Below are 112,734 nucleotides of genomic sequence, written 5' to 3' on the forward strand. Positions count from 1 at the left end.
CAGATTTAAATTCTAAAAATTGGAGTTTAACTTCATAGTCGTCGTAATAACAATTTTTGTAATCGTTGATTAACCCGCGCAAACAAAATGGTGCCAATGAAGTGCTCAGGGTCAAATCTTTTATATTTCTTGTCACATCTTCGACAGTTTATAATCCATTTTTTAATTGTTACTTTGATTGGATCGCTGCAATCTTCACACGGTTTTTTTGGTCGGTCATGTGAGCATTTAATCTTATTCATATTCTCTCTCCTGCTATCGACACATTGATTACACCGAGGTTAATATTTGCCATTTAATTTAACTCTAAAATTAGAAATATCTTTTGCTTTCTTACAAATGTTGCAAATTTTATTTTCCATGTTTATTTGTATATACGTAATTATAATTTTAATTCAATTTTTATCATAAAAGTAAATATGACACTGGAGGTCCGTACTGATAACTAATTTACTAAACTTCACGTTGCGTAGGTGTTGTTTCAATCGATCACGTTCATCGAATGAATGAATTATACTTTTGCGTCAACAGCCAACAGCTGTGCAAATAGTGTCGCCCACTGAACGCCGTTTTACTCAAGGCACAGGTGTTACTACCTTTAGATCTCTTCCTATATTTAATAAACTGATCTGGTGCTCAATCTTCTATGATGAACAACGTATTTATGCCACCAAACGCTTATTGGTAAAGTTGCAACGCTTCATTTAACTCGAGTGTTTCTCGATCTAAGTTGCATAGGTATACACCGTCGTCTGTATACACCCACAGCCGTTTTAAGGACGTTTTGTTTTTACTTAGCGTGGGGCATATGATCACAATGGTTTCATATACGAACCTGCACTTCCGTTCCAAAAGATTTAATATCCACTGAGTTTTACCGGTCTTCCCAACTATAAGAGCGCAATGAGGTTTCTTATACATGCTAATTTTATCTTAAAGCCGATTTAATACACCAAACGTTTGAAATTTTCGTCTTCTATCGTCAATTGTGCGTCAACGGACCAGCAGTTTAGGCTTCTCGTTCCATGTGGATTGTAATGTCGCCCCCACCACCCAACGGCCGACCAGACCCTTGGGCCGAGTTGTCATCAGAACTTCTGAAATCGAGCCACAAACCGTATTTATCTTTAAAAGAGCCAGCCATATCAAGGCCGATTAAATTCAAATCTTTCACAATTCGGTTCCGTGTCAGAATCGCCGAAGAATTTTTGGAAATTTCGTTCCAATGTTGGTACTCAAACAATCCTGGCGAGTACAATTGGCTCGGTTTACCTTCCACCGCTTAAATAGTTTTCGTGATGTGCGGAATGTAAAATCTTTGTGGACTTTTAGCGGCCGGGTCATTGAATAGGATCAAAACGCCTTTCAAACTTTTTATCGTTTGGTCAATGTTGATATTCTACAAAGTGTCCGACTTGTTAACCACATGTTTCTTCCACAAATGGATCCTATCAAACAGGTAATACACGGTGCCTTTGTGTTTACATCTCAACGCTTGTGCCAGATCTCGGTTGGTCACAACTTCGTACTCCAACGTCTGCTCAGAAATGGCCTACTCTGCTGCCGTGTCGGTCGACCTGACGACTTCATCGTTTGAATTAAAAGTCAGTTGGTACGTCAATGGTTTTTTAAAACCCAAGGGATAAAAAGGCCCGTGATCAGTCAACATAGGAGTGTCCAACGGAATCGCATTTCTGTTTTTAAAGGCGTCGGCTATGGCTTTGTCTTTACCGTCTTTGGCTGCTTCGTTTTTGTCGGCTGATCCCAAGCGCAAATTGCCAACATTTTTCAGTTGTCCTTAAAGTTGTGAAAGACGTCTGCGTCTCGATAGCTGACGGTTTTGTTGCCCTGTAAATTGACGATGAGTTCTGAAATTAAGTCCGATGCTCCGTCTACATCCAATTTGAAAACCAACTTGGCGTTACCAGGTACCACAACGTCGTCTACTTCCAACACCGGAGACATGACGTTTAGCGTGTGACCTGCAGCAATAGAGCTCGACTTCTCGTCGTTCACCTTTAATAGCCCTAGGTACTTTGATCCGGTGACTCGGGTTCAATTTCTTTGTGTATTGACTCGTCATATTTTATTATAGACGGTTTTATATTTTATTTCCAAATTACAAACATGAAAGAAAACCTAATCAGCGATACACTTGCCGCAAACAGGAAGTCTTCGTATTGACCCAATAGATCGCGCTTCTGGAAAGTTTCATGTCTCATTTCTGTTCCCATGTCACCCAAGTGATCAATGTCATCTCTCATGTCGCCTAGCATAGATTCGATGTTTGTTTGATCAATTGGAACAAGCAAAACAGACTTGGGAACAAAACCGCGTTCATCTGTTGGACTTTTTAAACGAGCGCATGAGGCAAGAACGCGTACGTTCAAGTTGCGTGCTTGGTCTGAGTTAACCGGTAAACACGTGATGTCCTTGTCGCCGGAGCCCAAATTGTCGGATTTTACGTGCCTTCAGAAGATCAGAAAGTTCGCCAATTGGCGTGGATTCTGGGCGGCACTGCCTTGGTCGGTTTTTTGGTGTATCGATATAGTTAACTTTATTTTAAAATGGACAAAGACTTCTCAAAGTTATTGTACAGCCTACGAGGCTATTGGAAAGGCAAAATTGCCCCAGACCAGTTACATCAAAAGACCGGTGCAGACAAGTCAATAATTCGAACCTGGATAAAAAAAGCAAGCCATTTGGCAAATTTATTTACCTGCCCGTGGATACGTACCCAGGCCGAGGATGTTGCAATCGAAACTGGTCGAACCAAATTACGCGCATCAGATGGACGTGCTATACCTACCCTGGGATTGCGTTCCAAAAGGTCCAAGAGGTAAGACCTATAAGTGCGCTTTGACCGTAGTGGACGTGGTTCGAGATATAAAGAAGCTGAACCGTTGACCAGTAAAACGGCAGAGCAAGTCGCAGCAGCTGTAAAACGCCTTTGACTTGGCCTAAATTTGTCATGGTCGATTCAGGATCAGAATTTTAAGATGAGTTTAAAAAGCTGTTTACTAAAAACAAGGTTAAAATTCAAGTAGGTGAACCCGGTGTAAATAGATCCCAGGAAATCGTTGCAAGTTTGGACATCAATACGCGCAGGAGATGTTAAACGACGGTACGCGAAACGTGGAATGGGTCGAACGTTTGGCCCAGGTTGTAAAAGCGCTAAACAAAGAAAAGATTAGGTTGATTTACAAAGAACCTGCAGCAGCTGTTAAATCAGATCAGGTAAACAAAGCACCTAGCGGACCAGTCCCCAAAAGAGGATAGATAGAACTACCTGCAGATGTAGTTGTCCTGTACCTAATTTCTCAGGCGAGCAAGAAGGCGGGACCGTCAGAAGGGCAACCAATCCGGTTTGGAGTGTGGACGTTTACCAATGGAAAAGCGCACGAGTCAATTTAAACGAGTCCGAGGTAAAAAGGTGAAACGGGGCCAACTTTATACTATTTACTCGAGGGCCCAAAGCGGAGTTTCGTTAGAGAAGAGCTTTAAGTAGTGCCTGCAGATACTGAAATGCCGCCTGTTCGGTAATTCCGTAGGCTAGAGTTTTTAGTTGGTGTTTGTCAGATCTGAACAGGTGTTGCTTATTAAATGTTGTTTTTTTTCAAATAAGGTGTTTTTATACGCAGCACGTGTCAGATGTTTTTGAGTTACAACTTTTGTGACACCTATTGCCTTTTTCAAATTTTGGTTAAAATCGAATACATATTTGGCCGTACACAAATGACATCGAAAATATCATTTGACCGCCAAATTCGTCTTTCATTTTGCCGATGCCTTTTTGTTTTTCAAAACGCTTACACCGCAGTAAATCGGCTTATTTAACTTGGTTATTATGCAATACATTACGACAAATGATAGATCACACTCTGGAAATGGTGTAGTCGTTTTATAATGTGATTTTGAAATCAATCGTTTGAATCTATCGGCGTCTTGTACGTCTGTAAGCAAGTTCCCATTGATGCAATCTGTCTTACGTTTTTCCATCGTTTTCCCAAATACCGAATCGTTCATTAATATGAAGAAGTCCTTTTTGATCCAAGGCGGCTGTCTGAAGAACATCACTGGGTGGACCTCTTTTAGCTGTAGACCAAGTTCCAAGTCTTTTGCAACGTGCGATAGTGAAAGTGTTTTGTGCCCAACGAGCATGTCTACGGAAGTAACCCTTTCTCTGTTTTGTATCAGTTCCTTTTGGTAGTCCGACAGCCATTCGTTTGGTGCCGAGATATTTCAGACGCTAGCTGGAAGTCGTTCTGTAAGTCGTGTAAGTGCCGTGGGTAATCGAGCGTGACTTCGAGCATGTAGCCTTTCGAAGCTCCTGAAGAAAGCTTCGCGATGTACTCGGAAGTGAACTTAGTTGTGTCTTGACCCACTGAAATTTTCTGATGGGTAACAGTTAACTCATGGCCCAACCGTATAAATTATTTGCATCGAGGTACATGATGTACGACTTCCGAATGTACGGGTCATAGTCTTTTAAATTGGGATTATTGGCTTTGGCGTAACGTTTTGCCCCAATGCTAGGTATACCGACTCTTTTAGCCCCTTCGAAAAAAAGGTGTTTGTCGATGTTTGTCAATAGCTCGAGTTGAACGTCAGAATGTTTCAAAAGTGCGTTCCATGATAAACCTGGCGATGTATGGTAGTTGGCTGGCTCTAAGCCGTAATCCTTTTTACAGACTTCCCGGAAGTTCTCAAACACGCAGTCGGGTAACAAGGTGTCCGTTTCGACTTAGAGATCGTGGTAGTCTCCGAGGGTTCGACACCCAAACGTTTGCCATACATTTTGGGCTCTTGTGTGTTCTTCTTCGCTTACCGTCTGCTGCTTCAACGAGTTATAAAACGCCCTCTCGAGGAGGTAGGCTGGTTTCTTCGAATAGGTCTTGCACCCGATATCTTCTGTGACTGGTACATACACCATTACATCGTACATCGTTTAGGAGGGAAGAAGTTGATCTGGAACTGTCCTTCACCTACTACTGAACGTCACAGGCTATTAATAAGATACACACAAGTACTGGTATTAATTAATTGAACTTTGGTGTTAAACTACCCATAGTCATGCCGTGTGGCACATCACAGCGCTTTAGACAATTTAACTTGCAAAGGTCTAAATTTAATTGATGTTTAGACCAGGTAGCTTATCATTTTTAATAAATAAATGGAGTTTAATAAATTTTATCGCTAAGGTCGATAAAATATCATACTCTCGCAGGACAATTTGTAAGCCAGGCATTGGCAAGGTCTTATTAGTTGGCTTTAATCCTATCAATATTAGGCCGATAATTGTTTTTTAAGCAACCAACATTAGATCTTTTGGTTTGCAGGCTGTTAGTGAGTTAATTAGGCCATCGAGGACAATTTCCTTCTGAAACCATCAAGCCTAATACATGTACCTCTAACAAACCTTGGATGACAGGTTGCTTAAACACTGTGATCTCATGTCGGTAGAGACCATTTGCTGAATTAATATACAGCATTTTTTTCTAGTGGAAACAAGAAAATGCTGTTCCAATCAGCACTGCCTAAGGTAGCTGTAAGGTTTAACTGTGTATGGGCCATGAGTAAAACTGGAGTTTAAAAAAATGTCATTTTGGTTATTGTCTTGGTTATGTTTTCCATCAATAAGTTCCGGGTGCTAATGTCCCTAAGAACATGGATACCTTTGAATTTACGGATGTCACAACTTCATTTGTTCTGGTTAATCGTGAGTTAACTAAGAAAAACTTGTTAGGGTGGGATGTGCCCTTGGTACTGTACAATAAATTGCCAATTTTCTTGACTGAACAACAAGCAGTTTACTACAAAAAATCAGAGTGGATTAGATGAACTGCAGATGTTCCCTAGCTTGAAAGCGAAACTTGGCCCAGTGATTTTTAAGCCTGGCTTTATAGTGCAGCACAAGTTCAGAGCAAGTGTTGAAGACGATCTGACACTGAGTGAAAATAGGCAAATCAGTGACATTAGTAAGATTGATGAACACCTTATTTATCTCCTTGAGTAGGCATTGGATACCGGAGAACGGAATTTCGCCTTTAACCTGTCCCAATGTCAAACAATGCACAATTAATTTGGCAAGAGGCATCCTCCCGGTGTACAATTTTTCACATCAAATATTACTCTTTTACAGGTACACTCAATGTGTGCATACTATGTGGACTTCTTTTGTGTGGAAGTCTACTCTATGTATGTAAGCGTGTCAAAGAATAAATCTGAAGTGGTTTTTTCACCATGTTGGCATGACTAAATTAAGGTCAATAGGAAACCATTCATTCGAGGAAACTGACCAAAGACCGGTTTGACTCATGCTGAACCTGTTGCTGTAAATAAAGGTTACATGAGACCTGTGTCAGAATATGTAGGTTCTTCAAGGCATTCTGCTCCTATCGCACTCAAGCTGATAACTTTTAAAATTCATTCAAACAGAGTGTGTAGTATCATACTTGGCAAAACGTGTACTCGATATGATCATGTATTGATGACTTTTAAACTAGAAACACTAGCTTGCAAAGAATTTAACTTAGACTGACAGATATTTTGGGTGGTTTATTAAAGAGCACATGTATTTTCTGATTTCATATGTTCAAACAATGTATGTAGCCACTGTTTGGCATGCACAAAGGCTTATACACAACGAACACAGGGCGATGGTTCCCCCGATTTTCCCTTTTTTCCTAAATGACGCAATCTACATTGAGAATTTGCATCTTGGCATGAACAGTCAAAAGCTTTTTAGCTTGTTATAGTTGAGCTCTGAAGACAAATGACACTGCGTTCGATTTGGATGCTTCCATATCTATTTGAACAGATACAAATCACAGAAAACATGTTTCCTTAGAGGTGCTCTTTAAATCTAAAAACACCGCCAGAATATATCGCAGATTCAGTTGACCACTCTCCAGTGTCTGTCAGTCAAATTGAATTTCAACATCAGACTGATTGACGCCTGTGGCAATGGTATTGTTTATGCCATGTTTCACGCAGGTCAACAGTTCAAGAATACTATCTCAATGGCTAGCCCCAAGACGGTTTTGTTGTCATCAAATGCTATAACGGCGATGGGCGCACAGACTGCAGCTGACGGATTGAAGCACATGACAAGAATGTTAGCAGATCTAACAATTTGGGATGGTTTGACCTGCGGGCGAATAACTTGTCCGAAAACATCATCACAGTTCAGGCGTAGTATGGAACACATTTTCGTTGATTTTAGGTCATGAACGTAATTTTACGTAGTACATGTACAAAAACGTCAGTCGCTTTTGCAGCATGCATACTTAATTAAATCGACTCCTTTGATCGATGGCTATTGATAGCCTATACATATACTTTGGGGTGATTTGAAACATTGGCCTGCCAGCTGGAAGAATTACAGTATGCAAATACTAGTCGTGAATACGATGTGCCCTGATTAAATATTTACCAGGTTACACCGCACTCTGCAAAAGACAGAAACCGGTACAAAATGTGTAAAACTGCGTGCAAAAACTGCTGCCGCCTATTGACTCACTGACGCCACGTGTACATTAGTCTAACTTAAACAGGTCTTGTATGTACATGCCTGCAAGGTTTTTTAGCTGTTTCAGCTCTTTTTCTCGTTACTTTTTTTCGCAATTGCGGAAAAAGGCCTTCTTTTTGTTCTTTTTTTTATCTTTTCCGCTTTTTCTTTAGCTTAGTCGCATGTCATTCGAGCCCCGGGGTAAGTTGTAAATTTTTGTTTGATTATAAATTTCTTACTGTCTGTTTGTGTATTGTTATAGATTCCGTAGAACCATTTGTAGCCTTTTAGGTTACGACATTTTCCTGTATTTTCAAGTTCATTTTGCGAATCAACCCTGTGTATGTTGCGTGAGCGGGGCCTTGTATTTAGCCTTAGTCAACCGTAAGGGTGTTCGCTCCTACCAAACCCATTGTGTCTGGTGACGAGCCATTCAAAATCGTCACTAGGGACAATGGGGTCACATTACAATCGTCAGACAGAGATTCCTTTCAGTCATACATTGATTCATTTACAAATGTCCACCCTGCAAAAGAAGTTATCTCAACATTCCGTATCTCTAATGGAAGAATCGCAGTTTACTTGAGCTCGATGGAGGTCGTCATGGACGATATTCAATATGGACTTAACCATGACGGTTCCTTTCTTGAACTTACCCCTCTTATCTGTCCAACAACTCGTATCACCATGTCTAATGTATACCCTGAAATTCCCAATTTCATCTTCATCAATAACCTCTCGACTTCTGTAAGGTTGTTTCCCAAATGCGGCCCATTCCGCTGGCATTCTAAAATAAGGAACTATCTCACATAATGTCCTTCCGTCGTCACGACCAAGTCCTGATCAATGACAATATAACCCCACTACCACATGAACATTTCGTACAACGGAGTGAACTACCGTGTACATTGTCGACCGAGTCCGTGCGGTGTTTCAACTGCGGAGAATGTGGCCACATCAGCCGGGCCTGCAAAAGAGAACCTTCCAACCCTGAATCCCGTCCCATTCCCACTGACCACCCTCTCAACCCTCCCCCAGTTTTGTACATAGCAAATCTGACCCTAGACACCCCTCCAAGAAATCTCCAGCTCCCGAACAAGGCGACACTGCTTCTGCGGCCCCGGGCTCGGCGGCTCCGTCGGGACCTAGTGCCTCGGCCCGGTCCGCTGCCCCGTCTGCGGGGGCGTCTGCTGGAGGCAATGGATCGGCCCCCTAATGGGGGGGAACTGTCGAGCACACTTTGACCTTGAAATATAGCACAATTTGACCTTTGGAGATGATGGCATTAATATGCATAAGTATAATATGATATTGATATGAATAGGAATGAGGTGTAGGATGAAAAATTCTGGCACAGATTGACCTTTGGTAATGGATAGGCATAAGGTCAGAAAGTCTGGCACAGGTTGAACGGGGTAAAAAGTTTGGGTACAATTTGACCGTCTTTATGATAAAAAATAGTGGGTGAGTGGAAGGTTTGACGTCATGGAAAAATGCCGACGGGCCTACAGGAGGTCCAAAAGTAATTAGGAAGTACGAAGCAAAAGGACTGTACTTTTTGCCGGGGTTCTGACGTCAGTTGGGAATTTTTAACACGTAGCAAAGGGGTAAATTTATTCGTCGTGCTGTGGATTATTATGCAGAGGTTCCGGCCGATATCCAAACTGATAATTATTATACCGATAAGTATAATAAAAACAAATTCAGTGGATTTCACATATTGGTTTCTGGTAAGTTGGTACTGGTACCGTTTTATTTCCCGTTGTTCATTTTTTACAATTATTATCTCAGTAATTTTAAGAATTACTACATGAGCGATTACCGGAAGTTTGTTAACATTGAATTCAGAGGCATTACATTTACTCATTCCTTTTGGAACCATTTGTCTCTACAGACTATTATCTTTTAGGCATGCTCCTCTTCGTCATGAAACAGTCCGATAATTTTTTTTCGGCAAAACTCTATTCAAGGCTTTGTTAACGTTCATGTCCTTATCAAGTTTTCCATCGAGATCATCCACAATGTCCTTGTGAGTTTCATTTTCCCTCAAATATAGGTAACTTGACAGGATCTCCTTATAGTTGTCAAAAAAGTCTTGTTTGACTGCCTAGAGGGTCTTTCTGTTTGCCTTCTTCCTGGCTAGATCTTCATCCATGTCTTTGCTGACGTACTGGTCATCCCTCATCTCCCTATGTGTTTCTCTAGCTTCAGCCAGCCAATCTTAGTAGGCGGCATTGTCTTTCAAATCTGTACTGTCTTCATCCAAGGCTTCGTCATCGACCTCCTCAACGGAATCCGAGTTTTCGTCAACTTAAATGACAAGAAACAAATGAAATTGTTCAATATATCCTAAATATGTATTTTTGCGTTGGGGAGATGTTAATTATATATCACGGGTTTGCCCTTACCCAACGTATATTAATAAGTACTGTATGCCCAGTGCTTGTCCGAGAGCTTGCGGAAAAAACCTCACAAACTTACTCGGGTGGGACTCGAACCCACGACCTCCCATACATCTTGAAAGAAGTTTACGGTACCCGCTGCTTCATCGGACCGGCCAGCCGACCCCGGCAAGCTCGTTGGTCGAGTGTTTTGATCTTTATCGTCCTTTCCTAGTCTGAAGAAAACTGTACGATTTTTTTTCTCATCACACTAACAGTGAGTCTTGTTCAGGTAGGCCTCATACTAACCTGCATCCCTAGTAACCAGCCAGTGAAAGACGCCAACTTGATTGGTATGCTAATGTTGCAGACAAAACACGATTCTACAAATGACGCAACCCTGAATGGGAGCGATATCACCACCTACAATATGTCAACCCCAGGTACGCCTTGTACTCCTGTGCGATATTCCCGATCTGAACTTCTTGCACTGAGACATAGCCATGGCCACCCGAATATGAACCGTATACCCCCTGATATTCATCTTTCACTCAAGGAACTTGGACTTCGTCGATATAGAGGTCGGCGTGCTGGTTGTCACCCCATCAGCGAACCAGCCAAACCACCTCAAAACTGCAGACCACGGCAATATCAGAACTTGCTAATGCACGTAGCTCTGTGGAACACTCACTCCGTCTGTAACAAACAATTAATGGTATGCGATTACATACTATCAAATAATATTGACATCATGTTCCTGACGTGAGTGCATCGACTGGCAAAAGTGGTTCCTAAGTCGCTCTCTTAAGAGTGAATGCCACCCTGTGTCGGCAGTGGCATTCACTCTTTATTGAGTGAATTTTAGAAGAGTGTCTTTCATTACATGCCACTGATAGACCTATAAAGATTTCAAAAATAAAATATCCTTGAGCAACTGTTTGTAGTTCGACTTTTTAAATTTTTTTTCAGTCTTTTCGTTATTCTGAAATCACAATCAAGAATCAATAAATGAGTCACTGCTGACATCCCTCCACAAGCCCGGACCACTTTATCTGTTCTGAGGACCGAGTTGTAATGGACTGAAGGCGATGGTGTGTTGACTGGTTAAAATGTAAACTACAAGTGCTACTTTCCAAGCTATGAACAGTACTTTAAAAGTTCAAAATTATTCAAAATGCCTGAAAACATTATTCAAAGTCAAATTCCAACTGGAAAGCTGAGACATGTTAAGCCAAGAATTTTTTGTTATATAAAAAAGTCAAAATAGAGCATTCTACTCATTATAGGCATGAGCATATTGTTTACAAGCCCAACAAATGTACCTGAAACTCAATGAATTTCTAAAGGACAAGCTTGATAAAGTTTTTCTAGGTTTGAACATTTTCAAATTCCTGAAATTTTCAACTTTGAAGTGACGTGTGATTTTTATGGTACTTTGATTCTGTACTGGTGCGCTAGAAAAGCCATAGAGCCAAACATTCTACTATGAGATGTTGAATGTTCTGTATAAATTGTTTTAAATGATAAACTAAAATTCGCAACTTACATGTATTTCATTGATTTTATTGTAATTTGTGGAGTTGAAGATTTATCATACCAGATCCCTTCATCATAAACCTGAGGTAAAAGAGCTATGGAAAAGGATTAACTTCATTTCGTGCCCATTTCATCTCGACTGAGGAATGAATCCTTGTAACTGACTGACGACTGGTTAAACTATGTAAAGTGCTATTTTCCAAGCTATTTCATAATTATTTACTGTATTTTAAAAGCTCATTACTCAAAATCCATTAAAATACACTTCAAAGTCACATTTCTATTTGAAAACAGATAGGTGTTGAGCCAATAAAAATAAAACTACTCATAAAAGGGCAAACATCAAAAATAAATGGCCAAAATGTCAAAGTCGAAACGAATGAAACTCATGTTCAGCTTTTCATGTGAAAAGCTGAACAAGAAAGTGTGAGCTGTTCCAACAAAACACTAACAAGCTTGACAAACCTTTTTTAAGGTTTATACATTTTCAAATTCCTGTAGTTTTCAACTTCTAGTGACATGAATGTCATCAGTACTGTGATTCAATCTGCCCTGAAAAAGCCATCGAGCCAAACTGTCCAACTATGAGATGTTGAAACTGTTTCAAAATGTTCCGTGCGAGTTGCTTCCAATGATTAACCACTTCACGCTGGATGATTCGGGGGGTCTTTGCTGGGAGACCAGGTATTTTATTGTGGAACCCTCTTTGTAGAGCAGTGCGTTTCGTTTCACTTCAGATTCATGAAACGGGAAAGTCACTTAACACCACACAATCGGGGGGGGGCGCATTGCTAGGCAGACACCCGTAAATTGACTCCTGAGTGTGGTGACCCCTGAATGAGCACTCCGTCAACAAGCACGATGTATCGCCATGGGGACAGCATGAGTTCTGGATTCGGGCATGCTGACCATGAAACACCACCCCGGCCCTTTCCCCAAATCAAGGCACGCTAGCTCAAACTGGTTAACTAAAAATCATAAGATAATTCATGTGGAGTTACAGATAAATAGTTAAATCTCGGTTCAAAATGGTCAATTGCACCCAAATGACTTTGTAAGTGTCACATATAAATTTCTCTGTGTCTGAACGCTCAGAATATACATTATGCAGACTTCTGCAGTTGTTCATCCACCATTTGTTTATTCAACAAATTTCAAATGATGCCATCTAGCGATCTCGCGCTTTATACCATCATTGTGAATGAGCGAGTAACTGAGGTTCACTATATGAAAGGAAAAATTAAATAAATCGCCTTAAACACAATGCACAATGATGCCTTACATGAAGTACATGTACAACGAACATAACGCAGATTGCGACAGAATAAAGCAGAGATTTTTGTGACCAGAACAGTGAGTTGCACCTGAGTGTCGTTTTTCACAGCGTCGAACCCTGTGCAGCGGGACACGCTACAATTGGTGGCGGCGGTGGGATGCTGGATAGCCGTAAAAAGACAGGTGAACTCCTCGCCTTTTCTGTGTCATGGAATTGGTGGATGATTTTGGTCGAGTGCCCGACTCGCTGGACAGCGGCAGCACAGGCCAGCGCGGGGCCCCATGGTCGGGGGCCCAGACCGCGAAGGCGACGTGGAACTCACCTGGGTTGGCGGGCCTAGCTGGAGTCGTACCTCGCAGAGAATCTGGAACAGTTATCCAGGAGCGGGAGGCAGAAATTCGAGGGTATCGAGTGCGCGGCGTATGGGGGTCGTGGGCTAGGTCCCCAGGAGAATACAGCCAAGTCTGCGCAGTCCCCCCTTCTAGGGTTGGTGGGGCGAAGGGGGTGGGGCTCCGTTGGGAGCACGACCATTTCGCCCCGGTCGCTGGGGAGGGGGCGGGGCATCGCTAGGAGACATCCTCCTGGCCCCTCTCTAGTACACCCATCGTCGACGTCCGTCGGGTGCCCTAAGGCGGCGGGGACGCACTGGGAGAGGCGTTCCAGTCGGAGCGCCCTCGGGGTGGGTCCGCGGCTGGGGGGTCATGGCGGGGGCCGGGCGGAAGTTCATTCATGTCTTGTGGTAGCGTCGAGGCGCCCTCTCGCGGTACCGTCGTAGCCGAGAGAATGCTCCTCTCGGAGCACGGCCGGGCGGCTGCCGCGGGGTTAGAGCCTCAGTGCGAGGTAGCTGAAGCTGGTAATACTAGCCATAGTTTAGGGGCGCCCTCTTGCGGCACCGCGGTGGCTCTGGAAGTGTCCCTCTCGGAGTGCGGCCGGGCCATGGCGGCGGCCGCGGGGGCGGGGCCCCAACGCGAATTGAGGGGAGCTAGCGGACCCGTGACAGGTTTTGGGGCGCCCTCGCGCGCCGGGGACGTGGCCGGTGTGGCGTACCGCCTGGAGCGCTGCGAGGCCGCGGCCACGGTCGTCGAGAGGGAGGGTCGAGACGGGCTAGCTGGAGTTTGTGAGATAAATAATGAGATCCAAAGGCCCCCGCGCGGCGAAACTGCGACGGATGGCGCGACTAGGATGGATCCCCACGCGGGGATCCACATGCATCTGTATGAGGCGGATCCCCGCCCGGGGATCCACTTGCATCTATATGGAGCGGATCCCCCTCGGATCCACGCTCAAACTCATTAGGCGGATCCCCGTTTGGGGGTCCGCACACGTCTGTGTGAGGCTGATCCCTCTCGGATCTACACACGGACGCATGGGGCGGATCCCCACCCGGGGATCCACACGCAACTATATGAGGCGGATCCCCTTCGGATCCACGCTCAAACCCATGAGGCGGATCCCCGTTTGGGGGTCCGCACACGTCTGTGTGAGGCGGATCCCTCTCGGATCTACACGCGGACGCATGGGGCGGATCCCCGGATCCACACGCAACTATATGAGGCGGATCCCCACTTGGGGATCTGCACGTGTTTGTGTGAGGCGGATCCTCCTCGGATCCACACACAGGCACATGAGGCGGATCCCCATCGGATCCGCACACAGACTTACGAGGCCGGTCCCTGTCCTGGGGGAGCCGATCAGAAGGACCGAAGACCAGTGTTACTTCCGGACCGGTATGACGGAAGCTCGTCCTGGGCGGATTACCTCACACACTTCGAGAGTGTGGCCACCGTCAATAAATGGAGCAGGGCCGAGAAGGCGGAGTACTTGGCCTCCCATCTGCGTGGACTGGCCCAGGAGGCATTCACCGACTTGTCGCCGGAGGCCCGGAGGGACTACGTGAGCATCCTTAAACATTTCGAGCGGCGGTTTGGAGTTGCTTCGCAGGTGCCGCTCCATCGGGCTCAACTTTCCATGCGGGTGCGCGGTCGGGGAGAGTCCCTAGAGGAACTGGGGAGGTCCATCCGACGGTTAGTCCTCCGGAGTTACCCCACTTTACCCACGCAGGCACTTGAAGATCTGGCGGTTGAAGCCTTCCGGAACGCCCTGGGGGACGAACAATTGCAGTGCCATGTCTTCGCAAGTAAGGCCACGACCCTGGCAGAGGCGATTACCCTGGCCACTGAGATGGAGGCCTTTTTGGAGTCCCAGGCCTATCAGCGGAAGGGTAGGATCGAGGCCAAGGAGGCCCGAGTGGTCGAGGAACCCTCCGCAGGTACGCCAGGCAAGGCGGGGGCGGCGGGTGGAGACCCACCCTTACTGGGCGCCCCCTCGCGGGTCCGGTGCTACAGGTGCCGCGAGTATGGGCATTTCCGCCGGGATTGCCCGTGCGGGAAGGAGAAGGGCGGTGCCGTCCGCGGCCGGCTGTCGGCGGAGCCAGTCTCGACGGCGCCGCCGGGGCCGGCCCCTCCGGCGGATTCGGGCCCCCCTCTGAGCCGGCCGCCGGAGACGGAGGACAAGTCCCTGGTTGCGACAGCCGAAATGGACGGAGAGAAAGATGACTCGATTTTGGACGGGTTTCCCGAGGTCTGGGACCTGAGCAAGCTAGCTCAGGAGCAGCAGGACGACCCGGAGCTGGGACCGGTCCGCCAGTGGCTGGTGGCGGGGAGCGACCGGCCTGAATGGGAGGACATCTTCGACCTTGGTGTCGGGGTCAAAAGCTGGTGGTCCAGATGGGACACACTGTACCTATTCCGAGGGGTCTTGCAGGTGAAGTAGGCAAGGGCCGACGGGGTGCCCCCACCTGGAAGATCGCCGTCCCGCAGGCCAGGGTGCCAGGGGTTCTACTTCTTGCCCACAACCACCGAACTGCTGGACACCTCAGGGTCGCTCGGACCGTGGCCCGACTCAGGCAGGCTCCTGTGTATTGGAGGGAGATGAGACGGCAAGCTGAGGAGTGGTGCCAGAAGTGTCATCTCTGCGGTTCTAAGAAGTCCCCACCGCGTCCCAGGAGAGCTCCGCTTCGACAATACCTGGTGGGGGCCCCTATGGAGCGGATTGCCATTGACCTTATCGCCTTATCGGACGCCTTCCCCGAACCAAGGCCGGAAACACCAGTATAATGGTAGTGGAGGACTATTTCACAAAGTGGGTGGAGGCGTTTCCCCTTCCGGATCAGACGGCCCAGACTGTGGCCAAGACCCTCGTAGAGCAGGTGATCACGCGCTTCGGGACACCCCTCGAGATTCACACGGATCAAGGGTGGGAGTTCGAGGCGGGCCTGTTCCGTGGTGTCTGCCAGCTGTTGGGCATCCACAAGACCAGGACGACTCCGTTCCACCCCCAGTCCGATGGCATGGTCGAACGGCTCAATCGTACCGTGAAGACCATGCTGAGCATGTTTGTGGATGAGAATAAGGACGACTGGGACGAACATCTTCCCTACGTCCTGATGGCCTACCGCTCCTCTCAGTACGATAGCACCAGGCTCACCCCGAACATGCTCATGCTCGGGAGGGAGGTGGGACTTCCCCTGGACGTCGTTGTGGGGTCACCGGAGGAACGGATGGAGACTACCGAGCCACTAAATTACGTCGACGAGCTGAGAACGAAACTCACGCGGGCCCACGAGTTTGCCCGGCGACACCTGAGGCGGACTCAGAGCTACCAGAAGCAGCAGTACGACCGTCGCGCCCAGGAGGGCGGGTTCGAGCCCGGCCAGGCTGTTTGGCTGTACACCCCAAAGAAGAAGGTCGGCCGCTCCCCCAAGCTTCAGCGGTGGTGGGACGGACCCTTCGCAGTGCTACAACGCCTCAACGACGTGACCTACAAAGTGCAGCGTACCGCCCGAGCGAAGGCTCAGATCGTGCATCGCAATCGGCTTAAGCGCTACCTGGGCGACGTGCAGCTTGGATGGTGGGAGTGCGCAGCCCGCGGAGCCTTAGCCGAGGAGGCGCCAGCGCGGGCAGGGGGGCAAGGAGCCAGGGGATCCGGCCCTCAGTCCTGCCCGCGGGGGCCGTCTCCCCCCGTTGACGAAGGGACCGCACTGGAACCTATTGACGGGGCGAAGTCGGGACACCCGGGCCGGAGCGGCGGCGTGTCGAACGGGGAGAGTTCAGACGCAAGCAGCCAGGGAGGCAGCGCGCCGGCGGAGCCATTGCCGTGCGAGCCGGAGGCGGGGGGAGCGCGCGTGACTCGTAATGGGCGGCGGGTTCGGCGCCCAGCGCGATTCTGCTCCACGCTAACTCCTGAATCTCCCTCTGTTTCTCTCCCCAAGATGGACCGGTTGGCCTGCCCCCACTGTCGACGGGAATTCCGTCAGCAGACCAATTTGCAGCGACACCTAAGGACGGCTTGTCCGGAGCTGTTCGACGCCCGGCCCTATACCTGTGAGCGGGGGTGTGGCCGCTGCTTCTACCGCTCGGACATGCGGGATCGGCACCACCGACACTGCGACCACGTCCTCGTCGGCCAGATCCGGGCGGAGGATCCTGACGTCCCGGAGGTCTTCGCCAGTGGCGGGGAGTTGGGGGGTGAGGAGTTCCCCAGGGAGCAGTCACTCCCCCCTGCCGGTCCTCCGGAGGGAGCCGCCCGGACCCGCCCCTGGTTGGCTGCCGCGGGTGAGCCTTCGCCGCCGGTGCCCTCTCGGCGCCGAAGGCTGGGGTCGCGGGGTCGGCCAGAACGACGAGACCAGTTGGACTCGCCTTCCAGTGCGGCCCCGGGCCCTCGGGCCCCCACGGCTGCCGCTGCGGCCGGGACCGCCCCCCTGCGCTGCTCAGTGGAGACGGGGACGCAGACTGAGGAAGAACCCCCAGCCCTGGTTTGGAGCGGAGGCCGTCGGAGTCTGCCCCCTGGCTCGTGGGTGACGTATACAGGAGGGGTCCGCCTGCAACTGTGGGTGCAAGCCACCCTACAAGAGGAGCGGGCCACCAGAGATGCAGGCACCACGATGGACCCACCCCTCTGCGAGTTTCACCACAGCCAGTGGCGGTCGGAGGTCCAACGGGAGCCCCCTCCACCGCCCACCACAGTCCGTCCCCCAGGAGCAACGAAGAAACGTCGGGGGGCACCACGGCGACCGGAGTCTCCTCCACACTGGACCCCTGGATCCTCCCCATGGTAGCGGAGAAGACCCTTGGAACCTACCAGACTTGTAATTGTTGCTTGGTTTCACTCTTTGTAAGCTGCGCAGGGGCGACCGGGATGGCCTCGGGCTGGCCCGCCGGGTTGCGCCGCCTCGTTCGGGGACGAACAAGAGTCCTCGGAGGGGGTGGTGTAGCGCCGGCGGGTCCGGCCGGTGGGGGCGCCAGCTCGGACCCCCATGGAGTTGGCTGGCTGCCCGCGCTGGTTGCGAACGGCCCGGGGTTTTCCCGCCTCGCACCTGCGCAGTCCCCGCCGTCAGGCGCCATGTTGTGAAGAGCTTGTCAGAAGAGCACATTGTGGTGCTGTCAGATTGCGACAGACTAAAGCAGAGATTTTTGTGACCAGAACAGTGAGTTGCACCTGAGTGTCGTTCTTCACAGCGTCGAACCCTGTGCCGCGGGACACGCTACAATATACTTAGGTATGTCCCCTAACCCCCACAAGACCCAAATGTAGAATAACTGTTCATAATATAATTACCAACACTTGTGAAGTCAGGGACATGAAATTTTATGATACAGAAAGTCTACGACTCCTTCTGAGTTCTCTTTTTTTTCATAGCGCCGCGCCCGACGAGTCCGTGCAAGGTGCTCTCCCTTATCCAAAGGTAAACAAACGAGGGCGCTATTCAACAAATAACAATGTTACTGCACGACGCTACATACCAGCCCCTATGACACATAGGGTGATCGTACCTTAACCTTAAACAGCGGAGTGGATAACCATTTACTCAGTAACATAAGTGCAAACTTAGAATAACTACATAACGATTGAACACTGATTCGTCTTATCTCCTAACAATTAGCGATAGCCCTCACACAAAAACACAGAATGTCATGCAAATCAGGGTCAATTTAACGAAAGGGTAATTACCTTCACATCGATCTGAGCACATCAAGAGAACCCCAAGGCCAGCTAGCACGATGATAACAGGATTGCCTTAAGTTCCAGCTGTCACCCCACTAACAGTGCTTACAGACGAAAAGCAATCCAACAACAAAGAACACTAGCTCCCAGTCCCGATTCTCCACGTACACTCAGCTCTGCCTTTAAGTAATCTAGACCCAATACTGCTCATTACTACACCTACCAGCTAGCTTTTAGTGCAGCGTCCACGCTACCTGGCACAGTACACAGCACAGACTGGTATATAGCGTTCTCTGCGATCTTGCCACTATGCGACCCAGCAGCGAAACTAACAATGCGCGCCCTAAGCACGCCGCACCCAGAACTAGCGCTCTACATAACGCCGATAGGTCCGCATATGCATTGAAAATTTATGAATCAGACTGGCATCCATGTCTACCCTGTTTCTTTACAATACTTTTTGAATGCATAAATGTGAGGTTCTGTACATCCCAAATGTTATGTCAAACTTCATCCAAAAGTTCCATCTCAAAGTTTGCCATAGTCTTGTATGCTAAAATGCACAATAAGAGCTTCTAAGGCTTTGCTTGGGCACTTCCAGCTTCAAAATTAGAGAACTGCACTTATGTCAAACCTTCAATATTATAAATTTTGATTTGTATTAAGAATGTATATATAACAAATTAAGAAAAGACAGCCCATAATTTTTGTCAAGTGACACCACAGAAAGACTTTATTATCTTTTTCCTAAAAGATTTTTATCTGACATCACCATTGTTCTTCTGGTCTCAAAATATTTTATGATCTGGCAGATACTAGGGGGCTATGATATCCAAAGTGGAGATGAAAATGTACTCAATTAATGACAGCAACGGAAATACAATGTACATGTACGGAACTTCACTCGATGTACTCATAATTATGTTTCTGAGGCCCCCTTTGTTAAAACCAATCACTTTGAGCTAACAATGGCTCCCAATTCCAAATCAGTGACTGTAATTCAGTCTCTGGTGTGATTATCTGAAACGAGCAAACGATTATTAAACAAGGCATTTAGAGAAAAATCCCCCAAAGATTAATCTCACTTGATTAATTAAATTTATTATCGAAAGAGCACATTTACTTTAGATGTAATGCTATTTTTATCAATGTAACGCGGTTATGCAATGGTAAAGGAAACAACTTTAATGTACTGGACAGCTATGAAATCTAAATGCTTTGTGCTTTCTTGAAAAAACAACGCTGAAGAGGGCTGCAAATTGGAACCCGCTGTCCATCAAAAATCATCAAGTACAGAGTCACCCTGTCCTGCAACAGCGTACGAAGAGGTGGGAGCATTCGTACCAGTTTCGAAGTCAGACGTGACGGTTTATAAATCATCCTCTTAAGTGTCCACATTTTTGGCCACACTTCTAGATGATAATATGGAGGAGATGACAATCTCACACTTGTTTTTCCAGAAAGGTTCGTGGGAGCAGAGCTCAGGATAATCTCTTCTAAGCCAGTAGGCCTACTTCAACTTATCACTTCTGTATTAGAAGAAATAGTTAAATTTAGATGGCTGAATTTAACGAAAACAAGAGTTACTACGGAATGACTGAAGCAGAAGAAAGAGTGATTTTATGAAACAGATCATGCAGTGCACATGTCCGTCAAGAGCTCATTTTACCTTCTATTATTACAAGTAAGTAGATGTACAAGTTTAACGATAGAAGACCGTGGTTGTGGACAACCAGGGAGTTGCTTCGGTTTAAAGGGTTTTCACCAAAAGCTCAGTGAATAAAATTGTTACATAATAGCCCAAAATGGACATAAAGCAATGAAAAGTTTACAATCCATGTCATTTTGATACATGCCACATGACTTATCGTATAATTATACGACCATCAGATGAAATAATTTTCCATCTCGAAACCTTTCCTTTCTAACTATCTGCGAGGTACATTCGAATGGGGCATGTACTTCAGAAGATTTTGGACTTAAAAAAGGCCCTTTAATATCACGTGACTTGTCTCCTGATGACGTCATAATCACATAAGGTCAACCTGGGTCTAAAACCCTTCCTCTTCGAGCTATACACAAAGTTTCAAGCCAATTGGACATGTACTTTTAGCAGATGTAGTGCTTTGAAGAGTGCCCCTTTATTATCACGTGACTTGTCAGCCGATAACGTCATCATTACATCGGATCAGTTGTTGTCTAAAGCTCTTTCCTTCTAAGATATCTGCGGGTTTCGAAATAGATCAACACGTACTTCAGGAGATATAAGGCTTAAAACAGTGCAATTTTTGTCAAGAGACTTGTTTGATGATGACACCATCATCATATAAGGTCAATATTCCTCTAAAGCGCTCCCTTTTGAAGATATCTACAAAATTTGAATCTGATCAGACATGTGCTTCAGGAGAAAGAATGCACCTTGAATGTCACGTGACTTATCCCCCAATGTGTCATCAGTAAGGAGGTCAACATGCACCATCCCTTTTTAGTTATCTGCAAAATTTAAACCAGATAGGGCATATCCTTTAGGAGAAATAATGCTTTGAAGTTTACAGATTTAATGCCAAATCAAAAAACGTGTACAAAACCTATGGGGAAATTAAAATATTAAAAAATCAATATAAAATAAGGTGACTACGTCATCATGATGTCATCCATTTCCAATAAATCTTGTATAGGGGTCTCTGTTTGCCATCACTTTGGGAACGATCAAACATTGCAAAGTTACCAAAATTGTGGCTCGAAAACGTGTGCAAAGTCAATGGGCTATAAACCCGTTGAAGAAACACTGCTCCTTTAAGTTCATGCGACGTGATTTGCGCTTTAACGGAACAATTTTTATAAAGTATTACTTCATTAATATTCGGATTCCTAGGTACATTTCAGACCGAATAACAGAGTGTAGAGCAAACAATTTCACTTTTGGTCTCATAGTAATCTTGCGCGGAAGTTAAGGGGTAGTTGTTCACTAGTGTTAAGTAGAAAAATGTGTACAAAGCCGATAGGGACAAGTTAAAAAATCAATATCAAATAAGGAGATGAAATCATTATGACGTCATAAACTAGGAACTTATCTTGCATCAGGGTGTGTGCCAGCTGAGACTTTGATGACGATTGGAGATCGCTAAGTTACCAAAATTGTGCCTCGAAAAATGCTTAGGAAGTCAATAGGCAGAAATAAACATTTAAAAATCAGTCAAAAAGCAATTGATGACGTTATCATGACGCAATTCTTGTAGAACCATCCATACTTAAGCGTCTTTCATTGGTGCCAGTTTGATGAATATCCGAAGTTTATAAGAAGCTAAAGTTGTTTGCTGAAGAAACGTTAACAAAACAAAATGGCTTTTGATCAGAAGATACAGAATAGGAAAAAACAGAACAAAAAGAATACCCTTTTCGCAAAGTTGCGAAAAAGCTAAAAAGAAAACTATAGTTTATCTTTCTGTTGCCAACAGAACAGATGGCTTTTGCGCCTTTTGAAATTTTACCAATTAATCTTAAGCATAAACCTTTTGCTGAAACGATTTAATCATTTCCATAAAGGTTCAAGTTTGGAACCCACTCATACATACACTTCAAGAGACATAGCGCCTAGGAGAGTTCCCCTTTAATGTCAAGTGACATGATTATCTGATGACGTCATCATCACATAAGGTCGATTTCGTCTATAACACTGCCCTTTGAAAACACCTGCCAAGATTCAACCCAATCAGACTTGCACTTCAAGAGATAGAGTACTTGTCAAAGGATGCACCTTTAATGTCATATGAGGTCAATGTTTGCTTAAAGCACTTCCTTTCCAAGATATCTGCAAGGTTTGAACCCAATTAAACGTATACTTCAGGAGATGTAGCGTATTAAACAGTGCCCCTTTAATGTCACGTGACTTCTCATTTGATGACGTAATAATCATATAAGGTCAATATTCGTTTCAATCACTTCAGTTTCAACATATCTGCACGGTTTGAACCTTTGGACGTATACTTCTGAAGATTTAGCGTTTTAAAAAGTGTCCCTTTAATGTCACATGACTTATTGTTTGATGACGTCATCATTAAATGAGCTCAATATTTGCCGTAAGCACTTCCTTTTCAAGACATAAGTAAGGTTTCAACCCAGCACTAACACCAACAGACTAATACCGCTGAAAAAACTTAATACCTATCATCATTTTAACAATAAACACACATCCGGTTTCAACCGGAATGAAGGGTCACGTGATTTTTACCCACACGAGACGAATTGAAGGCCCAATTTTACTCTGGCACTTGGCCCTAAATGAATGTCGGGGGAAGCCACGGTTTATTTTAAAATTAACGGAATATTTAAATATTTAAAATTTAATAATAAATCACTTGATAACGTCATCATGAGGTAATTATTTTAGTATCATCTTTGCCCTAACGTCTTTCCTTGGTGTATATTTGACGACGATCGAAGGTAGCTGAGTAACCAAAATGATGCCTTAAAAACGTGTAAAAACTTAACGGGCCGAAACAAATATTGAAAAATCAGTAATAAATTCATCTTATTGGTTAATGACGTCATTGTTCTAGGACCGTCTATGCATAAGGGTTGTTCATTGACATACGTTTCATGAACATCCAAAGCTGCTATGGGACCAAAGTCGTGGGTAGAAAAAAACATGCACAAAACAAAGGGGATTTGGGTCATCAGAAGAAGAAGAAGAAGAAGAAGAAGAAGAAACTAGAGGTCTGACGGTTGTTAAAACAACCGCAAGCTGTTTCAGGATTTTTTTGAAAAAAAAATAGACTATTAGACTATGAAAATAGCCGAACGAACACTAAACATTATCATTTCATGAATGTCATTCAGACTGACAAGAGAACCAAACACTGGCTCTTGATAAACATCAACAAAATCTAAAGTGCAAAGTGAAGTATTCAAAAATTAAGAAAAAAAGGAGAGAATACCGTGGTTGTGGACAACCACGGAGCTGCTACGGTTTCAAACGGTTTAAAAAAAATCATAGTATAAACTTGTTAGATAATGCCAAGAGTGGAAATACAGCAATGGAAAGTTTATTATCCATGTCATTTAGATACATGTCACATGATTTATCATCTAACGATACCAGCATCAGAAGTCAATTTCCATCGCCAACCCTTACCTTTCTAGCTATCTGCGAAAACATGCACTTTTAATGTCGTGTGACCTCTCCCAACATGACGTCATAATGACATGATGTCCATTCTGGTCTTAAACCCTACCCCTTGAGCTATACAAGAAGTTTCAACCAAATTGGGCATGTTAATTCACGAGATATAGCACTTTAAAGAGAGTCCCCTTAATTTCACGTGACTTGCCAGCTGATGACGTCATTATGAGAACTTGTACATGAACCCTTTCTAGCTTATGGCCTTGTTGTGTGCCCCTAACACGAACTGAGTCTATCGATAACAGTGCCAAAACATTCTTCATGTTGAAAAACATGTAAAAGACCTAAATGTGTGTGCAAAATTTAAAATTTAAAATTTGAAAATATCACATGATGACTTCATCATGACAACTATGGTTTTGGACTATCCTTAATTAACTATCGGAAGGTTTGGTAAGTATGAAGTCAATCAGATCTTCTGAACAATAGCAGTATTGAAGTAAAACGATAATTGAGAAAAAAAACGTGTACAAACCTATGGGAAAAAATTTAAACATTAAAAATTCAATAATAAATCACGAGATGACATCATGACGAATTTCTTCTAGGACCTACTTGATATGAATATCAAAAGGTCTACTAATTTTAAAATCATTAAGATGAATAAAACTATCAAAGTCCCATGTCACAAAAAAGAGGCTGAAAAAGGAGAAGAAAAAAATAGATGTGGTGTTTGTGAACAAACACAGGCTGAGTTGGCTGTTTTAGTCAAATCGTATTATAAAAGAAGAATATTTACAAAATGAATTTGACATGATGTTACAATTTCATGGAATACAGCTGATTAGCCAAAATATTGGCTATATATCTGTGTAGGAAGTCAGTTTGAAAGAAAAACCAAAATCATTAATAAATTCATCGATGTCATCATGACATCATTTCTACTGTACCATGTCACCATTTGAGTCCATCCTCGATGCAAGTATAATGAAAAAAGAGAAAATATCTTTTAAAGGTTGCACATTCCATCCTGATCAGACGTAAATGCAATGGATAACTTCTAATGGCACGTGACCTGTCACAGGATGTCATCATCATCACATGAGATCAATATTGCTTTTCAGTTACATGCAAAGTTACAACACGATTGGACGTGTACTTCAGGAGATAAAGAACTTTAAAGATGGTACCTATAGTGTCACGTGACATGTCACGTGATATCATCACCATCACACCAGGTCAACAGTCCTCTAAAACACATCGTCCTGAAGTTATCTGCAAGGTTTCAACCCTATTGCATTGTATTTCAAGAAAAACGGGCCATTAAAGAGTGCACCCTTAAAGTCACGTGACTTGTTAAGTGATGTTATCATCAAAACATGAGGTCACCTCTCCTCTCGAACACTTGGCTTTAAAGTTATATACAAAGTTTCAACACAATCAGACATGTACTTTAGAAGTTATAGTGCTTTAAAGATTGCACCTTTAATGCCACGTGACATGTCACATGATATATCGTTACAACATTGAACTAGTTCTGAGGCCCCTCTTTGCTTCACGATCTTCCTTCAGTGTAAGTTCCATGCGTATATGCTATTTCACAGGAAAAATAAACTTTGAAATCTATGCGCAAAGTCTTTGGAGGAAAAACGTGTGCAAAGTCTAAGGGCAGATATTAATCATTCAAAAATCAATAATACACAAACTAATGACGTCATCATTGCAATCAAAATACCTACTTTATGTGTTAGCTTGGGTCTATCCTTGATGCAACTGACAAAAAGATCGAACTTCATTTTGTGACTAATATCGTTCCTTGAAATCTGTGTGCAAATGGGACATACACTCGTTTGCAGAAACACTTCTTTCATTTCATGTCACGTGATTTGTGCTTAAACTGAACATTTTTTATGAAATATTACTTCATATTCGGACTCTTAGGTCTCCTTCAAATCAAATAACAGAGCGTAAAGTACCGGACTTCTCTTTCGTTATAGTAATCTTTCGCTGAAGTAAAGGACTACCGGTAACTTGTGTTAATTAGAAAAACATGTACAAAACTTAAAGGGGAAAAATTAAATATTCTAAAAATGATATAAAATAAGGTGATGACGTCATCATGAGGTCATTCCTTTACAATAAATCTTGCATCTGGGTCTTTGTTGGATATAACTTTGGCAACGATCAAACATCTTTAATCAGACTCTTATGCGTATTTCAAATCAGTAAGAGAGCGTTAAGTACCCGATTTCTCTTTTGTTCTTATAGTATATCTTGAGCCGAAGTTAAAGACTACTCGTTCACTTGTGTTGAGTAGAAAAAGTCTACAAAACCTATGACGAAAAATTAAATATTCAAAAATCAATATAAAATAAGGTGATGGCGTCATCCTTTCGCAATAAATCCTTCATCAAGGCCTTTGTTGGCTATCACTTTGGGAACGATCAAACATTGCAAACTTACCAAAATTGTGGCTCGAAAACGTGTACAAAGTCAACGGGCTAGAAACACATGTGCAGGAAAACTGCTCCTTTAATGTCATGCCGCGTGATTTTTGTCTAAACTGGAAAAAAATATGAAATATTGTTTGAAAATATGACTCTTGGGTATTTTGCAATCGAACGTCAGGGAAAATTTAGTCTGATTTCTCTTTCATTCTGGTAGTGAGTAATTCTCGGTCGACTCGGAAGTTGAGAACTTCTCAAGCAATTGTGTGTACAAACCCTATAGCGAAAAATCGAAGCTAAGGTACAGTCGTAATGCAATCTATGGTTCAATATAGGACAGTTTGTTGTAAATTAAGAACCCCAGGCAGGTGTTACCGTTATTGTGCAATAACGCCCTCATAGCCTGATATAGCACAGTCCGAAAACCTCGTGAATCTGTGTACAAAATCTATGGGAAAAATTACTTATTCAAAAATCAATTAAGTTATCATTGTGAATTTCTTATAGGACCGTCCTTGGTTAATTGTTCAACTACCTGCCGAGTTTGAAGTCTGTCTGATTTTCTTAACTGCCAAAGTGCTATGCCAGAAAATAAATTGACTGCATAAGGAGAAAGAAAAAACAAAACAAGAGCTAATCTGTCTGTTTGACAACAGAACAGAGGGCTTTTTCGCATTCTTTTGTACTTTTGAACAACTAAGTCATCATCACATAAAGTCATTTTTTCGTTTATAACACCTCCATTTCAAGTTCTGCAAAGTTTCAACCAAATAGAACATGTGCTTCAGGAGATATAGGGCTTAAGGAGTGCACCTCTAATGTCATTATCACATGAGGTCAATTTTCCTCTAAAACACTCCCTTTTCAAGATATCTACAAGATTAGAACCCGATAGGACAGCTACTTCAGGAGATACAGGGCCTGAAAGAGTGCATTTTTAATGTTACATTACTTGTCTCCTGATGACGTCATCACCGCACGAGGTCAAGATACCTCTAAAGCACTCTGTTCTTAAGATACCTGCCAGATTTGAACCAGATCGGACATGTACTTCAGGAGACATAGAGCCTTAAAGAGTGTATTCTCTATCGACATTGTTTTGCAAAGTCCACCTTCATTTGCATATTCATAAATATGCAATAACACTCTAAAAAAACAAAATTCTTTGATAATATCTAACATCACAATAATTGATTGCACATTTAAGATATTCCGTGTACAAAATTTAAGAAAGAGAGTGCAGGACCACTATAGATGACATCTTTTGCACTATCCTGGACCTTTTTTGTGCAAAAACTGAATTTCACATTTGTAACTGTGACTAGAAAGTTGTACTCTATGATAAACACTCCCAAACCACTCTTACCTTCAACTGGCTTACACCATGTAAGGTCTGTAAGTTAAGGGTCCGGTGTTGTCATTGACTTCATCACCCGTCGTGTTTGGGTTCACGACTTAATGGAGTTCTTTGGTTTAGGACGGTTCAAAACACATATAGATATGTACGACGTGCGCTGTCTAATTGAAAGCAACCGATAACAACTGAACCATTCAGTAGTGTACCAGTCCAATCAAATGTTAGTGCTTGAATTGATTAGGCATACACATGTATACATATTCAATTTACGTGAGACTCAAATGCAGTAATAATGCATGCAACCAGTAAAGCATTGACAGTTTCGCAAGAGCGGCACATATCACGCATGTTGAGCACATGTCCCAGATACTGAGTGGAATCGTCGTTTGAAGCAGGACAAAAACTATGAGCAAAGTCTTAATGTGTTGCATCTTTACGTTGCAAACACGCTGCTGTGGCAAAGTTGATTTTGAGTTCTGTGTCAAACGTAGTGCTTATGCTTTGTCGAGTTACGTTCATTTATATATTGTAAAGGTGCCATACAGTCCGCACTTGCGTCAGACCCATAATTGAAGACGTGCAGTAGCTTGTTCAGGTTTTGGGTCCGGGGTAATGTTTTCCCTAAAACTATACGTTCCATGTTTTGGTCCCGTTTATAAAGGTACTTCCTCTTTTTTTCGCCCCCCGGCTAGAAAGTGGTACTGTTTAAAAGGTGTGGCACCAAATTCTAAAACAACGTCTTAATATATATTAATATACAATCAAGCAATCAGCGATGTGTATTTGGGGCATATTTTCAAACATTTCTTTGATATATTTAATGTAGCCAATGCATATTATTCTTCCTATAAAGGGGTTTAACTTTTCATAGGATCCGGCAAGCACAATGATTCAGTCTGTGAATTCGACATTTGAAAGTAAAGACTGCGAAACAAATTTATATAAATTAACTTTATTTCAGCATCTTGGTTTCTTTTCTTTAATATTGTACTTTACTTCTGTGAATGCTGTAAAATAATTTACAATATCATAAAGAATTAAAGCAAAGAAACTAATCGTCGTTTTCCCGTAATGGCCGTCCAATCGACGGTTCATTAATAAAGGAATGACGAGGAGAACGGTGCATCTTAATAGCAATGAACATCGACGGTTCAAGGTTTTAAGGAAAAGGAATTCACAGCTTGAAAAAAAGGATGTCGGCAAACAGACGTTGCAATTGGCAACTTTGAAAACCTTTTGAATTGAGCCTCTCCTTTTATCCGCCCAAATTTGAGGGATTTCTAAATTGCTAAATAAGTTTCTTTGAATGTATAAATAGTTGGTCGTTTAGTTACAAGGGGGTAGGAATGTATTATGACCAAAGCCGTTGTGGTTTTTAAGGGGGCAATGGCAAAGGCAAACTAAAAGTGCAGCTTCACAGAAACAGCCGGCACGAATTGTCTAACGAATTCCAAAGGAAGGCCAGTTTTTCATCCTGGGTGACGCCAGGGGATAACGGAACAATAAAAATCAAAGTGCAGTAGCAAAGCTCAATGAATAAAAATGCTAAAATGGGATTCAATTCTGAAAGGCCTACATTGAAAATCACACCACTGTGGGCTGCAATCTTCAACATGGGTTGTCATACCGCGTGCTCTCGCCTTACCTCTTAAATATCCCGTATAGCTCACGCCATTGTTTATATAATACGACCAATGACCCCAATGACGCCACTACTTAGCTCCCCCTACGTAACTTGCATGCTTCATGCCCTAATAGTGAAGCTGCACGGAACACACTAGGCCATTAGAATAGGCTGCAACTTGAAAATGCACAAGACTGTGTGCACTTCTAAGCGGCTAAAACATTGTCCACTCATTTTTTTGATGCTGGGCTCAGAACTTTCTCAGTTCTGTGAAAGTTCATTAAATATACAACATTCCACTTCGTTAATATTTACACTTCCACGTCAGTCGTAACGCGCATACTGGATCGGACACGTTCTGAATAGGAGGTCTCTATTGTATTTCCTGAATTTTGATTGGATAATGATCCTCAACGGTCAAACGCACGTATCAACGGTATACAACGAAAGAACACTAAAACGTCGCCACGCACATCAGGTGTCAGCCATATTTTTTAAGCAAACAAAGAGTACAATCCAGGCAAAATTAACAAAATTTGACTTTACCATAATGTCGTTATGAAAAAACTGATGTCCACGGTGACTAGATCAGTATATGATTTGAAGAATATTCTAACTGACCGAATATTGAAAATGTATTAATAAATCACTTGATGACGTCGTATTTATGGATGTAACTTTGATGACAATCAGATATTGCTAAGTTACCAAAATAGTGCCTGGAAAACGTGTTCAAAATCAATGGGCTGAAATGAATATTGAAAAACAATGGTAAATCACTTGATGACGTCACCATGACGTAAATATTCACGTATTGTCGGAACTTTACGATAAGTGTTTGGTGCAACTTTGATAACGATCAAATACTGCTAAGTTACCAAAATAGTGCCTCGAAAAAAAAAGAAAAATCAGTAATAACTCACTTCAAAGGTCATCGTGAGGTTATGCTTCTAAGACCAACTGAGCATAAGGGTTCTTCCTTGGTATAAGTTTGATGAAGATCCAAAGTTGCAAAAGCACTTAAGTGGCGGCGACAAAAACGTATACAAAACAAAAATGGGCTTTTTAGCAGAAGAAGAAGCAAAAATAAAAAAGAATAAAAAGAATGCCTTTTTGAAAAATTGCCAAGAAAGCCAAAAAACTTTAACGAAAGCAATAGCTGCTTCGGCAGTACACTGAAGCAGCTAAATAGTTGATGACTTTATCATGACGTCATAGATTAAGCCAAAAGTTTTTATCAAGGTCTTTGTTGGCTGTAACTTTAATTATGACAAAACATCTCAAAATTACCCCAATGGTTGGTTGAGAACGTATATAAAGTTAATGGGCTGAAGTAAATATTGAAAAATCAATAATAAATCACAAGATGACGTCATCATGACGTTATTTATTTAGTATAGTTTTTGTATCAAGGTCTTTGTTTGCTATCACTTTCATAGTGATCAAACATCGCCGAAGTTTCAAAATAGTGGATGAAATGTGAACAAAGTCGATGGACTGAAAACACCTGTGCAAAGGAGCTGCTCCTCTAAGATGATGTCAAATGATTTGCGTTTAAACTGAAAGAAAATTATGAAATATTATTTGATATTTGGACTCTTCGGTATATTTATAATCGAAAAAAAGACAAAAAAACACGATTTTTCTTTCGTTCTCAAAGTAATCCTCAGCCGAAGTTCAGGACTACTCTCATCAAGATCGATAATATTGCGTAGTAGAAAAACGTGAACAAAACTTATGGGAAAATACTGCAGCTTTAATCTTATGTTACGTGACCTAACGGGGCTTCAAGTGCACATTGAAGGAAATAAGTCAGATTGACGAGAGTGACGAAGAAAGAATGTTAAAAAGTGTACAAAACCTATATAGAAAGCTACAACTTTAATCTCATGTCACGTGACCCCTGACAACGTCATCATGAAATCTTTTTGTATAGAATCTATGCTTTCATATGTTTCCTTGGTATAACTCTCATAAAGGATCAAACATTACTAAGTAATCATCCTACTAGTGCCTTGAAAACTGTATACAAATTGAAAGGAAAAAAATTAAATATCCAAAAAGTAATAATAAATGAAAGGATGATGTCACCTCGACGTCATCATTTTGGTATCATGTTGCTATAACAGTTATTCCTTGATGTAACTTTACTGACAATTAACAATTGCTTAGTGACCCTAATAGTGCCTTGAAAACCGTGGACATTGTGAATGGGAAAAATATCAAATATTCAAAAATCGATAAGAAATCGGTCGATGACGTAGTGACGTCATCATTTTGTTTTCAAGTTGGCATTGGGGTCAGTCTTTGCTGTAACTTCGTTGACCTTTGAATTACGTTAAATGACCAAAAATGGTGATTGGAGAGTCTAGGGAAATAATTATTCAAAAACCAATAATAAATAAATTGATGACGTCATCATTCTGAATTTCTGAATTTCTTCTAGGACCATCCTTGGACAATCATCAAACTATCCTCCATGTTTGAAGTCGTTCTGATTTTTCTAACTGCCAAAGAGTACTGGTAGAAAAAGTTATCTGAAAAAGGATAAGATGCATTGACATGGAACACTTGGCCGACTGATTATTAATCATTTGAACCACGGTCAAATTGTCCGACCGAAACTTAACTTCATGATAGGCCATAAGGGGGCCCCAACACATTACGACAATGACAATAGGATACAGCTCTAGAAATGCAATCGAGGCTGGAGATAACTCCTGTGGCCACCACCCTTGAAATAACTTCCCCTGAAAATATGCCCCATAACCCAACGAAGCCGCAGCGTCTGTAAAAAGTTCAAGAGCATAAATGCTCTTGAATTTTTTACGGATTCCCATTCCTGATCCAAAATAGGAGTAACCCCATTAAACTCTCGTAGGAATGTCAGCCACATGTCGAGGTGAAGTTTCGCTCCCCGTGTTAAGCGGATTCTATGGTGCGGGAGCCTGACACCCCGTGTTAATGCAATAAGACGCCGGATAAAAGCATGCCCCGGAAACACAGCCCTACATACAAAGATTAGGGAACCGATGAGGGACTGTAGTTTTATGAGGGTGCATTTTGACCAGTCAATCACAGCGCAGATCTGACCACTGATTGCCATCACTTTCTCACATGGGACTCGCACTTGTTTATCAACTGTATCAATTTCGAACCCAAGGTAAGTAATGACCTGCGTTGGGCCTTCTGTTTTCTCTTGAGCGACAGGGACCCCAGCGCATTGCTCACGGTTAGAAAATTGTTCAAGCAACCCTGGCACTCGTCTTTTGTGGCAGCCACAAAGAGAAAGTCGTCCATACAATGAGTGACACCGCCTCCCTGTGTCATGAGACGCACACGGGATTCAAGGAACGTGCTGAACTTTTCAAAGAGTGCACATGAAATGGAGCACCCCATCGGCAAGCATTTGTCATAGTAAAAGTGGTCCTCGAACTGAAAGCCTAATAACTCTTGATCGCTCGGGGAAACTGGTAAAAGCCGAAAAGCAGACTTGATATCAGATTTGGCCAAATATGCACCCTTCCCCGCCTTCAAGACCATATGTACTGCCACGTCAAAAGATGCGTAATTCACCTTGCACTGCTCAGGACTGATAAAGTCCTTGATAGAAGTGCCGTGCGGAAATGATAAATGGTGAATTAAGCGATACGAGCCTGGGTCTTTCTTAGGTACGAGACCAATCGGAGAGCATTGTAGATTCTTAAGTAGGCGCGTTGGGAGGGGCCAGCAATGCGGTCGGCTTGAATTTCTTTAGCAAGTTTTTCTCTAACAATCAGGGGTTTTGATGAACCCGAGGCCCACTGAAACCCAAGGAAAATCCCACTGAAAAACCCTCACTCAGTATCTGTCGATCTACAGTGTTATCGTACAACTCTAACCAGTTCAGTAACACGGGTACATTAATTGGAGTTGGTGAGTACGAAAATGGGGCTTACCGGCAGCAGCCGGTCGCGCATTCTTTGGGATACTCGCGTCTGCGCTTTGTGCAACGCCTGTCACGGCTGCGAGGTTCACATCACGCCCGTGATTGGAGAATCCCTGTTTCTTCGGCCCTTTTTGACCCCATTGCTGGTTACGCGTTTGGCTACCATCGAATCGGCACACGTGCGAACCGTGGCCTGACCGTGTACACTTGGCTCACTGATGCTGGTACTTACAGCCAAAGTATTTACAACCGCCCGGGCTATTAAAAGTAAAACACATCCGACTACTTCCACGCGGAGTGGCAACTATCTAAGTGGTGTTGCTGGCTGAGCAAACGGCAGACGCCCCCACAGTTAACCACAACTCTGGATCCAACTCAGCCCATGATTGATCGGGTTGCGTGGCCTGCCGAAGACAAAACTGTTCGTCATACAATTGCCACCACCACGCCCAGTGAAGGTGCTGCTGGTACCTCCGTCATCGCCGCTGTAGGTACTGACGGTGGCGAGCGACTGGAGTCGTTGACATCTCCCTGTCCACGTTGAGTCACCGTTGCGGCTGTGTGCCGGTGTGCAGCTCCCCATACAACTGCGGGAGCCCGGGATCCCCGCCGAGCTTTCTTACTGGGCCGAGCGCCGTCCTGTAGACGAGCAGGGGCGGATGTCCGTGGTCGTGGCATTCTGTGGGCTGCCCCCTGTCACCTGTGACCAGCGGTCACCTGTTGTGTGGAATCCCAACGCTGTCGTCCGCGTAGGCCTGACAGAGCCGTTCGAGGTTGCAAAATTCTGCGATGAGTTACGTTCTCTTTAAGTCCTCAACAGTTGACGGACAATACAGGGCCTCGCTCGTAGAAACTTCACTACGACCGATTTATAAAGGTAAGGTAAAATCCACGTGGTTTGATCGCTCGAAGCTGCGACGAAATTGGCTGGCGAAGCATGCTGCTGATCAGCTCACTTGCATAGACCAAATAAACCCGTGGAGCTGAATGGTCAATGAATTTGGCGGGCTGCCCCCGCAATGATTGGAAATCTCTGGATCTTCGTTCTGGCTCATTGCTCCACCCCATTTTGCCTAGACGCTACTATTACACGACAGGCGCCCTTGGAATTTCAACACACAATCTACACTCAACACAAGCAGGTTTTCTTTTTTCCTAGAGTATAATGAATTTTATCGCTAAGGTTGATAAAATGTCTTAATCGAAAACTAAGAATTGCATTCATAATGCACAAAAACAATCTCAAACCGTCCTTTCAAGCCTTCATCAATCTGGCATCCAAAATCAATACCTAGTGCAAACACTAAAATAATACCTTGAAGCCACCCTTTCGAGCTTGCCCATATCAGCATTATGAACATCCAGGACTACCTTAACGTGGGCTATCGCCATCTTGATTCCCGTCAATACACTGAATTGGACCAAGATGTTACCGCACAAATCGTAACCCTGGTTCACAACACACTTGTGGAAAGGAGAAACAACTATCCTAAGAAGTGCCAATTCATATATACAACCATGTATTTTCTCCCAAAAATACGGAAAACCCCACCACCGCGGAGAACCTTTTTTGGACGCCCAATCATAAGAGGATGAACAAACCTGACATCAAAAATTTCCGAATACATAGACTACTTTTTTTCTTTCAATAGTAACTGCGCAACCAACCCATGTCTGCGACACGGCGGACATATTGTACAAACTGGAAGAAACAACCTTGCCACAGAATATCCTAATAACTAGTATTAATATTGTTTCGATGTACACCAATGTCCGACAAGCATAAGCAATCCAATACGTCTAAGATGCCTTAAACAAATCCAGCCACAACTATTCCACCACAAACCCCAATTCAACCTATGTCCAAAAACATCGGGAACTCATCCTTGACCGCTACTGTTTCTGTTTTGGAAACAAGTTTGTCCTCCAGAAAATAGGATGTGCAATAGGTTCCACAGCAAGCCCAGGAAGGTGTGATAAATTCGAAATTACTTGTCATAATTTCGAAAACGAAATACTTCAAAAAGCACAAAACACCCTCACATGGTGGTTATATAAACATGACATACTAGTCATCTACGACGGAAATGTTAACCAATTGCAAAATTTGTCCCTGACATGAACGGTATTCATCCAATTTTTAAATTCACGTATGAAGCATCCGAAACAGCCATAAACTACCTCGACTTAACCATTTTCAAAGGAGAACGTCTCCGTGAAACAGGTATCCTAGACACAAAAGTTTACACCCATCCAACGGAGATTTCCAGTATTTCCATAAAACTTGCTCTCACCACCGCACATTTTCCAAGCATTCGTGTACGGAGAATCCTTCTGATGTGCAAGGAACACAACCAACAAGGATGATTTCTAACTCAAAGTCAAATCATGTTCGGACAAGCTACTGACCAGGGGATATACCCTCAAAAGACACCAAAGTATCACGTGCTGAACGACAAAGGCTAATGAATAATACGGATGCAACGAACCGCAAAAACAACGACAAAGTCTTCGTTACCACCTACAACCAAGCCAATAACCACTGTGATCAAGCAATAAACAGACATTGGCCTCTTATTCAAAGCAAGGCAATACTTTCAGAAAATCTTTCCGGCATCTCAATTCACTGCTTTCAGAAAAGCCTGGAACGCCCGAGAAAAAAACTAGTGAGAGCTAAACTACCACTAAACGTGACAGAGCCCAACCCAATCCCCAGAGGCTCGGGCTTCTATGAACAACCAGGGGAACGAGATGAAACACTAAAAATACCACTCTCCCTACTTGAAGAACAAACCGAAATAGAATGAAATCAACTGGCTGCCCTATAACATCGTCATCTAAAAAAGCGCAAGAAGACACTATCAAAGGAGATAAACAGAGGCCGTTCATCATAGCAATGACATGGCGTTATTTAACAGGACCGCATATAAAGCTCGATAGCAAGAATAACTGAATCAGATGCTGGGGGCTAGAAAAGACAGGCACAATATTTTTATGCAGAATCATCAGGAGGGGGTCTACCTGCGCGTCAGGCATATTTTATGAAGAATCCAAATAGGTATTCATTTTAACCCCCTTTTCCCAGATTTTCCACACCTATGGCATACCAGTGTCTCTATTAACAAGCTCATTGACCATGTCTCAAAAATAAAGGCGATGAAAACAGTGAAGGACACTTGTGTTTTAAAATTCTGCTGAAAGGTTTAAAATGTCATGTCCGGGAATTGGGCACAAAGTGGGGACAACGTTCACCCATTGCGATTACGCATTCAACAAAACTCCTCGGTTAATCTATGAATATATTTTAAAACTAAAGCGATCGTGATAAATAACTGACATTATTCAATTTCATACTCAAATTACATGATTGTATTTTTGAACCTTTGGAAATATGTTAAGATTTGTTTCATTGAAAATCAGGAAAACGTTTTTCATAATTCTTTCAGGTCTTGGACCTATCACGAAGATCAAGGTTAATAAATAATATTACGTTCAGATCATTCCGGTTTTATTTCCAATGCAGTTCTTACTTAAACTACGACAGTGTGTTAAGCAAAATACAAAAGGAACTACCACATTGATGGACACAGTTTACACAGTACCTTTAACAGTTCCATTGAACCCTCACGTGATGACATTGATCATCAATGATGTCATGATGACATTGGTGACCTCGGCACAAGTGCCTGCCATAATAATGTAGCGTGGGCCAAACCTTTCTTTGCGTAGAATACAAGGTTCTATGTACATAAGACCTACAAGTAGCACTGCGTATGGCTTAACACACAGCATGGGTGATAGAATGAGGGTCATCGATGCATATACTGCCATACAGTGCTATCATAAGCTCATATTTTCATTTGGGCCAGAGGGCCTTTTGTTGTATTTATTATTTGTTCTTCAACAATCGTTTTAAATTTTCCAGGGAATCATCTCCCACATCTGTAAAGGGTAAAAATTTACCTTAATCTTTTTTGTAATAGAGTGAAACTCGCAAGATTGGCATTTCCAATACTCGTAACTTACAACGACCGTGTAGACTGCACGCGATTGGACCCTCTCTATCCCACCATGCTCTGCTGAAACACTGCAACATGTCATCAGAACATAAAGCTGTAGATTTACGGTGAAAAATGAGTGAATATTAAGAATGATCTGACATGAGCATGATGTGAAGTTTGTATGCAAACATAAAGATTTTTGTTGGTCTCGTTAGCTAGGTTCTTCAATTTTCCAAAAACCTTTCATGTGAGCTGTAAAAAGTAATACCTTTTTAAAAACTGTGTTACATTAAAAGTTTAGAGATGCTTATACATTTATGGGGTCGTACATGATACATTTTTTTATTTTATCTGAACATTTTGATGTAATTGTTTTTCCGAGCTCTAATTAACTCCGCTTTATGTTCCTTCTTTTCTGTTTTCGGAGGCATGTGTGCAATTCCTATCCATTTTATTTTTGAAAAGCATTATTATAGTTTCATTGAAATGACATTACTTGTTTTTGGATAATACATCTTTTACAGAATAAATGACAAAAACCTAATTCTGTCGGATTGAAAATGTCCCCTGTGAACGATTTTACCGTTTTTTCTTTCTACATCAGACTCAAAATAAGTATCTAAAGAAAAGAATATTTGCGCTATAAAATGCATTTGATTTTTTTGGAGAATGGACAATAGCCGTGCATTAATACCTACTGCACGCTTAATGGGGAAAATGTGAAAATCCAATTTGTAATTACAAATTTACTTTATGCAATTAAATGTAGTCGTCAATGTGTACGTAGTAAACTTAAAGTATCCACAAATACTCTAAACAATGAGTATTTGACTTTTTTAAAATAGCAACTGATAGCAAGACAGTTCCTTTGAACAAGCACACAGACTGTCGTACAGGAACGTATGCATCAGTCATAAACTACTTCACCCTTTGTTAAAGTGTGATTTCCAATGGAGCCTGATGCTTGATGGTGGACATCTTAGGGATAGTGATAAAACTTCCAACATATAAGTACATTCAAAAATCAAGTTGCTTGTTTGAATCAATGAGAAACTAGAGGTTGTGGTTGTTACAGTAAAAAGCACAGAGTTGCTTCGGAATTGGACTTTTTATCAAAAAGACATCTCTACATTGTTCAGCTATTAAATCCGTGGAAATAATGGAACGTATGTCAGGTGGTATGTCACGTAATAACGTCATCATCAACTACAAACCTTCTCTTTCTAGCTATATTCAAAGGTTGCAGCCCAATCGGACATGTGTAAGAAGATATATGCCTTTAAATGACGCACTTTTAATGTCACGTGACTTTTCAAGTGATGTCGTCATCGTCACATCAGGACAGTTCCTTCTTTTGAAGACTAAGAAAACAATTTTTTCTCAAGTGATACAAAAAAGTCAATTAAAACAATGTAAAAAGTACAAATCACATGATAAGGTCATCAAGACATAACATTTTTTTGCCGCTCTATTGTTGGCAAGCCCATGTACAATTCATGCTTCAATTTCTTTTTCTGTAAAGAAATAAAACACGTGCCTGATGAAGGAACACACCCACTGTATGTGAGTAATCCATGTGGTGTAGAGAAAAGTTGCATTCTGGACACAAAATCCTCATGTCACTTATCTGACATTTGCACACACTTAAGGCCACATTGTGATTTAAGTACAACTATTTTCGCATCATCCACAACATAATTTTTCTCTAATAAAGAGACTGGGGTACGGTGTACTCAGCAACTTTACGAAATCACTTTTAGTCATTAAATCCTTTGGTTTATTTGTGAATACAAAGAAAATCAAAATCTTGGACATTAAGAATACTCAGTAAAATATGCAAAACAAGAAAAGAAGCTTTGAAATTGGAGTTCTCTGTATTTTGCCATTTCTATACTTTAAAAGCTTCGGTAAGTGCACATTGCCCATGATGTTACGTTCAGGTGACGTGAAACCGAAAAAAATCAAATGTCTTGCAGTGCAACATCATCGCGCAAAGGCATCATTGATAAAGCAAGTGTTAACTTTACATTTGAAAACGGTAAGACTCTGTTCGCTCCGTATGAGCCATGGTAAGGCATTCCATAACTTAGGAGCAGCCATTGCAAATGCCCTGTCAGCAAGAGTGTGGGTAACATTTACCATTAGGATAACTAGGGCCGATGTTTGCTGAACTGAGATGATCCTGCTTATCATGTACAAAACAAGTAACCAGTAAAGGTGATGCAATATCGTTGTTGTGTGCTGAAAGCAGGGTGTATTCTTAAGAAGTCCATAGATGCAGCATTTTGGACTCACAGTAATCTCATTAGCTTTTTCACAATTTGAGAAATTTGACTATTTCAACTATATCCTATTTCAACTATATCCTGAGTTATATATCCAATTAGGTTCAAACCTAAGAAAATTGATTTAGACGAATATTGACCTCGTGTGATGATGACGTCATCAGGTGACAAGTCAAGTGACATAAAATGGTGGACTGTTTAAAACCCTATATCTCCTGAAATGCATATCCCATCGATATGAAACTTTGCAGATAACAAGAGAAGGAAGTGGTCTAGACGAAAATTTGCCGGATGTGATGATGTCCTCAAATTACATTATGGTCGAGTTCAGGCGGCCTGTATTTGACACGGGTTTCTTGTTCTCGCGCTCAAACGGCGGGAACACGACTCAAGAACACTGTTCTCAGAACAGGATCACACACCGTCTCCTCGTCAGGGTTTTACAGGAACACATGGAAAAACTCGTGAGATTTTGATTTTTGAACATCTGCAAAAAGTAGAGAGATGGCTTCCAAAGCCATAGACAATGTGAAGTTTGGCAAAATTAACCTTAATTATTTTCCGTAACACAGAAATGAATGTTCCTGTTTATAAAAAAAGAATTCAGCCCATCCAAACATTAACTATCGAATAACGTAGCCTACATGGACGCCGCCGCGGCCATGTTGCATGTTGCTTGTCACTGACTACCATAGGTAACCGGTAGTTTGTTCCCAGCGTTCGAGCGGCCGACCCACGAACAATAAATCGAGCTGTTCGGGAACATACAAGAACAAGCCGCCCGAATTCAGCCTATACGTACACTCTATAAAGCACATTACTTCCTCAAGTGCATGCCTGACCTTGGACACGAATGGTCATTATGAAATAATGACGCCATCAGGTTGGTGCAGCAGACTAGTTGTTCAAATGAAACAGATGCATAGGCACTAGTATTTTTGTCTTAATTCAATTACAAATATACCCAAGAGTCCAAATTTCAAATAATATTTCACAATTGTTTTTCAAAATAATCACACATCACGTGGCATGACATTAAAGGGGAATTCCATGCTCTAAAATACTTTACACCAAATCTAAAAGAACATGAGGCTACATACAAGATACCCGTAGAGTTGGGTTTTCTTTGTTATTGAGAATGGTTCACAACGCCTTTACATTCCCGATTGCTTGCCATTCATCAGTACAAAGGGCGCGTCCATGTTGTTTAAAATTCCCGCGACATTCAGGAGCTTATGACGCTGTGTCTGCGCCCAGTACCTCGCTCGGAAAACATCGCACATTACGTTTGCTATGCGACAGTATCATACTGTGCTCACGAGTGCACCGATCATTGTATGCACGCGCTACCGCACTTATACCCAGCAAGAAATGAGGCCAAGGGGTCCCCCCCAACATGTCCAATCCCTATACACATTCCAGACTATTGTTACTTAACACATCCCCCCCAAAATGTCTGAAAGGAATTCCCCAGATTCCTGCGAGACAATGACCAACACAATGCATGGGGGTTCTCTCCGTCTCATACCTTGCTGCATATGACCGCACTGCCGAATACAGTGTGTATACCACTTCCTTTGCCCATGGAGGAAGGACATAGAAGGAGTTTGAACTGCCCGGACTATAACATCTGGCCGATTACCACTTTCTGGCATGCCCGGTATGTCCATAGCCAGAGCGCAGCGAACGCCTGCTACCCACCACCTGTTTTGCAACCATAAGCTCCCTTTGTACCCCATGATCGTCGCTGCGATTTTTTGTTGGTAATCTGCATCCCTAAAACGTTGTGTACTGCAGTATGGGAAGTTGAATATTCATGCCATCGTTGGTGCTTGATATAAACCGACAACATCATCAAATGTAGTGTTTGTGCAGTTGCTTTTATACCCGTAGTGTTCATGTGCAAGTTGTTGCCCTTATCGAACGCTTTCTTCTGCACTTTTTATGAATAAATATAGCCAAGCTGTTTGTAAGATTTGTAAGATTTGAATCATTTTTATTATGGCATTTGTACAAAGGCGTGTTTTATGAGATTTCACGATCACTCCTTGTGATGAAATAGCACATTTTGTTGCTAATGAACTAAGCTTTCCAGTAGTAGTGAACATTTTGTCGGCGAGTCTTAGCCAAATTCGTTCCAAGCCTTTGACACTGATGTATATTGGACGGAGGAGACTAGAATTACAAACTTTGCATGGATAATGAAACAGCGTGTCAAAATTTAAAAAGTTTATTTATGATGGCAAAAGTAGGTCTAATATCAGGATTTTTCTCTCTCTATTTCCTGGTCACATCGATAGTTTGTATTTAATTGCAAGCAAAAAACTACGAGTATTACTGGCCCCACTTGTCCAACTAAGATGCAGGCAGCAATAAGGTATTTTTGGAATGTTTTTGTATTATTCGTCAGACTCGGCGGCGACCATCATTGGACGCTTTGGAGTGCCTGAGTTACAACTCCTTCTGTGTCCTTTCTCCACGCTTTGCCGTTCCTTTGTGCTCCCAAACAACGTTTTATTCGAAAACTCCAAAATACTTCAGTGTGATATGTAAATTATAAGAGATGAGTATGGCATCAGGTCCTTCTCCGTATCGAGCCTATATTTTCCGGGAGGAATTTCAAAGCCAGAATTCTATCGATGAAGACGTTGGCCACGTTGACGATGTTCAGCTTCCAGGATCCACTGGACAGACAAATCGCCGTGAAACTACGGACTGGTGTAGTTGTGACAAGTCTTTAATCATGCCTCTTGAAAAAGAATGTGTATGTTGCTGTGAAATCGAGAAACTCAAATGGTTGATGGAGAACACTGTTTGTAGAACCTTTCATAATGACATTGCCGATGTCTGTACGAACAAAGCAGTCCTTCGTGCTCAAAAGAAATTGCGAACGATTCCATGTAGGCCTTCTTATACCGATGTAAGAATTTAGAAGCAGGTGTTTGGGTTTTTTTCACAAATTGTACCGAAAGACATGCACTTTGAAGTTAGTGATATTCACAACAATTTGGACCTCCTAATAAACATTCTCGATAAAATTTTGTTCTCTTCACTTGCAAAGATCTCTGTGATATTCTGCCTATCGGATGTTTACTAGCTGGTCACATGGACATCTCGGGAAAGCAATCAGGCAAGGAATCCTTGCAAGTGCTGTGACTGCAATCCGCCATGCATATCCAGAAACCAGTGGCATATACATTGGTTTCCGTTCAGGAGACGATAATGAACTTCTTGAGGATAGCGAGGTTTATGCTAACGTATAGATCATTTTATTTGTAATGTAGCTGTACCCCATTCCTCCAACATTAAAAATCATACCATTGAAAATTTATCACCTACTGATCACCAGTAATATGAGTTTGTTCCATAGTAACGTTTGGGTTTACAAATGCTACCTATTGGTATTATTAACTGATACAAAATCAACTCTAAAAACAGTTATATACTTGCAATAAAAATCACTCCTTGCATAGCTTTCATGTCAGCATTTCACACAAATTTTATTTGTTTCAGTTAATGTGTCAATGCACTACATAAACATGTTTCTGATTGACAAAAAAGATTTACAGTATCTGTCACGACTTAAAATATTTGTACACAAATTCAAAGTTTGATTCAGGTGACCACGAGTTTGTTCCCAATCACGTTTGGGTTAACAGATTTTGCTTATCAGTACTAATAATTATTGATAACAAATCAGTTCCTAATGCAGTTGTAAATTTGCAATAAAGTTCCATCCTTGCTTAAATTCTCATGTTAACGTTTGACACAAATTTTATTTGTTTCGGTTCATGTGTCAGCGCACTCCACCCTGGGACGCGGTATGAATTTTTTTACACGGTATCTGGAGCGGACTCGCCAGGTGAGTCTGTATCATTTCTCAGGGTTGCAGAGTCCTGAGTCCGTCCTAAAGGTAAATAAATGCTTCAGTGGTTGTCCCCTAGCCTCTACAGCTCTGAAAAACCACGAAAAGTACATCACAGTACCTTGGGGGGCCGTAATCCCAGGCTATCCCGATTTGAGAGGGGGAGGGCCTCACCACGCGCCAGCCAAGCCACGCCACCACCACAACAGCCCCAACCAAAATAACACTTCAAAGACAGCCGAAAGAGGCCTCTGACAAGTTCCAGACAGCTGTCACTGAAACATTCTACTGCCTGGCTCAGGCACTGTTTTGTAAATAATCCATTATATTGTACACAAGGGGCCACTTAACACAGTCCTGTGGGAGTTGGCTGGACGCTGGCTGGATTTTTTTCTGGCTAGGGGAGGCCATGGCTTCAAAGTGACTAAACCAGGTTTTTACAGCAAGGTATGAGACGGACAGAACCCCCCTGCTTTGTGTTGGTCATTGTCTCGCAGGAATCTGGGGAATTCCTTTCAGACATCTTGGGGGGGATGTGTTAAGTAACAATAGTCTGGAATATGTATAGGGATTGGACATGTTGGGGGGTACCCTTCGGTCTCATTTCTTGCTGGGTATATAATTAGCTCCAGTTGCCACTTCAAAAGAGGCCACTCCCTCCACGCAGGGTCTGTTAAGTGAAATATTGTCGAAGCAAAATTTGGAAGACCGCAGGTGGTACATACCCAACTGTACTATACGTGATTTTGCAAAACTCCAATTACATCGTCACTCGTGCCAGTACATTGTCTATGATACCAAATGCTACACTCTTCAAATTGGATGGCTTGTTGCTTCCATTTCACTGCCTTGCTGCAAACACAACACTTTGTCAAACTTTGCGTTTCGTATGTTGTGCAGCCATGCCTTACAAATATCAGGGCGTTTGGGGATCCAGAATTTGGAAAAAAGTAAGACCTTCCCGAGATTTCGGCTTACTTGAGCAGCTAAAAGCTTAACCAATCGATTTTGTCGCAGGTTCAACGACATGAAACGCATGACATGTATTTGGAAGCGTCGCGTCCTGGTTCGGCAATCTGGCAACATATAATCCACCACTACTTAAAAACTGACAGAACCGCACGATACAACTGATACTCTGACAATGCGCTGAAGCGTAGCTACCGCGGTATACAATATCACACAGCGCTGTGTCGAGGTGCAGACACTACGTCACAAGATCCCAGATGTATCAAATATTAAAATAAACTATGGATGGAGTTTCCCTTTAAAGCTGCAGTTTCCCCCGTTAGATTTGTGCACGTTTTTTCAAGTCAAAACTTGTTGCACTCATACATCTCAGTGACCTTGTCTTGGGAGCATATGTAACCCATCAACCCTCAGGGCTGTCAAAATAAAATCGTCACCTTGACGTCATCAGGGGTCACGTGACATGAGATAAAAGTTGCAATTTCCTCCATAGGTTGTATACACGTTTTTCCTCTACGCAATATTATTATGAGGATTGAGATAAGCTAAGAAGATAAATCAGATTAATGTTTCCCTTTTATTCGACTGCAAAGATATTCAGGAGTCATAATATCAAGCTACATTTCATAGACATTTTTTAATTCAAATGCATATTAAGTGGCATCAATTGAAAGGTGAAGTTTTTTCCCCCGAGGGTTTTGAGCAAGCTTTTTGAAGAACTCCCAACCCACATTATTTTTGTAGATACCCGTCACACAAGCCATTGCCGAAGCAGCTGGTGTTTGTCCACAAACACAGGTCTAGTTGGCTTTAAAGGGTAGGGCTTTAGACGAACATTGACTTGATTTGGTGATGACGTCATTATATCACAAGTCACGTGACATTAAAGATGCACGCTTCAAAGAACTATATCTCGCGAAGCATATGTCCGATTGGCTTCAAACCTTGCAGATCTCTTGTGAGAATGACGTTACCAAGTGACAAGTAACGTGACATTAAAGGTGCACTCTTTAGAGTACTATATGTCACCTGAAATACGTCTAATCGGGTTCAAACCTTGCTAATAGTTTTGAAAGGGAACTGGTTTAGACTAATATTGACCTGATGTGAGGATGACGTCATCAGGGAGTAATTCACGTGATATTAAAGATGCAATGTTTAAAACACTATATTTCTTTAGTTGCATGTCCTGTTGTGTTCAATCTTTGTTGATACCTTGAAAGGGAAGTGACTTGAGTGAATATTGACCTCGTGTGAAGATGACATCATCAAGACTTAGTGAGAAATCAGGTGACTTTAAAGGTACATTCTAAATCCCAATATCCTGTGATGTTCATGTCTAGTTAGGTTAAAATTTGGTAGATGGTGCACACCTTATTCTCCATATCTGTATCTCCTCATGTCCGGAAAGGTTTGCAAATTTCGTCATTATGACGTCACCAAAGAAAATATTAGAATAATTTTTGGTAAATATTTGTAGCTCTGGTGTAGTTCTTTAAGCAAGGGGCGAGAAATGGAAATGTGGAAGTATCTCAATTGAACCTTTTTTCCTCCAAAAAAAAACAAGGAAATGCAAAGGAGCCCTTTGCTCTGTCCCTAAAAAGACAGAACCTCTAGTTTTCTTTATTTTCTTCTTCTATCCCCAAATACCCTTTGCTTTTTATACATTTCTTCTACCACCGACTTTACACTCCCTTAGCAAATTTGGATCTTCATCACATTACATAAATGAATTAACCTAGTGTATAGATGTGTCTAAGAAAAGGCTGTCATGAACACGTCGTCAAGTGATTTCTTATTGATTTTTGAATATTTATTTTAGCACATTGACTTTGTACAATTTTTCATTGGACTTTTTAGGTAATTTGGCGATCTTCAATTGTCATCAAAGACACAGCCAACAAAGACCCTGATACAAATTATGTTCAAATTTGTGACGTCACCATGATTTTTAAAATTGATTTTTGAATATTTAAGTTTTTCCCATAGGTTTTTATGTACACGTTTTTCAGCAGCCAGACTTTGGGACTCTGCTCAATCCAATTCCTTTCCTATTGGTGTACACTCGTAGTCCCTCACGTAGAGAGGGTCCAAGAATAAATAAAACTTTCCTAATGACGTCATTAGGTGTCACTTGACATGGCAATAAAGGTGCAAATCTCAAAGCCTCATATTTTGTGGAGCCTCATATTTTGTGAAAGGGGTGAGCTTTGAAAGAACATTGACCTGATATGATGACTTCATCATGATTAATCACATGATATGAAAGATAATTCTTTAAAGTTCTCTATCTCTTTAACTACTGTCTGACCAGGTTTAAATTTAGTAAATAGCTAGAATGGGAATATTAAAGACAAGGCGTCATTATGTCATGGATGTGAACTGTAATCCGTTATATCTCCTTTTGTCCGAAAGGCCTCAAATATTTAGCCACCAAAAATATTATTAGAAACGTTTGGAATTATTAGTAGCTTTTGGATAGATGTTTGAGTAACAAGTGAGAAATCCAATTGTGGTAGTATCTCAAATGACCTTCCTTATGAAAAAGGCAATGCAAAAAAATCCCTTTGCTCTGTCCTTGAGACAGACAAAACCTCTAGTTTTTGTTTACATTTTAGCTCATATTTCAGACTATTTTATTTTCATTTCATTTATTACGTCATCACGTTAAAAAATGAAAAATTGTTTCCCATGTGCATTAAACATAAAAGGTGTACATATAGTTCAATAGCATTAAAAAGGATTTTCATTACAACGAATACAAAACGACATTTATAAAAAACACAGATTAAACAGATAAAACTGGGTTTTTTACAAAGGATTTGTACACATTTTCTTCCACTTGCCCGCTTTGGTAATTTAAACTTTATTTTAAGGGCATAGTCTGTCAGCCACAAAGGGTGTCGAAAAAATCGTCATTGTGACGTCACTAGGTGTCACGTGACATGACATCAAAGTTGCAACTTCAAGTTTCCATATCTTCTGGACTACATGTCCGATTTGGTTGAAATCTTAGAGGTATCTATGAAAGGGTAGTGTTCCAGACATAAATTGACACCATGTGACTATGACGTCATCATGTGCTAAGCCAAAGGACAGTAAAGGTTCACTCGTCAAAGCACTGTATCTCCAGAAATGCATGTCCAATTGGGTTGAAACCTTTAAGATATCTTGCAGGGGAAGACATTTAGGCGAATATTTACTTTACGATGATGACGTCATCAGGTGACAAGTTACGTGACATTAAAGGGACCCTCTTCAAAGCACTATATCACCCGAAGTGTATGCGCAACTGAGTTTCATAAACCTTGCTGTTATCTTGAAAGGAAAGTGTTATAGACAAAATCTGACCTGGTGTGATGATGACGTCAAAAATCCGTAAAAGCCCTTTGTTCTGTCCGTAAGACCAACAAAATCTCTAGTTTTCTGTGTTGTAGGGAAATCATGCAGAAGACTGTTAATCCTTTGCAAACCACATGTGCATGTAATGTGTTTTCGTTTTCCTAGCTCAAGCAAGCTTTGGGACTTGATATATTTCTGGCGATCGATAAACCATGCTGCCGACATTTACATGGCAGATATTTTTCATACGTTCATTTATAATGCCTTTTATATTGACACGTTTTGTTCGGATTTATATTAATGGCAAGTGATTATAATTTTCGTTTGTGTTATTTTTAAATGTTTATTTATATTTCTTGCTTTTATTCGTAATTTCTGTTTTTCCTTCCCCCCCCCATGGTTTCCCTACGGGTAGTGGTGTAGGTATATGCAATATTTTATGGGAATCACTCTTACTGAAGTACCAAATTGCTACGGCGGAAGGATTACTGAAATTTCCCAGTTATTGTTCAAAAATATACTATTTTTATCATCATGTTGCTCTTCCGTGGGATTTTCTTTTCAAATCAGGTTTAAAGACGTGAAGCATGTCTCTATTAATCCTATGAACACCAACTTGTGCACTTTGGACAAGCTCTTCAAGCCGAAAAATCTAGTTTTCTGACGCGAGTCAAGCATGTGCATCATTTTTATATCTCTTCAAGAGCTACAACTGCGCTTTTACGGACATACTGCCTCGACATTTTTAACCAGGGCGATAGATCTGTACGAAATCAATGTTGAACAATGATAGCAGACTATGGATGCATAGTTGTTTGTTTTCAGCCTCTAATTATAATAGCTTGTCTGGTCCCATGACTCGACAACGTGTGTCTGGTGTAGGAAAAAATCCGCCATCTCCATGGGGGACAATGACATCACACAAGACTGCAGTGGCAGGAACCAGTTTTTGCATGAATATAATAACCGACAAAACTGGAATCCGAACACTTGGTCAATGACAGATCTCTTTTCACCACAATACATAAACCAGCATCGGTTATCTGTGCAAAGTGTTCCATTGGGAGACTGTAGCCAAATTCTACCTGATTCTGCATCTGACAATGGCAAGGTCCCTTGTGTTCTTTTTTGCATTACTTGTGTTCTTAACGATCTCACTCCTAATTTACCAATTCCTACTCACAAAATGTCAAAGTTGTCATGTAAGTGTTCCCTTTCCAACGAGTCCGGCTATTTTCCGAAATAGTTCTCTGTTCTCCACTAAAGACCATACCCTGACGCTCACCCTCCGCATGGCTGCCGTGCCCAAACTGACTCAGCGTCTGTACTGTGACTTCTTACGATCTGCCGTGCTGTTCTGGTCACCGAAGCTTGGGCACATCAGCCTGATACTTGACATGGAATCGGAAGCCGATCATCAGTTCGCAGTTCGACTGAGACAGCAAGAGCCTGCATTTGGCCTCAAGTTTGATTTCATTTACGAGCCTCTCCCAAAAGATACCTCGATCTTGAAATTAGAGAAAGATCGAGGGTACAGCCGCCAACTATGGAGCAGTTTCTTCATGGATCTGTTCATCAAAGCACCCATTATTGCTTGGATTGACACGGACGGAATGTTTACGACGCCCGTCACCAATGAAAATATCTTCAACGACCATCGATTACGAGTGGTAACATATACTGACTGGAACATTCCCCATAGACATGGCTGGGACAAAACAACGAAATGTGCAATGGGTAAGAATCTGGTGGCAGATTTCATGACATATTTCCCGGTGTATATCTGGACAGACACCATACGGAATTGCAGGAAACACATCCTTAGACATATGAAAGTAAGTAAAACATAAAAAACCTTTTTTAATATTTGAAAACATTTCCATATTTTCCCGATATCTTTGAGTTCCTTTTTTGCCACATACTAAAAGCTCAGCTATCATGCCAAACGGAATTGTTGACGATCACAAAAACCAAAGAAGCTTCCTGGTTTCCCGAAATTAGTTTCAGATTTTGTGAACCATTTTCCTGAAAAAATTCAACTTTAATGAAATGGACATTGATATCATTTATAATTTTGAGATATCGTTTCTGAAAAAGTTTCACTATATCTATTTTCAACGCTTTTTTCTTCCGGACTATGTTTTCAACTTACACCCCGAGAGAAATTGCTCGCTCCATAATTTGAATCACATGCTCTTGAGATTGTGTTTGTTTCAACTTTAGTAGCATATCTGTGATCACCTTGGGTAATTTGTTGCGCCTGTAAGACTTACGCTTGAAATCTATTTTTCAGGTATCCAACTTTGAGGATGCCTTCAGAAAACTGAAGCTGAAACGGGCACGGGTCAGCCCCGTCAACATTTTGTTGAATTACGCTTACTACTATGAACATGATCGTTATGATTGGCATCTGGATGTCAACAACGACTTGGAAGCCTACAACTCCAAACACCTTCAACCCGGTTTCGAAATCAAACCCAATGATACCGTTCCAGATGTTCGTGTCACGGTGCACGCAGGAAGGCACTTCTTAAAAACTCCTAATCCGTTGCTGCAGGGATATTGTACTGTCAAGCAGTACATCGGAACACCGCCTGCTTTCTGCAAAGAGTTTGAAAATGTCACAAACTTTCAACTCTTCGAATTTCTGGCGGAAAGAGGCGCCTCTTTCAACCACCTTGCAACTTGGTGCTCGCCTAATAATGGTTTGCGCGAAGACTGCAGCCGACGGATTGAAGCACATTATAAGAATGTTCGCAAATATTACACTTTGGGATGGTACGATCTAGATTTGCATCGGGTATTAGCTGTTGAGAAAGAAGCAGCAATGGAGAACATAACCTGTCCCAAACTATTTGACTTTAAATGATGGAGCGCGAATGTCGCTGTTAATGTATTGTCTGATTCTTTAAGCAAAAAAGCCGCCACGTAGCCAATTAGGGGATCTCTCTAACTCCTGAAAATTTATGTGAACATTTCCCTTGAAAATGGATGGGACAAAACAACGAAATGTGCAATGGGTAAGAATCTGGTGGCAGATTTCATGACGTATTTCCCTGTGTATATCTGGAGAGACACCGTACGGAACTTATCTATACCTTAATTATACTCTGCCAGTTTTTGTGATGATTGATTGTTGGATCACTAAAGGTCATTTTTTTGTTTACTAAGAATATGTTTAGAGTTCTTTTATGAAATATTTTCTTCTTGAAATATTCTCTCACGAAACGATCCTTTTCAGAAACAAGTAGTATTTTACTTGCTTAAAAGTATGAAGAATTTGCATTGAAAGACTTAGGATTAAAGAATTGTGCAGTGAATTAGTCAATATACCCATACTTTATACTTTTGTATATGTGTTGCAGCACACACGTGTCAAAATAGGAAAATACCCTCGGTAATAAAACAGCATACTAACATCTCCCCCAAATTAGCAAGCTTTCACAAACCAACAACAAAACCGAAGAAATGAAATTGCTAACCTGATGGATATTCAGAATGAAACTCTCTCTCTTGAATATTAACGTGAACGCCCAAAATCTATACATAAAACATGGCCATTATCTTAGCGATAATGAAGAAAGGGCTGTTTTGCGCAGTTAGAAACAAAAACTGATTCTTGGCCATGCCTGAGGCCAAAAACGTAGATGCACATTTTGCAGTGTTTGCATGAAGAGAAAAGACAATTTTATCAGACGCTAACTACATTTTGAAATGTAAAATAAAGGGCTCGGTTGGCATCATAGTGTGTCACACGGCAACACATGTAAACAAAACAAAGTAAACATGCCCTGAGGTGATATTTAATCTCCCACATGCGCAATCCTCATGCAGAGTACACAAACCTGTTGCTATGCAGTTGAGTCATCAAAATTACGGCGCAAGGCTAGCCAGACTGGCTTTTTACTAGTCCGCCAGTATTTTCACTAGTCCACGGTCCACGTCTTCCCAAAATATTCAACATTTTTTTGGTACTAGTGATTTCTGCTCCAACATCATGCATAATAGTGTGCACTCGGTGCTGACTGTTGTTTAATTGTTGATTGGGGTAAATCACAAATGACCATGGGAATTATGAATTTCCAGAAAAATCATGATTATAACTCTACTTAAGCAAATTAAACACATAAAGTGGTTACCTGCTGAAAATTGTTTGTTTTATTCACAATCCAAGAGACAGAAAAAAACCATATCATTATGAAAAGTTTATATACATGTATATGTACTGTACATGTATGTTTTATGCAGAATGCACACGTACACGCATATATGTAAAGTACATGTAAGCCCGGCGAAATGTACAGTACATAAAGCATGGATGTATATAAAAAACCCTGGACTTGCAACGCCTTTGTATGAAGTAGAAGCCAACCAGCGGCCATTTTACCGAGACCAATACAAATGTGCGGGTTGACTCGCTTCTATTGACGCCAGGGAGAACAAAGGCGGGCATTGCCGGGCAAGCTTTGTATCCGCTAGTGGATTCAATAGAGGGATCCCAATACGACGCTTTAGCGTCGATGTGTGCACTTCCGCGTTTGAAAACGAGGCTGTATGTGTCAACTTCAATTCTTAATACGATCAGACGATTGAAAGTAAGGAGTCAAGACACAAAACACATAAAGGTATGTTAAATTCAGACTTTTCAAGCTGCAAATTTTTGTGGAAAGGTCTTTCAGGATGACTCGACACGTGAAATCAAAAGAGAAAATTACGACAATTGAACGCGAACTAACGTACCTGCGATGGTCGTGTATCTTGTGCAGTGGGCGTGGCTTAAACTGAAGTGGCGTCACACTTACGAACCGGATACTGCATGTACTGTGTGGACTCCGCGGGCGCACGCGAGGAAGTTCAACACAGAGAGCCTCGGTGTCGATGCAGGTATGCGTAGACGGCGCTAATGTGAAAGCCCTCTATGGTCTGTATAAGCTGATTAAGAGCATTGTGAGTCCAGATAGTTTTATATACGTCCGTGACATACAGTACATGTTCGTTCTCGACTGTGTCCAGTAACCGTGGGGTGCATTCCACCAAATGGTTGTATTTTTGCGTGTGAGCTCATTATTATTTAGTGATCCCACGGTTTTTTTTACAATAAGACATTCCATAATCAGGAGAGATCATAGAAATATTTTAATAAATCCCAAATTTGGGACTGATAATTTCCAGTTCGGGGTATTTCTTTCAAAAGCCACTGTGGCGGGCGGCTACATTCAGAGCTGAGCGCGAACTTTTACTACTATTTTGGAGGTATCCTCTGGGAAAGGCGAATAAAAAAAAACCAACGACGGCTTTCGCTAGACCGCCGCGGTTTTAACTCGAATTTGGGTTGCAGACCAGTGTTAAGGTCGAACCCTGCTAGTAGTAGGGGAAAGCAAACCAGGTCCACAGGCAAGTGCATGTTCACAGGTACATGCAGTGGGACATTATCAACACAGGGGTCTATTGAAATGATGCTCAAGTGTTGCCTTGATGCCCAACCATAGACAAGTTGTCCCTTCAAGACTGTAGTTCTTGCTTACTGTTTATTCTGAAAATGGCAGAAAATGTGCGACATTTGGAATGGTGCAATTCTATGACATTTAACTTGGGTACCGTTCTCTATGAAAGGACTCTTACATAGCCCCAACACATGCTTAACAATTTACTTACCAACTGGTTGTCAATAAAGGATGTCATTGTGTCCTTGGGAACGTTTATCGTCCACCAGGTTCATCTTATGATCTGTTATTTAAAAAATGCACTTTCAGTACGTTTTGGAGTCTAATTTGGTAAAATGTTTTGTTCATGAGAAAAAAATAATTTGGCTGTGATTGCTTGATAAGGCAGTAAGACAGGCCATTTACACCCCCTTCAACCTCATTTAAGAACTTGTAGCACATCGTCTTTTGAAGACTCTTGCAAATTCACATCATCTCAAGAAAAAGCACTTTAGAATTCACTCATATGTTTTTTCCACCTGGCCACAAACTTCAATATCAATCCAACCTTGGGAATAAGGCTACGGATATCATCTTCTCTAAGAAGTTTCATTGCCTCCATGTCAATGGCATTATCTGCATGTGTCAATTGATACAATAGCTAAATAAAACAAAAAATAACTATGAATTCATAAAGAACCGTACTTTTGAAAGCTTACTGAAATTCGTATCGGTCGAGAGCCTGTCACATGGCCACATTCAAACGGAAAAAGGACCTACTGGAAACCTACTATAAACTGTCTTCGTTAGACTCTCTGAGTAAAAGTACGGTATTATGAACATGTTAGTTTATGACAAGCAACACATTTTTATTTTATTTATTTTATTCCCGGCCTAATTAAATTTTTTATCAGAAAGATTCCAAATACATTTTTCAACTTCATGGGTACAATGTGGTCTGCACATCTTTCAATCTACGTACATGTACTACATTGGAATACAACTAAGGCCTACGTCATGTTTATAATTATACCGGTATGTACAAAATATACATGTCGGCCTACATACGACACCAACTCAAAACTTTGGTAGTTTTTTCATAAATTGTTTATATTATCAACCTTTTTAAAGAACTATCTTACCTAGATAATGAGTAAGTTATTCTGTTTCAGAAGTCTGAACTTGATCCAAGATTCTCCCTTTTAACTGGAAGAATGAGGTTTTAAGAATAAAAATGAAATACCATTTTCTAACTCTATAATTAAAACAGAGATGTCAAACCAAGAATCCAACATTAAGTGCCACTTTTGTAAACACACAACTGAGTCTCTCGACGTGATAGATGCTTGTAATTCTGAACGTTGTTTAAATTCTATTCATATCAACCGATGTATCGATTGTGTAAATTGCACCAATTGTAACTATGGCACCGACTGTCGAGATTGCAGAAACTGTGAAAATTGTGTAAGCTGTACCAATTGTAAACAATGCAATAATTGTAAAAATTGTCAGCGTTCCAAAGACTGTGAAACTTGCAATGAATGTCGAGATTGTGCCAGCTATCGTACAAACCGCATCGAATACGAAAGGTGTATATATTGTGATCAATGTGATAACTGTGAAAACTGCGACCAGTGCAAAAATTCACGCGATTGCGAAAGCTGCGCCAATTGTAAACAATGTACCGGTTGCAATGTCTCCGGAAGAACTGGAACCCACAGCACCTAGTTTACCACCCACGACACCTCAAGAGAAAAGCCATTAGACGGTCACAATGAAGAGAAATTATTTTTAACCGTAGGAGCTATTCAAAAAAATCTCTTTCTCCATTTCGAGAAAGAGAATCATTTTTTTTTTTGCCCACTTACATCTTCTGCACGTACGTGCAAATCAAAACGCCTAAATCCACAAATAAAGTCCAAACCTTACTAGCAATCCAACCGACTGCCTTACTCGCCCCGTTAAATATCAAACTTAACACGCTGTCAATGATCCCGGGTAAAGCCCCAAGCGCTTTCAAGCCCAGTTTTTTTGAAAAGTTTGTCAAAGTTTGTAGTTGTCGTTTGATCCAATCGGTTACGCCTCCTTTGGACGGAGGTTCTTGCTTGGGTATAGGTTTAGGTCCAGGTTCTGGCTTAGACATAGGCTCAGGGGCACCAGCTGCTCTCATGGCAGCTACTATAATTGCGATATGGTACCGATGGCTAACCTTACCGTTGTCAAGATACGGCCGTGATGCCTTGTTCTCTAAAAAGCACCCTGACCTTTTCGCGTAAAGTTAAATTGTTGTCCGTCACCGCTGATGCTATTGATTTGTTTCGCATCTGATCGGTGTTTCAGTTAATAACTTCTAATCGACCCCGTCTTTCCACTTGTAAATCCAACTGTTTTTGAACCGTTTCTGAAGTTCTTCACGTTCTGCCAATGTCATTTTCAACTGAGTTAGTTGCTGTTCCATCTTCTTTTTATGCTCCACCAGGTGTTTGCCTGGTTCGACTCTTTTGGGGTTTTTAACTTTGGTCACCGTTGGGACTTGTTGCTTCACCGGGCTTGATGTTGACATCTTCTTTTACAATTGTAGGATTTCATTAAAAGCCAAGTGTTTCGTTGTTATTAAGGGGATAGGTACTGCCGTACTTGTAGCAAATTTCGCTGAGTAAATGCCCCATTGATTGGCTAATGACTGGGTCGTTGTTCAGGTCTTTGGTCAAATCTTCTTCAGATCTTTTTCAAATCTACGTTGAATCCCAGGAACTCGAGGGGGTAGCTATCCTCAAAAGTCTGACATATCGACTCAAAATCGAATTCTGCAAAGTCTTGACAATTTCTTTGCCAAATCGTACCTCAAACAACTTCAACAGTTTCTGCTGTTTGGCCGGTGGTAACGCTTCGATGTCTTTAAGGTTGAGCTCTTTGCCCAGGTACTCTCTCGACTGAACGACTCGACTCGAGGCTATGACTGAACACATTCGGTCTTTGATGTTGGCTTTGGGTTCGGGGGGGTTGCTAGGTATACTTTTGATGTCGTCCATTCTATTATATAACGTTTAAATTTGATGAACATTAGCTTGGCACTTAAATATTCGTAGGTGTAGAACTTTAGACTTAGTGCAATAACTAGTTCAATAACAACCTGGACATATTGTAACATATCTGTTATTTAATTAAACGAAATAAAAAAATGGTGCAGCCCGGTTATTTCAGCCCAGCTACACCAAATTCAAACAAATGTTAAGCAAATAGTTCTAGTTCATCAGTTGATTTACGTTTGTTGGGCTTCTTCTTGGAATTGCAGCCCAGCAAGAAACCAAGCAATTACTCTTCATATGACCTATAGTGTTATCTAATCGCTCGATCGCTTCCAAATCAGATTTAAATTCTATAAATTGGAGTTTAACTTTACAGTCTTCGTAATAACAATTTTCATAATCGTTGATTAATCCGCGCAAAAAAATTGGTGTCAATGAAGTGCTCAGGGTCAAATCTTTTATATTTCTTGTCACATCTACGACAGTTACTTTGATTGGATCGCTGCAATCTTTACACTTGTTTTTTGGTCGGTCATGTGAGCATTTACTCTTATTAATATTCTCTCTCCTCCTATCGACACATTGATTACAACCGAGGTTAATATTGCCATTTAATTTAACTCTAAAATTAGAAATATCTTTTGGTTTCTTACAGATGTTGCAAATTTTATTTTCCATGTTTATTTGTATAAACGTTATTATAATTTTATTTCGATTTTTCTCATAAAAGTAAATATGACACTGGAGCTCCGTACTGATAACTAATTTACTAAGCTTCACGTGGCGTAGGTGTTGTTTCAATCGATCACGTTCATCGAATGAATGAATTATACTTTTGCATCAACAACAAACAGCTGTGCAAATAGTGTAGCCCACTGAACGCCGTTTTACTCAAGGCACAGGTGTTACTATCTTTAGATCTCTTCCTATCTTTAATAAACTGAACTAATATTTAATAAACTGATCTGCTCAATCGTCTACGATGAACAACGTATTTACGCCATCAAACGCTTATTGGTAAAGTTCCAACGCTTCATTTAACTCGAGTTTCTCTCGATCTAAGTCGCATAGGTATACACCGTCGTCTGTACACACCCACAACCGTTCTAAGTACTTTTTGTTTTTACTTAGCGTGGGGCATATGATCACAATGGCTTCATATACGAAGCTGTACTTCCGTTCCAAAAGATTTAATATCCACTGAGTTTACAGGTCTTCCCAACTATAAGAGCGCAGTGAGGTTTCTTATACATGCTAATTTTATCTTAAAGCCGATTTAATACAACAAACGTTTGAAATTTCCGTCTTCTATTGTCAATTGTGCGTCCATAATTAAGAACACGTACATCGTCAACGGACCAGCAGTTTCGGCTTCTCGTTCCATCTGGATTGTAATGTCGCCCCCACCCCCCAACGGCCGACCAGACCCTTGGGCCAAATTGTCATCAGAACTTCTGAAATCGAGCCACAAACCGTATTTATCTTTAAAATAGCCAGCCACATCAAGGCCGATTAAATTCACAACCGCAAGTCTGGATTCCGTGTAAGAATCGCTGAAGAGAACTTTTGGAAATTTCGTTTCAATGTTGGTGCTCAAACAATCCCTGCGAGTACAATTGGTTCGGTTTATCTTCCACCGTTTAGATAGTTTTCGTGATGTGCGGATTGTAAAATCTTTGTGGATTTTTAACGGCCGGGTCATTGGATTGGACCTAAACACCTTTCAAACTTTTTATCGTTTGGTCAATGTTGATATTCCACAAAGTGTCCGACTTGTTAACCGCCTGTTTCTTTCACGAATGGATCCTATCAAATAGGTAATACATGGTGCCTTTGTGTTTACATCTCAAAGCTTGTGCCAGATCTCGGTTGGTCACAACTTCGTACTCCAACGTCTGCTCAGAAATGGCCTACTCTGCTGCCATGTCGCTCGACTTGACGACTTTATCGTTTGAATTAAAAGTCAGTTGGTACGTTAATGGTTCTTTAAAACCCAAGGGATAAAAAGGCCCGTGATCAGTCAACATAGGAGCGTCCAACGGAATTGCATATCTGTTTTTAAAGGCGTCGGCTATGGCTTTGTCTTTACTGCCGTTGGCTGCTTTGTTTTTGTCGGCTGATCCCAAGCGCAAATTGCCAACATTTTCCAGTTGTCCTTAAAGTTGTGAAAGACGTCTGCGTCTCGGTAGCTGACGATTTTATTGCCCTGTAACTTGTCCAATGCTCCGTCTAGATCCAATTTGAAAGCCAACTTGGCGTTACCAGGTACCACAACGTCGTCTACTTCCAACGCCGGAGACATGACGTTTAGCGTGTGACCTGCGGCAACAGAGCTCGGATTGTGCGTAATGGTGACTTCTCGTTGTTCACCTTTGATAGTCCTAGGTACTTTGATCGGGCGACTCGGGTTCAATTTCTTTGTGTATTGACTCGTCATATTTCATTATAGACGGTTTTATATTTCCATTTTTTATATATTTCCAAATTGCAAACATGAAAGACAACCTAATCAGCGATACACCTGCCACAAAAAGTACGTCTTCGTATCTACCCAATAGATCGCGCTTCTGGAAAGTTCCATGTATCATTTCTGCTACCATGTCACCCAAGTGATCAATATGTCGCCTAGCATAGATTCGATGTTTGTTTGATCAAATGGAGCAAGCAAAAAGACTTGGGAACAAAACTGCGTTCATCTGTTGGACTTTTTAAACGAGCGCTTGAGGCAAGAACGCGTACGTTCAAGTTGCGTGCTTGGTCTGAGTTAACCGGTAAACACGTGATGTCCTTGTCGCCGGAGCCTAAATTGTCGGGCTTTACGTGCTTTCAGTAGTTAAAATGGAAAAGGACTTCTCAAAGTTATTGTACAGCCCACGAGGCTATTGGAAAGGCAAAAGTGCCCCATACCAGTTACATCAAAAGACCGGTGCAGACAAGTCAGTAATTCGAACCTGGATAAAAAAACAAGCCATTTGGCAAATTTATTTACCTGCCCCTGGATACGTACCCAGGCCGAGGATGTTGCAATCGAAACTGGTCGAACCAAATTACGCGCATCAGATGGACGTGCTATACCTACCCTGGGATCGCGTTCCAAAAGGCCCAAGAGATAAGACCTATAAGTGCGCTTTGACCGTAGTGGACGTGGTTCGAGATATAAAGAAGCTGAACCGTTGGCCCGTAAAACGGCAGAGCAAGTCGCAGCAGCTGTAAAACGCCTTTAGCTTGCCCTAAATTTGTCATGGTCGATTCAGGATCAGAATTTAAAGATGAGTTTAAAAAGCTGTTTACTAAAAACAAGGTTAACATTCAAGTAGGTGAACCCGGTGTACATAGATCCCAGGAAATCGTTGCAAGTTTGGACATCAATTTTCTCGCAGGAGATGTTAAACGACGGTACGCGAAACGTGGAATGGATCGAACGTTTGGCCCAGGTTGTAAAAGCGCTAAACGAAAAAAAAAAACTAGGTTGATTGACAAAGAACCTGCAGCATCTGTTAAATTAGATCTGGTAAACAAAGCACCTAGCGGACCAGTCCCCAAAAGAAGATAGATAGAACTACCTGCAGATATAGTTGTCCTGTACCTATATTTCTCAGTCGAGCAAGAAGGCGGAACCGTCAGAAAGGCAACAAATCCGGTTTAGAGTGTAGACGTTTACCAATAGAAAAGTGCACGAGTCAATTTCAACGAGTCCGAGGTAAAAAGGTGAAAACGGGACCAACTTTATACTATTTACTCGAGGGCCCAAAACAGAGTTTCGTTAGAGAAGAGCTTCAGGTAGTGCCTGCAGACTCTGAATTGCCACCTGTTCGGTAATTCCGTAGGCTAAAGTTTTAACCCCATTTGGTAAAATGTAACGCTTTGTCTCTAAAGGTGAAAGGCTCAGTTTATTTTGCGTAACACTGGATAGTTGGTGTTTGTCAGATCTGAACAGGTGTTGTTTATTAGATGTTGTGTTTTTTTCAAATAAGGTGTTTTTATACGTAGCATGTGTCAGATGTTTTTGAGTTACAACTTTTGTGACACCTTTTGCCCTTTTCAAATTTTGGGCAATGGTTAAAATCGAATACATATTTGGCCGTATACAAATGACCTCGGATATCATTTGACCGCCAAATTTGTCTATCATTTTGCCGATGCCTTTTTTGTTTTTCAAAACGCTTACACCGCAGTAAATCGGCTTATTCAACTTGGTTATTATTCAATACATTTCGACAAATGATAGATCGCACTCTGGAAATGGTGTAGTCGTTTTATAAATGTGATTTTGAAATCAATCGTTTGAATCTATCCTTCTTGAAATCAGATTTGACTAATTTGTGCAATTCGGTGTTTTTCTCGATGTAACTTTTCATCCAAGGCGGCTGTCTGAAGAACATCACTGGGTGGACCTCTTTTAGCTGTAGACCAAGTTCCAGGTACTTTTGCAACGTGCGATAGTGAAAGTGTTTTGTGCCCAAAGTTGCCACGAGCTTGTCTACGGAAGTAACCCTTTCTCTGTTTTGTCAATCGAGCGAAGCTGCCATGAAATGAAACGAGTCAAGGAATCTAAGTTGGCCAAATGAGAAGGATATATAATTCTCAGTGTTTTTGGCAATGATGTTGACTTTACTACCGTTGAATGCACGAGCGCCTTACATGATCAAATGGGGGTTGTATTTCTCTACATTATGCAGTACAGCCGAAATGGGTGTTTGGTTTGGCACTACTCGGAGTTTGAGATTGCAATGGGCATGTGCTGGACCTCAGTATTTATTCGTTAAGTGACAACGGTTGCAGACTTTGCGAAATTTATTGATGGGCTTCTCACAGCTCATGCAATTGTTCTCTGTGAAACCGCGATCGTTTTTGAAACTAAAAGCCACTTTTTGTTATTTAGTTTTTAGCTCATCTGGGATATGTCATTGACATTGTGAGGCTTTTGTTGGGCTAATGTACTTTCACAGATCCAGCAGACGTTGCATTTGTCGTGGAGCTTCTGTAGCTTGGGTGTCAAAACGAGGGGCTTTGTACCGGCGAATGTTTCGTTAATTGTTTTTGTTTTTCTGTTCTGGTGGCATACGCTCTAAAACAGACTCAAAACAGCGTAGATGACAAAGGGGGCGTCTTGTTTATTTTTGTAGTTTTCAAACTTGAGAATGTGTTGGCCTTTTTACTACCTTGGAAGGTGCTGCATCGATGTGTTTGTTTAGTCTTTCTTCCGTTTGAAAGTGAGATAGGCACGAATAATTTCACCGTTGTAATTCTCTCTAAACTCAGCCAACACTTTCTTCTTAATGTAACTCTTGTATAAATCGAAAAAGTGAAGCAGGTCGTCTGCAAAGAAACTAGGCTTCAGCTCCCAATTTCTGTAGTGACCATAAAAGCATCGGATCTTCAAATGTCTACCTCTGCGATAGCTTCCGGCTTAGTGTAAGCTTTAATCGCGGTAGTGCGATCTTTTCGTGGTACGTTGCGTTTGCGCCTATGGCTGTAAAGGGGATGTAGTTGTCTTGGGCTACCCGTAAGAAATGACTGTAAGACTGCCTCTTGAGGTTTTCAAATTGTTGTTGGCTCGCTTGAATCGCTCGTACTAATTCAGGCTTTGTATGTTGTTTGCGTTTAGCTGGTAATGATATGTTATACTGTTTGACAGAGTCAGGTAAAAATGCTTTTTTAATTCGGTTAAAGCCCGATAATATAGGGCGACGTTGTGATCTGGTTTCTCTATTCATGTTCTTATTTTTTATATCGGTAATTATAATTTTATTTTTAATTTGTCTGAAAACCTCATTCTTCAGGGGAAAATGAAGTTTTTTGTTGTTGTTTTTCCCCGAAAAAGGGGGAAGTCGGAGGAGCCGAAGGGAACCTTCTGGGAAAGTGGGGAAGAGTCCAGGGGAGTCCGAAGGAGCCGGAGGAGTCCCGGTGAAGGGGGGTCGGGTAGGTTTAGGAGGGAAGAAGTTGATCTAGAACTGTCCTTCACCTACTACTGAATGTCACAGGCTATTAATAAGATACACACAAGTACTGGTATTAATTAATTGAACTGTGGTGTTAAACTCCCCATGGTCATGCCGTGTGGCACATGACAGCGCTTTAGACAATTTAACTTACAAAGCTCAAAATTTAATTGATGTTTAGACCAGGTAGCTTATTATTTTTAACAAACAAATGGAGTTTAATGTATTTTATCGCTAAGGTCGATAGAATATCATACACTCGTAGGACAATTTGTAAGCCAGGCATTGGCAAGGTCTTATTAGTTGGCTTTAATCCTATCAATATTAGGCCGATATTTGTTTTTTTAAGCAACCAACATTAGATTTTTTTAGTTTGCAGGCTGTTAGTTAGTTAATTAGGCCATCGAGGACAATTTCCTTCTGAAACCATCAAGCCTAATACATGTACCTCTAACACACCTTGGATGACATGTTGATTAAACACTGTGATCTCATGTAGGTAGAGACCATTTGCTGAATTAATATACAGCATTTTTTCTAGAGGAAACAAGTAAATGCTGTTCCAATCAGCACTGCCTAAGGTTGCTGTAAGGTTTAACTGTGTATGGGCTATGAGTAACACTGGAGTTTAAAAAATGACACTTTGGTTATTGTCTTGGCTATGTTTTCCATCAATAAGTTCCGGGTGCTAATGTCCCTAAGAACATGGATACCTTTGAATTTACGGATGTCACAACTTCATTTGTTCTGGTTAATCGTGAGTTAACTAAGAAAAACTTGTTAGGGTGGGATGTGCTCTTGGTACTGCACAATAAATTGCGAAATTTCTTGACTGAACAAAAAGCAGTTTACTACAAAAAATCAGAGTGGATGAAATTAACTGGGGATGTTCCCTTGCTGGAGAGCGAAACTTGGCCCAGTGATTTTTAATCCTGGCTTTATAGTGCAGCAAAAGCTCGGAGAAAGTGTTGAAGACGATCTGACACTGAGTGAAAATAGGCAAATCAGTGACATTAGTAAGATCGATGAACACCTTATTCATCTCCTTGAGTAGGCATTGGATACCGGAGAACGGAATTTCGCCTTTAACCTGTGCCAGTGTCAAACAATGCACAATTAATTTGACAGAAGGCATCTTCCTGGTGTACAATTTTTTACATCAAATATTACTCTTTTACAGGTACACTCAATGTGTGCATACTATGTGGACTGTGGACTTCTTTTGTGTGGAAGTCTACACTATGTATGTAATGCTAACACAGCGTGTCAAAGAATAAATACTCTATCTGAAGTGGTTTATTCACCATGTTGGCATGACTAAATTAAGGTCAATAGGAAACCATTCATTCGAGGAAACTGACCAAAGACCGGTTTGACTCATGCTGAACCTGTTGCTGTAAATAAAGGTTACATGAGACCTGTGTCAGAATATGTAGGTTCTTCAAGGCATTCTGCTCCTATCGCACTCAAGCTGATAACTTTTAAAATCCATTCAAACAGAGCGTGTAGTATCATACTTGGCCAAACGTGCACTCAACATGATCATGTATTGATGACTTTTAAACTAGAAACACTAGCTTGCAAAAGAATTGCAAAACAAGCTTGAAAAAAATTTAACTTAGACTGACAGATATTTTGGGTGGTTTATTAAAGAGCACATGTATTTTCTGATTTTATATGTTCAAATAATGTATGTAGCCACTGTTTGGCATGCACAGGGCGATGGTTCCCCTGTTTTTCCCTTTTTCTCCTCAATGACGCAATCTACATGTTAGCTTGTTATAGTTGAGCTCTGAAGACAAATGACACTGCGTTCGATTTGGATGCTTCCATACTATCGCAGATTCAGTTGACCACTCTCCAGTGTCTGTCGGTTTAATTGAATTTCAACAGCAGACTGAGTGACACCTGTGGCAATGGTATTGTTTATGCCATGTTTCCCGCTGGTCAACAGTTCAAGAATACTATCTCAATGGCTAGCCCCTATGACGGTTTTGTTGTCATCAAATGCTATAACGGCGATGGGCGCACAGACTGCAGCTGACGGATTGAAGCGCATGACAAGAATGTTAGCAGATCTAACAATTTGGGATGGTTTGACCTGCTGGCGAATATTAAACTTGTCCGAAAACATCATCACAGGTCAGGCGTAGTATGGAACACATTTTTGTTGATTTTTGGTCATGGACGTAATTTTACGTAGTACATGTACAAAAACGTCAGTCGCTTTTGCAGCATGCATACTTTTAAATTGACTCCTTTGATCGATGGCTATTTAGAGCCTATACATATACTTTGGAGTGTTTTGAAACATTCGCCTGCCAGCTGGAAGAATTACAGTATGCAAATATTAGTCGTGAATACGATGTGCCCTGATTAAATATTTACCAGGTTACACCGCACTCTGCAAAAGACAGAAACCGGTACAAAATGTGTAAAACTGCGTGCAAAAACTGCTGCAGTCTATTGACTCACTGACGCCACGTGTACATCAGTCTAACTTAAACAGGTGTTATATGTGCGTGCCTGCAAGGTTAAAATTTAACCTTGCAGGCACGCACATACAACAGCAAAAAAAACTTTTTTTTTTTGCTGTTTCAGCGTTTTGGCGAAACAGCTCTTTTATTCGTTACCTTTTTTCGCAATTGCAAAAAAAGTCCTTCCTTTTGTTCTTTTTTTAAAGCTTTTCCGCTTTTTCTTTAGCTTGGTCGCATGCCATTCGAGCTCCGGGGTAAGTTGTAATTTTTGAAGTATTAAATCTTTGTTTGGTTATAAATTTCTTACTGTCTGTTTGTGTATTGTTATAGAATCTGTAGAACCATTTCTAGCCTTTTGGGTTTAGTCATTTTCCTGTATTTTTAAGTTCATTTTGCGAATCAACCCTGTGTATATTGCGTGAGCGGGGCCTTGTATTTAGCCTCGGCCAACCTAAGGGCGTTCGCTCCTACCAAACCCATTGTGTCTGGTGACGAGCCATTCAAAACCGTCACTAGGGACAATGGGGTCACATTACAATCGTCAGACAGAGTTTCCTTTCAGTCGTACATTGATTCATTTACAAATGTCCACCCTGCAAAAGAAGTTATCTCAGCATCCCGTATCTCTAATGGAAGAATCGCAATTTACTGGAGCTCGATGGAGGTCGTCATGGACGCTGTTCAATATGGACTTAACCGTGACGGTTCCTTTCTTGAACTTACCTCTGTTATCTGTCCAACAACTCGTATCACCCTGTCTAATGTATACCCTGAAATTCCCAATTTCATCTTCATCAATAACCTCTCAACTCCTGTAAGGTTGTTTCCCAAATTGGGCCCATTCCGCTGGGATTCTAAAATAAGGAACTATCTCACAAAATGTACTTCCGTCGTCACGTCTAAGGCCTGATCAATGACAACATAAGCCCCTCCCTCCACCACCACATGAATATTTCCTGCAATGGAGTGAACTACCGTGTATTCTTGTCGACCGAATCCGTGCGGTGTTTCAACTGCGGGGAATTTGGCCACATCAGCCGGGCCTGCAAAAAAGAACTTCCTAACCCTTAACCCCGCCCCCATTCCCACTGACAACCCTCTCAACCCTCCCCCAGTTTTGTACATAGCAAAGCTGACCCTAGACACCCGTCAAAGAAATCTAAACCTTCCTCGTCTCCGGCTCCCGACCGGGGCGACGCTGCTTCTGCGGCCCCGGGCTCGGCGGCTCCGTCGGGACCTAGTGCCTCGGCCAGGTCCGCTGCCCCGTCTGCAGGGGGCGGTGACCCCCGCAGGTGCCGCGTATGGGGTTCCCGCTTCTGCTCCGGCGTCTGTTGGGGCAGACGGCGGGGCCCCTCGCTCGGTTTCCGCGGGGCCTCCTGCGAGAGGTGCCGGCGGGACCGCCCCGGGTTGTTCTGCGGGGACTGCACCGTTGCCACTGGCGTCTGCTGGAGGCGATGGATCGGCCCCCTAGTGGGGGGGGGGAACTGTCGAGCACACTTTGACCTTGAAATATAGCACAATTTGACCTTGAGAGATGGTGGCATTAATATGCATAAGTATAATAATTATAATATGATATTGATATGAATAGGAATGAGGTATAGGATGAAAAATTCTGGCACAGATTGACCTTTGGTAATGGATAGGCATAAGGTCAGAAAGTCTGGCACAGGTTGATTCTGGTGTATGGGATAAAATGGGAATAAAACATAGAACGGGGTAAAAAGTTTGGGTACAATTTGACTGTGTTTATGATAAAGAAAATAGTGAGTGAGTGGAAGGTGTGACGTCATGGAAAAATGCCAACGGGCCTACAGGAGGTCCAAAAGTAATTAGGAAGTAGGAAGCGATAATCCCTAAACAAAAGGACCGTACTTGCTGCCGGGTTGTGACGTCAGTTGGGAATTTTTAACACGTAGCAAGGGGGTAAATTTATTCGTCGTGCTGTGGAATATTGTGCAGAGGTTCCGGCCGATATCCAAACTGATAATTATTATTCGATAGTCATACCGATAAGTATAATACAAACAAATTCAGTGGACTTCACATATTGGTTTCTGGTAGGTTGGTACTGGTACCGTTTTATTTCCCGTTGTTCATTTTTTACAATTATTATCTCAGTAATTTTAAGAATTACTCCATGGGCGATTACTGGAAGTTTGTTAACATTGAATTCAGAGGCATTACATGTACTCATTCCTTTTGGAACCATTTGTCTCTACAGACTGTTATCATTTAGGCATGCTCCTCTTCGTCATGAAACAGTCCGATAATTTTTCGGCAAAACTCTATTCAAGGCTTTGTTAACGTTCATGTCTTTATCAAGTTTTCCATCGAGATCATCCACAATGTCCTTTCTGAGTTTCATTTTCCCTAAAATATAGGTAACTTGACAGGAACTCCTTATAGTTGTCAAAAAAGTCTTGACTGCCTAGAGGGTCTTTCTGTTTGCCTTCTTCCTGGCTAGCTATTCATCCATGTCTTCGCTGACGTACTAGTCATCCCCCTCATCTCCCTATGTGTTTCTCTAGCTTCAGCCAGCCAATCTTAGTAGGCGGCATTGTCTTCATCCAAGGCTTCTTCATCGACCTCCTCAACGGAATCCGAGTTTTCGTCAACTTAAATGACAAGAAACAAATGAAATCGTTCAATGTATCCTAAATATGTATTTTTGCGTTGGGGAGATGTTAATTATATATCACGGGTTTGCCCTTACCTAACGTATATTAATAAGTAGTGTATGCTCAGTGCCTGTCCGAGAGCTTGCGGAAAAAACCTCAAAAACTTACTCGGGTGGGACTCGAACCCACGACCTCCCATACATCTTGAAAAAAGTTCGCGGTACCCGCTGCTTCATCGGACCGGCCAGCCGACCCCGGCAAGCTCGGTGGTCGAGTGGTTAAAACATCTGCACTAGTAAGCAGGAGGTCGTGGGTTCGAGTCCCACCCGAGTAAGTTTGTGAGGTTTTTTCCGCAAGCTCTCGGACAAGCACTGAGCACACAGTGCTTATTAATATACGTTGGGTAAGGGCAAACCCATTATATATAATATCCTAAATATACACGTATTTACTGCCTCTGAGGGCGCTGTTTAGCTGCTGCCAGCTGCGAAAAATTCGCTCCAGGAAAGTATCCAAAAAACCTGTTTTACACTTCAGCGATTGTCATAACTTTTCAACTGGTAACACCTTGACTCGTCGTACAACTCTGGGACTTGTTTCGATCTTTATCGTCCTTTCCTAGTCTGAAGAAAACTGTACGATGTTTTTTCTCATCACACTAACAGTGAGTCTTGTTCAGGTAGGCCTTATACTAACCTGCATCCCTAGTAACCAGCCAGTGAAAGACGCCAACTTGATTGGTATGCTAATGTTGCAGACAAAAAACGATTCTACAAATGACGCAACCCTTATTGGGAGCGATATCACCACCTATAATATGTCAGTACCAGGTACGCCTTGTACTCCTGTGCGATATTCCAGATCTGAACTTCTTGCACTGAGACACAGCCATGGCCACCCGAATATGAACCGTATATCCCCTGATATTCATCTGTCACTCATGGAACTTGGACTTCGTCGATATAGAGGTCGGCGTGCTGGTTGTCACCCCACCAGCGAACCAGCCAAACCGCCTCAAAACTGCAGACCACGGCAATATCAGAACTTGCTAATGCACGTAGCTCTGTGGAACACTCACTCTGTCTGTAACAAACAATTAATGGTATGCGATTTCACACTATCAAATAATATTGACATCATGTTCCTGACATGAGTGCATCGACTGGCAAAAGTGGTTCCTAAGTCGCTCTCTTAAGAGTGAATGCCACCCTGTGTCGGCAGTGGCATTCACTCTTTATTGAGTGAATTTTAGAAGAGTGTCTTTCATTACATGCCACTGATAGACCTATAAAGATTTCAAAAATAAAATATCCTTGAGCAACTGTTTGTAGTTCGACTTTTTAAATTTTTTTCAGTCTTTTCGTTATTCTGAAATCACAATCAAGACTCAATAAATGAGTCACTGCTGACATCCCTCCACAAGCCCGGACCACTTTATCTGTTCTGAGGACCGAGTTGTAATGTAATCCCTCCACAAGCCCATAGAAGCAAATTCATTTCCCTTTCTGGACCACTATATCGATTCTGAGGACCGAGTTGTAATGGACTGAAGGCGATGGTGTGTTGACTGGTTAAAATGTAAACTACAAGTGCTACTTTCCAAGCTATGAACAGTACTTTAAAAGTTCAAAATTATTCAAAATTCCTGAAAACATTATTCAAAGCCAAATTCCAACTGGAAAGCTGAAACATGTTAAGCCAAGAATTTTTTGTTATATAAAAAGTCCAAATGGAGCATACTACTCATTATAGGCATGAGCATATTGTTTAAAAGCCCAACAAATGTACATGAAACTCAATGAATTTCTAAAGGACAAGCTTGACAAACTTTTTCTAGGTTTGAACATTTTCAAATTCCTGAAATTTTCAACTTTGAAGTGACGTGTGATTTTTATGGTACTTTGATTCTGTACTGGTGCGCTAGAAAAGCCATAGAGCCAAACATTCTACTATGAGATGTTGAATGTTCTGTATAAATTGTTTTAAATGATAAACTAAAATTCGCAACTTACATGTATTTCATTGATTATATTGTAATTTGTGGAGTTGCAAATTTATCATACCAGATCCCTTCAACATTAACCTGAGGTAAAAGAGCTATGGAAAAGGATTAACTTCATTTCGTGCCCATTTCATCTCGACTGAGGAATGAATCCTTGTAACTGACTGACGACTGGTTAAACTATGTAAAGTGCTATTTTCTGAGCTATTTCATAATTATGTACTGTATTTTAAAAGCTCATTACTCAAAATACACTAAAATACACTTCAAAGTCACATTTCTATTTGAAAACCGATAGATGTTGAGCCAAAAAATAAAACTACTCATAAAAGGGCAAACACCAAAAATGAATGGCCAAAATGTCAAAGTCGAAGTTGCTTCCAATGATTAACCACTTCACGCTGGATGATTCGGGGGGTCTTTGCTGGCAGACCAGGTATTTTATTGTGGAACCCTCTTTGTAGAGCAGTGCGTTTCGTTTCACTTCAGATTCATGAAACGGGAAAGTCACTTAACACCTCACAATGGGGGGGACGCATTGCTAGGCAGACACCCGTAAATTGACTCCTGAGTGTGGTGACCCCTGAATGAGCACTCCGTCAACAAGCACGATGTATCGCCATGGGGACAGCATGAGTTCTGGATTCGGGCATGCTGACCATGAAACACCACCCCCGGCCCTTTCCCCAAATCAAGGCACGCTAGCTCAAACTGGTTAACTAAAAATCATGTGATAATTCATGTGGAGTTACAGATAAATAGTTAAATCTCGGTTCAAAATGGTCAATTGCACCCCAAATGACTTTGTAGCTGTCACATATAAATTTCTCTGTGTCTGAACGCTCAGAATATACATTATGCAGACTTCTGCAGTTGTTCATCCACCATTTGTTTATTCAACAAATTTCAAATGATGCCATCTAGCGATCTCGCGCTTTATACCATCATTGTGAATGAGCGAGCAACTGAGGTTCACTATATGAAAGGAAAAATTAAATAAATCGCCTTAAACACAATGCACAATGATGCCTTACATGAAGTACATGTACAACGAACATGACGCAAGTAAACACGTGCACGCAATCCAAACCTACGTTTTTTTAAATATATATATACTTAGGTATGTCCCCTAACCCCCCGCAAGACCCAAATGTAGAATAACTGTTCATAATACAATTACCAACACTTGTGGAGTCAGGGACATGAAATTTCACGATACAGAATGTCTACGACTCCTTCTGAGTTCTCTTTTTTTCATGGCGCCCGACGAGTCCGTGCAAGGTGCTCTCCCTTATCCAAAGGTAAACAAACGAAGGCGCTATTCAACAAATAACCTTACTGCACGACGCTACATACAAGCCCCTATGATTACACATCAGGGTGATCGTACCTTAACCTTAAACAGCGGAGTTGATAACCATTTACTCAATAACATAAGTGCAAACTTAGCATAACTACATAACGATTGAACACTGATTTGTCTTATCTCCTAACAAGTAGCGATAGCCCTCTCACAAAAACACAGAATGTCATGCAAATTAGGGTCAATTTAACGAAAGGGTAATTACATTCACAGCGATCTGAGCACATCAAGTGAACCCCAAGGCCAGCTAGCACGATGATAACAGGATTGCCTTAAGTTCCAGCTGTCACCCCACCAGCAGTGCTTACAGACGAAAAGCAATCCAACAACAAAGAACACTAGCTCCCAGTCCCGATTCTCCCGATTCTCAGCTCTGCTTTTAAGTAATCTAGACCCAATCCAGCTCATTACTACACCTACCAGCTAGCGCTTCCAGTGCAGCGTCCACGCTACCCGGCACAGTACACAGCACAGACTGGTATATAGCGTTCTCTGCGATGATCTTGCCACTATGCGACCCAGCAGCGAAACTAACAATGCGCGCCCTAAGCACGCCGCAAGCACCCAGACCTAGCGCTCTACACAACGCCGATAGGTCTGCACATGCATTGATAATTTATGAATCAGACTGGCATCCATGTCTAACCCTGTTTCTTTACAATACTTTTTGAATGCATAAATGTGAGGTTCTGTACATCCCAAATGTTATGTCAAACTTCTTCCAAAAATTCCATCTCAAAGTTTGCCATAGTCTTGTATGCTAAAATGCACAATCAGAGCTTCTAAGGCTTTGCTTGGGCACTTTCAGCTTCAAAATTAGAGAACTGCAATTATGTCAAACCTTCAGTATTATAAATTTTGATTTGTATTAAGAATGTATATATAACAAATTAAGAAAAGACAGCACATAATTTTTGTCAAGTGACACCACAGAAAGACTTTATTATCTTTTTCCTAAAAGATTTTTGATCTGACATCACCATTGTTCTTCTGGTCTCAAAATATTTTATGATCTGGCAGATACTAGGGGGCTATGATATCCAAAGTGGAGATGAAAATGTACTCAATTGCTGGGAAATACAATGTACACGTACGGGACTTCACTCGATGTACTCATAATTATTTTTCTGAGGCCCCCTTTGTTAAAACCAATCATTTTGAGCTAACAATGGCTCCCAATTCCAAATCAGTGACTGTAATTCAGTCTCTGGTGTGATTATCTGAAACGAGCAAACGATTATTAAACAAGGCATTTAGAAAAAAATCCCCAAAGATTAATCTCACTTGATTAATTAAATTTATTATCAAAAGAGCACATTTACTTTAGATGGAATGCTGTTTTTATGAATATAACGCGGTTATGCAATGGTAAAGGAAACAACTCTAAAGAACTGGAAAGCTATGAAATCTAAATGCTTTGTGCTTTCTTGAAAAAACAACGCTGAAGAGCGCTGCAAATTGGAACCCGCTGTCCATCAAAAATCATTAAGTACAGAGTCACCCTGTCCTGCAACAGCGTACAAAGAGGTGGGAGCATTTGTACCAGTTTCCAACTCAGACGTGACGGTTTATAAATCATCCTCTTAAGTGTCCACATTTTTGGCCACACTTCTAAATGATAATGTGGAGGAGATGACAATCTCACAGTTGTTTTTCCAGAAAGGTTTGTGGGAGCAGAGCTCAGGATAATCTCTTCTAAGCCAGTAGGCCTACTTCAACTTATCACTTCTGTATTAGAAGAAATAGTTGAAATTAGATGGCTGAATTTAACGAAAACAAGAGTTACTACGGAATGACTGAAGCAGAAGAAAGAGTGATTTTATGAAACAGGTCATGCAGTGCACATGTCCTTCAAGAGCTCATTTTACCATCTATTATTACAAGTCAGTAGATGTATAAGTTTAACGAAAGAAGACCGTGGTTGTGGACAAGCAGGGAGTTGCTTCGGTTTAAAAGGTTTTCACCAAAAAATGAGTGAATAAAATTGTTACATAATAGTCCGAAATGGACATAAAGCAATGACAACTTTACAATCCATGTCATTTCGATACATGCCACATGACTTATCGTATAATTATACGACCATCAGATGAAATAATTTTCCATCTCGAAACCTTTCCCTTTTAACTATCTGCGAGGTACATTCGAATGGGGCATGTACTTCAGAAGATTTTGGACTTAAAAAAGGCCCTTTATTATCACGTGACTTGTCTCCCGATGACGTCATAATCACATAAGGTCAACCTTGGTCTAAAACCCTTCCTCTTCGAGCTATACACAAAGTTTCAAGCCAATTGGACATGAACTTCTAGCAGATGTAGTGCTTTGAAGAGTGCCCCTTTAATATCACGTGACTTGTCAGCCGATAACGTCATCTTACATCGGATCAGTTTTTGTCTAAAGCTCTCTCCTTCTAAGATATCTGCAAGGTTCGAAATAGATCAAACATGTATTTCAGGAGATAAAAGGCTTAAAAGAGTGCAGTTTTTTGTCAAGAGACTTGTTTGATGATGACACCATTATCATATAAGGTCAATATTCCTCTAAATCACTCCCTTTTGAAGATATCTACCAAATTTGAATCTGATCAGACATGGGCTTCAGGAGAAAGAATGCACCTTGAATGTCACGTGACTTATCCCCCAATGTGTCATCAGTACAGGACGTCAACATTCACCATCCGTTTTTAGTTATCTGCAAATTTAAATTTAAACCAAATAAGGCATGTCCTTTAGGAGACGTAATGCTTTGAAGTTTACAGATTCAATGCCAAATCAAAAAACGTGTACAAAACCTATGGGGAAAATAAAATATTCAAAAATCAATCTAAAATAAGGTGACTACGTCACCATGATGTCATCCATTTTCAATAAATCTTGTATAGGGGTCTCTGTTTGCCATCACTTTGGGAACGATCAAACATTGCAAAGTTACCAAACTTATGGCTCGAAAACGTGTGCAAAGTCAATGGGCTATAAACCCGTTGAAGAAACACTGCTCCTTTAAGTTCATGTGACGTGATTTGCGCTTTAACCGAACAATGTTTATAAAATATTACTTCATTAATATTCGGATCCTTAGGTACATTTCAAACCGAATAACAGAGTGTAGAGCAAACAATTTCACTTTCCTTCTCATAGTAATCTTGCGCGGAAGTTAAGGGGTAGTTGTTCACTAGTGTTAAGTAGAAAAATGTGTACAAAACCGATAGGGACAAATTCAAAAATCAATATCAAATAAGGAGATGAAATCATTATGACGTCATAAACTAGGAACCTATCTTGCATCAGGGTGTGTGCCAGCTGAGACTTTGATGACGATTGGAGATCGCCAAGTTACCAAAATTGTGCCTCGAAAAACGCTTAGGAAGTCAACGGGCAGAAATAAACATTTAAAAATCAGTCAAAAAGCAATTGATGACGTTATCATGAGTCATTTTTTTAGAACCATCCATACTTAAGCGTCCTTCATTGGTGCCAGTTTGATGAATATCCCAAGTTTATAAGAGGCTAAAGTTGTTTGCTGAAGAAACGTTAACAAAACAAATTGGCTTTTGATCAGAAGATACAGAATAGGAAAAAACAGAACAAAGAGAATACCTTTTTCGCAAAGTTGCGAAAAAGCTAAAAGGAAAACTATAGCTTATCTTACTGTTGCCAACAGAACAGATGGCTGCGCCTTTTGAAATTTGACCAATTAATCTTAAGCATAAACCTTTTGTTGAAACGATTTAATCATTTCCATAAAGGTCCAAGTTTGGAACCCAATCATACATACACTTCAAGAGACATAGCGCCCAGGAGAGTTCCCATTTAATGTCAAGTGACATGATTATCTGATGACGTCATCATCACATAAGGTCGATTTCGTCTATAACACTTCCCAATCAGACTTGCACTTCAAGAGATATAGTACTTTTTAAAGGATGCACCTTTAATGTCACATGAGGTCAATGTTTGCTTAAAGCACTTCCTTTCCAAGATATCTGCAAGGTTTGAACCCAATTAAACGTATACTTCAGGAGATGTAGCGTATTAAACAGTGCCCTTTAATGTCACGTGACTTCTTACTTGATGACGTCATAATCATATAAGGTCAATATTCGTCTCAATCACTTCAGTTTTAATATATCTGCACGGTTTGAACCTTTGGACATATACTTCTGAAGATTTAGCGTTTTAAAAAGTGCCCCTTTAATGTCATATGACTTATTGTTTGATGACGTCATTATTAAATGAGCTCAATATTTGCCGTAAGCACTTCCTTTTCAAGACATAAGTACGGCTTCATCCCAGCACTAACACCAACAGACTAATACCGCTACAAAAACTTAATACCTATCATCATTTTAAACAACAATAATAAATATTTAAATATTTAATAATAAATCACTTGATAACGTCATCATAAGGTAATTATTTTAGTATCATTTTTGCCCAAACGTCTTTCCCTGGTGTAACTTTGACGACGATCAAAGGTAGCTGAGTAACCAAAATGATGCTTTAAAAACGTGTAGAAAGTTAACAGGCCGAAATAAATATTGAAAAATCAATAATAAATTCATTTTATTGGTTAATGACGTCATTCTTCTAGGACCGTCCATGCATAAGGGTTGTTCATTGACATAAGTTTGATGAACATCCAAAGCTGCTAAGGGGCTAAAGTCGTGGGTAGAAAAAAACATGCATCTAACGATACCAGCATCAGAAGTCAATTTCCATCGCCAACCCTTACCTTTCTAGCTATCTGCGAAAACATGCACTTTTAATGTCACGTGACCTCTCCCAAGATGACGTCATAATGACATGATGTCCATTCTGGTCTTAAACCCTACCCCTTGAGTTTCAATCCTATTGAGCATGTTATTCACGAGATATAGCACTTTAAAGAGTGTCCCCTTAATTTCACGTGACTTGCCAGCTGATGACGTCATTATGAGAACTTGTACAGGAACCCTTTCTAGCTTGTGGCCTTGTTGTGTGCCCCTAACACGAACTCAGTCTATCGATAACAGTGCCAAAACATTCTTCATGTTGAAAAACATGTAAAAGACCTAAATGTGTGTGCAAAATTTAAAATTTGAAAATGTCACATGATGACTTCATCATGACAACTATGGTTTCGGACTATCCTTAATTAACTATCGGAAGGTTTGGTAAGTATGAAGTCAATCAGATCTTCTGAACAATAGCAGTATTGAAGTAAAACGATAATTTAGTAGAAAAACGTGTACAAACCTATGGGAAAAAAATTAAACATTAAAAATTCAATAATAAATCACGAGATGACATCATGACGAATTTCTTCTAGGACCTACTTGATATGAATATCAAAAAGTCTACTAATTTTAAAATCATTTAGATGAATAAAACTATCAAAGTCCCATGTCACAAAAAAGAGGCTGAAAAAGGAGAAGAAAAAAAATAGATGTGGTGTTTGTGAACAAACACAGGCTGAGTTGGCTGTTTTAGTCAAATCGTATTATAAAAGAAGAATATTTACAAAATGAATTTGACATGATGTTACAGTTTCATGGAATACAGCTGATTAGCCAAAATATTGGCTATATATCTGTGTAGGAAGTCAGTTTGAAAGAAAAACCAAAATCATTAATAAATTCATCGATGTCATCATGACATCATTTCTACTGTATCATGTCACCATTTGAGTCCATCCTCGATGCAAGTATAATGAAAAAAAGAGAAAATATCTTTTAAAGGTTGCACAATCCATCCTGATCAGACGTAAATGCAATGGATAACTTTTAATGGCACGTGACCTGTCACAGGATGTCATCATCATCACATGAGATCAATATTGCTGTAAAATACTTCGTTTTCCAGTTACATGCAAAGTTACAACACGATTGGACGTGTATTTCAGGAGATAAAGAACTTTTAAAATGGTTTCAACCCTATTTCATTGTATTTCAAGAAAAACGGGCCATTAAAGAGTGCACCCTTAAAGTCACGTGACTAGTTAAGTGATGTTATCATCAAAACATGAGGTCACCTCTCCTCTAGAACACTTTGCTTTAAAGTTATATGCAAAGTTTCAACACAATCAGACATGTACTTTAGAAGTTATAGTGCTTTAAAGATTGCACCTTTAATGCCACGTGACATGTCACATGATATATCGTTACAACATTGAACTAGTTCTGAGGCCCCTCTTTGCTTCACGATCTTCCTTCAGTGTAAGTTCCATGCGTATATATTATTTCTCAGATGGAAAAATAAACTTTGAAATCTATGCGCAAAGTCTTTGGAGGAAAAACGTGTGCAAAGTCTAAGGGCAGATATTAATTATTCAAAAATCAATAATACACAAACTAATGACGTCATCATTGCAATCAAAATACCTACTTCATGTGTTAGCTTGGGTCTATCCTTGATGCAACTGACATAAAGATCGAACTTCATTTTGTGACTAATATCGTTCCTTGAAATCTGTGTGCAAATGGGACGTACACTCGTTTGCAGAAACACTTCTCCTTTTACTTCATGTCACGTGATTTGTGCTTAAACTGAACATTTTTTATGAAATATTACTTCATATTCGGCTTCTTAGGTGTCCTTCAAATCAAATAACAGAGCATAAAGTACCCGACTTCTCTTTCGTTAAAGTAATCTTGCGCTGAAGTAAAGGACTACTGGTTCACTTGTGTTTATTAGAAAAACATGTACAAAACTTAAAGGGGAAAAATTAAATATTGTAAAAATGATATAAAATAAGATGAGGACGTCATCATGAGGTCATCCCTTTACAATAAATCTTGCATCAGGGTCTTTGTTGGCTATCACTTTGGCAATGATCAAACATCTTTACTCTTATGCGTATTTCAAATCAGTAAGAGAGCGTAAAGTACCCGATTTCTCTTTTGTTCTTATAGTATATCTTGAGCCGAAGTTAAAGACTACTCGTTCACTTGTGTTGAGTGAAAAAAGTCTACAAAACCTATGAGGAAAAATTAAATATTCAAAAATCAATATAAAATAAGGTGATGGCCTCATCCTTTCGCAATAAATCTTGCATCAAGGCCTTTGTTGGCTATCACTTTGGGAACGATCAAACATTGCAAACGTACCAAAATTGTGGCTCGGAAACGTGTACAAAGTCAACGGGCTAGAAACACATGTGCAGGAAAACTGCTCCTTTAATGCCATGCCACGTGATTTTTGTCTAAACTGGAAAAAATATAAAACATTTGTTTGAAAATATGACTCTTGGGTATTTTTGCAATCGAACGTCAGTGAAAATTTAGTCTGGTCTCTCTTTCGTTCTGGTAATAATTCTCGGTCGACTCGGAAGTTGAGAACTTCTCAAGCAATTGTGTGTACAAACCCTATAGCGAAAAATTGAAGCTAAGGTACAGTCTTAATGCAATCTATGGTTCAATATAGGACAGTTTGTTGAAAATTAAGAACCCCAGGCAGGTGTTACCGTTATTGTGCAATAACGCCCTCATAGCCTGATATGCCACAGTCCGAAAACCTCGTGAATCTGTGTACAAAATCTATGGGAAAAATTACTTAATCAAAAATCAATTAAGTTATCATTGTGAATTTCGTATAGGACCGTCCTTGGATAATTGTTCAACTACCTGCCGAGTTTGAAGTCTGTCTGATTTTCGTAACTGCCAAAGTGCTATGCCAGAAAAAAATTGACTGAATAAGGAGAAAGAAAAAAGAAAAAAAGAGCTGATTTGTCTGTTTGACAACAGAACAGAGGGCTTTTTCGCATTCTTTTGTACTTTTGCACAACTAAGTCATCATCACATCAAGTCATTTTTCGTTTATAAAACCTCCATTTCAAGTTATCTGCAAAGTTTCAACCAGAAAGAACATATGCTTCAGGAGATATAGGGCCTTAAGGAGTGCACCTCTAATGTCATTATCACATGAGGTCAATTTTCAATTTTCCTCTAAAGCACTCCCTTTTCAAGATATCTACAAGATTAGAACCCGATAGGACAGCTACTTCAGGAGATACAGGGCCTGAAAGAGTGCCTTTTTAATGTCACATTACTTGTCTCCTGATGACGTCATCACCGCACGAGGTCAAGATACCTCTAAAGCACTCTGTTCTTAAGATACCTGCAAGATTTAAACCAGATCGGATATGTACTTCAGGAGACATAGAGCCTTAAAGGGTGTATTTTCTATCGACATTGTTTTGCTAAGTCCACTTTCATTTGCATATTCATAAATATGCATTAACACTCTAAAAAAACAAAATTCTTTAATTATATCTAACATCACAATAATTGATTGCACATTTAAGATTTTCCGTGTACAAAATTTAAGAAAGAGAGTGCAGGACCACTATAGGTGACATCTTTTGCACTATCCTGGACTTTTTGGTGCAAAAACTGAATTTCACTTTTGTAACTGTGACTAGAAAGCTGTACTCTATGATAAACACTCTGAAACCACTATTACCCTCAACTGGCTTACACTGTGTAAGGTCTGTAAGTTAAGGGTCCGGTGATGTCATTGACTTCTTCACCTGTCGTGTTTGGGGTTCACGACTTACTGGAGTTCTTTCGTTTAGGACGGTTCAAAACACATATAGATATGTACGACGTGCGCTGTCTAATCGAAAGCAACCGAAAACAACTGAACCATTCAGTAGTATACCAGTCCAATCAAATGTTAGTGCTTGAATTGATTAGGCATACACATGTATACATATTCAATTTACGTGAGACTCAAATGCAGTAATAATGCATGCAACAGGAAAGCGTTGACAGTTTCTTAATAGCGGCACATATCACGCATGTTGAGCACATGTCCCAGATACTGAGTGGAATCGTCGTTTGAAGCAGGAAAAAAACTATGAGCAAAGTCTTAATGTGTTGCATCTTTACGTTGCAAACACGCTGCTGTGGCACAGTTGATTTTGAGTTCTGTGTCAAACGTAGTGCTTATGCTTTGTCGAATTCATTTCATTTACATATTGTAAAGTTGCCATACAGTCTGAACTTGCGTCAGGCCCATAATTGAAGACGTGCAGTAGCTTGTTCAGGTTTTGGGTCCGGGGTAATGTTTTCCCTAAAACTGTACGTTCCGTCTTTTGGTCCCGTTTGTAAAGGTACTTCCTCTTTTTTTGCCCCCCGGCTAGAAAGTGGTACTGTTTAAAAGGTGTGGCACCAAATTCTAAAGCAACGTCTTAATATATATTAATATACAATCAAGCAATCAGCAATGTGTATTTGGGGCATAATTTCAAACATTTCTTTGATATATTTAATGTAGCAATGCATATTATTCTTCCTATAAAGGGGTTTAACTTTTCATAGGATCCGGCAAGCACAATGATTCAGTCTGTGAATTTGAAATTTGAAAGTAAAGACTACAAAACAAACTTATATAAATTAACTTTATTTCAGCATCTTGGTTTCTTTTCTTTAATATTATACTTTACTTCTGTAAATGCTGTAAAGTAATTTAGAATATCACAAAGAATTAAAGCAAAGAAACTAATCGTCGTTTTCCCGTAGTGGCCGTCCAATCGACGGTTCATTAATAAACGAATGACGAGGAGAACGGTGCATCTTAATATCAATGAACATCGACGGTTCAAGGTTTTAAGGAAAAGGAATTCACAGCTTGAAAAAAGGATGTCGACAAACAGACGTTGCAATTGGCAACTTTTAAAACCTTTTGAATTGAGCCTCTCCTTTTATCCGCCCAAATTTGAGGGATTCCTAAATTGCATGAAATTCAACGACCAATAAAGTACAATAATGTTTTTTTGAATGTATAAATAGTTGGTCGTATAGTTACAAGGGGGTAGGAATGTATTATGATCAAAGCCGTGGTGGGTTTTTAAGGGGGCAATTTTGTATTTTGGTGTCAAAGGTTGGCTAATATAACAGGAGGAAACATTCCTTATGGCCCAAGAAAACATAGAGGAAAAGTCACTAATATGTGCTTCCAAGTACTATTTTTTTGTAGAAGATTGTACAGCGAGGGAACTGGGAAAGGCAAACTAAAAGTGCAGCTTCACAGAAACACCCGGCACAAATTGCCTAACGAATTCCAAAGGAAGGCCGGTTTTTCATCCTGGCTGACGCCAGGGGAAAACGGAACAATAAAAATCAAAGTGCAGTAGAAAGCTCAATGAATGAAAAGCTAAAATGGGATTCAATTCTGAAAGGCCTACACTGAAAATCACACCTCTGTGGGCTGCAATCTTCAACATGGGTTGTCATGCCGCGTGCTCTTGCCTTTCCTCTTAAATATCCCGCATAGCTCACGCCATTGTTTATGTAATACGACCAATGACGTCATTACTTAGCTCCCTCTACGTGACTTGCATGCTTCATGCCCTAATACTGAAGCTGCACGGAACACACTAGGCCATTAGTATAGGCCGCAACTGGAAAATGCACAAGACTGTGTGCACTTCTAAGCGGCTAAAACATTGTACACTCATTTTTTTTTATGCTGGGCTCAGAACTTTCTCAGTTCTGTGAAAGTTCATTAAATATACAACATTCCACTTCGTAACGCGCATACTGGATTGGACACGTTCTGAATAGGAGGTCTCTATTGTATTTCCTGAATTTTGATTGGATAATGATCGTCAACGATCAAACGCACGTACCAACGGTATAAAACGAAAGAACACTTAAACGTCCCCACGCACATCAGGTGTCAGCCATATTTTTTAAGCAAACAAAGAGTACAATCCAGGCAAAATTAATAAAATTTGACTTTACCATAATGTCGTTATGAAAAAACTGATGTCCACGGTGACTAGATCAGTATATGATTTGAAGAACATTTTACCTGACTGAATATTGAAAATGTATTTATAAATCACTTGATGACGTCGTATTTATGGGTGTAACTTTGATGACAATCAGATATTGCTAAGTTACCAAAATAGTGCCTGGAAAACGTGTTCAAAATCAATGGGCTGAAATGAATATTGAAAAATCAATAGTAAATCACATGATGACGTCAACATGACGTAAATATTCACGTATTGTCGAAACTTTAAGGTGAGTGCTTGGTGCAACTTTGATAACGATCAAATACTGCTAAGTTACCAAAACAGTGCCTCAAAAAAAAGAAAAATCAGTAATAACTCACTTCAAAGGTCATCGTGAGGTCATGCTTCTAAGACCAACTGAGCATAAGGGTTCTTCATTGGTATAAGTTTGATGAAGATCCAAAGTTGCAAAAGCACTAAAGTGGCGGCGACAAAAACGTATACAAAACAAAAATGGGCTTTTTAGCAGGAGAAGAACCAAAAATAAAAAAGAACAAAAAGAATGCCTTTTTGAAAAATTGCCAAGAAAGCCAAAAAATTTTTACGGAAGCAATAGCTGCTTCGGCAGTACACTGAAGCAGCTAAATAGTTGATGACTTTATCATGACGGCATAGATTAAGCCAAAAGTTTTTATCAAGGTTTTGGTTGGCTGTAACTTTAATGATGACCAAACATCTCAAAATTACCTAAATGGTTGGTTCAGAACGTATATAAAGTCAATGGGCTGAAGTAAATATTGAAAAATCAATAATAAATCACAAGATGACGTCATCATGACGTTATTTATTTAGTATAATTTTTGTATCAAGGTCTTTGTTTGCTATTACTTTCATAGTGATCAAACATCGCCAAAGTTTCAAAATAGTGGCTGAAATGTGAGCAAAGTCGATGGGCTGAAAACACCTGTGCAAAGGAGCTGCTCCTCTAAGATGATGTCAAATGATTTGCGTTTAAACTGAAAGAAAATCATGAAATATTATTTGATATTCGGACTCTTTGGTATATTTATAATCGAAAAAAGACAAAAAACACGATTTTTCTTTCGTTCTCAAAGTAATCCTCAGCCGAAGTTCAGGACTACTCTCATTAAGATCGATAATATTGCGTAGTAGAAAAACGTGTACAAAACGTATGGGAAAATACTGCAGCTTTAATATTATGTAACGTGATGACCTAACGGGGCTTCAAGTGCACACTGAAGGAAATAAGTCAGATTGACCAGAGTGACGAAGAAAGACTTTTGAAAAAGTGTACAAAACCTATATAGAAAGCTACAACTTTAATCTCATGTCACGTGACCCCTGACAACGTCATCATGAAATCGTTTTGTATAAGATCTATGCTTTCATATGTTTCCTTGGTATAACTCTCCTAAAGGATCGAACATTACTAAGTAATCATCCTACTAGTGCCTTGAAAACTGTATAAAAATTGAACGGAAAAATATTAAATATCCAAAAATTAATAATAAATGAAAGGATGATGTCATCTCGACGACATCATTTTGGTATCATGTTGCTATAACAGTTATTCCTTGGTGTAACTTAACTAACAATTAACAATTGCTTAGTGACCCTAACAGTGCCTTGAAAACTGTGGACATTGTGAATGGGAAAAATATCAAATATTCAAAAATCAATAACAAATCGGTCGATGACGTAGTGACGTCATCATTTTGTTTTCAAGTTGGCATTGGGGTCAATCTTTGATGTAACTTCGTTGACCTTTGAATTATGTTAAATGACCAAAAATGGTGATTGGAGAGTCTCGGAAAATAATTATTCAAAAACCAATAATAAATAAATTGATGACGTCATCTTTCTGAATTTCTTCTAGGACCATTCTTGGACAATCATCAAACTATCCTCCATGTTTGAAGTCGTTCTGATTTTTTTACCTGCCAAAGAGTACTGGTAGAAACAGTTGTCTGAAAAAGGAGGGGAAAAAGAAAAAAAGACGAACGAGTACAATAGCTTTTTCGGCAGGTTCATCAGCCAGTTCATTGCTTACCCCGGGAATGTGTACTGCTTGTGAAGTAAGATTGTACTTCGAACATTCCAACACCAATAAACGGATAAGATGCATTGACATGGAACACTTGGCCGACTGATTATTAATCATTTGAACCACGGTCAAATTGTCCGACCGAAACTTAACTTCATGATAGGCCATAAGGGGGCCCCAACACATTACGGCAATGACAATAGGATACAGCTCTAGAAATGCAATCGAGGGTGGCGATAACTCCTGTGGCCACCACCCTTGAAACCACTTCCCCTGAAAATATGCCCCATAACCCAACGAAGCCGCAGCGTCTGTAAAAAATTCAAGAGCATGAATGCTCTTGAGTTTTTTACGGATTCCCATTCCTGATCCAAAATAGGAGCAACCCCATTAAACTCTCGTAGGAATGTCAGCCACATGAGGAGGTCAAGTTTCGCTCCTCGTGTTAAGCGGATTCTCTGGTGCAGGAGCCTGACACCCCGTGTTAATGCAATAAGACGCCGGATAAAAGCATGCCCTGGAACAACAGCCCTACATACAAAGATTAGGGAACCGATGAGGGACTGTAGTTTTATGAGGGTGCATTTTGATCTGTCAAGCAGAGCGCAGATCTGACCACTGATTGCCATCACTTTCTCACGTGGGACTCGCACTTGTTTATCAACTGTATCAATTTCGAGCCCAAGGTATGTAATGACCTGCGTTGGGCCTGCTGTTTTCTCTTGAGCGACAGGGACCCCAGCGCATTTCACACAGTTGGAAAATTGTTCAAGCAACCCTGGCACCCGTCTTTTGTGGCAGCCACAAAGAGAAAGTCGTCCAAATAATGAGTGACACCGCCGCCCTGTGTCATGAGACGCACATGGGATTCAAGGAACGTGCTGAACTTTTCAAAGAGTGCACATGAAATGGAGCACCCCATCGGCAAGCATTTGTCATAGTAAAAGTGGTCCTCGAACTGAAAGCCTAATAACTCTTGATCGCTCAGGGAAACTGGTAAAAGCCGAAAAGCAGACTTGATATCAGATTTGGCCAAATATACACCCTTCCCCGCCTTCAAGACCATATGTACTGCCATGTTAAAAGATGCGTAATTCACCTTGCACTGCTCAGGACTAATAAAGTCACTGACAGAAGTGCCGCGCGGAAATGATAAATGGTGAATTAAGCGATACGAGCCTGGGTCTTTCTTAGGTACGAGACCAATCGGAGAGCATTGTAGATTCTTAAGTAGGCGCATTGGGAAGGGGCCAGCAATGCGGTCGGCTTGGATTTCTTTTACCTCTTCACCATGCAAACCTTCAAGACTTATCTCGAATTTCTTTAGCAAGTTTTTCTCTAACAATCAGGGGTTTTGGTGTTGCAGAGCGAAGGGGCTCGGAACCCGAGGCCCACTGAAACCAAAGGAAAATCCCACTGAAAAACCCTCACTCAGTATCTGTCGATCTCCAGTGTTATCGTACTACTCTACTTCAGTAACACGGGTACGTTAATTGGAGTTGGTGAGTACGAAAATGGGGCAGACGCCCCCACCGTTAACCACAACTCCGGATCCAACTCAGCCCATGATTGATCGGGTTTGTGGCCTGCCGAAGACAAAACTGTTCGTCATACAATCGCTACCCATAGCGCGGAAAATGTACTGCGGCTGTGCGCACGATCTCGGTGTACTTAAGCAGTTCAATGGCCCTATCGGAAAACTTCATGAGGTATATAGCCATAAAAGTGTGGAATGCAGAGACCCACTTGTCCCACGAATCTAGCTTGTTCTGGCGGCCGGTGGGGGACAAGCTATGCTGCAGGAACATCCTATCACCCTCAACGACAAGTGCAACCTCGGGGTCTTTACGAGCCTTTGCAAGCAGTGACGTTGCGTTATCTGCAAATAGCAGAGACATATTAATGTACTCGTTTTTCCATATCATCTCTTTCACTGATTGCGAGATTAGCCCCCCCCCCCAACAAGGATGCAGATCCCAGGCGGGGAATAGGAGTGGGGGCAGCCGAAACGCCTTGGAGACACCCTATTGCAACATTTGTAAACCCCATACCCCATGCCACCAATGGCACCGGCCAGATTCAATCCCGGGGTCCCGGTCAAATTAGGCGAATGTCCCTTATCTACGGCATGCATGAAACTTGCGTCGGAAAAGTCACTCAACTCTTGTGAGGCCTGGCTAGATGTTCGAGGTAGGCCGCCATCCTGCAGTTCGGGTTCTGGCGGCATCGGGCGAACGGGCTGGTGACCCATGAACATGGTGGTAGCATCCCCTGGCTGACAGACTCCTGGCTGTGCCACCACGCCCAGTGAAGGTGCTGCTGGTACCTCCGTCGGCGCCGCTGTAGGTACTGACGGTGGCGAGCGACTGGAGTCGTTGACATCTCCCTGTCCACGTTGAGTCACCGTTGCGGCTGTGTGCCGGCGTGCAGCTTCCCATACAACTGCGGGAGCCCGGGATCCCCGCCGAGCTTTCTGACTGGGCCGAGCGCCGTCCTGTAGACGAGCAGGGGCGGATGTCCGTCGCCGTGGTCGTGGCATTCTGCGGGCTGCCCCCCTGGTAGCGGTCACCTGTCGTGTGGAATCCCAACGCTGTCGTCTGCGTAGGCCTCTGCGATGAGTTACGTACTCTTTAAGTCCTCCACAATTGACGGACAATACAGGGTCTCGCTCGTAGAAACTTCACTACGACCGATTTATAAAGGTAAGGTAAAATCCACGTGGTTTGATCGCTCAAAGCTGCGACGAAAGTGGCTGGCGAAGCATGCTGCTGATCAGCTCACCTGCATTGACCTAATAAACCCGTGGAGCTGGATGGCCAATGAATTTGGCGGGCTGCCCCCCGCAATGATTGGAAATCTCTGGATCTTCGTTCTGGCTCATTGCTCCACCCCATTTCGCCTAGACGCTACTATCACACGACAGGTGCCCTTCAAATTTCAACACAAAATCTACACTCAGCACAAGCAGGTTTCCTTTTTCCTACAGTATAGTGAATTTTATCGCTAAGGTCGATAAAATGTCTTAATCGAAAGCTAAGAATTGCATTCATAATGCACAAAAAAATCTCAAACCGTCCTTTCAAGCCTTCATCAATCTGGCATCCAAAATCAATACCTAGTGCAAACACTAAAAGAATACTTTGAAGCCACCCTTTCGAGCTTGCCCATATCAGCATTATGAACATCCAGGACTACCTTAACGTGGGCTATCGCCATCTTGATTCCCGTCAATACACTGAATTGGACCAAGATATTACCCCACAAATGGTTCACAACACACTTGTAGAAATGAGAAACAACAACTATCCCAAGAACTATCCTAAGAAGAAGTGTATTTTCTCCCCAAAATACAGAAAACCCCACCACCGGGGGAACCTTTTTTGGACGCCCAATCATAAGAGTAAAGTAAAGTAACCTTTTTTATAGTCACTCGGATATCAATGAACTTTATGAAACAGTTAATCGTGAAATGACCAAAATTTCGAGCTGGTTTAAAGCCAATAGATTGTCACTTAATATCAAAAAGACAAACTACATATTGTTTACTAAAGACCAGTATCCTGAACTACCCTCTGTTCTTATTGACGATATTGAAATTATTAAATCTGATTGTGTTAAATTTTTAGGTCTGTATGTTGACGAGAAACTATCATGGAAAAAACAAATTCATGATATAAGTAGTACTATTTCTAGAAATATTGGCGTCATTGGAAAACTTAGGTCTCTTTTTCCCCAGGACATATTACTTAAATTGTATAATACCTTAATTTTACCGTATCTAACATATGGGATATTAGCTTGGGGAAACTGTGGTGTTGGATTAATGAACAGATTGACTAAATTACAAAAAAGGGCCCTGAGAATTATTAATTCTGGCCATTATTTGGAACATAGCAATCCCCTTTTTTATATGCATAAGACTCTTAAAGTCAATGACATTTACTTACTTCAACTTGGGACCCTCATGCAGCAATTAAAGTATACTAATAAATTACCTAAAAAGATCTGTTCCATGTTTATAAAAACCAAAGATGTCCACAATCACAGTACTAGACAGTGCAACCAGTTTTATCAGTCCTTTGCTCGTACCACACTGACACAAAAAACAGTCAAGCATGAGGGTCCAAAGCTATGGAATACCGTGGATGACTCATTACGAAATATTCATAATCCTTCCCTATTCAAACGTAAATATAAGGCCAAGCTATTAGATGGTTACTTGAATACAAATTAGTCCAATGTTTTAATTAATCTCTTTTATTTCACAGGGTTACTAGTCCTAATTTTATGTCATTTTGTGTAGTCCATTGTTAATCTGTTGTGTATTATTGTGATATGTGATTCAATTCGTATGTTCAACTACTTGTATGTACTCGGAGTTCCCTTCCCGACAAGCTTTGCTTTTAAGGGACTCCGTCCACATTTATGTAGCCTTAATCTGTCTGTATGTATAACCAATTATGTGGAAAATAAATGAATAAATGAAAAGAGGATGAACAAACCTGACATCAAAAATCTCCGAATACATAGACTACCTTTTTTCTTCCCATCGTAACTGCGCAACCAACCCATGTCCGCAACACAGCGGACATATTGTATAAACTGGAAGAAACAACCTTTCCACAGAATATCCTAATAACCAGTATTTATGTTGTTTCGATGTACACCGATGTCCGACAAGCATAAGTGTGAGGGATGCCACGCATGTTGTACATATAATTGTGAGTATGCTAGTGTGTAGTAACAGCGCCATCATGCGGTGGCAGGGGCATTCCTCATGTTTGCCGTCGCCTCCGTTGTTGGCCTGTCTGCTACTGAAATTAAATAGGTAAATTTCACTCTTTTTGGGCTTGTAAATTTCTTGTAAATCATCGAATGGGTTTACAGGGGAGTAGAGAAATTGTAGACATCGTGGGAAGGGTATAAATACATTATTTTATGGGTAAATTGGGCAAGTGGTTTTGTTACTTTCGAGCGGTAAAATAATGGCGGCCTCATAGCAGTGTGCTCAGAGTTTGGTTTGCATATACATGTGTATATACATATATCGGTATCGACGTTAATGGTGCCGAGACCAAAACTTTGAGTAGGATCTATGGTGGAGTACTTATGTGTGTTATGTAGTTTAGATCATTTGATTGAAGGAAGTTACTGGTTTCGCATAAGTGTACATTACATGCATGTACATGTACAGGCACATGTTGGGCAAATTGTGACATGTAAATTAATGAGACGGGTACATGTACTTGAGGATTAAGTGACATGTAAATCCCTTGCTTATTGGAGATGATTATTGCTTTAACTTTGAAATTGTTTGGAATGAATGGACTTCAATTATATTAGATTCTATCTCTAAGTTACACAGTAATTAGAGAGTAATCTTCCCAGTACTTGAGGGATATTGATTTATCGTCTTTATTCCAATGTACATGTAATTTTAGGATTGGATAATGACAATAGGGTGAACTCTTTGTTATTTCCATCAGGAGGAAGTCCACAGTGTGAATTTAATTTTCTTGGCAATTAATAATTTGGAAGGATGAATAGATAAACTGTTTTTTCAGACATTTCCAATTTCATCACTCTAGGGTCAAACTGTGCCATTTCAATACATTCAGATTATACATGTATAATTCTTCCCATTCACCTAGAAGGAACAATTAACTTAAGTTGTGTTTCTTTTTCTTTATATTCCTCATGTTTGCCGTCGCCTCCGTTGTTGGCCTGTCTGCTACAGTACCTGAAATTAAATAGCAATAACACCAGCAGAGATCCGAGCCCAGGGTGTTCTGGTGTGTCTGTTCATGCGCACCCCCCCCCACCAGATAGCGCCCCTCCCACACATGTACATATAAATACTGAGATTACATAGCCTTTAATACACACGTGGACCTATTGAAATGTCTATTTAACGGATCTTTAAGCGTAGAAAATAGCCATACTTATCTACATGAACATGTGAATCACTTGGTATGTCCATAATTGTTGCATCCTTATATAACATGTGGGTATATACACGTGTAAACAAGGTAAACTTGACATGAAAACCGAATGTCATAAATGCGACTAAACTATACTTGAAATAGGCTATCTCTTAATAAAGGAGGAAAATAGAATCAACTTACAGGCAATGCTTCACTGACCGCTATATACAGTTAGCAAGGAGCAATGGGAAGATTTGTGCCCTCACAATGTGGGGAAATGATGCACAAATTCACTGTGGGAAATCCCTCGTCTATGGATGAGTGCATAACATGGTTCTCACATTACCTGTCAAGAAAGGGCGCTATTAAGAAATGCAGTGAGAGCAATGTAAACATAACCTCTCACCAGAAAATGTCCGATGTGTACAATTTTATTGCCTTTTCGTGCGGTTTCCTAACGGTGGAAACAAGACTATAAGCTTGAGTGAACGTGACCTGTTAAAATTAATTTGAAATACGAGAAAAGGAAACCTCTAGAAAAAACTCGAGATGTGTTAGTAGTGAAGCCCGTTTAACCAGGATATTTTGCCTCTCATTGACGGGCTCTCGACAAATCAGAAGACCGGATTTGGTCCCATGTGACCCTCATTAGCATAAAACGAGGAACGGGAATATTCCATTTCCTGCAGGGGTGTAGGAAATTTGTGAGGGGATAGTGACGGTGTCAGTAAATACTGGATGGTACCACTATGGTAGGTTGTGTGATCGATATAAGCCCAAAAGGATAAGGTAAGATTTCTGTAAAGGTACGAATATGCATACATGTATATACAGAACCGTGTGTGTATATATTAATCCCTCATCGAATAATAATGAATGGTTTTGAAAGGGATCTGAACACCGATGACAGTAATATCGTTGTTTTATATATAAGATTAAATTTCTCAATACTGAACAACCGCAAGTTTGGTGTAATCATGGTGAAACATCTGTTGACGTGGTATCGTTTTCAATGCTAACGTTGCATCCGTTTTGTTGTATTAAGCGTAAGTACTTTCTTGCTTTTACATATCTATTTACTCGGTATGCTTTGTGTGTCAAGCACAATTTGTGTGTGTATTTTTAACACACAAGTACGAATGAGAATCGAGTACTACATGTGTATACACCGAATCGTATGTACACACAAACTTATGCAGGAGCCCACTTACGATGCAAAAAGGGTACCCCCCACTGCGTGCAAATACAAAAGCCTTTATGGTGTAGCGGGAGGGTTTCAGCAAAAAATAAGTTTCAGTATTAAGCACGTACACATTTGACTCTTGAACTCGTTGGTAAATTGTATTTACTCGAAACGACATGGCGCCCTGAGTGTAACGAGGGGAGACTCACCACTATGTGTTTGCCAGGGGATAATTCTTGAATCAGGGGGGACACTCATCACTTTCACATCATTTATTACCTGTACCTGCTGTGACTGACTGGAAGTCTACTCAAATTTTGGGAGAGTTGGAATAAATGCCAGAATCATCAAAATCAGACAGCTGTGTCTCAGGGCATCTGTTCGTCTGTCAAGAGACAATTGATACCCCGGCTCTATGCGGAGCCCCCTCAACATACTACAATGGTATACTCAATGGGTGAATACGTGACGTCACGGTGCTAAGTCATCGATGGTTGTAAACAACTGGAGAACAAGTCCGATTGGAGATGTCCAGCATGCAGCAGGAGGGTCAGACATTCGAGCGTTTTTTTTTCCACACTGAATTTCCGCACGTTATTGCTCCAGTTTTCAAGCTGTGCCAAAACAACTGGTTCCTTTTACTAAGAACTTAACACTTTACCCTATTTATGCATGTCAAAGTTCATGCAAGTGCATTAAGTGTGCAGTTTTAAGAAAGCGACCCTCATCCCCGACCACGATAACCTACAAACCGTACCCATTCACCTTACAATTCCGTTATATTCCCTGTTCATAAAAGAAGCAGAGATAAAGGACACGACGGTAGTGTTTACCTATCGATTTCAGCCCCAAATCAGCCAACAGTTACGAATAATCTAGTATATAGTGCAAGTGGTTCCTGGTGTTTGGACTGTGTGAATATCCCTGTAAGGTTCAGATGAGGTCATGTTTTTGTTTTCCATCTAGACTGCAGTTCCATAGGTCTTACGTTTTTCCCATATTGCATTTGATTCGAAACTTAGACTTTGTATGAATGCAATAAATTCATAAATGTTGAACTTCAAGTTTGTAGACATTTATGAATTTGTTAAACATAATTTGTTTTTCAACATTGTTATAGTTTATAAACAAGCCAGAAGCAAGAAGCGTTTGGCACAAAGTAGGAAGTTCGACCACATGTCACATTTTATTTGTATACTGTAATACAACATACATCAAACTCTCATGCAGATACACATGAAGGTAATGAAGTTCACTAACTATTCAAGTTACAAACAGTGGTTAAGCAAATGTACTACTCTATATCACAAACATACCACATTATAGAATAACACTTAATAAAGTCTCAAAGCAGATTACAAATCAAAAACGCTTCTGAATTCTTTTAAATAACAGCATGAAGTGTACCAGAAAAGTATCAAATCAATCGATAGTCCCTTGCACTTGAGCCGCAAACTTTTCACCGCTTTGATACAAATTACAAGGTACATTGTTTGGCCCCAATCATGCAGAAATGGCAAAACTACTCAAACTCTCACACTCTCGGATGTAATAGTCTTATTGTTAATGTCTTAATTCACATACACATCCGCGGACCCTTCGTTTTATTTAGTCCAGCCAGTCCAATTGTATGCATGAAATAACCATCGACAAAAAAGCCGCGATTCTTTCACATGCTAATTATATGTATGTACGTGTTCATGGTGTGCGCATTTGTTACTTCTCTACACGCACGTCACTGTTTATTACATCGAGTGCAAATGTTTGACATTGCAGTTTCCATTGCGATGTTTGTGTTGTTAGTCTAGTGTCATTCACTTTACATTAAAGGCAACTAATTCCGCTATTGAGTGTTTTGATTTTTTAACATCATGCTGTATTAACATTCATTATCAATCTAGCATTAAAAGAGAAAACTGAACAAGATTCAATTTTGTGATATATAAAAATACAGTTTGAGGTTGTCAGGAGTCACTGATAAAGGAATAAATTTCAAGTTGTTTCTAATTTAGCTTTCGCGTTACCAAAAGCAGCGATAAAACGAAGCAACAGCCCGTTGCCAACAAGTAACAATGCTTCCGACACAAGACACTTTTAAGAACCGTATATTGATCAAGAGCCCCTGTATCTCAAACTTTTGAACTGCTCGAGGGCCCACTCGACACTAACGTAACAATATGGTTATCTGAGCCCATTTCATTGGTCAGCTCTCCCAGGAAATCGCCAATCCCCGACTCCCATTCTCCCTTCCGACTGACATAAATCACGCTGTCAGTGTTATAATACAGAACCCTACGATCGAGTCTATCAAACAGCTCATACAACTTAAAACGAGCTTGACATGTAGGCGGCCAGGATAACGTTAGTCCTCCCTGACGGTTCGACGAAATCGTCAGTATTCTGCCACTGCACCTCCACCATTTCTTCGTTGACAAAGTTAGTACTCTGAACCTCGGTGTCATCACGCGTCATCATGTCGAGGTATTCAGTCGGGTCCTACAAGTACGAGGTCTTCGCCATATTGGGTCGTTGTCCAAACTTCCCCCAGAAACTGAAGAGAAGGGGAGAAAATGTAACCATTTGTTTTAACACGATTTCAAACAAAACAAGAAATTTGTCCACAGTCCTAACCAAAACGCTGTATAAGTTTTCCAGCAAGACCAAGATGATGCAGTTGTGACACAGCTCTCCTTGCATATTTATAAATCAATGCTGAAGGAGAGTTTCATACGGAAACTGTGTATTGCTTACCTATTAAGCATCACTGAGCTTTGCTTTGGCCCTCAATCCGGGGTTCTTCTTGACCTTGTCCCACTCGAGCCGGATCCCTTCCTTGTCAAAGATATATTGATGTTTCTGCTCGTCAGTCTTACACCAGGAGGGCCAGTTGCTCGCTTCTTGCTACCTCTTGAGGAAAGCATTCACGTAGCCGGCGAAGAGACCACCCTCTTTTGAGTCAGGATCGTACTGGGCTACTTCATCAAAATGCCAGACCTCGTATATTGATATGAGCATGTAGCCTTCGTCTAGCGCCTTCTCCAGCTCCAGAGTGACCCAATCAGGGAGCGTTCTTCTTCGCTGTGTTGACACGGTAACTACTGAAGGGTTTCGGCGCACATGGTGCACAAGGGGAACCTCAGTCGACCCAATGTTTTGTAGTAAATGACGGGGTGATACAGGCCTCTGGGGGAAGTACCTTGCATTTAATCAGCCCCTCGTACTCGCTGACATCGCCAAAATTCTCGGTGATAATGGTGTGACGGCCGATGGGATACCGCCCGTATTTGTTGACGTAGGGGTACAAGGAGGTAAAGTTAACGTATTTGATCTTTTCACCAGTCCCTGCCAAGTAATGCAGTCTAGTATCATTAGCGCGACCTCCGTAGAAAGCATCGCGTGGCACGAGAGGTGTCTGAGTCTCAAGCGAGGACACGAAAGCCTTCATGTCTGAGTTCTGCAAAAGTTCTGTATGGAACTCGCATTCCCATTTTTCGATGTAAGTAAACTCATATTCCGTGATGTACCGACGTTTGTCAATGGTCTTGTAAAGCTCTTCCATCGTGAGGCCGTTCAGGGGTGTTTGGTATCCCGATTCAGGCAAGTATGACCGTATTGGAGACAACCGTGAAATTCGAGTACGGTTTCCAATCCGTTCGACTTGTAGTAACCGTCAATCTTATAGGGACTGATATTTTTCTCACCGCCGTTGGCTACATGCTCAATGTGGTGGCCAGTCTCCTGGGCCATGAGAGCCTTGACCGATTGACGATCGTTAGAAGGATATCCCTGGGGATGGATGATAGCGATGGTATCTGGAGCCAAATACTTGGTCCTGTACACGAGATTACAAGCAGATGCAATTGTAATGTAATGGCGAAACGGGTCTATACCGAGGGTTGAATCGTCGGCAGTCATGTTCATGAAGAGATCTAAAGCTGAGACAGCACCGACGGAGAATGTCGACGTCAGAACGGCAGTATATGACGATTTCTCTTTGAAAGTCGAAGGAGTCATTCTTGTGTTCTTGATACCATTGACCAAAGACCAGTCTGTCTGCCGGCTTCATGGAATTGCGATTGTAATGATGCATGTCGGGAAGGTGATCCAATACAACCTTCTGATTGGCCCAAGTATTAAACAGATAAGAAAGTGCCCTTTCGCCAGTTCCTTCAAAGCGAAAGCACCGGGGAGTTTGGAGAGGGCCGGTTTTAAATAAAAGGTGAAACCTACGATGTGTCGAGGCCAACGGTCAGCAATGTGGCGAAACAGGGTAGCTGCGCAGACTTGTGTTTAGTCTGGGTCATTAATAATTCAGGCGCGTCTAATTCATGCATTAAACATGCGCGCGGCAACCAATCAGAGGCGCGCATTACCTTAGGTCTGGGCGCTAGCTGCGCCCGTGGGTTGCCAGGACTTCTCAAGATAGCAGCGTACTAACAAGAACTCTGTGGAGTTGTGTTGTGTTCTGAGTTTCGAGTGTAAATCTGACGTACGACCGCTTGTGGTTGGGGATCTACCTCAACATGAACTGCTTTAGAGACTACTGTGTCAAAATTGTATTTTCTTCACTTCAGGGTCATCAGGGAAGATCATTAGACCGGTGGCTTCCATGTCGATTGAAATGCCCCTTCCCCATTTCAAATCAGGTCAACGCGGCTGTTTGAAATCGTGTTAAAACAAATGGTTACATTTTCTCCCCTTCTCTTCAGTTTCTGGGGGAAGTTTGGACAACGACCCAATATGGCGAAGACCTCGTACTTGTAGGACCCGACTGAATACCTCGACATGATGACGCGTGATGACACCGAGGTTCAGAGTACTAACTTTGTCAACGAAGAAATGGTGGAGGTGCAGTGGCAGAATACTGACGATTTCGTCGAACCGTCAGGGAGGACTAACGTTATCCTGGCCGCCTACATGTCAAGCTCGTTTTAAGTTGTACGAGCTGTTTGATAGACTCGATCGTAGGGTTCAGGATAAATAATAATGAATAAATCTGCATAAATGTATATACAGAACTCTATGTGTAAATTTAATCCCTCATAAAACAATAAGGAAGGGTTCTTAAAAGGGATCCGAACACCGATGACAGTATTATCGTTGTTTATATAAGATTAAACTTCTCAATACTGAGCAACCGCAAGTTTGGTGTAATCATGGTGAAACATCTGTTGACGTGGTATCGTTTTCAATACTAACGTTGTATCCGTTTTGTTGAATGCAGCGTAAATAATTTCTTGATTTTACATAACTATGTACTCAGTAGGCTTTGTATGTCAAGCACAACTTGTGTGTGTATTTTTAACACAACCAAAAAAGTACAGACGAGAAACAAGTACTATACTTGTATACACCGAAACGTGTGTGTAATGCAGGCGCACATTGGACCTACACTGGGACCTACACTCGACCTGTTCCAAAGTTGTGTCTTTTGGAACGTTCTTAGATTTGGCTTATAGTGAAGCTGCCGTTTAGTAGTTTGACGTTTCAAGTTAAAGTTTGTAGTGTGCTGTTTGTAACACAGGTGACTGATTACTTATTGAATGTTGTAAATGTACCTAAGATGGAGGGTCATTAAAGGGGCCGGGATGTTGTGCAGGCGCACACTGCCAAACTCTATTAGGTTTACCTTTGACCTTGGGTGCATGGTTTTTTCATCTGTAGGCGTTAGATTAATTCAAACACCGTGACGACAGTAGAGAAGAGTTACATGTTTGGGAGAAATAGCCAAATATACCATATGTACACCCATAATTATGCGATCCATGCTTCCTCGTTTGATGTTGTATCAAAATGAAATCTTCCAATAAAAATGTACGTAGTCCCAAACAAAAACGGCTGCCATTAAGTTGCAGAACGTCCGTATGATCATTAAATGTATCCTTGTTTTGATTAGTAGAAGCAGTCACAGTGACTCATGCACGCCAGAAAGGAGTTCTTGATAAAATTTCTATAGTTCGACTTGTTGCATAGTTCCTTAATAGCTATTGTTTTAAAAAATCAATAGGTCTGTAGCTCCACTGGCTATCACATAATTGAATGGACTATTAGTGAGAAAACCAACTATTACATCACGTAGTTCCTTGAATGTTTTTTTTTTTTTTTGGTACTTCATAATTTACAGAATGGAGCCAACCTCCATACAGACGCATGCTATATTGTAATTCCAGGGGTACTTCAGCTAAAGAGGGAGGAATATGATGTATGTATGCATGTAGGTATTCATTGTGTCTATTAATATTCATACATTGTCACACGCGCATGCGTGGTTAAACGCTTGGATTTAAGTGGTTGCAATTAAAAACAGAACTGCAGATCAGAGCAGATTAGCAGACAGATCATGGACTCCCTAATTATTCTACCAACGTGTACATGTACATTGTCTCAACAATAGGGACATAATAAAAGCTGATTCTCCAACCCAGATATTCCAGCAGGTCTCCTGAAAATACACCAGGCTCTGGTTGGGGAAGACGACTCCAGTTGATCTGATTGGCGAATATGGCCAAGACTTTCAAGTTGTTTCTGTTGTTGCCTGCAGGTTCTGCATCCTTCAGTTTATCTGGAATATTGTCTGAATTTGCCAGATGTTGCTCAGCCATTTTTAACCCTCCGCTGCACAGGGCCGATTTTTCCTGTCAACGCTCAAAGGGCGTCATACATGTATCAATTAAATTCACTGCACAGAGCCTACTTTTTACGCTCATTGCACCAAGGTGGTCTTTTTGAGATCATTTCCGTTATAACCACAAACATTTGACACCCCCAACACAATGAAACTACTCAGACAGCTGTCTACAGCCCAGAGACACATAAGAGAGACCGACCATTGATATAAGACAGGCCCAGGTATACCCAGCAAGAAATGAGACCGAGGGGTACCCCCCAACATGTCCAATCCCTATACACATTCCAGACTATGTTACTTAACACATCCCCCCCAAGATGTCTGAAAGGAATTCCCAAGATTCCTGCGAGACAATGACCAACACAAAGCAGGGGGGGTTCTCTGTGTCTCATACCTTGCCGCATATGGGCCCAAGCTTTCTTTGTCAATAATCCCTTATCAGCACGTGGCTTGGATATTTACATACAATCCCCATGCAACTTGGCTGGAGGCGGGCTCTGGAAAAGAATTACGCAGCTCAGGGGAAGTCCCCATGTTAAAAGTGACTAAACTAGGCTGTTCAGCATCTACAGAGATACAAATTAACAGGAGGTTTTTGCATTGGGCCGAATTTTTTTTTAATTACGTAATTAGGAAAAATTGGATCCCAGGTGTATCAAATCTGTTCTACGCAACATGTTGGGCCTAGGTTGTCGGCATTCAGGCAGTAATCGAAGGTGTTTGCTCACCAGTGTGTTGCGATTTTCAACCTCACCAATTTCGTCATTCGTGAAATGGGGCAAATTCTTTACTCAAAACCCCTTCGGTTGCATGTATTCTTGTCCTGTAGTTTGAAGATAATGCATTGTCTGTAGCTTGGCAAGTTCTGCCTTATGGCCTTTTTTATACCTCACTGTCGAGAAATTGAAGTTTGGCCTTCAAAACTGCTGCTTCAGCAGCTCGTGGAACTCGTAGACAAAGTCGAACTTGAAGAAGAATTTGTAACGAGGGAAGTCTTACTTCAGTGGAAGGATCGTGATATTCTCACTCAGATTGTGCAACATACTGTATCAGGCTATGATCCATTCCCAAGGCATGATGTTGTTGCACTGGATTCAGCAGGGTGAATTGCATCAGTAGCTCGACTTGACAGGTCGTTCTCGGGTGTGTCTGCCACGAAGGGTAAGTTCCTGCCCATTCCATTTTTCGTGGCTTGTCAGTGGCTGACATGATGGTGCATGTACCTTGAGTGAGGGAGGTACGTACTGCAACTTAATAGATGTAAGTTTAATGCATTTTAACAATGAAGCTGTTATCAAAATATTTCAAAAAAAATCTTTACATTAAGGCTTAGGCATTAAACGCAGGCAAAGTGAGTAGTATAAAAGAGCCGGTTCTGGATCACACGCCCTTTTCACCCCCTTTTACCCATCACACTAACCGGGGATTTCCACACGCCCTTTTGACCCCTCTCGCTGGCTAAACAACCCGTGACTAGCGCTGGGGATTTCCACTTCACTGACCTTGAACTTTTGACCCCGGCTGGCTAAACAACTCGTGACTGGCACCGGCCTGCACCAGCACTCACTCACAAACAAAAAGGGACTTCCCGTCGCTGGCCCGTTATAAAAAACGAAAAAATAACTAAATAAAAATACATAAAAATAAATGGTAGATAAAACTACGAACGTGAATTGTTATTTTTGCAAAGACACGAGCAATTCTGTCGACTTGATAGATTCGTACGATTGCTCTCGTTGTTTAAATTCCAAAAGTTTACGCAAATGCATCGATTGTAAAGAATGCCACAATTGTCACGAATGTCAAGACTGCGTCAGATGTAAGGACTGCTCCACCAGCGACGATTGTGGTAGATGTATAAATTGCGTGGCTTGTTTTAATTCATACGACTGCAGAAATTCAAATGCCTTGGACAGTTGCGAGGACTGTTACGAGTGTGCCAATTGTATCGAGTGTTTTGGTTGTACCTACTGCACCTGCTGCGTAAATTGTGTCGAGTTGGAAGGAATGGATCACGTGGTGCTCGTAGACGGCAAGCATAAAAAGCTGAGGCACGCGCGAGAGAACGAGTCATTGTCCGATTCAGCTACTAAACTCGACGCAGACTTATACAAAATTGGATTAATTATTAAATATGATGCTGACGTCGAAATTCCACCTGAATAAAAATGAAAAAAATTTTAGAAACCTAATTATAAATAGAACATGTCAACTCAAATATATATCGTCTCAAATGACCACGAACGTCTAAATGCTGGCAACAAAAACTCAAAAATTACCTATGGCCCCTTTGACTCTGAAAACTTAGTCATTTTAAGACCTGCAAAGAATTCTTCTAAGATTCTCTATTCTCACGAGGGGCAACACAAGCGATTGTTGATCAGACTTGAAGACCCTTGTTATGGCGTTAACCCGGTTTACAAATATGGCACTAAGGAACTTCTGGCCAAGATCAAATTTGTTATCAAGTGTCTCCCGATACTGAATCGCTGCTACTACGTATAAATGAGTCAGTTTACAATCATTTTGAAAAGTTAACAGATGGGATCTTGGAAAACTTACCTGCGATTACGCGTAACTCTTTTAAGGTGTCTCAAAAACTAGATGACATACCCGACCAAATTAATTACTTAGTTAAACCGGCTTATACCGATAAAAATAGGATGTACGTTAAGACAGCCTATGACGCCTCTTTGGTAGATAAATCGTTTAAAGAAATTGATCGCTCTCTTTTTGCTAATAAGAAATGCCAAGCGATCTCTTTGATCTCTCCTAAAGATATTTACTACGACGCCCACGGTTCACTTTCTTGCGGCGCGAGTTATATCGGCTATGCTAACGGTTGAAGAGAAACCTTACCTTTTGGACGCCTTTGATTAAAAGTGAGCGAGCGCAGCGAGTGGAGTAATAGTCTCAATTTAACCTCGGTTATCCCGGGGTTAATTTTTTTTTACTTTAAATAAATAAACTCTTATATAAAATGACTGATGCGGAACTTTGCCACTTGCTGAATCTAAAGGAAGTACACATAATTGGGGCAACGAGAAATGTTCAACCGAGGCCACCTTGCGATCACCAAATACTTGAAACGGGTGAAAGATACACGTGTAAACATTGCGGTCAAATTGTTGGGTGGGTTTCTTCGTTCGGAGCCGCAGACGTGGGAGATCGATATTACAAGCATCACGTTTGGAGGAAACCTAAGCCGCCAAAATCGAGAAAAACGTTGCTGAAGTATAATCTGTCTTTTCAAAACGGCGAAGCGGGTGAAATAGAATACAAGTTGAACCAAGTTTTAAACGGTAAAATCTCTCGAGGTAAACCGTTGGAAGCTTTAATTGCGGTCTGTTATCAAGACGTCACTGGGGAAACCGAATCTAAAGTGAAAGATCTATTTCAAGTTTCGGACAAGCACTGGAAAAACGCTATGGAGAAGTTTAACCTCGCCAAACAAGACGTATAAAACGTATATAATAAAATGGAGACACACACGTTTTACTTGACCGAGAGCGAGCAGGCGTTTAGATTGAAAAACGAGATCAACAACACAAAAGGAGACAAAGTAGTCCGAGTAAAGAATATTCAGTTTGAAGCTGGATATTTTAGCGTAACAAACGCTACTGAAATTGAGTGGGATACAAACTTGGACGGTAGGCCAGCGGGGGTACTTGGCGAACGACCGCCCGGTATGCCCTCAGTGGAAAGAACGGATTCATCTCCCAATCCAGAATTAGTACAAACAGCTAAAAACAGATTGATCGAAGCAAATAAAAGAGGCGAGTTAGCGGAAGAAATCAGAATCATCGCTGATGAAATTGAGCAGCTAAACCAAGAAATCGCAGCTTTAGAAGATCAGTTAAACCAAAAACAACCATCAGAAACGCGAGTGCGTTTACATTTTGATCTCGACGATAAAAAAATCAAATCAGCTTCACTGCTCGAGGGGCAAAGACAAGCTTTAGATGAAATATACGAAGGGAATCCACCAACTCGACCTACCACCACCACCAACTCCCCCAGGAGACCCAGAAGAGAATTAACTAAAAGACTTTTTTTGACGGGACTAACTGAACCTATATACGACAGACTTCATTCGCGAAGCTCATCCGAACCATTACCTCAGGATCAAAGAGGAAGCATCGTGGTATCCCCCGGTTATTATGGCATAGACTGGTTTCACTTTTTGTTAAACTCGATACCGGGCGTTTCTTTTAAGGTTCACTCGGAATCTAAACGGGTGACTTTGGCCGTTACGGACCCCAATCTCAAGTTGCGACTAAACAAAGAAGTGTCCAAGCTATTAAACTTACCCAAAATAAAACTTTTACCCAACGTTATTTACGAAGGCAAGTACGATTTAAACCCCTTGAAACTCGCGTTTATTCATTGCGAACAATTAAATACATTTGACAACTTTTATAACGGGCGGACTTCAGACTTGCTGTACGTGATAGCTACCGAGCCTCGCACCCGTAATCACTGTGAAACGCCTAAAAAGTTAATCGACAGGAACATCAGTGAATTGACTTTTTCTGTTAAAAACGACAGAGGTGAGCTCTTGAATAACATCGGCAAAATTTTAATCGAGTTAGACATTTTTTTAAACGCGTAATTATAAAAGTAATAAGATGACGACAAACATATACCCTGATTTAAGTAAAAACCCAGAGTTGACTGAACAAGCGGAGACAAAGGTTTACAGGCTAAGAAAGATCGAAGAAATTAAATCTCAAATCCAAAGAGAACGCGACGCGAGGGAAAATAGTTACAAAAAGATCAAACGACTCTTAACCGCGCTCGGATACGTGGAATATGGAGTAGAAGCACTGGGTGCCACATCGGCAGCCGTAGGCATTCCCGCCATTTTGGGCGTCATTACCGGACCCGTCGGGGTCGTGATGGAAGGCGCTGCTATCAGTGCGTTTGGCGCTTACGCGATTCTAAAGTACGCCTCCCGTAGACTCACCCACAAAACTAAAAAACACGATCAAATTCGAATTTTGGCAGACGCTAAATTAAATACCATCGAAGAATACGTATCTCACGCGATTGAAGACGGTGACATATCCCAGGAAGAATTTGTCCTTATTTTATCCGAGCTGAAAAAGTTTAACGAGATGAAAGAAAAGATCAGATCGCGTACGTCTACAAAATTGGAAGCGAGCAAAGCGAGCGAAACTTCTAAAGAAGAATTTGAACGTCAAGTCAACGAAAGAGCAGAAGCGCTAGCCAACGAACGGGCGGCGGTTTTAAAAAAAGATCTTATGAAAAAACTTGGCGAATGAGTTTAACAAAGTCGGTTGAGTACAAGCGTAGAGGGTACGACCGGAGCGAGTACGAAGAGAATCCACCCACTTATCGAGAAGCGACTATTCCAACGGCACCTGTAAAAGACTGGTAAAGATTATTTTTAAAATTCTTTTAAAATAAATGGGAGGCAATTTTAGTAGTCTAAATATTTTAGTAAACGAAGACAATTCCTTTACAGCCGAGTTTCCAAATTTAACGCACGCGTATAAATTACCAAAAGTAACTACGGATGAAGCGGTCAATAGGTGGTCTGCCGAGGCGATATCGTTTTACCAAAATCAATTTAATTTCGCGGTCTATTGCGCGACGACGGCCTGCGGTGTGGGTTTTGATCTGCTGTCAGACCATAATCCGTATGTCTCGGCTTTATTTAATTTTCACGTGTATTACACCGTACGAAAAATATTTTACGACTGCGTGATGCCCATTCCGAGCGACGACGTATTTGACGCGTTACACAATAATTACGACCATCGGAAGTTTACCGACACGTGTCTTTTATACGGAGTAGACCCGAATAAATCGTACAAACAAACGAGGGACACTTTGTCGAACGGATTAGGCACAGCTTACTACTACGACAATGGATATATACCCGTTCCGGGTAAAAACTACGACGCGTACGACTTACACGTGACCAACGGTAAATACGCGGGATCTACTTACATGGGATTTGGATGGGCGAAGCCACCTAAAGGCTCCGGTCACGCGAGTACATACACAGTTACCTGGATTTCACAGTCGGTCGCGGTTACGTTGGCCTGGTGGGACTTCGTTCCTAAAAAGTCTCGGTTGACTGACGTGGGAATCACCAAGGTAAATGAATCAATTCGAGCTTACGTCTACGCATTACTAGGGGCACAGGCGCAGACCAAGACCAGCGTTTTGGCTACCGGCACCGGATTAGACGCGCGACGGCAATTTATTACGATCGTAGAATCTTTAATTAATTCGGGTCCCGATTTGGAACAGTCGATTGACCAATATCAAGATTCGTTACAGTACGCAAAAACGCCGTTGAACTTCGTAGTTGCCCCAGGTTTGTACCTGGTGCCCTCGGACATGGACTTACGCATCGGTACGTTTGAGGGATACAACAATAATTTACAAGCCGCGACTGAGGATATGAAGACTGGGTACGTACCGAGTTTGAATAACGGAACGAGCAGAGCGAGTACGAGTACTGGCAAAGAGGAATTACCAGAACCGGCAGTGTTACCGAGGAAGCAACCAAAGCCTTTAGACGCCCACAACGAAGAGAAACTATCATTAACCGTTGGAGCCGTTGCAGTGGGTGTTGTCGGGTTTATATTATACAAGGTTTTCACTTAAACGTTTTGAATTAAAGCAAAAAAAAATTCACCCCAAATTTGGGATGAATTTTTATTTATTTTAAAATCTCTTTTTACCCATTCTTTTGCACGTATGTCAAAAGCAGAACACCCGCGCCTACAAACAAGGTCCACACGTGTTCCGCCACCCATCCAACAGCTTTACTCGCCACGTTAAAAATCCAACTCAAAATGCTACCTATGATCCCGGGCAAAGCGTCCAAAGCCTTCAACCCAAGTTTCTTTAATACGTTGGCTAAATTTTGTAATTGTCGTTTGATCCAATCGGTGACCCCGCCTTTGGAAGGAGGAGCAGGCGTTGGTTTAGGTGCGGGTTCAGGCGTTGGTTTAGGATTTCCAACAGCTCTGACGCTGGCCACGATACTACTAACGATGGTGCTCACAGCTAAACCAAAAGCCGCTAAGATGCTCGCGATTGTGACGCCTTGTTCTCTAAATATCGTTCGAATCTTATCACCCAGTGTGTCATCTGAATGTAAAGCGTAACTAATTACTTCTTTTATTCGCGTTATTTGACTTTTGAGTTTACCGTTTAATATGTCTCTTTGAGCTTGTAGTCCTTCGAGTTGATCTTTCAAGTCGCGTAAATGACCCGAATCTTCAGAAGTCTCGAGTCTACTTATTTCTTCTTGAATTTCTGTAATTTTAGCTTCGTTTAATCGTATCTGTCCTCTAATCGTTCGCAATTGTTCGTCTAATCCTAAGAGCTCTCTATGGTTTAATCCTTCTGTTTGAACGTTTGTGTCTTGGGTGAGCTCTTCTACGATTTCACTTACTTGATCTGATATTTGGGGTAACTCTTCCATTGGAATGCTCTCGGGTTGAATAGATTTTAACTTTGATTCAGCTTTTTGCACCGATCTTCCATAATTTTTAAATCCTAATTTGTATCTTATAAAATCTTGCGCTTCACCCGTTCCGGTGTATCCAGCAGCCTTGGCGTTTTGGACGATTGTTTTAAGACCGACGACATAATCTGGATTTCTTTTACTGGTTAATAGCACATCACCGTATTTGCCTTCGCGTTTGTAAAATAAACCTACGCCTTTGCGGTAATCAAACTTTTCATAGTGAAGTACCGACGGTGTATCTTCTCTTCCGGCGAGTTCAAAATATCGGTAAAAGGCTTCTACATTTGGGCGAGTTATGAATACCGCTCTCCCCCGTTCTAAAGGATCATCGGGTAACGTTACCGGCCTTGGGTTTATTTCCAATTTTGACCCAATCGGTTTTATTATTACCGTTCCTCCGTATGGTTCGTCCAATACAGGTTCATTTGGTTCAATCGGTACTGTTCCTATTCTTAGTTCATTAAATGAAGTGTCGGTATCGTCTAATCCAGGCTCAATAAAGGACGTTTCTTGGTCAAGCTCATTTTCTTGATCTTGGTCTTCTAAGAGAGGTGTTTCCTCAAGATCGAATCCCCCTTCTGCCATTTCTTTTATAGTATACGTTTTATATTTTTTTTAAGCGGTGGGTAGGCTAGCGGGTAGAATACCCTGCGCCACCAACCAACCATGGGTAGCCAATGCACCACTGGACAAAGCGGTTAATTTTAATGCATCTTCGGCGGACAACCTATTTAGATCCGGTGGTTTAATTTTAAATAGCTTACTCGATAGCATGGCGTATCCGAGTGAGATTCCTGAAACAACTGCGCCGTGATAAACCGTATTGGCGATTCCGTTTACGTCGATTGATTTAGCGTTACTCATATTTATATATAAAGAACTTTTAAATTGAGGAACTTTTATTCCATATCTAAAATCGGTTCTTGTTTGGGAATACTCGCTTCTTGCTTTGGCTGAATAATTTGTCGAGTGGGTTGTGAACTGCTCGACTTGTTTCTCCAAATTAAGTAGAGAAGAACCCCCGCAACCCCCAAGGAACCGAGTATCAAGCTTCTGTTCTCTGTAACCGTTTTGTAGATCTTGATCTCTTTGTTGCTTTCTTCGCCCGATAGTTCCATCTTAACGAGTTGTTGCTTCATCTTCTTGTTATGTTCCGCTAACTTCTTACCTTGTTCTACAGGCTTTGGATTTTTAGCTTTAGTAACTGACTTAACTACCTTCTGAATTTGGTTGCTCGAGTTCGTTTCGTTGTTTTCCTGTTGCTGATTCACTTCCGTTTCTGTTGACATCCTCTTTTATAATAAGAGAACTTTTGTTGAATTCTAAATGTTTTGTTGTAATTAAAGCTGCTGTAAGTGGAGACAGGTACACTCCATACTCGTAACAGACCTCTGTAAGTAAATGACCCATAGTTTGATTTATAATCGGATCGTCGTTGAGGTCTTTAGTAAGCGCTTCTTCAGACTTTAAGTTGACGTTGAATCCGAGTAGATCGATCGGGGTGGCTATTCCTAGTAGGCGAGAGTACAAACTTAAAATTGAATGACCGAGCGTTCTGACGATTTCTTTGCCAAACTTAACTTCGTAGAGGTTAAACAACTTTTCTTGATCTTTTGGTGGCAGAGCTTCAATTTCTTTGATCGAGTATTCTTTACCTAGGTATTTTTTAGATTCACCCGAGGCAGCTATCGCGCAAAGTCTATCCTTTACGTTTGAGGTTGATTCGTTTGATTCGCTTTTTGAATCGGTGAGTATAGATTTAATATCGTTCATTTAATTATATACGTTTTAAATTTGTTGACCGTTTGTTTGAAGCAAAGGTATTCGTAGGTATAATAAGTTAAATTAGCTGCGATAACTAGCTGGATAAGTAGTTGAACGTATTGTAGCACGGTTATCATTTAATATAAAGCAAATAGAATTTAGCTATAACTGAGTTGACGTAACCCAGTTATAGCAAAAGGTAAGCAAAAGACAACTAAATTTAACTAGTTTTATAGTAGTGGTGTGAGTGCTCGATCTCTAGTTTATCGCTCTTTCTAGCGTTGTTACACTTCAAACAACAAAGCACACAATTTGATTTGATATGCCCGATTCTATTGTCTAGTCGTTCAATAGTGCATAAATCGTCTCTATTATCTATAAATTGCATTTCAACTTTGCAGTCCGGATAAAAACAACGAGGGTAGTCCTCGATTAACCTGCGGCAGAAATCCGTATCAATAAAATTATTAGGGTCAAATCTATCATATTTCTTATCTGATTTTCGAGCGCTGCGAATCCAACCCCGAATCGTTACCTTGATTGGATCTGAACAAATTTTGCAGAGACGTTTTTCTTTTTTGTGCCCGCAAATAGATGTCCCTTCACATTTAGCGCACTGATGTCTTAATCTCCCATGGTCGCAGATACCTGAACCTCCGCAGTCAACGCACTGATGTCTTTGACGTCCGTGGGGGCATTTGCTTCGTTCCTGTCGAGCTCGTACTTTGGCAATGCAATTGTCGCAGTTTAAATTAATTTTACCACTTCTTTGTACAGAGTAGTTCGTTAGGTCCAGGAGACTACGACACATTTTACATTTCTTGTTCTCGATCATATTATTTAACAAACGTAATTAAAATTTTTTCTTCATTTTTATTGAACGAAATAATTTGCGGGTGGTTCTGTATTCAACACCAATTTACTGAACCGAACGTCGCGTAGGTGCCTTTTAATTTCCCCTCTCTTTTCGTCCGGTACTACATCGTTTTCATCCAAACATTGATCAAACGAATTACGATCCTTGCAATGAAATATTGCGGTCCAGGCGGTATTCTCTCTGAAGTCTTTTAAAACGGAATTATACTTTTGCGTAAGTAACCAACACGAATGGAGGTAATGTCGACCCGAGAACGCCATTTTAGACAAAGCGCAAACGGATCCGCTTTTTGACTTCTTTCGATACTTAATAAATTGATCGGCTGCACAATCGTCGATAATAAATAATGTATTTACACCATCGAATATTTTTTGATAAAGTTCTATCGCCTCATTTAGTTCTAGTTTCTCTCGATCTAAATCACAAAGATAAACGTTTTCGCCGGTGTACACCCACAGTCGTTCTAAATACGTTTTATTCTTAAGGAGGGTCGGACAGATAATCACGATAGCTTCAAACGCAAAACGATATTCTGTCTCTAAAAGATTTAAGATCCAGTTGGTCTTCCCGCTGCCAGTTTTGCCCACGATTAAGGCGCAATGGGGATTTCTAAACATCTCGTTCTCGCTACGCTCGTAGCTCGCTCGCTCTGCTCGCTCGTTCATTTTTAATAAATCAAACTTTTAAGATTTCCGTCCTCCACCGTTAGTTGAGAGTCCATCACCAGGAATACGTACATAGTCAGCGGTCCTGTGGTCTCAGCCGTTCGTTCCATCTGTATAGATATGTCCCCGCCTCCACCGAGAGGTCTGCCCGACCCGTGAGCCGAGTTATCGTCAGAACTTCGGAAGTCTAGCCACAAACCGTACTTGTCTTTTAGGTAGTCTGCCATGTCTACTCCCAACAAGGATAAGTCCGAGACGACTCCTCTAGCCAATTCTTTATCCGAGTCTCCGAAATATTTAGTAACTTCGTTCCAGTGTTGATATTCAAACAGACCCTGCGAGTACAATTGATTAGGTCTACCTTCAACCGTCACAATCGTTTTTGTGATGTGCAGATTATAAAACTTTTGCGGGTTCTTGATCGTCGGGTCTTTAAACAGGATCAAAATTCCTTTCAAGCTCTTGATCGTCTGGTCTATGCTAATGTTCCATAGCGTGTCTGACTTGTTTACCGCTTGCTTCTTCCACGAGTGAATCTGGTCGAATAGATAATACATCGTCTTCTTGTTTCTCAAGGTTTGCGCCAAGTCTCGATTGGTAACGACCTCATATTCCAAGGTAAGGTCTGAAATTTGATATTCCGCGGCTGTATCTGACGAATTAACCACTTTGTCGTGATCGTTAAAAACCAGTTGATACGTCAGAGGCTCTTTAAACCACGAAGGATAAAATGGGGTATGGTCCGTCAACATAGGCGTGTCTAGTGGAATCGCGTACCTGTTTTTAAAAGCGTCGGCGATTGCCTTGTCTTTACCGTCGTTTGCGGCGTCATTAGCATCGTCAGCCCCTAGACGTAACTTAGCTATATTTTCTTTCTCTAGTCCAAAATACGCCATATTTTTGGTCTGCGACGGGGGTAACCAATTGTCCTTAAAATTGTGAAATACGTCCGCGTCTCGGTAACTTACGATTTTATTTCCCTGGAGACTTATATTTATTTCCGACACCAGGTTTCTCGCCACGTTGTTATAAACCGTCCTGTTGTCGTCCGAGGCGCCGTCGAGGTCGAGTTTAAAAGCCAACTTTGCCGTGCCGGGTACAATGACGTCATCAGTGCCTAAAGCGGGGAATTTTACGGTCAATGTATTTTTCGCGGCTATAGTGCTCGGGTTGTGCGTAATGGTGACTTCGCGCCGCTCGCCTTTGATCGCGCGAGGAACTTTAAGTCTGCGACTCGGGTTAAGCTTTTTGGTGTACTGTTGCGACATTCTTACTTTTAATATATAGTAGTTTTATTAATACTATTCTTATTTACGATTCTTATTTTATCATTTTAAAAAGAAAAGAAAACACGACTAACGTTAAACCCGCTGCAAAAAACAGATCTTTGTATTTTTCACTTTGGGAATTATCTAACATATGGGCGATTTCAGCATGCATGTCGTCGATCTTTAGCTGAGTTTCTACCTGTTCGGTTTGAATATCGATTAATTTATCTTTAATTTCGGTAATACTCGCTTCGCTCGTTGCTCGCTTCGCTTCGCTTCGCTTCGCTTCGCTCGTTATCCATATTTAATTTAACCTTATTTTAAAAATGGCTAGTGCTTTAATGATGGTTGGAGGAGCAATAGTAAACGCCTTAGCATTCACGGGCTCAAATTTTTTATTTAGCAGTTTATCAAAAAGTAAAGTCGACGAAGAACGAAAGCGACACGACCTCGCGTTAGAACAATTGGCGCAAGCGAAAGAAGAATGGGAACAAAAACGCGTACACATGCTAGACTTTTTGAACGAACGAATGCGACAAGAACGCGCGAGTCAGCAGACATTTGTAAACGTGGACGAAGCCTTACGAGCTTATTCGGAATTGACCGGTAAGAATATTATCCCGTTACCGCCAGAGCCTAAGTTATCCGATTTTTACGAACCTTCCGAAGATCAAAAAATTCGCGAGTTTGTTTGGATTATAGGTGGAACTGCGATAGTCGGGTTACTAGCTTATCGGTACGCTTAACTTTAAAAACTAGTATTTTTAAAATGGACCAAACTTTTAAAAAACTATTTTACAGTCCACAGGGTTACTGGCGAGGAGAAAGTGCTGTCGATCGTCTACACGAAAAAACCGGTGCAGACAAATCGGTCGTCAGAAACTGGCTTAAAAAGCAGGCCGTTTGGCAAATATACTTACCCGCACCACATTACGTACCCAGACCTACAATGTGGCAATCAGAATCGGTCGAACCTAATTACGCGCATCAAATGGACATACTTTATTTACCCTGGGACCGAGTTAAAAGAAAAACATTTAAGTACGCTTTGACCGTGGTAGACGTGGGTTCCCGGTATAAAGAAGCAGAATCGTTGACCAGTAAAACCGCCGAGCAAGTGAGTGAGGCAATAAAGAAGATTTACGAGCGATCACCTCTGACCTGGCCCAAATTCGTAATGGTGGACTCGGGATCTGAATTCAAAGGCGAGTTCAAACGGTTAATGACAAAAAATAAAGTACAAATTCAAGTGGGTGAACCTGGGGTACACAGATCTCAAGGAATCGTGGAAAGGTTTAACCGCACTTTAGCCGAAAGGTTATTTGGCCACCAATACGCTCAAGAAATGTTAAACGTGGGTGTGCGTAACGTAGAATGGGTAGATCGTTTGCCCCAGGTCGTGAAATCGTTAAACGAGGAAAAAACGCGATTAATAGATGCCGTTCCTGCAGAAGCCGTCAAATTAGCGAGCGGAGTGAAACAAGAACCGAGTGCACCTGTAAGAACTACCCAAAGAGAACTTCCTCCAGACGCGGTCGTTAGATACCTCTATTACCCGGGCGAGCAAGAGGGTGGCACCGTCAGAAGGGCAACAGATCCCATCTGGTCCGTGGACGTCTACCAAATTGAAAAGCGAACTAGTCAATTTAAACGAGTGAAAGGAAAACGCGCCAAAACGGGCCCAACATTGTACTACCTATTAAACGGCCCTAATAGGAATTTCGTCAAAGAGGAACTTCAGGTAGTACCCGAGGATACAGAATTACCGAATTAGGTAATTCCCGCCAGCTCACTTCGTTCGCTTATGCCCGTAAGCTAACGTATCGATTCCATTCGGTAATATGTAGCGCTTTGTGTCCAACGGCGACAGACTAAGTTTATTTTGTGAAATGGTGAACACCCGATATTTATCCGATCTAAATAATTGTTGCTTATTGCAATAATGCGTTTTGTCAAATAGGCAGCTTTTATACATCTCGTGGGTCAAGCTTTTCTCAGTTACTACTTTGGAAACCCCTTTCGCCTTCTTTAAAGAAAAGTACTCGCTTCGCTCGTAGCTCGCTTGCGCTCGCTTTTGATCGGTAGTTAAGATTGAATACATTTTTGGCCTGATACAAACGGCTTCTAAAATTGTTTTACCGCCAAACTCGTCTTTCATTTTGCCGATGACTTTCTTATTTTTGACGCTGTAAAGCGGATGACCGATTGGGTAATTACTAAAGTCAAATAAATTACGCTTTTCGTTTAGGTAACCAGTTAAATCGTCGGAGCTTTGCTCGATTTGAACTAATAGAGAATCAGTGTCCGTATAAAGTAAGCGTACCCCCTCACCAAAAGTTGATTTTAGTTCGTTGTAGTAGAAATCATACATCAACGTTTTTGAAATATCGAGAATACTTACACCGCAATAGATTGGCTTATTTAATTTTGTTTTGGTTCGGTACATCTCCATAAACGAAAGCTCACAATCCTCAAATGGCACCGTCGATTTATAATTTGGTTTATAAGTTAATTTTTTGTATTTGGCGGCGTCTTGTTCGTCCCTTAGGAGGTGGCCGTCAATTCGATATCTCACATTTTCCATCGTCTTGCCAAAGACCAAATTGTTCATCAATTTGAAAAAGTCCTTCTCAAAATCATTTTTTGCTTTCTTGCGCAATTTCGTGTTTTTATCTATGTAGCTTTTCATCCACGGCTTTTGGCGGAAACGCAGTACCCGGTGAACTTCTTTGATCCACAACCCTAGTTTGAGATATTTTTGCAATGTACGATAATGACACACATATTTTTCTTTGGTGTCCAAAGTAGCCACTAGTTTGTCTACCGAGGTCACTTGCTCGCCATTACCAATTACATCCTGTTGGTAACTCGAAAACCATTCGTTTGGTACCGACATGTTTTCAGGTGCAAGTGGAAAGTCATTATGTTTGTCATGGTGACGTTCCGGGTAATCTAAAGAGATCTCAAACATGTAACCGTAGTCGTCAGTTAGTCGCAACTCTTGGATGTAATAGTAATTAAATTTTGCTAAGTCTGTTTCCCAGGTAAATTCCCCTACGGGCAAATATTTGCTCATCGCCCAGCCGTATAAATTATTTGCGTCTAGGTACATGATCTGTGACTCTGGCTTATTGGGGTCGTAGCCAGGTAGTTCTGGACTATTAGCCTTTGCATATCGCTTTGCACCCACACTCGAGATACCACCTCTTTTTGCCCTTTCAAAAAACAAGTGCTTGTCGATGTCTGTCAGTAGTTCCAGTTGTATACCCGAATGCTTTAAGAGGGCGTCCCACGACAGGCCTGGCGCCGTATAATAGTTGGCTGCGTCAAGGCCGTAGTTCTTCTTACACACCTTCCGGAAGTTCTCAAATACACCCGCTAACAATAGCACGTCCGTTTCCACGTATAAGTCGTGGTAGTCACCTAAGTTTTGACAGCCAAAGGCTTCCCATACTTTCTCCGCACGAGCATATTCTTGCTGGGTTATCCCTCCCTGCTTCAGAGAGCTATAGAAAGCGTCTACTGGTGGGAGCCGTCTCTCTTGGAACCGATCAAAAGAGTCTATATACTCATAGGGGTAAATTCCCTTTTCCAAGAGTAAATGAGTCCTCCCTTCGGTCGT

General features: G+C 41.4%; 2 protein-coding genes and 2 long non-coding RNA genes across 5 annotated transcripts; 3 read left to right on the forward strand and 1 right to left on the reverse strand.

The window, feature by feature from the left end:
- The first annotated feature begins 33,290 nt into the window (after positions 1–33,290).
- LOC147800545 (uncharacterized) lies at positions 33,291–51,107 on the forward strand. 2 transcript variants are annotated; one of them, XM_087142926.1, is made up of 3 exons: positions 33,291–34,061; positions 48,913–49,481; positions 49,940–51,107. In XM_087142926.1, exons 1-3 carry the CDS (start codon positions 33,974–33,976, stop codon positions 50,513–50,515), a joined length of 1,233 nt encoding a protein of 410 aa, XP_086999052.1. In that variant the 5' UTR covers positions 33,291–33,973; the 3' UTR covers positions 50,516–51,107. The 2 variants fall into 2 exon arrangements, with proteins under 2 accessions (XP_086999052.1, XP_086999049.1); XM_087142923.1 differs by lacking the exon at positions 33,291–34,061 and having other exon boundaries at positions 46,780–49,481.
- Positions 51,108–66,500: 15,393 nt separating this feature from the next.
- Positions 66,501–71,045, reverse strand: LOC147800546 (uncharacterized). Its single transcript, XR_015427126.1, has 3 exons — positions 70,924–71,045; positions 67,966–68,221; positions 66,501–67,135 (listed from the first exon to the last, which is right to left on the reverse strand). It is a non-coding gene; the product is annotated as an uncharacterized LOC147800546 (long non-coding RNA).
- Positions 71,046–77,188: 6,143 nt separating this feature from the next.
- LOC147800547 (uncharacterized) lies at positions 77,189–96,726 on the forward strand. The gene is made up of 2 exons (XR_015427129.1): positions 77,189–85,992; positions 95,107–96,726. It is a non-coding gene; the product is annotated as an uncharacterized LOC147800547 (long non-coding RNA).
- Positions 96,727–99,348: 2,622 nt separating this feature from the next.
- On the forward strand, positions 99,349–106,522 carry LOC147800548 (uncharacterized). The gene is made up of 2 exons (XM_087140140.1): positions 99,349–102,422; positions 106,198–106,522. The coding sequence occupies exon 1, from the start codon at positions 100,504–100,506 to the stop codon at positions 101,635–101,637; it is 1,134 nt and encodes a 377-aa protein (XP_086996266.1). The 5' UTR covers positions 99,349–100,503; the 3' UTR covers positions 101,638–102,422; positions 106,198–106,522.
- Positions 106,523–112,734: the final 6,212 nt, after the last annotated feature.

Source organism: Acanthaster planci, linkage group LG01 (genome assembly GCF_054643075.1).
Source record: "Acanthaster planci isolate LZ-2023a linkage group LG01, COTS_SCS, whole genome shotgun sequence".
Taxonomy (NCBI): domain Eukaryota; kingdom Metazoa; phylum Echinodermata; class Asteroidea; order Valvatida; family Acanthasteridae; genus Acanthaster; species Acanthaster planci.

Coding starts and splice junctions, on each gene's coding strand:
- LOC147800548 (XM_087140140.1), top strand. CDS start 100,504: ATGGAGACACACACGTTTTACTTGACCGAGAGCGAGCAGGCGTTTAGA.
- LOC147800545 (XM_087142923.1), top strand. CDS start 48,750: ATGGCAAGGTCCCTTGTGTTCTTTTTTGCATTACTTGTGTTCTTAACG. Junction 49,482..49,939: donor ACATCCTTAGACATATGAAA/GTAAGTAAAACA, acceptor TCTATTTTTCAG/GTATCCAACTTTGAGGATGC.